General features: G+C 41.8%; 1 protein-coding gene across 3 annotated transcripts; it reads left to right on the top strand.

The window, feature by feature from the left end:
- The first annotated feature begins 42,462 nt into the window (after positions 1 to 42,462).
- sdad1 (SDA1 domain containing 1) lies at positions 42,463 to 140,156 on the top strand. 3 transcript variants are annotated; one of them, XM_059988671.1, is made up of 23 exons: positions 42,465 to 42,596; positions 47,535 to 47,759; positions 61,065 to 61,169; positions 61,445 to 61,543; positions 62,453 to 62,563; positions 62,654 to 62,725; positions 66,440 to 66,540; positions 73,221 to 73,278; positions 83,586 to 83,660; positions 84,817 to 84,918; positions 85,864 to 85,933; positions 88,774 to 88,877; positions 90,466 to 90,523; positions 90,608 to 90,666; positions 100,164 to 100,240; positions 101,042 to 101,139; positions 106,487 to 106,563; positions 112,185 to 112,299; positions 123,095 to 123,189; positions 127,236 to 127,423; positions 129,078 to 129,162; positions 132,828 to 132,989; positions 139,811 to 140,156. In XM_059988671.1, exons 2-23 carry the CDS (start codon positions 47,670 to 47,672, stop codon positions 139,856 to 139,858), a joined length of 2,049 nt encoding a protein of 682 aa, XP_059844654.1. In that variant the 5' UTR covers positions 42,465 to 42,596; positions 47,535 to 47,669; the 3' UTR covers positions 139,859 to 140,156. The 3 variants fall into 3 exon arrangements, with proteins under 3 accessions (XP_059844655.1, XP_059844654.1, XP_059844653.1); XM_059988672.1 differs by lacking the exon at positions 47,535 to 47,759 and having other exon boundaries at positions 42,463 to 42,596; XM_059988670.1 differs by lacking the exon at positions 42,465 to 42,596 and having other exon boundaries at positions 45,348 to 47,759.
- Positions 140,157 to 144,179: the final 4,023 nt, after the last annotated feature.

The raw sequence follows: 144,179 nt of genomic DNA, 5'->3' as shown, positions 1-144,179 counted from the left end.
TCGAATACATTGTAAAATTTGGGAGTGAATAAACAGAATTCATATATGATGCTGCCAGTTTGTCATGTTAAAATCCACTCTAGTGTTCTTTTTTTCTTTGAACCAGTCAGAAATTTCATGAATTGTTATCACAAAACCAGTGTCATTCCAGTTAGGCTCCAGTGATGAATTGTCTCAAAATTTTAAATTAGTTCATCTGAATTATAAAGCCAATTGAATTGATTTAAAAAGCTCTTGCAGAAGGACTGAACCAGACAGTTATAAGAAAATCAGTCCACACTCTAGGGTGTTGACAGCAGTGATTCTTTGATAAAATCCAGTTTCAAAAATGCTAGATCATATCAGATAAGAGATTCAACTAACTACAAGAACACCTCTTTCTTGGAATACCACTATCACCCATTTGGATCATCTAGCATCTTGGGTTTTTATTGATAGTAATGGCTACCAACCATGTCCATTCCTGCTTCATCCAGAGGCGTGGTCTTACAGTGAAGGTGTGCCTGATTATGCACGTTTTATCCAGCTCACCCGGTGTACTTGTATCACCTGTGTTTCACTACAATTTTCTGTGTGTGCTGTAAACTGTGCGTTGTATCACCATTCCAGCTGTTATTGCTCTAAATGGACAAACTTGAGAAATAACCAAACTGAAGAAAACTTCTTCCAGCCAATTATTATTCAGTGTCACTAGTTACAGTCGCAAGTGGAATATTTTAAAGAACAATCTCAGTCTCTGAGCAATGCCATTCTGCACTATTCATGAAGGTGAAAAGACGGCACAGAATGTGCTGACGCTTACTGATGTAACCAAAAAGGAGAGGGAAACAGGCAGAGGGGAGTTTGCAAGTGTTCTAGAAAATACCTCAAGCAGGTCAGGTTAAATGAGTACATGAGATAAGTGAGAGACAGTGGGAAATGTCAGGTTATTCACTTTGATGGTGAGAACAACAAAACCAAATATATTTTAAACTATAAAATTGTTGTAATTGTGAGTCAGTGAAAGGGTCTTGGGGTACTGCTACATTAAGGTGCAGAAGCCTGCAGGTACAGCAAGCAATCAGCAATAGAAATGAAAAGAGCTGGAGTACACAAGCAAGAATGCCTTGTTGCATGAAGTACCGAGTATTTGCCTTAGAGGCACTGTACTATATATCCCACTAGGGTGACTGTTGTACTACAAGAAAACAAGTAAGGTTGACTTCTACTCATAGAAGTATGACGGGTGATCATATTCAGATTTACAAGATTCACAGGGGGTCTGACTGAAGAAATGCATGGAGATTATTTCCTTGCCCCGAAGGATCCAAAGTCATAGGTCACAGCTGAGATCGGGGGTCTTCCACAGAGGAGCAGAATCTTTTCCTCTGACAGCAGCAGATTCAGATTTTCAAATTCTAGAACATGAAACAGTAGAGCACAGGAACAGGCCATTCACCCACAATGTTGTGCCAGACCAGCTAAAAAGCAAATCAAAACCCCCAAACACTAATCCCTCCTACCTACACCATGTCCATATCCCTCCATCTTGCTTACATCCATGTATCATCCACAACTCTGTGTAAAAAACTTACACCTCACATCCCATTGAACATATCCCCTCTCACCTTCAATGTATGCCCTCTGGTATTAGACATTTCAACCCTGGGAAACAGATACTCTCTGTTCACGCTACCTATGCCTCACATAATTTGTAAACCTCTATCAGATGTCCCCTTAGCTTTCGACAATCCAGAGAAAATCAACCCAAGTTTATCTAGCTTCTTGTGATACCACATGCCCTCTAAACCAGGCAACATCCTGATAAGCCTCTTCTGCACCCTCCCCAAAGCTTCAACATCCTTCCTGTAGTGGGGCGACCAAAACTGTATGCAACACCCCAGATGTGGCCTAGCCAGAATTTTACAGAGTTGTAACATAACCCTTTTACTTTTGAACTCAGTGCCTTGACTAATAAAAGCAAACATTCCATAAGCCTTGTTAACCATCTTATTGGCTTGTGTAGCCACTTTCAAGGAGCCACAAACTTGGATGCTAAGATCTCTCTGCTCAGCAACACAGTCAATGACCTTGCCCTTAACAGCATACTGTCTCCTTGTATTTGCCCTACTGAGGTGCAACAGCTCACATTTATCTGGGTTAAACTCCATCTGCCACTTCTCTGCCCATATCTGCAACTGACGTACATTGCGCTATATTCTTTGCCAGTCTTTATACTATCCACAACTCCACAAATTTTGGTATTTATCACAAATTTACTAACTCAGACGTCTACATTTTCATCCAGGTCATTTATTTACATTACAAACAGCAGAGTTCCCAGCACAGATCCTTGCAGAACTCCACTAATTATAGACCTCCAGCTTGAACAAGTCCCTTTAACCACTACCCTGTCTTCTATGCACAATTCAGTTCTGAATTGAAACAGCCAATTCACCACGGACTGCATGCACCTTAATCTTCTGGCCCCACCCTCTCCCTTGTTATCCTCTTACTCTTAATGTATGCATAGAATACCTTGGGATTCACCTTAATTCTACTTGCCAAAGACTTCTAAAGGCTCCTCCTGGCTTTGCTAATTCCCTTCATCAGTTCTTTTCTGGCTTCTTTCTGTTCCTCATTTGCTTTGTTTGATCCTAACTTCCGAAGCTTCACACACTTTTCCTTTTTCTTCTTGACTAAATTCACCACTTCTCTGTACATCCACAGTTCTCTTATCTTTCTATCCCCATCCTTCCTTCTAATAGGAACGTACCTTCCCTTTGTGCAGCTGACCTTTAAACACCCTCCACATGTCTGATGTGGACTTGCCAGAGAAGAGGTGTTCCCAATTAACACTTCTTAATTCCTGCCAAATTCTGCTATTGCAGTGAAAAGTATACACAGGAGGTTATCACTGATAGGAATTATATTTTATTTTATTTCTCTCTCAAATCTGGGAAAAGGCTTGGTAACTGTATATCAAGAATCACAAATTCATTGTTTTACTCTTAAATATATGTAACACTTACCCAAAAGGCTGGTATATGTCTAGGGGAAACAGAGATCCAGCCACTCACCAACCCACCTCCCGTTACGCGCAGGTGCTGTGAGAATCGAGTTTATGCCTCGCGCCCGCCAACAGCATCAAACCCACAACAAATACCGTTATGAAATACACTTTAAAGAGTTTACTAAAATTGAAAGAGTATTAGGCAATACTATATATATACAGAAAAAAACAAAAGGCGCCAACTTATCAAAGTTCAGTCTGTTTAGTGCACTCGTTGGAGCTCAACCATCGAACCATTCGACCCCTCGTCGCTTTCCTCCGACTTCCACGTCTTCCTCCCCGGACTCCCTGGTGGTCTTCCAAGCGCACGTCCACCTCCCTCGGCATCTTTCTCCCGACTCCCCCACACCAAAAACCCACGAAAACCCCTCCCCCAAGTTCCCAGCCTCACAAGACACGATAACATTCCCCATTGATTAACAAATGAAGACAATTACCATATCACTCATTCTAAAGTGAAACAACGGTGAGAGAAACACTTATCCGACAAAGAAGCATTCCTACTTGTAACAAACCAAAGAAGCCATTTTGAGTAACATACACAGGACATTGTACATCCTCTCCCCAACAGCAAATGTCATGCCCTCATGGCATTACTAGAGTTCCCCAAAGCTTCTTGCAACACACAAAACCCAACCCAGGTGCAGAAAGCAGTGACATAACTACCCAGAGCGTAGAAATCACACTCAGTTCTCCCGGTACCACATATGTCAACCGCTCCGGGGGGCGCCTAATCCTCTGAGATCTCCATACCCCTTCTGCCCCACTGGGCTCCCTCGTCACCTGCGAACCCACTGTCTCGGACACCCCAGGTCTACCTGACAGACCCGCACCCCCTTCCTCACAGGGGTCCTCCCTCACCCGAGATCTCTCCGGCTCACGCTCGGGTTCCACCCTCTCTCCCACCAATGTAGGCTGCCTCTCCATCTGACCCTCAAGACCTTCCCTCCTCTCACCCAATTCAGTATGGGAAGGGCCAGGAGCCTCCTCTCCTGGTACTGGAGCACCAGCGAATGGGAACAGGACCCACTCATCTGAGTCGTCCTCTTCCGAATCGGTAGCCATTCCCGGGTGAGGGACCCGTCCCCGCGCTTCAGCAGCGGGCTCTTCCCTTTCTCCGCGCCCTCGCAGAGTCCTTGTACTGGACGTGACCTCCCACTCGGGCTCCTTATCCACCTGCACCGCTTGACCCGGGGCAGCAGGTGATTCCGATGGAGCACCTTGACAGGCCCTTTCCCATCCTCAGGTTTCACCCGGTAAACTGGCAGGTTCGGCATCTGGCCCTCTATTACATACGGGCTGGCCGCCCATCGATCTGCCAACTTGTGCTTACCAGAGAGACCCAAATTCCGTAAAAGGACCCCGTCGCCTGGCAATAATTGGTCAAACTGCACCTTTCGATCATACCGCATCTTATTCCTCTGATTTTGTTTGGTAGCCACCGCCTTGGTCAACTCATACGCCCACTGTAACTCCCTCTTCATGTCGGACACATACTTTAGACAATAGACAATAGGTGCAGAAGTAGACCATTCGGCCCCTCGAGTCTGCACCACCAATCTGAGATCATGGCTGATAATTCACTATCAATACCCAGTCCCTGCCTTGTCCACATATCCCTTGATTCCCCTATCCATCAGATATCTATCCAGCTCCTTCTTGAAAGCATCCAGAGAATTGGCCTCCACCGTCTTCTGAAGCAGTGCATTCCACACCTCCACAACTCTCTGGGAGAAGAAGTTTTTCCTCAACTCTGTTTTAAATAACTGACCTCTTATTCTCAATCCATGCCCTCTGGTACTGGACTCTCCCAACATCTGGAACATATTTCCTGCCTCAATCCTATCAAATCCTTTAATTATCTTAAACGTTTCAATCAGATCCCCTCTCAATCTCCTTAATTCCAGCGTGTACAAGCCCAATCTCTCCAATCTCTCTGCGTAAGACAGCCCTGCCATCCCAGGAATCAACCTAGTGAATCTACGCTGCACTTCCTCAATTGCCAGAATGTCCTTCCTTAAACCTGGAGACCAAAACTGTACACAATATTCCAGGTGTGGTCTCACCAGGGCCCTGTACAAATGCAAAAGGACATCCTTGCTCTTGTACTCAATTCCCCTTGTAACAAAGGCCAACATTCCACTTGCCCTCTTCACTGCCTGTTGCACTTGCTCATTCACCTTCATTGACTGGTGAACTAGGACTCCTAGGTCTCTTTGCATTTCTCCCTTACCTAACTCTACATTGTTCAGACAATACTCTGCCCTCTTGTTCCTGCTTCCAAAGTGGATAACTTCACATTTATTCACATTGAATGACATCTGCCAAGTATCTGCCCACTCACCCAGCCTATCCAAGTCTCCCTGTATTCTCCTAACGTCCTCTTCGCATGTCACACTGCCACCCAGTTTAGTATCGTCAGCAAACTTGCTGATATAGTTTTCAATGCCCTCATCTAAATCATTGACATAAATCATAAAGAGCTGTGGTCCCAATACAGAGCCCTGTGGTACCCCACTAGTCACCTCCAGCCAGTCCGAGAAACACCCATTCACTGCTACCCTTTGCTTCTATCTGCCAACCAGTTTTCTATCCATGTTGAAACCCTGTCCCTAATGCCATGAGCTCTGATTTTACTCACCAATCTCCTATGTGGCACCTTATCGAATGCCTTCTGAAAATCTAGGTACACAACATCCACTGGCTTACCCTCATCTAACATCCTTGTTACACCCTCAAAAAACTCCAACAGATTAGTCAAGCATGATTTGCCCTTAGTAAATCCATGCTGGCTCGGCCTAATCCTATTTCTGCCATCTAGATGTGCCACTATTTCGTCCTTAATAATGGACTCAAGCATCTTCCCCACGACTGACGTTAGGCTAACAGGGCAATAGTTCTCCGTTTTCTCCTTCCCTCCCTTCTTGAAAAGTGGGATAACATTAGCCACTCTCCAATCTTCAGGAACTGATCCTGAATCTAAGGAACATTGGAAAATGATTACCAATGCATCCGCAATTTCCTGAGCCACCTCTTTTAGAACCCTCGGATGCAGACCATCTGGACCCGGGGATTTATTAGCCTTCAGTCCTATCAGTCTACTCATCACAGTTTCTTTCCTAATGTCAATCTGTTTCAATTCCTCTGATATCTTATGACCCTGGCCCATCCATACATCTGGGAGATTGCTTGTGTCCTCCCTGGTGAAGATAGATCTAAAGTACGCGTTAAATTCTGTTGCCATTTCCCTGTTTCCCATAACAATTTCTCCCAATTCATTCTTCAAGGGGCCAACATTGTTCTTAACTATCTTCTTTCTCTTCACATAGCTAAAAAAGCTTTTGCTATCCCCTTTTATATTCCTGGCTAGACTGAGCTCATACCTGATTTTTTCTCTCCGTATTGCTTTTTTAGTTAAGATCTGCTGTTCCTTAAAACTTTCCCAATCATCTGTATTCCCACTCATCTTAGCCCTGTCATACTTCTTTTTCTTTAATGCTATACAATCTCTGACTTCCTTTGTCAACCACTGTGGCCCCTTCCCCCTCTTTGAATCCTTCCTTCTCATTGGAATGAACTGCTTTTGCATCTTTTGTATTATCCCCAAGAATATCTGCCACTGCTGATCCACTGTCTTTCCTGCCAGGGCATCCGCCCATTTAACTTTGGCCAGCTCTTCCCTCATGGCTCCGTAGTCTCCTTTATTTAATTGCAACACTGACACCTCTGATCTGCCCCTATCCCTCTCAAATTGTAGATAAAAACTTATCATGTTATGATCACTACTTCCTAATGGCTCCTAATGGCTTTAGATGGGACTTCCTGGGTAATTCACCCACTCCACCCCCAAAACACAAGTCAATGGGCAACCTCGCTTCCCGCCCGAACATCAGATAATAGGGCGAATACCCTGTAGCATCATTGCGAGTACAATTGTAACAGTGAACCAATTGTCCAATATGATGACTCCACCTGCTTTTCTGCCCAATCTCCAGCATCCCGAGCATATCCAACAGGGTCCTGTTGAATCTCTCTGGCTGAGGATCTCCCTGTGGGTGGTAAGGGGTAGTCCTGGATTTCTCAACCCCAAGCATAGTCAGTAATTCCTGGATAAGGCGGCTCTCAAAGTCACGCCCCTGATCACTATGAATTCGCCTGGGAAGGCCGTAATGCACAAAGTACTTCTCCCATAACACCTTCGCCACTGTCGTCGCCTTCTGATCCTTAGTGGGAAATGCCTGAGCATAGCGAGTGTAATGATCGGTGATGACTAAGACATTCGCGGTGTTGCTGGTGTCAGGCTCAATCGACAGGAAATCCATACGTACCAGGTCCAGAGGTCCCGCACTCTGCAAGTGCGACAGTGGAGCCGCCAACGCTGGCAGGGTCTTCCTCCGGATGCAACGACGGCATCCCCTACAGTATTCTTCAACTTCCCCCCTCATCCGGGGCCAGTAGAACCGGTCTTTGAGTAATCCATAGGACTTTTCCACCCCCAAGTGTCCAGAATCATCATGTAAGGCCTGGAGTACAGCCTGTCGATACTCCTCCGGCAGGACCAGTTGCCAACAGTGGGATTGGTCCGGAGGCGTCGTTACCCGGTACAAGATTTTGTTCTTTAACTTCAACCGAGACCACTCCTTCAACAACAGAGGCACGAATGGGTGTTTCGCCTTCTCAGCCAATGCCGCATCCCCCTTCTCGACCGCTCTCCACACTGTGCCAATGCCCGGGTCATTTTGCTGAGCAGTTGCCACTTCCCCCGGACTCAGTTCCGGCAACTGTTTAGTCCGCAGTGCGGTCAGGTCACAGTGAGCTAGGGGTATGACATCGTCAAAAACCCCCAAATGGTCCACGGCTCGTTCCAGCCTCCCTCTTCCCTCGGCCTTCACGGTGATAGCAAACTGACACATCGCCTTCACTCCAGGGGCAGGGACACTCTCCCACTCCTCGTCCCTCTCCTCCTCCCCCGGCTCCCGACGAGACAATGCATCCGCATCGATATTCTTGCTTTCGGGGCGGTACCTCAAGCTGAAATCATATACCAACAAGGCCGCCAGCCACCAATGTCCTGTGGCATCCAGCTTCGCCGAAGTCAAAATATAAGTGAGAGGATTGTTATCCGTTCTCACCTCAAACTTGGCTCCGTACAGGTAATCGCCCAGCTTGTCCACCACCGCCCACTTCAGCACCAGGAACTCCAACTTGTGAGTGGGATAGTTTCTCTCCGATGGCGACAAGCTTCGGCTGACAAAGGCTACCGGCCTCAATGCTTTGCCATGCTCCTGGTACAGAACAGCCCCGAGACCCTCTCGGCTGGCATCCGTGTGCAGCACATATGGCTTCTGGGGATTGGCAAAAGCCAACACCGGGGCCTGGGTCAGTGCCCTTTTCAAAGATGGGAACGCCTCTTCACATCGATCATCCCATCTCGAATCAAAAGGTTCCGCCGGGTTCCAGTATCCTCCAGCGTCCTGACTCTGGTTCCCCGTCCTCTTCTTCCCCACCGGGGGATAGCCACACAACAGCAGAGTCAACGGGTGACACACTTTGGCGTATCCTTTCACAAATCGCCGGTAATACCCACAGAACCCCAAAAATGAGCGCAGAGCACCCACTTTCTGGGGTCTCGGCCAGGTGGTCACGGCCTCTATCTTGGTTGGATCAGTAGCCACTCCCTCTCGCGAAATGATATGGCCAATGTAGTTAACCGACGACTTGCAGAACTGGCATTTGTCCAGGGAAAGCTTCAACCCTTCTTCATTAAGCCGGCCCAACACCTTCAACAGCCTCTCCTCATGTTCCTCCAAAGTCGATCCAAACACTATCAAATCGTCCAGGTACACCAGCACCTCCAACAGATTCATATCCCCCACAGTTCTCTCCATGAGCCTCTGGAAGGTGGCTGGGGCTCCCAATATGCCTTGGGGCATTCGTTCGAACTGAAAGAATCTGACAAAGAAGCATTCCTACTTGTAACAAACCAAAGAAGCCATTTTGAGTAACATACACAGGACATTGTACATATATGAACAAATCACAAATTTTTGATAAGATGCCCATCCCTGAATTCAATTGGATATTCATTACAGGATAACCTTATAAAAATATAAGTTGAAAAACAAGATTTGAACCTGTTTCTGGAGCAGTCTGAAGACCGGGTGGTCGTACTGTCGTCCAATCAAGATCTTCACACTCCTTGTTCAAATAATTTTCCATCTCATACATGTTGTTCAGTAAGGTACGAATCATGGGGATTAGCATCCATCGCACCATTAACGAGGCCTTTTCTGAACTCTCAGCTGTAAAATAACACTGCTTACATTGAATAAGGACCACAATACATTCTTTTCATGAAAACTTAAGAATGGAAACAGAATTTGATCTCTCACACATATTCCACCATTGAATATGATCTTTCCTGATCATTTACTATATTACCACATTCTTGAACTATCCCAGGTCCCTGGATTCTCTTAGTATCTAAACGTTTATTGACCTCTATCTTAGAAATGCTCAGTGACAATGTCTCCATTGCTGTCTAGAGTATAGGATTCTAAAAAGCCACTAACATTTTGGTGAAAAAGAAATCCTCATTCTGCCCTTAATTTGAGACTCTAGCTCTGCTCTGGAAACCCCAACTAGTGGAAACATTAACTCAGCATCTAAGGACTGTACTTTTTTCCCCACAGACGCTGCCTGGCTTGCTGAGTTCCTCCAGCATTTTGTGTATGTTGCTCAGAATTCCAGCACCTGCAGATATTCTCTTGTTTGTGAAGTCCAAACATTGGTGGAAGGGGGAGATCCTTTATTTGGAATACTGGGAGTTTGAAAACGCAAGAAGTCAAACTACATTCGGATAATGAAACACCAATTAAGATTATGACTGAAATGAAATGGATGTAATAAAAATATTATCAGCCACAGGGGAAATTAACACATGGCATGGATTATCATCAAATATTACAGAATCTCACTCTCTATAGAAGGGTATAATGTACATACTTGGAGAAAATGTATGAGGGGATATTGAATAAAAAGCTGGGAAATTAGTGTTGTTGATTAAGAGAATCATAGAGTTAAACAGCACAGGAACAGGTTCTTTGGCTCAAAATTTATGCCAACCAAGATTCCTAAACTTGCTTTATTTGGCCCATATCCTTCTAAACTCTTCCAGTACAAGTGCAAACATGTACCTGTACAAACATTTATTTTTTTTAAATGAAAAGAGAGTAATTACACCTGCCCCTACCACCTCATTCCATACACCTACCACACAGTGTGAAAACCTGCCCCTCAGATCCCCTTTAAATCTTTCCTATCTCACATTAAACCCAAACCCTCTGGTTTTGGACGGTCTCTTTCCCTGTGTCCAGCTACATCATCTATGTCATTGGTGAATTTATAAACTTCTGCAAGGTCATTCCTGGACTTCTTTGCTCCAGGGAGAACAGCTCCAACCTATCCAATCTCTCTTTATAATTCAAGCCCAACAGTACAGGTGACATTTTTGTGAATTTTTTTGGCTTAGTCACGTCCTTCTTAACAGTATGGAAACCAGAATAGAAGACAATGCTCCAAGTATAGTCTAACCAACATTTTGCACGACTGTAACATGATGCCCCAACTCCTATATTCAATGCCTTGGCCAATTAATGACATACCTTACAGTTTCTACCAGTGTTGCCACTTACAGGAAACTATGTACTTATACCCCCATAGTCTTGCTGTTCAATAATTCTTTGCAATGTTCCGACATTCACTGCATAATCGTAGCCTGGTTTAACTTCCCAAAATGCATAAACTCATGCTTGTACAGAATAAATTCCATCAGCCATTCCCTTGCCTATTCCCCAGTTAATCTCTATCCTGTTGTAACCTCAGACAACTTTCTACTGTTCATCAATTGTGGTGGTGCCTGCAAACTTATTAATCACGCCACCAGCATACTCCTCCAATTCTTTCAACATATATAATGAAAAATGAAGGACATAGCAGCAATCTGTGTGCCACACCATGGATTACAGGTCTCCAAACTGAAAGCAAACCTCTTCTACCACCTTATGCCTCCTACCATCAAGCCAATTTTGCTTTCTCACCCCAGAAGGTTCCCATGTATTCTTATATTCAGGACCAATGCTCATGAAGCATTTCAAATGGAATATTAACCCAGCTTTCTTTAAAGTTCTGAGCAAACTGTCATACTATTTTTGAGTTTTAAGCTTTTATTTCTATTAATGATTTTGTATTTTCAGTAATTTTTCACATTGCTATAGCTTTACCCTTTTCAGAGAATGCTGAACGTGGTGTATAACAGCTTCACATGATATCCAAGGATACTGCCAGATTAGTAACCCATTTCTTTCTACTCTTTAAATTTAATCAATAAGAATTGTTAATTTAATGAATTTTTAAATGAAGATATCAAATAGCTACAGTGTGTCCTCACCCCTTTCAATTTTAGTTCTCTCCATTAAAGACAATACTACTTTTGCTCACAGCCACTGATAAACTAGCTTTTCCTCACTTACCCGAATGCCCTTTGATTTTAATTGCTTATATCCATTATGTATTCTTACTTTCCTTTGTTCTTCTAGGCCATTTAGACCCCTATTACTCAAGAAACGTGTTGCCTCCCTTTATTCTTTTTTCCTTCATTTATATTCAGTCATCAATTACACAACAATTAGCTAGCTTATAAATGCCTATCTCAACTTTTCCCCAGTTTTCCTCTACATTAAAAATAACTCCCACCCCTCTCCTACTAATTGTGTACCATCCATAAATTTTGAAAATGTAGCTCCAAGTCTCGTTCAAGTTATTGGTTGTTCTCCGTCTAATGAGTTTATATGTAAAATACCTTGTCATTTGAAGGTTTTTTTTGAGAACCATTATATTTATGTTCTGCAACTTTAACAAAAAAACTGATGAGAAATAAAACAAACATTAATTTGACGGCTGTGGGAATTTTTTTCTTTAAAAATTTAACAACCTTAATTTCCTTTATCTACCTTACTAGGATTTGTTGTACAATTTTCAACTGTTGAGCTTTGTTCAGCTCTAACATTTGCATCAATTCCCTTAGCATTATATCCAACAATGAATTAGTAAATCAAATAATATCCAGTGAACACACAAAAAATGCTGAAACTCCAGCTTCATTGATGTTGAGATATGTCCTAGGATGTGCCAGGGTTATCGGGTCTTTCAACATCAGACACCCTCGCCTAGGCAACCCATTCAGGGTTGATCAGGCCCGGGCTGACAGTACGTCCCTGCAGCGCCGGACCACGGGTCACACCTCTTGATCCATAGTCATCTGGAGGCTTGCTCAGCAGTCTCTGTGTCAGTCCTGATGGCTCTTCTTTGCAGCCCTTGTAATGCCAAGGAGAGAGTAGGTTCTGCAGAGTAAGTAGCCAGCAAAACCTCTACAGGCTCATCGTGTCCTCCACCCCTGTCTCTGGCACTGCTCTACCAGCTCCTGGTATTTGGCTTTCTTACATTCAAACACCTCCTCAATCCGACCTTCTCAAGGAACCGTCAGTTCTACGGTGACCACCTGCTTCAAGGTTTCTGACAGAATGACCACGTCAGGCCTCAGGGATGATAATGCAAAGAGCACCATTTAAAACCTTCAATCATATCTATGAGCAAAGTCTCCGCACAATTTAAAAAAAAACAACTCTACTGTACATGCTCCAAGTCATGTTTCTGACCAGGAGGCATTCTGTCAGTTAACTTCCCATTGATCCTCAACTTTCCAACTAAGGTACAAGGAATTAAGATCAACTGGTATCCTCCCGTGAAGCAGAATTAAAGGATACGGATAAACGGACGAGGACAGGCAGGTATCCAGTTCTTCCCGTAAAATCCAATTTCAATTATAACTCCTATATTCATACTTACAATAAAACATTCACACTCTATTCTGAATCTTCTAAAAGCAATAGTGTTATAATTCTGTTCTGAGATGTTTACATAGGCAGTTTTCATTATGCATATAAGGACTCACTTTGTGTGTACCAGGATGTCATTACTATAATTCGATTCACTTTTGCCAGGCGCATTGCAGCAACAATTGCTTTCATTGATTCCGTATATCCAGTAATTTGAGAAAACACACTTATTGGGAAACCAAGACAGGAGAGAACAGCATCCTGCTCATTGAAGTGTTTTGCAAGGCTGTCCAGTGAGAAGATATTTGCTTCGACAACCTGCAAAAGAATTCATAAAATGTAGAAGAAAAAGTTTGCATCAGGCTACAGGTTGTCATACGGGAACTGGAAGTATAATAAACTAGATATAGATTCTTAAACAAGATTATATGTAAATGTTGATTTTACTGAGTAGTAACACAAAACAATTCTACACACGAGCAACTACCTGGAGGTTATCATGCTGAATAGTGAGCTTGCTAGGAGTTCTTACAACAGCTGTCACCACATGGCCCTGATGCAGAGCCTGTCTCACTAGAAACTGGCCTGTTCGTCCTGTGGCACCAAACACCAAGAGTTTCATTCTTCACCCTAGAAGAGACAAACAGTTAAGTCACACAATCATCAGGTGTGGATATTCATAATTCCAAATGCAGTTTTACAGACCAATAACTTTGTTGTTAATTCCAAACATATTCTCTCAATATAGAATCTAACTGTAAGAACTCACACGTTCTCATCACAGTACTTGTCAGCTCCCAGAAGTAGCCTGGGAGCTGCAGGATGCTGGTGTCCAAGATACTGGCAGGATGGAAGGGGATACCAACCAAGATGACAGCAATGCAGCAATGGCTGGAGTTTCTGGGAGTAATTAAGTCTTCCCAAAGAAGCAGTGTTCTGAAGGGAATATGAGACAACTGTGGCTGGCAAGGCAGTAAGAAAGCAGATAAGGCATAACGTATAATAAAAATGAGTGGGGGTAGCTGGAGGATTGGGAAGCTTTTAAAAAATCAATTGAAGGGAACCAAAACCAATAAGAAAGGAAGAAATATAAAGGTAAGCTAGGAATAATATAAAAGAAGATTCCACTGAATTTTTCAGGTATACAAAGAGTAAAAGAGAGAAAAGAGTGGTCTTCAGACCACTGGAAAATGTCATCAGGGAGGTAGCAATGGGGAATTTTAAAAAAAATGGAGGATGAACTGAACAAGAGTTTTGTGCCAGTCTTCACTATGGAAGTCATCGGAAGCATGCCAGAAATTGGAATATGTCAGTCACAATTAGTAGGGGCAAGGTGCTTGGGAAACTGAACTATCTAAAAGGTAGACAAGTCACCTGGACCAGATGGACCAGACCCCAGGGTTTTAAAAGATCTAGCTGAAGAGATTGAGGAGACATTAGCAATGATCTTTCAAGACTCACCAGATCCTGGAACGGTTCTGGAGGACTGGAAAATGACAAATGCCACTCCAATCTTTAAGAAGGGAGGGAGGAAGAAGAAGGGCCAGTTAGCATGACTTCAGTACTGGCAAGATGTTAGTTTCCAACATTAAGGATGAGGTTTTGGGTTGCAAGGGGGGCACACAATAAAACAGGCTGAAGTCAGCATAGTTTCCTCAAGGACAAATCTTGCCTGACAAATCTGTTGGAAACCTTTGAGAAAATAACAGGCAGGATAGACAAAGGAGAGTCAGTGGATGTTATTTACTTGTATTTTCAGAAATCTTTTGACAAAGTGCCACACATGAGGCTGCAAACAAGTTAAGAGCCCTTGGAACTATAGGAAAGATACTAGTATTGGCAGAAGATTGACTAACTGGCAAAAGGCAATGAGTGAGAATAAAGGGTGCCTTTTCTGGTTAACTGCCTGTAACTAATGGTGTTCTGCAGAGGTCAGTGATGGGATTGCTTCTTTTCGGATTATATGATAATAATCTTGATGATGGAATTGATGGATTTGTGGACAAAAGATGGGTGAAGAGGCAGGTAGTGTTGAGGAAGCAGGGAGACTGCAGAAGGACTTGGACAAATGAGGAGAATGGGCAAAGTGGCAGATGGAATACAGTGTATTGCCATGCACTTCGGTAGAAGGAATAAAAGCATAGACTATTTTCCTAGGAAGCAAATAGAAAAAAAATTGGTTATGCAATAGAACTCAGGAGTCCTAATACAAGATTTCCTGAAGGCTAACTTGTAGATTTAGTCAATAGTAAGGAAGGTGAATGCAATGTTGGTATTCATTTCAAGAGGACTAGAGTATACAGTAAAGGCAAGGCTGTAATTTTGAGGCTTTATAAGGCATTGGTCAAACCACACTTGGTGTGTTGTGAGCAGTTTTGGGCTACAAATCTAAGAAAGGATGTTCAGGCATTGGAGAGAGTTCAGAGGAGGTTTACGTGAATTAATTATCCTGGGAATGAATGGGTTAATATATGAAGAGAACTTAATGGCTCTGGGCCTGTACTCGCTGATGTTTATAAGAATAAGGAGGAGATCTCTCATTTGAAACCTACCAAATATTGAAAGGCCTACACAGAGGAGTCAAGGAGTCTAGGACCAGAGCACACGGCCTCAGACTAGGACGTCCCTTTAGAACAGGGACAAGGAGGATCTTCTTTAGCCAGAAGGTGTTCAATCAGTAGAATTCATTACTACAGATGGCTGTAGAGGCCAAGTCATTAGGTATATTTAAAGTGCAGGTTAATAGGTTCTCGATTAATAAGGGCATCAAAGGACAAGGCAGGAGAATGGGGTTGAGAGGGAAAATAAATCAGAGATGATCCAATGGCCAATTCTGTTTGTATGTCTAATGGTCTTGTACTGCCCTTTCACTTTTGGATTTTATTTTTAAGAAAAGATCAGATTGATAGAAGCAAACTTGAACTTAAATGGCTTCAAATACTCTAGGTGTAATGAGTTTGCAAAGTATCAATTCAAATCCTGTTGGTGTGTATCCACAGCACAGATATGCTTTTGGTACAGTTTTGTCTTCCATCCTTTAACCAACGATATTTGGGATTGATAGAATAAACTACTGAATATTAAACTAATGTAATATTTGCTACTACACTGAAGTATAAATGATGAAATAAAACATGCAATATTACAGTTTCCCATCTTGATGATAGTATTTCTATGCTACAAGTTAGATTGGAGGTGCACTTGAATTGGCAATTATATCTGTTATTAATTACTCCATTCTTAATTACTCCTGAATGGATTAATGTATTGCAGAATAATACAAACTAGCAGGCACTAGTTTAATACCTAGTCCTTGCATAGTCAATTCTGCAGTTTGTTTCTCTCCTAGACATCAAATCAGAAGAGGTATTAATCTCTTTGACTTGTTGACATACATGTTACACAATTCAGCCCTCACCAACATTTCCATCCATCACTTTCCCACAGACAACCTGCCCTTGGGTCAGGCATTTTTCCCATTGGTGAGGATGCCAATATGTCAGAATGGGTTTGGAGATTTTGGACCAAAGGTAATTATTGATAAATAGGAAACTATCAATGGTAGCCAAATAAAGGGATGTACTCTGTATGGATGGAAGTCTGAAAACAATCTTTCAAACAGATTGGTCATTAAAATGGAATTAATTTTCTCTCTTTGATTTAAAAAACATTTTATCTAATTTTCCATCTTGTGGAAAAGATTTAATGAACATTCAAATAATTTAATTAACATTCAAATAATCCCTATAGTAGTGAGATCATTATTTTTCTTCTACATTAGCTTCTATGATTGAATTCATCCACTTATCACATGCTCTTCTCTCTGCATTGCTTTTAATAACACACTATAACTGCCTCATTGTGCCCCTTTCAAATTTAAATAATACCAGGCTGTGTTTTGAAAAATAGTTGTGATATTCATCTGTCACACTAAAATCAGTCTGTTTGAAAGTAGTTTTTCCCAGATTCCAAATATGCAAAAAAAAACTTCCAGCCAGAACAAAGGAAAGCCTATATCTTACAGCAAAGTGTTAATGTTCTAAGCCACTAGGTTTTGTGGGGTTGTGGTATTGCTCTTTTCAGTTTACAAAGGGGACAAGATGGTAATAATGGTTGTCAAAGGATTTAGTAGGAGACATGGCCAGTTGGAGAAGAAGGCAGAGAAATAGCAGATGGAGTTTAATATGAGGCATTGCATTCATATAGGGAAATATATGGTAAAATGGCAGACCCTTAGAAACATTTGTATTCAGCAAGAGTGCAATTCTATAACTTCCTGAAAGTAGCAGTACAGGTAGATACGGTGAAAAACAAGCAGTACAGCATACCTGGGATGTTGAGTAGAAACGTCAAGAAGTTTTGCAGCTGTATAAAAAGTTGGCTAGGCTACATTTGGAGTTCTGCTCATTGCATTACAGGATGAACATGGAGGTTTTGGAGAGGATGCAGAAGATATTTCAGTGATGTTGCATGATTAGAGAGTTTAGCTGGAAGGACAGTTTTGAAAACATCGAATCTAAAGGGCAAAAGTATATAAGACTATGAGAGGCGTGGATTGGATAGATAGTCGTAGTCTTTTCCCTATGGTGGAAATGTCAAATATCGGTGCATATGTTGAAGGCACGAAAGTGGCAGTTTAAAAGAGATCTATGAGATGATTTTTTATATACTCAGAGAACAGAATATGCTGCCAAGAGTTGTGGAAGCACATACAACAGCAACATTTAAGAGGAATTTCGATAGGCATGTGAATAGGTAGGGGATGGATGGACATAAACCATGAACTGGCAGAAGGGATTAGTCCAGATTGCTCTTGTGTTGGCATAGACATCGAGCGTGAGGGGTTGATTGCTGTGCTCTCCTCTACAATGTTCTGTGTAATGGTCTTTCTCCCCCTTGTTCAATAATAATATGCATCCATGTGAGTATTTAATCCAAATAGTCTTCACTGGGTCTCTAGTTAACTCATATTGAACATCAAAAATATTAGTTGCCAGCAAGCTGTGATAGAAACATAGAAAACCTACAGCACAATACAGGCTCTTCAGTTCACAAAGTTGTGCCAAACATACCCTTACGTTAGAAATTACCCAGGGTTACCCATTCCCCTCTATTTTACTGAGCTTCATGTACCCTGTCCAGGAGTCTCTTAAAAGACCCTATTGTATCTGCCTCCATCACCATTACCAGCAGCCCATTCCACGCACTCACTGCTCTGCATGAAAAAAAACTTAACTCTGACATCTCCTCTGTACCTATTCCAAGCACCTTAAAACTGTGCTCTCTCATCTTAGCCATTTCAGCCCTGGTAAAAAGCCCCTGACTCTCCACATGATCAATGCCTCTCATCATCTTATACACCTCTATCAGGTCACCTCTCATCCTCTGTTGCTCCAAGGAGAAAAGGCCAAGTTCACTCAACCTATTCTCCTAAGGCATGCTCCCCAATCCAGGCAACATCCTTGTAAATCTCCTCTGTGCCCTTTCTATGGTTTCCACATCCTTCCTGTAGTGAGGTAACTAGAACTGAGTACAGTACCCCAAGTGGGGTCTGACCAGGGTCCTATATAGCTGCAACATTACCTCTCAGCTCTTAAACTCAATCCCACGATTGATGAAGGCCAACAAACCGTATGCCCTCTTAATCAGAGAGTCATCCTGCGTAGCAGCTTTGAGTGTCCTATGGACTCGGACCCCAAGATCCCTCTGATCTTCCACACTGCCAAGAGTGTTGCCATTAATGCTATATTCTACCATCATATTTGACCTACCAAAATAAACCACCTCACACTTATCTGGGTTGAACTCCATCTGCTACTTCTCAGCCCAGATTTGCATCCTATCAATGTCACACTAACCTCTGACAGCCCTCCACACTATCCACAACATGCTCAACCTTTGTGTCATCAGCAAATTTACTAACTCATCCCTCCACTTCTTCATCCAGGTCATTTATAAAAATCACGAAAAGTAGGGGTCCCAGACCAGATCGCTGAGGCACACCACTGGTGACCGACCTCCATGCGGAATATGATCCATCTACAACCATTCTTTGCCTTCTGTGGGCAAGCTAGTTCTGGATCTACAAAGCAATGTCCCCTTGGATCCCATACCTCCTTACTTTCTCAATAAGCTTTGCATGGAGTACCTTATCAAATTCCTTGCTGAAATCCATATAAACTACGACTACTGCTCTACCTTCAATCCTCAAAAAATTCAATCAGGTAAGTAAGGCACGACCTGCCTTTCACAAAGCCATGCTGACTATTCCTAATCATATTATGTCTCTCCAAATGTTCATAAATCCTGCCTCTCAGAATCTTACTTTCTTTTCCAATCTTTTTATTATTATTATTAATATCAACATAGTAAGATTAATACATAGATAATGGGATCACAAACATACAAATTTAAACTGAACATGAAAGGATACATAAGCAATAGCTACGATATAAATGAGTCTTCCCAAATCATGGACGATACAAATAACATAAAAAAAAGCAAAACTAGGTATATCATAATATATTAAAAAAACAAAAAAGAGAAAAAGAAAAAAAAATTATGCTGGAAACCCTAACCCTAAAGGAGAAAAAATATAGATGAGAAAAAGGGCTGTTTATAATATGTAACAAAAATACAAAATCATCAGTGTCGTCAACTCCGATCCTCTCAACAGATGTAAAATCAAAACTGGAAAAATAAATAGGCTTGGAACAGGGTCACATTACATCATATGAAAATATTGAATAAATGGTCTCCATATCTTTTCAAATTTAATAGGGTCAAATACAACACTTCTGATTTTTTCAGAATTTAGACATAACATAGTTTGAGAAAACCAATGAAATACGGTAAGAGGATTAATTTCTTTCCAATTCAACAAAATAGATCTTCCAGCCATTAATGTAAGAAATGTAATCATTTGACAAGCAGAAGAGGATAAATGGAGTGAGTCCATCATTGGTAAACCAAAAATTGCAGTAATAGGTTGAGGTTGTAAATCAATGTTCAATACCATGGAAATAATATCAAAAATGTCTTTCCAATATTTTTTCAAAAGCGGACATGACCAAAACATAAGAGTTAAAGACGCTATCTCAGAATGACATCTGTCACAAATAAGATTTATATAGGAATAAAAATGAGCCAATTTATCCTTAGACATATGAGCCCTATGCACAACCTTAAAATGAATTAATGAATGTTTAGCACATATAGATGATAAATTGACCAATTGAAGAATTTTATCCCAATTCTCAATAGGGATAGTAAGGTTAAGTTCTCTTTCCCAATCATTTTTAATCTTACAGAAAGGCTCTGAATGTATTTTCATAATTATATTGTAGAGTTTTGATATTACACCTTTCTGAGAAGGATTTAGTTCTAACAAATTCTCCAAAATACCCGAAGACTCAAGATTTGGAAAGGTAGGAAGAACAGTATTTAAGAAATTCCTAATCTGTAAATATCTAAAAAAATGAAATCTCAGCTAATTATATTTATTAGATAATTGTTCAAAAGACATAAAACAATTATCCAAAAATAAATCGGAAAATCGCAGTAATCCTTTAGTCTTCCAAGCTGAATAAGCTTGGTCTATAATAGAAGGATACAAAAAGCAATTGGATACAATAGGAATATTTAAAACAAACTGAGTCAACCCAAAAAATTTCCAAAATTGAAACCATATATGTAAAGTATGTTTAACTATCGGATTGTCAATTCGTTTCTGCAATTTAGAAAGAGCAAAGGGAAGAGAAGTCCATAAAATAGAACCCAATGCAAATCCTTGAACAGATTTAATTTCCAAGTTCACACAATGAGGGCTAAAAGATAAATCCCAATCCTTTAACCAACATATCAAATATCAGATATTGATTGCCCAATAATAAAATCTAAAATTAGGCAATGCCAATCCACCTACCTTCTTTGCCTTCTATAAATATTTTTTACCTAATCTAGGATTTTTATTCTGCCATATATGAGGAAATTTTGAATCAACATTAGCAAAAAAAGATTTCGGAATAAAAATTGGTACCGCTTGAAATATATATAAAATCTTGGGTAAAATAACCATCTTAATAGCATTAAAATGACCTATCAGAGATAAAGATAATGGTGACCATTTAGTGAACAAACATTTAATCTGATCGATTAGGGGGAAAAAATTAACCTTAAATAAGTCCTTATAATTTTTTGTGATTTTAATCCCTAAGTATATTAAAGAGTCATTAACTAACTTAAAAGGTAAATTTCCATAAATTGGAACCTGTCTTTTTAAAGGAAACAATTCACTCTTATTAAGATTTAATTTATACCCGGAAAAATCACTAAATGGAGCCAACAATGATATAACTGCAGGAATGGATTTCTCAGGATCAGAAATAAATAATAAAAAATCATCTGCATATAATGATAACTTATGTATATCAATCCCACGAGCAATGCCAAAAATGTTCTGTGATTCTCTGATAGCAATTGCCAAGGGTTCTAAAGCAATATCAAATAATAATGGACTAAGAGGACAGCCTTGTCTAGTACCCCGAAATAAACGAAAAAAGGGAGATCTTTGATTGTTAGTATGCACCAAGGCTACTGGAGTATGATATGTCAGTTTAATCCAAGAAATGAATGTCGGACTAAAATTAAACTTCTCAAGCACAGTAAATAAGTATGACCATTCAACTCTATCAAATGCTTTCTCAGCATCTAATGAAATGACACATTCTGAAGTGCTATGTGAAGGAGTATAAACAATATTCAATAATCTCCTAACATTGAAAAAAGAATAGCGATTTTTAATAAAACCGGTTTGATCTTCCGAGATAATTTGAGGTAATACCTTCTCCAGCCTGGATGCCAGTAACTTGGAAAAGATCTTGGAGTCTACATTCAATAAAGATACTGGTCTTTGGGATGCACAGTCAGTAGGGTCTTTATCTTTCTTCAATATTAAAGAAATGGAAGCTCTATAAAAAGATTGTGGCAGAATGCCCAATCTAATTGCTTCTTCAAAAACCCTGCATAACCAAGGAGAAAGAGTAGCGGAAAAACATTTTAAAAATTCTACTGTATACCCATCTGGACCTGGTGCTTTCCCAGAATTCATAGAGGAAATAACCCCTTTAATTTCTGCATCCGTAAAAGGAGTTTCTAACATTGAAATATCATCTAATGATAATTTTGGAAAATTCAATTTCCCAAGAAAATCATAGATGATATTATAATCATGAGGGAATTCAGAATGATACAGGGAGGTATAAAAACCTTGAAAAGATTTGTTTCTCTCATCATGGTTAACTGTCAGATCCCCATTCTGCTGATGAATCTTAATAATTTGGCGTTTAACCAAAGCATTCTTCAATTGATTAGCTAACAGCTTACCTGACTTATCACTATGTATATAAAAATCAGATCTGGTTTTCATTAATTGATTTTTAATCGAAGATGTAAGTAATAAACTATGTTCCGTTTGAAGTTCAACCCTTTGTGTGTAAAGCTCCTTACTAGGAGCAATCGAATTTTTCTTGTCAATTTCTTTAATTTTATCAACCAATAAAAGAGTTTCCTTCTTAATGCGTTTTCTCAAACCAACGGAATAGGAGATAATCTGTCCATGTATATATGCTTTAAGAGTGTCCCCAGGTGTTCCACAAGAAATATCATCCGTGGAATTAGTTGAAAAGAAGAAATCGATCTGTTCCTTCATAAATTTAATGAAATCCAGATCTTGCAGTAAGGTAGAATCAAATCGCCATTGTCTAGCACTAGAAGCTGTATCCATAGATTTAATAGAAAGTTTTAATGGAGCATGGTCAGAGATGGCTATAATATCATAATTACAACCAATTACCGATGGAATAAAACAAGAGTCAATAAAAAAATAATCAATTCTTGAGTAAGAATGATAAACATATGAGAAAAATGAAAACTTTGTCCTTACAATGCCGAAATCTCCAAATATCAAAAATTCCATTATCAGTCAAAAAAGAATTAATTTAAGACTTATTAGGTAAAGTCTCAGTAGATATAGATCTGTCCAACAAAGGAATTAAACAACAGTTAATGTCACCACTCATTATTAACCTATATTCATTTAGATTAGGTAGGGAAGTAAATAAGGACTTAGAAAATCGGGACAATCCACATTTGGAGCATAAACATTCACCATCGCAACCTTTTTGTTAAAAAGTAACCCAGTAATTAACAAAAATCTACCATTCGGATCCGAAATAATATCGTGTTGGACAAATGCAATAGAGGAGTCAATAAAAATTGAAACTCCCTTTACTTTAGCATTCAAATGGTACTGTTGGCCCCTCCAAAACCTAAAAAAATGATGATTGCCCTCTTTCCTCACATGAGTTTCTTGTACAAAAATAATATGTGCATTCAGCCTTTGGAATACTTAGAAAATCTTTTTCCGTTTAATCGGATGGTTTAAGCCAAGAGACAAAATTAATGGTCTGAGCCATATTTCTGAAATCAACCCTTTGGTATATAAAGGGTTAACCAAATTATGAACTCATGCACCCAGAAGAGGAACAAAAATAAGGGGCAGACCCGGAAGTGATGACATCGCAGACATTTTAGTAGTTTAAAATCAGCCCAAATGAAGAAACTAAAAAAACTTATGCAAGGAACATAAGATTTAGAAAAAAAACCCCCACCCCCCACCAAGAGGGAAAAAGACCACCCCAGCCAGGAAAAGGCTGGGAAAAAGGAGAGATGAAACTAAATCTACCCCCATATCAGCAGAAGACAACGCTGTATATAAAGGATAAAAAAAAAGATCCACCCAAACTCTAAAGAAATAATAATCACTATACTAAAACAAAACTTCTTAATATAATTGATAGTAAAAAAAAGAATATAATCACTAGTAATTTATTAATCAGGTTAAAACCCAAAACAAACCAAAAACAAATTTAAACTGTGATAAGAAGTGCATTATAGGAAGAAGGCGAGAGAAAAAAAATGGCGAAATCAAAAAAAAAACAAAAATATTTTAAAGAAACCACCATCTTAGCAAAAAAAAATCACCTTCGAAGGATTAATAATAATGATCAAAGATAAAGTACAGTGGTTAAAGTAAGTAAAATAAAAAGATTAGTATGTCCAAAATAAAACTTTATAGAGAATAAAATATAGAGTAAACCTACACCAATAGCCAGAAACAAAATCTGGTTTTGGAAACAAAAACCATCTTGCACGATCATAATCACTGATTTATTAGGGATGAGAATCCGTAGCATTAGGGAAGTTCTCACTCAGGAAGCTTCTCGCTTCAGATGTAGAAAGGAAAACACACCCTGGTGCATTCGGAGGCGAGATTCTGAGCTTCGCAGGGTATAAGAGTGCAGGTTTTAGATTTTTCTCATAACATTCGGACATCAGAGGTTTAAAAAGAAGCCTTGCCTTCATTACTTCTGGACTAAAATCTTCCACTAATCGAAAATTGTGATCTTGGAATTTGACCATCCCTACACACCGAGCCACACGAATAAGTTGCTCTTTAACATGCACATAGTGAAATCGGACAATTACAACCGGTGGTTTAACTGAAGCACTTGGTGATCGACGCATAATTCTGTGAGCACGATCAAGTAACGGAGGACTGTCTGGGAATACAGAAGGGAACGCATCCTTTAAAAGTTGAGCAAAGTACTTCGAGGGGTCCCCTTGTTCAATACCTTCCGGGAGACCAAGTATGCGTAAGTTCTGTCTTCTGGACCGATTCTCAAAGTCGACACTCTTGGCTTTAAGTGTTTCCACCTGTTTAATCGTCGAAGATCATTTCTGCTCCAGTTTTTCAATGATCAAGTCTCGCTTCTGAGCGTCCTCTTGCAAAGTTGCGATTAGAACTTGCTGCTGGTTAACTACTGAATCTGTCTTATCCATATAATCTTGAAAAGCCTTTATATCTTGTTTAAAAATTTGTCGTTGTTCTTCAAATTTTTCATTTAAAACCTCCAATAATATTTCATAAGTCAATTCAGTGTGCTTAGGATCAGTCTTTTTCTTCTTCCCGTTCCCGTTAGGATCCTTCCCAGGTTCTCGCCCTTTAGATCTAAGAGCCATTTCTGTATTCATTTCTTCAAAAATTCACAATAAACTCTTAAAGATAAGTCCCAAAAAGTAGCAAGAATCTTTTGGTGTAGGTAAAAGTAAGTTAAATAAGGGTGATCATAGGTTAAGAAAGTAAAGGTTATGGAGTGAATCTGAAACAGTGCTCACTCCATGAGCGTCTCCTGCTGAGCCTCAGCTTTCTTGAGATAAGAATAGCGACTCTTCTCCTATGTCCTGATTTATATGAGGAGAAAAACAAATTAGTGAAGCTCATTCTCTTTAGTTTTCTAAGCTCATTATCACTTAAATGAGTTTCCTGTAAATATACTACATGGGCTTGTTCTTTTTTCATTTCGGATAAAATTCTATTACATTTGATTGGATTTAACAGCCCATTGACATTAAAAGAAATGAATTTTACTTTGTCCTTAGCCATCTGTATTTATCTGTCAATGTATCATTGAAATTAGCAGAATAAAACTTAATCGATCTACTCCCTGAACAAATAAGAACCAAGAAACACAAATAATAACAAAAATGGCAACGAATGTGTGATTCCAAGGCTGAGGTCTCTGGTAGATAACCCCGCGTTGAGCTAGAGGGAATGTCTAGCTATGGGAGATAACCCCTCCTACTTGAGAGTTGAGGGCCCCCATTGCAGTATTCAGAAAAGTCAGTGAACAAATCCATTACACAGAAAGGATTTCCCTGTGTACTCCTCCTATATATACACACATATACACACACACACACACACACACACATATCATATACATATATATTCTCATTTTGGTGGGGAAAGTAAATGAGCGAATAAAGAATAACAACTAAGTAATATAAAATCCAGAATATAAAATACATTATAATAAGTATTTCTCGAGATAGGTACATCACCATCTACTATTGCTTCCGTTTAGCTTCTCAACATTTTTAAAGTTAGCCAAACCTTATGGCTCTTCTGGAGGGGGTGAGGGCTGTCTTTGGAAAACTCACAGTCCCTTCCTGATATACTTTTCTCAGCCTCCTCCTGTCTCCGGCCTTCTCAATTCTCGCACTATCTCCCAAGCGGAGCAGGATAATTCCTCTGCCTTGGTAATTTCCCTTGGTTTGATCATGCTGACAGGCAACCCTCTGGCCTTCATGTCTGTAGTCGCCTCTTCCACTGTCTGATACAGTTGGATCCCATCTTGATAAAACACTTGAAGTTTAGCAGAGTACGGAGTTTGAAATCTAATCCTTTCTTGTTTTAGTATTCACTTTACTTCAGAGCATTCTTTACATTTCTGCAGGACCGGGGGGGGGGGGGTAATCTTGGTCGAAATATATTAATTTATCGTCTTAAAACACCCTCTTCTTACCCCAGGCCCTTCGTAGAATCTCCGCCTTGGTACTGTATCGAAGGAATTTAATTATTATTGAGTGTGGCTTATCTGCTCTATCTTGGGTAGGCTTCAGGACAAGCATACGATGCACTCTCTCAATTTCCAGCTCCATAGTCAAGGGAAGCTCCAGCGCGTCCCACAGCAACTTTCTGACAAACTCCGTCATAGACAAGACCTCCACTCCTTTGGGAACCTTGTATATTCTGATATTTTTCCGCCGTGATCTTCCCTCCAGGTCAAGCAGTTTACCTTCTTGTTGATTTAATATTTTTATTGTCTTACTCAGTATCCGTTCCACGTTTTGAACTCGATCTTCCACCTTCTCAATTCGAGTCTCTGCCACTGCTATTTTTTGATTGACGTTGGCAAGCTCTGACTTAATATCAGGTAGCTGCTGCTTTATATCTTTCTGGAACTCCCGTATCTCTTTCAGAATTTCAATCATACTTGCCGCTTCGCCTGAACGAGGCCCAGCGTCTGCCTCGCTTGCACATAGTCAGGTAGGAGAGCCGCTCGCTGCACTCCTCTCAGCCGCAGGCTCCGCAGTGTCACTTTTTTTATTTCCATTCTTTTTCCCCATTCTTGCCCCTCTTATCAGTTCAAATACTTTAGAAGAATACTATATTTGATGGGTTAACTGGGCTTAATACGCGTTTTTCCGGAGGAGCTAGTGACTTAAGCTCCCATTCTTGACGATGACATCACCGGAACCCCCTGTTGCTCGCTTCTGCTGTTTGCGTGAGTTGTGTTGTTTTTTTCTCTTTTTCTCTGTGTGCATTGGGGATGCTCTTTTATTCTTAATTAGTTTTTTTTTTGAGTTTCTTACTTTGCAACTGCCTGCAAGCACACAAGCCTCAAGGTTACATAATTTACACCTTCTTTGATAATCTTTGAAATGCTGTAGTAACTCAGCAAGTCAGGTAGCAGGGGAATAAATAGTTGACATTTCTGGTCAACTACTTGTCAATGTTTTTACTGTTACGTACTCGTGACACATGACAGTGGTACCCTTGTCATGTGACTGGGGTTGAAGCTATACTGGACTTGAGGTGATGGTCTTGTGATGGTGGAGTGATGTCATTTTCCCGCCAGTAGAGATCATGTGACAGGTGTTTTTTTTTCAGGTTATAAAAAGAAGACCCCACCCTGTGAGGGGGGGGGGCAGTTTGTGGCTGGATTTGCCATGTTGACTTCATGCCACCGCGTGATTTAATGTGATGACACAGTTTAGTTGAAGGATGAAGTTTTTATCTGATGCCTAAAGTTTAAAAGGTCATTGCCAGCAGTTTCTTTACAATACTGCCAGTTGAGGATCAGTGGAGAGTGAAGATTGGAGTTCGGGAGCTAAAGATTGAGGAGAATCGATTTTCGACGGTGAAACGGGTTTGACCTTGTTTAATCCTTATTCAGAAAGAATTTGTTGACTGTTCTCGTGTTAATCTCCGCGGGACAGCAGAAGAAGTGACAACATCGCGGACATTTTAGTAGTTTAAAATTAGTCCAAATGAAAAAACTAAAAAAAACTGATAAAAACAATGGATTTAGAAAACCCCATCCCCCACCCTAGAAGAGAAAGCTCCTTCCAAGCCAGGAAAAGACTGGGAAGAAAGAGGAATGAAACTAAATCCACCCCCATATCAGCAGAAGGCAACTCCGTATATAAAGGAAAAAAAAATCCACCCAAACTCCAAAAAAAAGATCACTATAGTAAAACAAACTTCTTAATATAATTGTTAGTAGAAAAACAAAAAGAATATAATCACTAGTAACTTATAAATCCGGTTAAAACCCAAACAAACCAAAACAAATTTAAACTGTGATAAGAAATGCATTATAGGAAGAAGGCGAGAGAAAAAAAAGGCGAAATTAAAAAAAGCAAAAAATATTTTAGAGAGGAAACCGCCATCTTAGTAAAAAAAATTCACCTTCGAAGGATTAATAATAATGACCAAAGATAAAGTACAGTGGTTGAAGTAAGTAAAATAAAAAGATTAGTATGTCGAAAAAAAACTTTAATTAGAATATAAAATATAGAGTAAACCTACACCAATAGCCAGAAACAAAATCTGGTTTTGGAAACAAAAACTGTTTTGTAATGATCAAAATCACTCATTTATTAAAAGCGAGAGTCAAACAGTGGAATAATGCTCATCCAGAAAGCTTTGAGCTTCAGATGTGGAGAGAGAAACACGCTGTGGTGCATTCGGAGGCGAGATTCTGAGCTTCGCAGGGTATAAGAGCGCAGGTTTTAGATTTTTCTCATAACATTCGGACATCAGAGGTTTAAAAAGAAGCCTTGCCTTCATTACTTCTGGACTAAAATCTTCCACTAATCGAAAATTGTGATCTTGGAATTTGACCATCCCTCAACGCCGAGCCACACGAATAAGTTGCTCTTTAACATGCACATAGTGAAATCGGACAATTACAACCGGTGGTTTAACTGAAGCACTTGGTGATCGACGCATAATTCTGTGAGCGCAATCAAGTAACGGAGGACTGTCTGGGAATACAGAAGGGAACGCATCCTTTAAAAGTTGAGCAAAGTACTTCGAGGGGTCCCCTTGTTCAATACCTTCCGGGAGACCAAGTATGCGTAAGTTCTGTCTTCTGGACCAATCTTCAAAGTCGACACTCTTGGCTTTAAGTGTTTCCACCTGTTTAATCGTCAAAGATAATTTCTGCTCCAGTTTTTCGATTATTAAGTCTCGCTTCCGAGCGTCCTCTTGCAAAGTTGCGATTAGAACTTGCTGCTGGTTAACTACTGAATCTGTCTTATCCATACAATCCTGAAAAGCCTTTATATCTTGTTTAAAAATTTGTCGTTGTTCTTCAAGTTTTTCATTTAAAACCTCCAATAACAGTTCATAAGTTAATTCAGTGCACTTAGGATCGGTCTTCTTTTTCCTTCCATTCCCATTAGAATCTTTCCCGGGTTCTCGCCCTTTAGATCTCAGAGCCATTTCTATATTCATTTCTTCAAAATTCACAATAAACTCTTAAAGATAAGTCCAAAAAAGTAGCAAGAATCTTTTGGTGTAGGTAAAAGTAAATTAAATAAGGGTGATCATAGGTTAAGAAAAGTAAAGGTTATGGAGCGAATCTGAAACAGTGCTCACTCCATGAGCGTCTCCTGCTGACCTCCTGCCTCTCAGAATCTTCTCCATCAACTTACCAACCACTGAAGTAAGACTCACTGGTCTATAATTTCCTGGACTATCCCTTCTCCCTTTCTTGAATAAAGGACCAACATCCGCAACCCTCCAATCCTCCGGAACTTCTCCCGTCCCCACTGATGATGCAAAGATCATGGCCAGAACTCCATCTGCCACTTCTCAGCCCAGTTTTGCATCCTATCAATGCCCCGCTGTAACCTCCACACTATCCTGAAACTATTATGACACTTCATCAGACTTTATGCTGATAAATTATTTTTGTAACATTAAAAAAACTTTTTACTAAATAGAAATTTTCAGAACAGAAGCAGCATTAAGCAGTTTAGAAATTTAGTTTATTTTATGGTACAAGGTCCAATGTTACACTAAAGGAAAAAAAATCTATTGGCAACCTGGAAAATAGCAACAGAAATAGATAATTTTAGAAGTTAGTTCTCTCCACCACCACAAAAATAGTCCTTTATTAACTGACAATGCTGAGCCCCATAGAAAATGATGCAACCATAAAGTAAGAAAGAACCTGATTTAAATGGTTACAGTCTCAAATAAGCAACTTTTAGAGTGGTCACGGATGTCACAGTGATAAAAGAAAAAAATCCTATGCTAAATTTTTAAAACTATTGTAATTTCTACAACAACTTACAACAAAAACAAACTATTCTGAATAGAGTCAAGACTTAGTTCCAAGCTAGAGTTTTACTTTGAGATTAGCCTTAAATTTAGCTTTACAGTTGTACAATGTACTGTGTATGTTAATCAAAATGGCTTCTTTGGTTTGTTAAGAGTAGGAATGCTTCTTTGTATGATAAGTGCTTTCCCTCGCAGTTGTTTAGCTTTAGACTTGCTGATATGGGGATTGTATTCATTTGTTGACCAATGGGGAATGTTATTTTGTCTTGTGAGGCTGGGAGCTTGGGGGTTTCGCAGTTTTTTCAGGTGAATCGGGAAGGAGACGCCGAGGAAGGTGGACGTGCACCGCACTGCTCGGTCGACCACCTGGTTGGTCCCAGGTGCGAGGACGTGGAGGTCGGAGGGAAGTGACGAGGGGTCGGATGGTTGATGGTTGAGCTCCAACGATGTGCACTAAACTGACTGAACTTTGATAAGTTGGCACCTTTTACTTTATTTTCTTTTCCTTCATATATACTGTATTGCATAGTACCCTTTAGTTTTAATAAAATCTTTAAAGTGTATTCCATAACCGTATCTGGTGTGAGTTTGATATTGTGTGTGTACGCGCGGCATAAACTTGATTCTCACAGCACCTGCGTGTACGGGAGGTGGGGTTGGTGAGTGGCTGGATCTCCTTTTCCCCTAGACCGGGGGTCGGCAACCCGCGACTCCGGAGCCACATGCGGCTCTTTTACCTCTGTGCTGCGGCTCCCTGTTGCTTTGGGAAATAATTGGTCTTTTGCAGCATCCGCGCCCATGGGGGCCAGGTTGAGGGAGGCTTAAAAGCAAGGCTGTTTAGTTCGAATAAAGTTATTCGACTGCAGTTTACTGACCGCGTGAGCACACCGCTACAACGTGTTTTTATCGCTATTAATATACGTCACCACTGCCAATACCTGACACCCGTCAGTGCGCGATTTCTTTAATTTTTCGATCCAAGGTAGGCCAACTATGGAGAATTCTAAAAAAAGAAAAGTGACTGAAGAAAACAGAACGTTTAATGATACGTGGACAGATTCATTTGCTTTCACTGTTGACGAGACTGGTTTACCGGTATGCTTAATATGCAATGAGAAATTAGCAAACAACAAAAAGTCAAATGTTGCAAAGCATTTCTAGAATAAACACGCAGCCTTTGCTCAAAAATATCCGGATGGAGATGAGAGAAAAAAAGCCGTTTTGGAACTGATGCGGAAGGTTGATCTGAGCAAAAATCATTTCAAGCAATGGATGAAGTCTGGAAAATCAACGACATACGCTAGTTATATTGCCGCTCAGGAAATTGTCAGGCACAGGAAGCAGTTTACAGATGGTGAATATATAAAAGAATCTTTCATTAAGATTTCAGAACATCTATTCACGGACTTTAAAAACAAGAGTGAAATTGTGCAGAAAATCAGGGTTATGCCCCTCTCTGCAAAGACTGTCACAGACAGAACCATAAAAATGGCAGAAGACATCACAAGACAGCAAATTAAAGACATCAATTCAGCTGAGGCCTACTCGATTGCCTGTGACGAGTCTAAAGACAAAGGTGATATTGAACAAATAGCGCTGTTCTGCCGGTATGTAAACTCTGCTGGGCCACAGGAAGAACTGATTGAGTTGATACCTCTAAAAGGCCAAACACGGGGGGAGGGCATCTGTGAGGCTGTCTTGAATTGTTTAAGAGCCAAAGGAATAAAGACTACCCACCTGGTGTCAGTAGCTACTGATGGGGGCACCGAATATGACGGGAACGCACAAGGGAATTGTGGCTTTACTGCAGAAGTCGCTGGACAGAAAGCTGCTGATTTTTCACTGCATCTTGCACCAAGAGGCACTGTGCGCTCAAACATTTCCTCCGGAATGCACAGAAGTAATGGATGTTGTCATTCAGATTGTCAATAAAATAATGGCAAAAAGTTTAAATCACCGTCAATTCTGTTTGTTACTGGACGAGCTGGAAAGCGCATATTCTGATCTCCTGCTGCACAACAAAGTCCGGTGGCTGTCCAGAGGGGAGGTGCTGAAACGCTTTGTCACGTGTCTGGAAGAAGTGAAAACTTTCCTGGGCAGCAAAGGGCTGGAAAAGCTACACTTCATGGTAGACATGGCAGCGCACCTGAACACGCTAAACACAGCTCTTCAGGGGAAAGGACGTACAGCCCTACACATGTTGGAGGAGTTTTGGCATTCCAGCGCAAGTTGACAGTGCTTGCCAGAGATTTACAGAAAGGCACAATGTCTCACTTCCCCAATTTGAGAGAGTTCAAACCAGGTCACGACATGATAAGTTCGGAGTATTTACATTCTGCAATCGTCGCAATGCAAACATCGTTTGGGAAACGCTTCTGTGAGTTCAGAGAGGAAAAAAAACACATTATCCTTCCCGGTCACTCCCCCAAGCATCGATTCATCTCTACTGAATACGACTGCATTGGCAGGTGTGAGTAAATCTGATCTTGAGATGGAACTGGCCGAAATAGCCGACAAAGACATATGGGTGTCCAAGTTTAGACGCTTGACAGCAGACCTTGAAGATGTTGCCCGTCAGAAGGCCGTTCTTGCTCAGAATCACAAATGGAGTGATATTGAAAACCTCCCTAAACCGGACAAACTTGTGTTCAAAACATGGAATGCTATCCCCGACATTTATGTAAACATTAAAAAGTATGCGCTTGGAGTCCTGTCGATCTTTGGATCCACATATGTATGTGAGCAGGTGTTCTCCAACATGAACTTTATTAAAAACAAACATCATGCACGCCTCACAGATGACAGCTTGCGATCCTGTGTAAAGATGAAGGTGACGTCATACAGCCCTGATGTGCAGATGCTGTGCGCTGAGGTCCAGGAGCAGAAATCCCATTAACCAAGTATGATACATATTTTAATTGCCTATTATTTTAGGAATATTCATATTTTTTCATTGTTCAGTGAAATAGTCCTTTTATTTTTCAGGTTGACAGCTGGCTGACATTATTTTTGGTTTGCTGCTGGCGGAAAATTTAAGTTCAGCGTTTTTCATAAATACAAGAAGAACTCAAATAGACATTGAGTATTTTACTTAAAAGTAACCTTCAACCCAACGTCTTTTTTTCGGAGTTCAAAATGTTTTTGTTGCATGCAGAAATGTAATTTCGTTTTCTCTGCAGGAGTTCATCAATTTCATAAATGCAACACATTATAGTTTGTTTATACATAGCATAAAGGCAAAAAAAACGTTGTATGCAGTGTTATTTCATTTTAAATGTCAAACGGGTTTTGCGGCTCCCAGTGTTTTCTTTTCTGTGGGAAATGGGTCCAAGTGGCTCTTTCAGTGGTAAAGGTTGCTGACCCCTGCCCTAGACATATACCAGCCTGTTGGGTAAGTGTTACACAACTCATAACCTTCGTGTTGGAATAAAGTTTAAATGTTTTAAATTTAAGTCAACATTGTCTTATAACTACACCTAAACTCCATTTTGTTATTGTATACTTGAGCAACATTAATGAAAGGGAAAGTACATTACATAAATCTGTTGAAGATGTTTTGAGGGTGTAAGTAACAGGATGGAGAAGGGGAAGCCAGTAGAAGTGGTGTATTTGATAAAATAACACATAAGAGACTATGCACCCAGCTCTGGTTGCACTCTGCACCATCAGCTAACATTCACTATTACAGAGTGAGCCAGGAGCCAAACTGTCCAGATGGCTGTACAATCAGATGTCAGACTGTTAGAGTTTTACTAACAATACAAAATGCGTGGGAGAAGGATGAAGGAAGATTTTGAGGGGGGCATAGACATGATAAGTGAATGGGCAAGGATATGATAGATGGAATATACTATTGAAGTATCCATTTTGGGAGAAAAAAATAAAAACGTTGCTTTTTAAAAACAATGAAACATTTAAAAATGCCAATGATCAGAGCAATCTGCAAGTCCCTGTACCTGAATCACAATAAATTAACATGCCCCCTACTAATTAGGAAGGGAAATTGTATGTTGGTCCTTGTTGTTAGAAGATTGGAGTTCAACAGCATCTACGTAACATCTATGCTCACTCAGCCATCTTCCTTTCATGCACTTATCCAGTTCCACTTTGAAGTTCCCCTGGATTACTGTGTACAGTTTTGGTCCTCCATTACACTTGGACTATTGTGCACAATTTTGATGCCCTGTTCTCAAACTGGAGATGGTGCTGAAGAGACTGGATGGTGCCAGGACTAGAGGCCCAAGTCATAGGGAGAGTTTGGCCATGCTGGATCCCTTGGAGCGTAGGAGAATGAAGGGCGATTTCACAGAAGTTTAAAAACTCACGAGGGGCTTCGATCAGGTGGAAGGCCACGGTCTATTCCCCATGACTGGGGACTCCAAAACAAAAGGGCACAAATGCAAAATAAGAGGGGAGAGATTTAAAGGTGACTGGGGACAAAATTTCTTTAAACAGATGGTAATGAACACCTGGAATAAGCTGTCAGAGGAAGTGGTCAAGTCAGGTACAACTGTAACAACATTCAGACAGGTTCATAGAGGGTTATGGACTGAATGCTGGCACATAAAACTAGCAGGGAGGATGCAGAGGTCAGCATGAGGGCCTGTTTGCATGCTGCATTACCCTATAACCCAGACCATGATTGAATCTGTCTTTTATCCTCCACCCAACAGTGTGTTCCACACACCAACAGCTCAATGCTTTAAAAAAAAACAAAATTTCTAACTTTTTTTTGATCCTTTTACCCTCTAGTTCTTGACCCTGTATCAATGGGAACATTTTATTCCTGTCCATTCTGTACTGACCAAATGCATTATCAGATCCCCTCATAGCCTTCTCAGTTCCTAGGACAACAAACACAGCTTCTCCCTTGCATCTACTAACTGTAAAGTAGATGCACATACACACCCTCACTTCAAACTTGACCCAATGCAAACTATGTAGAGAATCATCGAATGTCACAGAGAAGTGACAAAATACATACAATTGGTTTATTCTTCTCCAGCTATTTGCTGTGTTTGTCATAAATATCCATCATATAGTTTATTTATAACCGGTATATTTCTTTGCTTTTCCCTTTATGAGAGGGAGGGATTTGCATGCATACATCATTTACACAGTTAATCAATCCACAGATTTTCTGACTTGTTTTTATCTTCTTAAAGGATTAATTTAGTGCTAAGTTGAGTCATTTTTTCCCAGAGATTTAGCTGGATCAGCATCTGGCACATATTAATAATCACTTAATTCTTGATACCCACTTAGTGGAATTAAGCAATTTATGTGAGCACTTCTGAATTTAACCAGTTTTCTGTAAGTCAAGCATGAGCTGCTGTCCCGAGTCAGTGCAATCCTGTATTGTGTTCCCTGTATCAACTGTTACTCCATAATCTTATTTCTGACAATTAAGTTTTCTAGGAGGCATTAACAAGTGAACTTTAATGCATTTTCAAGTAAATCTTTCCCTCTGTGACTTGGGTTATAATTTCATTTCTGTCTCAACTGTCTCACTTCCAGCCTCTCCCCAAATTTTGGCTACACCAAGCCCCATTGTAATTGGAATCTGTTACCCATTATACTCAGCAAGCTATAAAAACTGTAGAATGTGACATACAGCAAAGTATAACTGCTGTAGCAGTTTAGAAAATGTTTAAAAATCACTGAATTATCAGTATGTCACCTAACACTCCAGCAAATTTCTACAGCTGTACCATGGAGAGCATTCTAACTGGCAGCATTGCCATCTGGTATGGAGAGGGAACGGCTACTGCACAGGATCGAAATAAGCTACAGAGAGTTGTAAATTTAGTCAGCTCCATCACAGGCACTAGACTCTGTAGCATCCAGGACATCTTCGAGGAGCAAGGCCTCAGAAAAGTCAGCTTCCATCATGAAGGACACCCATTACCCAGGTCATGCATTGTTCTCATTGCTGCCATCAGGAAGGAGGTTCAAAAGCCTGAAGCCACACAGTCAATGACTCAGGAACGGCTACTTCTCCTCTACCATCCAATATCTGAATGGGCATTGAACCCGTGATCACACACACACTCAAACACATTACATTTTCATGTTTTTTTTTCCTTTTATGTATTGCATTGTACTGCTGCTGCAAAGACAACAAATACACAACATATGCCGGTGATATCAAACCTGATTCTGAAATATTGATAAACTTAAGTACGCTTCTGACACCTCTGTCCTTGGTGTTCCTTTGGAGAATCAATAACCTGAATAATATGGTGAATTAAATAAATGAATATCCTTTTGATTTGTAATGTGCTCATACAGGTACAACAGGAGACCCTTTATACAAGATGAGTTCTGGTGAACCCTGACTTGAAGAAATTAGATCTCACATATTTACTAGTTATCTTTGATGTAAAACTGGATCTAATGTGTTCCTCCTTGATCCATTTTGAATGCGCTTTTAACATTTATTAATTTTTCAGGATGACTGAGCCCAATGTTTATGACCTATTCCTGAAAGCCCTTGCAAAGGTGGTGGTGAAACACCACTTTGAACCTTTGTAATCTTTCTAGTGAAAGTGAACTCCACAATGCTGTTGTATTTATACCCAGCTACATGGAAGGAATGCCAATTTCCAAATCAGGATGGTGCATAACTTGGCGAGGAAGCTGATAATTATGGTATTTCTACCATAGGGGTCTCTCCAACACCCTTCAGGGAGGTTTATCAGAAGCGCAGTATACGCAGGGCCCTTGGTATTATTGAGGATCCTACCCATCCATTCAGCATCCTCTTTGACTTTCTACCATCAGGCAGGAGACTACAATGCATAAAAGCACAAGTTATTGTGTGTTTATGTATCTTCATAAGTAATTGTGTGTTTGTGTACTACTGTGCTTTACACTCTGGTTTCTACATACATTATCATGGTTATATATGCAAGTATATCGTTAAATGACATAAACTTGACTATACACTTGTTGCTGTTATCCTTCTTGGTGATGGGGGTGGCAGATTGGGAAGATGCACTCAGAGCAATTGACTGTAAGGCACTTAAAGGCGGCGCACCTGAGATACAAGGAATGAATATAGTGTGGTGGTTTGGTGCAAGCGAAGTGCTCTGTTTTGCTGTTCTGTTCTGGTGTTCAGTTTCTTGACAGCAACCGAGGCTTCACAAACTATGAGTATTCGATCATGCCACTAGCTACATCTTTTCCCTAACACTTTCTGCAAGGACCACTCCCAACACACCCATTTCTTCCTTACCCTTGGCACTTTTCCCTATCTTATAGTAAATGTAACACTTGCCTTTACACCTCCTCTGTAAGAGACTTAACCAGCCCTTCCAGGTGTGACAGAAGTTCACATACAACCCTCCAACCTTGTCTATTGCATTCAGTACTCCCAATGTGGCCGCCTCTACATCAGATTCAGTGATCATTTCACAGGACACCTGCATTCAGTCTGCAAAAGCCATCCCAAACCCCCAGATGCAGGCCATTTTGACCTCACTTCCCATTCCCACAATGATCTGGCTATCCTTGGCCTTCTCTACAGCCAGGGGATGAACACCACCTTATATTCCATCTCGATAGTCTCAACGGCACAAATATTCATGTCAGCCCAATTGTATATATAACACTCGTTTTGGCTAGCGGCTTAACCTAGGAGGTGATGGCCCCCAGCCCGGCCAAACTTAAGAAATCTCGTTTGGGTGGATGCTGCGCGATGTGTCCCATTAAAGATCAGTACCCCGAAATAACAAACGGTACACAATATGCGATTAAATGATTGAGCTTTATAATTCTTACTTTGACTATATGGTTAATAAAGAAAGAAAAAAAAAGAAAAAGGGCACAATCTTACGAAACAGTCTATTGCGCAATGTTGGAGCTCAGTGATCCACCATCGACCTCCTCCGATCGTCGCTGACCTTCGGACCCTCGCTCCAAGTCCACTCCGTCCAGTGGTCTACCGACTCTCTCCTCATCTCTCCCCGGCAAAAGCCCGCAAAAATCTCTCTTCCAGACTCAGAAGAAAGAACAACAGCTTTCCAAACCCCGTTATCTCTCGTCATAACCTAAACATTGCTGCTACAGAGAAACCATTACATTAGCAGTGAAACCGTACAGCACGTTGTACATATAAATGTTGAGTTTTCCAGTATTAGGTGAACAACCCACCCTTCTCCTGCACTTCCCCAGCTCAGCTCCTCTGGTCCTCCTATTGCTGACTTCTTCCCACCATCCCTCAGCCCCCTTTAGCCATTTTTGTCTGCTTCCTTGTCCATCCACCTACTTTTACAGGCAGATTTTACCCCCACTTCACCTGGTTGTTCATCTCTCACTTCTGCTCACATGGTTCCCATTCTCACCTCCTTTACTAATCCATATCCAACTCTGGTAGCACTTTGTATTCCTGCTCATCTCCCTCAGCAACCGGCTCCCAGTTTCACACTCCCCTCTCTCCACCTTGCACCTCTGTTTTTTTTAAACTGCATTTACCTCTCTCTTCTTGTCTGCCTCCATCCATCATTCACCTGGATAAGTCATCCAACTCCACCGCCTTTCACCCCTTCACCTGGCAAGCAACACCTGCCTGTCATCTCACACCCTCCTCAGTCCAACAATCACTCTGGTATCCTTATTCCCCCCTCCACTCTGTGCTGATCATCTCCACTCTCAGTCCTGATGCAGGGTTTAAACCTGAAATGTCAAGATTGCAACCAGATGCTGTTCAATCCACTGAATTTAAAGATACAGCAGGGTAACAGGCTCTTTCAACCTAACGAGCCTGTGCCACACATTTTACACCCGGGTGACCAACTAACCCCCTACTTCCCCGTATGTCTTTGGACTATGGGAGGAAACTGGAGCACCTAAATGATCACAAAAAGCATGTACAAGCTCCTTACAGACAACAGAGGGAATTCCTGCAGCAGATTGTTTGTCCAGATTCTCTTGTGTCTCTGTTTGATCACAATCCTAACATGCTTTGGGGTACAAGGAGGTGAGTCACTCGCTGCACGAAACTTTCCTCTAACTTGCTTGTGTAACTAGGCTATTGATGTGGCTAGTCTGATTAAATTCCGCTAAATGGGAAATTAGGGATGTTAACAGCATTGAATCCCAACAACAGAAGATCAGAAAGGATAAATGGGGAAATAGCAAAGGGACCCACAGTTATCATGGCTAATTTTAATCTAAGGTGGTGGGCTGGAGATACATCTCTACAAAGGAGGTGTAAGGCACTCCTTCACTCTGTCAGCTTTGTACAGCTTTGCAGCTGCTTAGCCCTCTGATCAGGATCACGTGACCATGGGAGCAGGTCATGTGAGCAGCTGGTGCATATCTCAAGTCCTGGTTATGTGACCACTGATGCTGGGCAGACAATCTCTGAAGAGTATTGATAAGGGCTAGGGTCACCTCTCTTGTAAAAGACAGTGCCCGGAAGGTGGCAATGGCAGACCACTTCTTTAGAAAAAATTACCAAGAATAATAGTGGACACAGAACGGCCATGATCGCCCATGTCATACCACATACTGAATGAACAAATGTTTAATCTGCACATCAACTGGAGCAAATCGGAGTGGACCCAAGTCACTTCTCAGGTAGGAGTTGATACGTTTCATCACCACTCAAAACAATTCATCACTGTGGATGGAAGTGCTTCTGGATGATAGTCAATGAGATAGGTTACCATGTTCTTCTTGGGCACCAGTATAACTGAAGCTGCTTGAAGCAGATAGGTACATCAGTCTGCTGAAGTGAGAGGTTAAAGATCTCAGTGAACACTCCAGCCAGTTGATGAGCACAGGCTTTCTGTACCCGGTCAGGTAACCCATCTGAGCTTACTAAACTTACTGCCACCACTTTAGAGTGTGAGGACACTCAGTCCTCGTTTATTGTCATTCAGTAATGCATGCATTAAGAAATGATACAATGTTCCTCCAGTATATCACAAAGACAGACCAAGACTAACTTACAAAAACCACATAATTATATAGTTACAACAGTGCAAAGCAATAGCATAATCTGATAAGGGCAGACCACGGACACGGTAATACAAAGTCTCAAAGTCCTCAATAGCCCATCATCTCACGCAGACGGTAGAAGGAAGAAAAACTCTTCCTGCCATGAACCTCCAGCGCCGCAAAGCTTCCCGATGCAGCCTCTGGAAGCATCCGACCACAGCCAACTCTGGGTCCGTCTGAAAAACTTCGAGCCTCTGACACCGAGCACCATCTCTGCGAGCGCTTCGACCCCGGCCCCGGCCGCCAAGCAACAGGGAAAGCCGAGGATTCGGGGCCTTCCTCTCCGGAGATTTTTTGATTGCACAGTAGCAGCGGCAGCAAAACAGGCATTTCAAAGGTTTCACCAGGTGTTCCTCCGTGCTTCTCACGTCCGTCTCCATCAAATCAGGATTGTGCACGGCCCCTACTTACAGATAACAGATATTCATTCCTGGAGTGGCCGCGCACGCTGCCATCGCGCTGCTACTTATGAAGCACCAGTAACGTTATCCTGTTCATTTTTTAACTTGTTAAATGTCAGTCTTCGGGAATGCATTTTAATATTTGTGCATTTGTTTGTGGTAAGATGGTGTGTGAGTTAAATGTGCTGTGTTGTGTGTCTTTTGTCCAGAAGAATGTTGTTTTGTTTGGTGGTATGTGTGTTGAATGGTTCCATTTAATATCAGGGAATGCACACCAACTACAACCTGAAATTCCTGCTCTTCACAGACAGCCATGAAACAGAAGAGTACCCCAAAGCCCCCACTCCCCCCCGCACACACACACAAGCAGCAGCAAAGCAGCGACCCTCCCCAGCAAAAAGAAATCAGCACCCACCAAGCAAACATTAGCAAAGGCCCCAAAGAAAGACAAAGACCACCATCTGCAGTCCAACGAGAGCTAATCATTCACCCAACAATTCAACATCCCACAGGCTCTCTCGCTCGCCAAAAAAAGGGACGGAGAGGTGACACCCTCCCCGCAGTGAGTATACAACTGAACGACAACAACTTGAATTTGATCTTCCACCCAAGTTCTACCGCTCATCAAGACGCTAAGGGCAATTAGCCTACCCGTAAATACAGGAAATACAAAACTAAGTGGAAATGGGCTTCAGATTGCCATTGCCAAAACAGCTGGTAGTTCTAAGGTACTCCTAGGACTCCAGACAAAGATGATCCCGGCGCACCCCTCCCCCTGCTGTAAAGTGTAAGTGTTTTTGTTAGCAACTCTTTCTTGGCAGCACCTTCATTCCCAATAGAAGTGCTCGTGAATTACTTTTAGCCACGAAAGTTGACACCATCTATGAAGACCTCAAACAATCTTACTTGTTCAGAGGATCCAAATAAATTCAAACTACGTAATCTGCGGGGAGAGTTAACTCCCGAGATGCCGATAAGGTGTCTTCAAGTACTTCCTGCTTTGGTTTCTAAATCCAACAACTGTGGTACTTTATAGTTTAAACTTAGCATTAATAAATAATTTATCAACGGCGGCAAGAACTACAGCAAAAATGTAAATCAATTACGAAACTACAAATTGCAGTGTTCAGGAAATAAATTCGGCAGTGCGTATAGTAAACATTTCCAACGGCAACAACATAAACGATACAGGACATACTCACTTCGTAAACTAGTTGTAGCTCAGATTTCCCCTCGGTTGTCGTTGCAGGGTAGTGAGTGGTGAAACTTCGGTCAAAAGTTGTGCTTCTCTTTTAAAAAAAGTATTGCACAAACAGCACCGTTTCCGGATGGCAGAGGCCGATCCCAAAATCCTCCCGCCCCGCCTAGTTAAAGGTACCTTTGGTATTTACACAACTGCGGCCAGCTAAAACATCATTAATCATCCGGTTGCAGGTTCGATACCACAACGGTACCCGTGCACTTCCCACACTTCTTCGGCTTGTTTCTGGAATCTGCCCGAAAATTTAAAATGAGGTAGTTTATGGGAAGGACTTCCTTCGGAACAGAAAGTTATTCTTGATTTAATCTGAAATTCAATTGGCGGCATTTTAATCTGACTGCCTCCCTCACATCTAAATGTGCCTGGTTATCAGAAATCTCAGTTAATTTGAACAATTGAGCTTGTATCAACTGCCCCGCGTGAATCAGTTTCAAATTTCTACTGCCCCTTAAATTTCGTTCGGAAAGTTCGGCTTAAATTTTCAAGTCAGGTCTCCTGGTTGCAATTCCCTAATTAATGGAAATAGATTTTCTCTAGTTTACCAACTGACCGTAATATCATGGCAAAGACTATCAAGTCATTATCATGGTCTTTTAAATTCCGGGAAATACAACAACTTTAAAACCTTTGAAGTGAGCCCCTTGGAGCAAAGGTCCCACCAAACCCATACCTCACTCTCTTCAAGATCAATATACCTATGGTGTGATGTCCATATGTTCTCAAGGTAAGCCATGTGTGTTCTAACTATGACTTTATACAGTACAGCTAAAATATAATGCATATTCTCTTAAGTTCTAGACTACTTGGCTTAAAAGTCAAAATTCCATTAAACATTTCAATTTAATGTATGCTGTTTTAATGCATGCTGTTTTGTGTTCCATATTCCCTAAGGTATGTTGGACTGTTATTATTTCTAGCCTTACACCATTTAGAGTACATATCTAATTACCCATACAACTTCAAAGCTGAATCTCTTCACATTTGCCATTAGGAAATCCTTTTGCCTCAGTTTCTCCTAATCACTTGACCTAATCCTTCACGACCTGGATCAATACATTGACATCCAACCCTGGCTCCCAAACAGACAGATTCGTGCCTGCCCCACCTAGGCCATGCCATACGAAACAACTTGATCTGATAACATTTTTATAGAGGCAAAGAGTCATAGAGAAGTACAGCACAGAAACAGGCCTTTTGGTCCATCTAGTCCATGCTGAACCATTTAAACTGCCTACTCCCATCAAAAGCATAAAGTTTCTACTTTAGTAACTCTATTTGCATTAACTATAATGCATCTTGGATATGTGGGTAGCAATCACTTGCCTAAATCATTCACAAACATAATACATAGATCCCTAAAGGAAGCTGCTTTAATATTATGGAACTTAGAGCATTTGTTCCATTACTTTCATTTATACAGCATCTTTTACAACCCCATGAATTCCCAAAGTTATTCAAAATTACTCATCTTGAAGTATTGTCAACACTGAGATACAACAGCAACCAAATTGTAAATTGACAAAAAAGTCCCCATGCCAGCAATAGGATAGTGAGTTCTTATACAGATGCTGGCTGAAAGATAAAATAACTCTGGCACTTGCCCAGCAATCCTTTATCTGCCTTGTTGAGTAAGTACAGTGATTTTTTTTTAAAGTCCTAACAAAATAATTGCATCTCCAATGGTGTAGAACTCTGTCAGCCATGCACTGATCTGTTAGGCTAGAAAACATCCCCCACCCCTTTATAGTACTCTCTTTTCATTTCCCATTATTTCATTTGGTGAATAATTCATCGAATTTTCTAAAATACACAAGCCAGTATTCGTGATAATTCAATCCATTCTCCAATAGTTCTCTGCATAAAGAAATTCTAATCAATCTCATCGCTTGTGAAATTTCAATGAACTGCCAATGTGAACTTCCCTAATCAGGCCTTGAACCTGCTTATGTTCTGTTTACAGTTAGTTTATATTGCAGTTTTGATGGAAGCCATTGTTTTACCTTATTTCTCTTTCTAAACCCCTTATAACTTGTTTTAAAAACACTTCAATTACATTGCTCTGTTGCAATGGGGAAAATAGCATTGATAGATCTTTGGGACTTAGATGTAATCAAATTAGATACATTCCTATAGGGGAAAGGGGGAGTGTGTGGGAGTGGAGTGATCTCATACTTAAATAGAATTATCAAAGCTAAAGTGAGACAAGAGGAAGACGTTAAAATTTATTTATTCAGATACAGTATAGAATTGAGTCTTCTGGCCCTTCAAGGCAATGCTGCTTAGTGATCCCCCTGATTTCATCCCAGGACAACCAGGACGTCTTTGGACTCTGGGAGGAAACCAGAGCACCCCGAAGAAACCTATGCGGTCACAGGCAGCGGTGGGAATTGAACCCTGGTTGCCTGTACTGTAAAGCGTTGTGCTAACCACTATACCACCGTGCTGCCCTGAGCAGGGTAAAGAATCTTGACAGTGAGAGAGAGCAGAAAGATAATGATAGGAAGGGTTGGGAGAGGAAGGAAATGATGGGTGCGAGGGAATGGGCAGCAAAGACAGATACTGAATCAAGGCAAGGGAGTGTAGTCTTTTCCCAGTGCCAGTTGCTGCACTATCCTCTCAATGCTGTCTGAGCCCACCCTCAGTGTATAGGATCCTGGGGCACTCCCCTCCATCCCTCCCTCCCTCCCAAAACACTCTTACTTCCTAAAGTCATGGTATCCAGATTCAATACTCTCCCAAGCCTTTTTTCTTTGAAACCGTATTCTGGAATCACTTCTTACTATTCACCAAATCCCAATAACACCTCAGCACTCACATCGATTGCAAGACTTTCATTCAACACACTTGTGTTGCCATATGCATCTTCCCTAATGCACCTGCTTTTCCATTAGATTTATGTAAAACTTCCTTAGCCTGATTCCTAATGAACTACCAAACATCCCTCCTTGGTAACTTTTCTACCTGAAGGTAGGCCCTTAGAAAAATTGCCAACTTCACCCTTTTCAACACATTGATATTTCACTCTGCTAACCCACTGAACCGTGTCCGGTCTCTCCTTCTGATGCAGGGTTCTGAAATATGTTGACGCCTCACTAATCTGTGACCATCATGTTTGACGGTCTCCAAACCATTACAGTAGTGGAATGGGTCAAACCAGAATCAGAAGCAAAGCCCTGTAATAGTACACTCTCCATTTGATCCATCCTTCGTAACCCTCTCTTCCACATTTTAAATACCATTTTCAGCAGTTGGCATTTTCCAGTTACATACCGATAATGTCTTTTTCTGCTTCCCACTAACTCCACTGTCCATCTCCGATGACTCGGCCAAAACTTAATCCGCCATTTGGCTTATTGGTCCCTACAAGTCAGAATACCCCCCCCCCCCCCCACCACCACCACCATCACCCTTGCTACTGAATTTTGCTGAGGCTACAACAGGGAATCTTTCTGATAATACATCCTGGAAAACAGTAGCCCAGTATGTCAGTGGAAGGATCCATTTGTTTGGCTGATAGATCTGAAAAGAAAAATGATTATACTCTGAGCAAAATCTCAGGAAGAGTAAATCTTAGAAAAGGGCCATTAGTCCATTGTGTCTGTGCTGGGAAAGGAAGCTCTCTGGCTTTCTCTGACCTGTCAACATTGGGATCATCACGGTGGAGGTCTTGGCTCTTCAATGCACATGCAAGTACTTTGTAAAGGTGACGAGCACTTCTCCTTCTATTGCTCTTTCAGCAAGCGAGTTCCAGACCCCATCCACTGTCTGGTAAAATTTCATTCCATCATCTCACTATCAATGCTTCGACTAGATTTATAAAAGATAGATAAACAGTTCAGGTATATAAAATGATGAGAGATATAGACTGCTGGAAAGATTTCAAATATCAAATGTAGATAGAGCGAGAGGATATTGACTTTGTGTAAGGTGCAAGAGATTTAGAGGAGACATGAGGTGGACATTTTACACCCAGAGAACAGATACTGGGAATACACTGCTTAAGAACATATAAAAGTCATTGACAGCATTGAAGAAGTGAAGAGGACAAGTGCTGGTTGGCATGGAAGCAGAGGCCTGACTAACCTATTTCCATGCTTAAGTCCCTCACTTACACTGTCCAACTCCCTCATATTCTTCCGATCAACTCTCCTCTCACCCACCTCTATTCTAGCCAATTCAATCTTTTCTCACGACTAAAATGTTCATAAATCAGGGCTACTCTCTTTACAGTGCAGCCACATGTTTCCTGTGTTGTGCTGGTCAGAGTTGTATCCCCGACACACCAAAGATTTTCCACAAGACTTGAGTCAGCAGTGTGATGACAAACACTATTTGCCTGGAGAAGTGCAGTTTCAGTTCCCACCATCCCCAAGAGCACGGTAGTTATAGTGTGCACTATCTACAAAGTGTACTGCACTTACTCACCAGGATCTTTGACAACACTTCCCAAATCGACAGCCTCTGCCATCGAGAAGGACAAGGGTTTGTGGCACATGGGAACACTACCACATGGACGTTCCCTTTTAAATTGCACCCCATACTGCCTTGGAAACAAATAACCAGTCCTTTTCATCACCAGCTCTGAATCCTAGAATTTCCTACCTGAGTATTGTGAGAGTATGCTCACCAGAGGGGTGACAGGGGTCCAAGGTAGCAGACCGCGGGTCGGGCCGGGAGTCGGGAGCCGGGGGCCGCCATGTCGCTGAGGAACAACAATAAGCTTATTTACTAGAGTAAATAAGGATTGTAACAAATGTTGGTCATGTTAGCAGTCCGCAAATCCTGAAAAATGAACTTATCAAAAATATCTCGAGCTGGTTGAGTGTGATTTTATTAAAAGAATGTGCAGGCTCGAAGGGTCAAGTGAGCTACTCACACTCGCAACTCATGTTCAAAGTTTTATTTAATTACTTGTCATCAGATAGATTGCAACTTTTACCTCAAAATTACAAAAACATTAAGGCCAAAACTAATTCCAGCAAGTAAAAATTTGAATTAAAATTCCAGTTGGGAGCTGTTGATGATGAAAAAAGCTAATTTAGAAAATGTTGTTTTAACATTGTAAAAGTACAAAGAAAGCAATTTAACAATAAAAATCTATAAATTACACACCCCATCACTATGATAGATTGAAGATTCAAGCTTTATTGTTATTCTTTAGTTTAGGAGTGTAAAGGAGAACAAAATGATTGTTACTCCTTTACACTCGTGTACTGTAGAATGACAATATAACACTGCAACTGGGAAAATACTGAGGTGGTGTTTGTATATGGGTTCATTGTCCATTCAGACATCTAATGGTAGATTTCATTCCTCTCTTTTAGCACTACTTATTTACTTTTAATTTTCTTGTAGTTTTCATTATAATGTATTGCAATGTAATGCTGCCGCAAAACAACAAATTTCACGACATGTGCCGGTGATATTAAACCTGATTCTGATAATTACTCAAAATCCAATACTCTAACAAAAAGGGTTTGTCCACGTGATAGAAATATTAAAACAGTATTTATATATTTGACTGTCGCAGTGTCTAGAAAGCACGTCCTCCTTTCTCCCATTGCAGAGTAGTTAGGAACAAGATAAGCCACTTGCTCCGCCAACTTATTCAGCTTGTAGTTTCGAAATGGTTTGTTTTCGCTTCGTACTTTCTGACCGGCAGGGACACGGTCGCGTTGGCACGCTGGGAGTTTTAGCGACGGCGCACGTTGTCCGCGGGTCGGAGCGGAGCGGGAGCCGGGGGCCGGGAGTCGGGAGTCGGGAGCCGGGAGCCGGGAGTCGGGAGCCGGGGGCCGCCATGTCGCTGAGGAACAACAATAAGCTGCCCAGTAACCTGCCTCAGCTGCAGAACCTCATCAAAAGGGATCCGCGCTCCTACACCGAGGAGGTGAGTGCTTCTGCAACCGCTGTTCCTCACCACTTTGTCACTGAAAGGCCATGCCTTCTGGCTACCGTGACTGTCAAATGGTCAAAGTAAATTTGTTATCGAGTAACACATGTCCCCATATACTACCCTGAGATTGGCTTCCTTGCACAGTAAATACAAGAAACACAATAGAACCAATGAAAGACTGCACGCAACTGAACGGACAACTAACAATGTGCAAAAAAAACTGCAAACACAAAAAGAATGAAAGAAAAATAATAAATACTCAATAAGTAGCGAGAACATGAGATGAAGAGTCATTCAAAGTGAGGCCACAGGTTGTGGGGACAGTTCAGCGATGGGGCGAGTGAAGTTATCCCCTCTGGTTCGAGCCGATGGGTGAGGGGTAATAACTTCATGAACTGGTGGTGTGGGTCCTGTATCTCCTTCCTGATGGCAGCAGCGAGAAGAGAGCGTGGCCTGGGTGGTGGGGGTCTTCAGTGATGGATACTGCCTTACTAAGTCAGTGGTCCTGGTAAATGTGCGCAATGATGAGGAGAACTTTACCCGTGATGGACTGGGCTGTATCCACTACTTCTGTCGGATTTTCTGTGCAAGGGCAGTGATGCTTCCATACCAGGCTGTGATGCAACCATTCAGTATACTGTCTTCCTCACATCTATGGTGCCATGTGCCATGCTTTTCCATAATGGCATTTACACGCTGATCCAGGACAGTTCGTCTGAAATCTCAACACAGAGAAATTTGTTGAGCCTCTCCACCTCTGATCTCCCGATGCGGACTGTCTCATGGACTTCCAATTTGCTTCTCCTGAAGTCGGTAATTGGCTCTTTTGTCTTGCTGACATTGAATGACAGTTGTTGTTGTGGTACCACGCAGCCTGATTTTCAGTCTGCCTCGTATATGCTGATTCATCCCATCTTTGATTAAGCCTATGACAGTGGTGTTGTCAGCAAACTTGAATATAGCATTGGAGCTATGCTTTGTCTCCCAGTCATAAGTGTAAAGCGAGTAGAGCAAGAGGCTAAGAACACAGCATTATGGTGCGCCTGTACTGATGGAGTTTGTGGAGGAGATGTTGTTGCTAATCCAAACTGACTGGGGTCTGCAAGTGAGGAAATCGAGGATCCAGTTGCTCAAGGAGGTATTGAGGCCTAGGTCTTGAAGCTTATTGATCAGTTTTGAGGGAATGCTAGTGTTGAATGCCAGGGTACAGTCAATGAAGAGCATCTTGATGTTTGCACATTTGTTGTTCAAATGTTCCAGGATTGAGTGAAGAGCCAAGGAAATGGAATCTGCTGTGGACCTCTTGTGAAGTTGTAAAGTCTTAGGCACATATAAGTAGCTAGAGTGTCTAAGACTTCTGCATGGTACTGTAGTAATGTTATGCATTGCACTATACTGTTGCTGCAAAAAGAAACAAATTTCATGACATATGAGTGATGATAAACCTGATTCTGATAATGGGTCTCATTTGTGGACTGAGAGTGGGAAGGGGACAGGGAGAGGGGAATCATCAGAATGAGAATCAGGTTTAATATCACCGGCGTATGTCATGAAATTTAATTAATTTGTGGCAGCAGTACACTGCAATATGTAATATATGTAATATGTAATAATAGGGAAAAAACTGAATTACTGTGTGTGTGTGTTTAAGTAGTGCAAAAATAGAAATCAAAAAGTAGTGAAGTGATATTCATGGTTTCAGTGTCCATTCAGAAATCAGATGACAGAGGGGAAAGAAGTTGTTCCTGAATCATTGAGTATGTGCTTTTACACTACTGCCTTTCTGATGGTATCAATGAGAAGACGTATGACCAGGGTGATGGGGGTCCTTAATGATGCACGCAGCCTTTTTGAGGCACTGCTCCTTGAAGGTGTCCTGGGTACTGCAGAGGCTGGTGCCCGTGATGGAGCCGTCCAATGTTACATCTCTCTACAGCTTACTTCCATGATGTGCAGTGGCACCCCCACCCCTACCAGATGGTGATGCAGCAAGTTAGAATGCTCTCCACAGTACATCTACAAAAGCTTAACAAATCTCAAACATAATGAAATATAGCCACTGTTGTGCCTTCTTTGTAGCTGCATCAATATATTGGGTCCACGTTAGATCCTCAGAGATATTGACACCCATGAATTTGAAATTTCTCACCTCTCATCCCACTTTGAGGACTTTTTGAAGGGTAATTCTGAAGGATAACCCGTTCATGGTTGGGAAAAGGGAGAAGAGATAGGAGAGGAGCTGGGAAGTGCCAGAGACATTCTGTAATGATCAATAAACCAATTGTTTGGTGTCCCAAGGCTGGGTGAGTCTGCACCTGCATCGATAACCCTCCCTCCCAGCCTTCCGTCTGGCACCTGTCCCACACCCTTCCCATGGTACTTCATTCTGTCACCTGTCCCACACCCTTCCCATGGTACTTCATTCTGTCACCTGTCCCACACCCTTCCCATGGTACTTCAGTCTGTCACCTGTCCCACACCCTTCCCATGGTACTTCATTCTGTCACCTGTCCCACACCCTTCCCATGGTACTTCAGTCTGTCACCTGTCCCACACCCTTCCCATGGTACTTCAGTCTGTCACCTGTCCCGCACCCTTCCCATGGTACTTCAGTCTGTCACCTGTCCCACACCCTTCCCATGGTACTTCATTCTGTCACCTGTCCCACACCCTTCCCATGGTACTTCAGTCTGTCACCTGTCCCACACCCTTCCCATGGTACTTCAGTCTGTCACCTGTCCCGCACCCTTCCCATGGTACTTCAGTCTGTCACCTGTCCCACACCCTTCCCTTCGTACTTCAGTCTATCACCTGTCCCACACCCTTCCCATGGTACTTCAGTCTGTCACCTGTCCCACACCCTTCCCATGGTACTTCAGTCTGTCACCTGTCCCACACCCTTCCCATGGTACTTCAGTCTGACACCTGTCCCACACCCTTCCCATGGTACTTCAGTCTGTCACCTGTCCCACACCCTTCCCATGGTACTTCAGTCTGTCACCTGTCCCACACCCTTCCCATGGTACTTCAGTCTGTCACCTGTCCCACACCCTTCCCATGGTACTTCAGTCTGTCACCTGTCCCACACCCTTCCCATGGTACTTCATTCTGTCACCTGTCCCACACCCTTCCCATGGTACTTCAGTCTGTCACCTGTCCCACACCCTTCCCATGGTACTTCAGTCTGTCACCTGTCCCACACCCTTCCCATGGTACTTCAGTCTGTCACCTGTCCCACACCCTTCCCATGGTACTTCAGTCTGTCACCTGTCCCACACCCTTCCCATGGTACTTCATTCTGTCACCTGTCCCACACCCTTCCCATGGTACTTCAGTCTGTCACCTGTCCCACACCCTTCCCATGGTACTTCACTCTGTCACCTGTCCCACACCCTTCCCATGGTACTTCAGTCTGTCACCTGTCCCACACCCTTCCCATGGTACTTCAGTCTGTCACCTGTCCCACACCCTTCCCATGGTACTTCAGTCTGTCACCTGTCCCACACCCTTCCCATGGTACTTCAGTCTGTCACCTGTCCCGCACCCTTCCCATGGTACTTCAGTCTGTCACCTGTCCCACACCCTTCCCTTCGTACTTCAGTCTATCACCTGTCCCACACCCTTCCCATGGTACTTCAGTCTGTCACCTGTCCCACACCCTTCCCATGGTACTTCAGTCTGTCACCTGTCCCACACCCTTCCCATGGTACTTCAGTCTGTCACCTGTCCCACACCCTTCCCATGGTACTTCAGTCTGTCACCTGTCCCACACCCTTCCCATGGTACTTCATTCTGTCACCTGTCCCACACCCTTCCCATGGTACTTCAGTCTGTCACCTGTCCCACACCCTTCCCATGGTACTTCAGTCTGTCACCTGTCCCACACCCTTCCCATGGTACTTCATTCTGTCACCTGTCCCACACCCTTCCCATGGTACTTCAGTCTGTCACCTGTCCCACACCCTTCCCATGGTACTTCAGTCTGTCACCTGTCCCACACCCTTCCCATGGTACTTCAGTCTGTCACCTGTCCCACACCCTTCCAATGGTACTTCCTTCTGGCACCTGTCCCACACCCTTCCCATGGTACTTCAGTCTGTCACCTGTCCCACACCCTTCCCATGGTACATCAATCTGTCACCTGTCCCACACCCTTCCCATGGTACTTCCTTCTGGCACCTGTCCCACACCCTTCCCATGGTACTTCAGTCTGTCACCTGTCCCACACCCTTCCCATGGTACTTCAGTCTGTCACCTGTCCCACACCCTTCCCATGGTACATCAATCTGTCACCTGTCCCACACCCTTCCCATGGTACTTCCTTCTGGCACCTGTCCCACACCCTTCCCACGGTACTTCAGTCTGTCACCTGTCCCACACCCTTCCCACGGTACTTCAGTCTGTCACCTGTCCCACACCCTTCCCATGGTACTTCAGTCTGTCACCTGTCCCACACCCTTCCCATGGTACTTCAGTCTGTCACCTGTCCCGCACCCTTCCCATGGTACTTCAGTCTGTCACCTGTCCCACACCCTTCCCATGGTACTTCAGTCTATCACCTGTCCCACACCCTTCCCATGGTACTTCAGTCTGTCACCTGTCCCACACCCTTCCCATGGTACTTCAGTCTGTCACCTGTCCCACACCCTTCCCATGGTACTTCAGTCTGTCACCTGTCCCACACCCTTCCCATGGTACTTCAGTCTGTCACCTGTCCCACACCCTTCCCATGGTACTTCAGTCTGTCACCTGTCCCACACCCTTCCCATGGTACTTCATTCTGTCACCTGTCCCACACCCTTCCCATGGTACTTCAGTCTGGCACCTGTCCCACACCCTTCCCATGGTACTTCAGTCTGTCACCTGTCCCACACCCTTCCCATGGTACTTCAGTCTGTCACCTGTCCACACCCTTCCCATGGTACTTCAGTCTGTCACCTGTCCCACACCCTTGTCATGGTACTTCAGTCTGTCACCTGTCCCACACCCTTCCCATTGTACTTCAGTCTGTCACCTGTCCCACACCCTTCCCTTCGTACTTCAGTCTGACACCTGTCCCACACCATTCCCTTCGTACTTCAGTCTGACACCTGTCCCACACCCTTCCCATGGTACTTCAGTCTGTCACCTGTCCCACACCCTTCCCATGGTACTTCCTTATGGCACCTGTCCCACACCCTTCCCATGGTACTTCAGTCTGTCACCTGTCCCACACCCTTCCCATGGTACTTCAGTCTGTCACCTGTCCCACACCCTTCCCATGGTACTTCAGTCTGTCACCTGTCCCACACCCTTCCCATGGTACTTCAGTCTGTCACCTGTCCCACACCCTTCCCATGGTACTTCAGTCTGTCACCTGTCCCACACCCTTCCCATGGTACTTCAGTCTGTCACCTGTCCCACACCCTTCCCATGGTACTTCATTCTGTCACCTGTCCCACACCCTTCCCATGGTACTTCAGTCTGACACCTGTCCCACACCCTTCCCATGGTACTTCAGTCTGTCACCTGTCCCACACCCTTCCCATGGTACTTCAGTCTGACACCTGTCCCACACCCTTCCCATGGTACTTCAGTCTGTCACCTGTCCCACACCCTTCCCATGGTACTTCAGTCTGACACCTGTCCCACACCCTTCCCATGGTACTTCAGTCTGTCACCTGTCCCACACCCTTCCCATGGTACTTCACTCTGTCACCTGTCCCACACCCTTCCCATGGTACTTCAGTCTGTCACCTGTCCCACACCCTTCCCATGGTACTTCACTCTGTCACCTGTCCCACACCCTTCCCATGGTACTTCAGTCTGACACCTGTCCCACACCCTTCCCATGGTACTTCAGTCTGTCACCTGTCCCACACCCTTCCCATGGTACTTCACTCTGTCACCTGTCCCACACCCTTCCCATGGTACTTCAGTCTGACACCTGTCCCACACCCTTCCCATGGTACTTCAGTCTGTCACCTGTCCCACACCCTTCCCATGGTACTTCAGTCTGTCACCTGTCCCACACCCTTCCCATGGTACTTCAGTCTGTCACCTGTCCACACCCTTCCCATGGTACTTCAGTCTGACACCTGTCCCACACCCTTCCCATGGTACTTCAGTCTGTCACCTGTCCCACACCCTTCCCATGGTACTTCAGTTTGTCACCGGTCCCACACCCTTCCCATGGTACTTCAGTCTGTCACCTGTCCCACACCCTTCCCATTGTACTTCAGTCTGTCACCTGTCCACACCCTTCCCATGGTACTTCAGTCTGTCACCTGTCCCACACCCTTCCCATGGTACTTCAGTTTGTCACCGGTCCCACACCCTTCCCATGGTACTTCAGTCTGTCACCTGTCCCACACCCTTCCCATGGTACTTCAGTCTGTCACCTGTCCCACACCCTTCCCATGGTACTTCAGTCTGTCACCTGTCCCACACCCTTCCCATGGTACTTCAGTCTGTCACCTGTCCACACCCTTCCCATGGTACTTCAGTCTGTCACCTGTCCCACACCCTTCCCATAGTACTTCAGTCTGTCACCTGTCCCACACCCTTCCCATGGTACTTCAGTCTGGCACCTGTCCCACACCCTTCCCATGGTACAACAGTCTGTCACCTGTCCCACACCCTTCCCATGGTACTTCAGTCTGTCACCTGTCCCACACCCTTCCCATGGTACTTCAGTCTGTCACCTGTCCCACACCCTTCCCATGGTACTTCAGTCTGTCACCTGTCCCACACCCTTCCCATGGTACTTCAGTCTGTCACCTGTCCCACACCCTTCCCATGGTACTTCAGTCTGTCACCTGTCCCACACCCTTCCCATGGTACTTCAGTCTGTCACCTGTCCCACACCCTTCCCATGGTACTTCACTCTCCACGATGTATAAACAATATCTCTAGATTGGAATACAAATCTGATCACATCAACAATATGAACAAACCAGTTAAACATCATCTTTCCTAACCCATCTGGCACCAACAATCATTCCGCAGTCAAAGTCGCTGATTACGTTTCTTCCCCCCATTCTGATGTTTGGTCTGAACAACAACTGAATCTCTTGACTATGTCTGTATCTGTTTATACATTGAGGGCTGCTCTGCGATTGGCTGATTAGGTATTTGCATTAACAAATAGATGTACCTAATCAAGTGATCGCTGATGGTATATAAAGGGATAGAGCATTGTTATTAATCTGTGAGTGCTTTCTGTACAATTGACATTAGTGGAATGAATTTTAAAGCTAGAATAAATGTGTCAAAAAGGGTGTTGAACTGATCAGGAGTGAAGTTAGAGTCATAGAACTAAAGTGATACAGCAGCAAAGCAGGTCCTTCACTCCACAAAGCCTGTGCTGACCTTCAAGTGTACATTTATGCTAATTCTCTGCATGAATTACTTTTTAGATAACCCTTCATTTTCCAACTATCAACAGAACTTGGTAGCGGGGAGGGGCAAAATAATTATTTCCTTTTAAATTGTGTTTTTTGACTGAAGCATTACTAAATGAAAACAGTTACCTCCTGAGTACCACACACAAAAATGCTGGAGAAACTCAGCAGGCCAGGCAGCTTCTATGGAAAAGAGTAAAAAGTGGACATATTGGGCAGAGACCCTTCATCAAGATGCATCAGGATAGGCTTGCTGAGTTCCTGCTGCATTTTGTCTGTTTTCAGCATCTGCAGATTCTCGTGTTTGTGAGAGTTGTTTCCTGTCCCAGTTCCCATCCTATCCTTCACACAAACAGATTATAAGCTCAAAGACGAAACCTTTTTTAACATAACTTTTACCAGAGTAATGTTTTTGAAATTTGTTCTCTGGTTTCTTGAATAATTTGAAACAATTTTGGAGTCAAGTTTGTTTATGCTAATGAACCATATTCTTCCACTATAGGTGTAATCCAAACAAACAGATCCTACCTTGCATCATTTCTGTCCTTGTAATCCTGATGCCACCGATGTAACATGCCTTCAATTCCTCTTGAATTTACTGCTTCCAAACCCTCCATGATTTCACCCACTTTGTCTTGTAATGTTTTTCAGCCCTACAACCTGTACTGGCCTCTCGCACACCTTTGGCATCCATCACATCACTGTTTGTGCTGTGCCTTCAAGTGCTAGGGTCCGTCGGGCTAACATTTCTCTTCTATTCTCTTTCTGCATTGAGGCACATAAAAACATTGACCATCTGAATAGCAATTACGTGTGTGTGCTTTGTAAACATGGAACATAGAACATTAGAGCACAGGAACAGGCCCTCTAGCCCACAGTGTTGTGCTGAACCAATTAAATTAGTAATAAAATGGCCAATTAAATTAATCCCTTCTGCCTACATAGTGTTCAGATCCTTCCATTTCCCCTTTCATTCATGTGCCTATCTGAATGTCTCTTAAAATTCTCTGATGTTTCTGCCTCTACCTCCACCCTGGGCAGCTCATTCCAGGCACCCACCACTCTCTGTGTTTTTAAAAAAAGAAACAAACAAATATGTCCCTCACAATTCCTTTGAAACCTACTCCTTTCATCTTAAATGCATGCCCTCTGGTATTAGAAATTTCAAACCTGGGAAATAGATAGTCTATCTAATCCAACTATGCCTCCCATAATCTTATAAACCTCTATCACATCTCCCCTCAGCCTTCACTGCTCCACGGAAGCAAGCCAAGTTTATCCATCCTCTCGTGAGAGCATGTCCTCTAATCCAGGCCGCATCTTTCCCTCTCCAAAGCCTCTACATCCTTCCGGTATTGATATTACTGGAACTGTGTGCAATAACTCAGATGCCGTCTAATTAGAGTTTTATAACACTGCAACATAACCTACTGACACTTTATTTTTGTGCTGCATCAGATCTGGAGTAACAATTATTTTGTTCTTTGTACTTGTGTACTGGAAATGACATTAAACAATCTTGAATTTTGAGACACTATGCGTAATAAAGCCAAGCATATCAAATGCCGTCTTAACCATCTATCAACCTGTGTTACCACTTTCAGGGAACTTATACCCCAAGATCTCTCTGTTCACCAACACTTTTAAGGTGTCTACCCTTAACAGTGTATTGTCTCTTTGCATTTGACCAGGTTAAACTCCGTTTGCCATTTCTCCACCAACATCTGCAACTGATCTATATCTCGCTGTATTTTGCCAGTCTTTTATGCTATACATAACACCAGCAATCTTCATATCATCTGCAAACTTAGTAACCCACCCATCTACATTTTCACCCAGGTCATTTATATATGTCACCAGTAGTAGAGGTGCCTGTACGGATCTCTGCACGATACCAATAATCACAAATCTCCAGCTAGAATAAGTCCATCCATCAACAACCCTCTGTTTTCTATGTGCAAGCCTGTTCTGAATCCAAATGGCTAATTTACTATCAATCCAATGCATCTTAATCTTCCGGATGAGCCTCCTGTAACCATCCACAGCTCTGCCTTCATCAGTCATCCTCGTCACCTTGTCAAAAAACTTAATCAAGTTAGTAAACCGCAATTTTCTCTCCTTAACTAGGCTATGGCTTTCCAAAAGCTTATAAGTATGCTCCAGTAACTTCCCTACCACTGACGTGAGACTCAACAGTCTATACTTTACAGACTTATTCCTGGTTCCCTTCTTGTATTATGGAACAACATTAGCTACCCACCAGTCCTCTGGGACCTTGCCTGTGGTAGAGAGGACATGAAAATATTTGTTAGGCCCCAGAAATCTTATCTCTTGCCTCAATAACCTGGCGACTTGCCCACCTTAATGCTCTTTAAGAGACCCAACACTATCTCCTCCTACTTCGAAATGTCCTAGCATATTAATGTTCTTGGCACTGATCTCCCTGTTCTTCATGTCCTTCTCCTTGGTAAAACCTGATGTGAAGTACTCATTAAGGACCTCACCCATGTGCTTTGCATCCAAACAAATGTTCCCCCCTTTATCCTTGAATGATCCTAACCTCTCCCTCTTGCTTTTGATGTATATATAGAACACCTTGGGATTCTCTTTAATCCTATTTATTAAGGACTGTTTGTGGTCCCTCCTGGCTTTCCTAATCCCCTTGACTTCTTTTCTGACTTCTCTATAATTCTCAAAGGCTCTGCTTGATTCTAACTTCCAAGGCTTTACATACTTTTCCTTTGTCTTCTTGACTAATTTCATCACCTCTTCAACATCCAAGGTTCTTTACCTTGCCATCCTTGTCATTCCTTCTGACTGGAACATACCTGTCTTGAACGCTGTGCCATTGGTCTTTAACAACCCTCCGCACGTCAGATGTAGACATGCCAAAAAACAGCTGTTCCCAGATAACTCTCCCTCGTTCCTGCCTAATGCTCCCGTAATTTGCCCTACTCCAATTTACTACCTACCCGCAAGGTCCACATTTATCCTTATCTATGGCTATCTTAAAACTTTGGGAGTTGTGGTTACTGTTCCCTAACTACTCACCTATCGAAGGGTGCGAGGCTCAATATCCATCACCAAGTCCAGTACAGCCTTTCCTGTTGGACTGTCTACATATTGATTTACTAAACCCTCTGGATGCACCTAACAAATCTACCCCATCTAAACCTCTTGCACTAAGAAGGCCCCAGTATATATTAGGGAAGTTGTAGTCTCCATGACAACAACCCTATTGTTTTTACACTTTCTCTTAATCTGCAAGCATATCTGTTCCTCAATGTCCTGGAGGCTTTTGGGGTGTCTGTAGTACAATCGCTTCGGAGTGATTGTGCCCTTCCTCCTACTTTAGGGATCTACCAACATGGACTCAGTGGATGAGTTCTGCATTGTGTCCTCTCTGAGTGCAGCTGTGATATTGTTCCTGATGAGCAGTGCAACTTCCCTTCCCCCCCCCCCCCCAAAACAAAAACTTTTCTAAACTATCACCCATTCCTGTCCCTTTTTCTGGTGTCTGTAATGGCCACATCATAGTTCCATGTACTGAATCATCTCCTTTACCCATAATACTCCTAGCATTAAAATACGTACATTTCAAAGTTTTCACCCCGTTGTATCTATTACTTTGCTCCTACCTGATTTTACTCGTCCTGACATCTACCTTCCTGTCCATCCCTCTGCTTTCTGGCCTGGTGTTCTGGTTCCCACCCCTGCAAAACTAGTTTAAACCTTCCCAAGTAGCTCTAGTGAATCTCCCAGCCAGTATATTGGTTCCCCTTGAGTTTAGGTGCAACCAATCTCTCTTGCACAGGTCTGCCCCAGAAGAGATTCCAATGATCAAAGAACCTGAAACCTGCCCCCTTGTACCCATTCCTCATACTAATCCTGCCCTGACGAGCATTTAGTGCCTGAGATTACTTCCTTGGAGGTCCTGCACTTCAGCTTCTTTCCTAACTCCCTATACTCATTGCACAGGATCTCTTTCCACTTTCTACCTTTATCATTGACCACCACCTCTGGCTGCTCAACCCCCCCCCCCCCCCCCCCCCGGCCCCGAGAACATTCTGCAGCCATTCTGAGACATTCTGGACTATGGTACTTCACACCATTCTGGCGTCTTTCTCAGCTACACATTTTCCCCTCTGTCCCTCTAACTATCGAGTCCTCTATCGTTATCATTCTGCCTGACTTTACCCTTCCCTGCTGAGCCTCAGTGCTGGCCACAGTTCCACTGGCCTGGCTCTGGCTGCTGTGCCTGGATAGGTCATTCCCCCCCCCAGCAATATCCAGAGGGTCTCCTTGTTGCTGAGGGGAAAGGCCACAGAGGAACCCTGCACTGACTGCTTACTCTCCATACATCTCCTGGTGCTCACCCTTCTTTTATCTGATGCCTGCACTCTGCATGTGACCAACTCAGGAAAAGTTTCATCTGTAAGGGATTCTTCATCTTGGACAGTCCTGAGTACATCTAGTTCCAGCTCTAGTTCCTTGATCTGGTTAGTCAGAAGTTGAACTTGTGTTACGAACCCCGTAACTGGGTCACTTACCAGCAAAGATAGAGAGGTCCGTTGAAGTCTGATGGTACTATTTTAACAGTATTGATAAAAATACACAAAAGAATATCATGCAAACATACAGATAATATTCGTTGTCAATACTAAACCTAAAAGCGCGGGTATAATAATAATAAGAAATAGCTCTATCGTTGTCTAGGGGATAATGTATGGTCCGATGGAAATATAAAAGTCACTGTTAGTTTGTTTAAGCTGCAGCGTTTTGGTTTGAGAGAAAGACGGGTTAAAACTTGTCCAGTCCTTTTATGATGTCAATCCTTCGAGAGTCGTTGGGAGTTGGTTTCCCCGTTGTTAGCTAAAAGCCATTCTCCCGTGGTAAAAGCCACCAGTTCCGGGGCAAATGGAACCGAACGCACATGGCCTCCTCCCACCGGCTTCCGCTATTACGGGATCGCTAGCGTTTCTTCTGGTGCGTCTGAGGGGCTGTTCCCACAGACCCTCTTTTATCCTGACTCACAGGGTCTCAGATGTCAATCAGGTTGGAGTGATGTAATCTCTCCCTCAACCAGCCCACTTTGCCTGAGGGCTTCCACGTAGCACAGTATTGTAATACACGTCCGTCTCCAAGAGACAATGGCCGTTTCCCGTAGCTTTTATATCGCCGGGGTGGTCAAGATATTCCACACATTTCCTGGGTCTCCTGACCCAAGTCAATAGCAATCCTGCGATTCTCAAAAAGGAAGGGGCTGCCGGCGTAACACTTGGGTGCACTTGCTGCAGATGTAGTCATCAGGCAAACGGTTAGGTACCCTGAAATCCTACATCTTACAGGAGGAGCATTCCAACTACCTTAACCCTAATGCTGCCTACACTGAATTAAGAACTAAGGATTTATAGAAAAGAACTTATTTGTTTATATTTGTGCCTGATTTCTGAAACCTTTGGGTTTTGTACTCACCTAGATCACTTACTCAGCCTCTTCTTTCTGACCTTGTTATACTGTTGGTCTAACTTCTACAGCTTAAGCCTCTGCCTGTTTTCACTGAAGCCTGTTGAGCCAAAGCCTCCCACTCTAATCCTGGCCTACTTCAACAAAACATGCTCCACTTAAACCTAACTTCTTATTGGCCCTTGCTAAGTTACTGATAACCCAAACAATCTCCCACTCCACAGAAAATCCTGATAGGACCTGTTCACTTTTTAAAGCTGGTGTGTAAAGTCCACAAAGAATTGATTCGAACTCTCCAGGATCTCCCACTCCGTAGATGAGAAATACATGACATTCTCGTCAGAGCTACTTGAGTAATATTTCTAACATGCTCCATGTACAGAGTTTAACACAAACCTTATTTGTGAATGTTCATACAACATTTATAAATTATCTTTTTGTCTCGCCACAGTTTCTGCAGCAATATAACCACTACCAGTCCAATGTGCGTATTTTCCAGCTACAGCCGGACAAACCTAATAAAGAACTTTCTGAACTGGTGATATTTCTTGCACAGGTAAATATGCTTTTGCTGTTAAAGTGGATGCATCTGCAGTTTGATTAAAAACCATTTGAAGAGGTTATTTTTCATAAAGGTTAGCTAGTTGACTTCTTTAATGCAATTTATGTTGGGAGTTATATCTGGGAAGTTAAACTCTAAGGTTTATCAAAGCAATGAGGGCAGTCTTACTGTTAAATTCTGAAATACTTTCACTCTTTGTGGGGGAGGGAAGAATGTTATTTTCCATCATAAATCAAATATTTAAATGTCTTCAAATCCTTCACTCGAAGGTTGCACATTGTTACCCAAATGAACTGACCAACTTTGCCCAAGAATTAAAAGATCTTCTCTTCTCTCATCACACAATTCTGGACCCAGATGTGCGAATGGTAAACTATTTCTAACATAATATATTGTTCAGAAGGCTATTTTAAAATGTATTTTCTTTTTATGTGATAAATGATTCCATTTTGCTATGTAATATCAAAGTAAGTTTGCTAACTAAGATGTAACAATTGTTTCAATTTGTGGTTCTGAAAGGGTTAGAATGCATTAGATAGCATTTGTTCACAGCATAGATTATTAAATTTTCAGGATTATACTTCTAGTTTATCTTTAAATAATAAATGCACATTATTTTTAGATCTGACCAAGGTGTAACTGTCCAATATTCAATTTAAAAAAAAGATGGTTAAGCAGGAATGCACGGACACAAGGGATTCTCCTCCAACCTAACTCCAGTCTGATTTTCTCCAGTATTTGGTGTGTTTTATCTAGGAACACATGGCCTGCTTTTACAATCATTTTATATCACCATCTGAGAAGTGAATAAGTTGGCATCATTACTTAAAGCTTAGTTTATACTGAACCTGAGATGCCTTTTATTGGCTTTCACAGTGGAATAATGATCTAATGTACTGTAGTTGCAAAAGGAATGGGTTGGACACAGCTTGTTCACTTAAGAGAACACATTAAACTTTAAAAGTAGAACAAAACATTATAATAAACAATTCCCTGTTTTATCTGACACCCAATTACAGCTGAAATTGAGTTTCTTTCTCATTGTCTTTCATAACAGCTGGGCTAGAGAGATGCAACAGAACTCTGTTACTCTTTTAGAGAACCACTCTGACACAACTGGTTAGTAGCTGACTGAAGTAGCCTAAAACTTGGGTATCTGTATATTTTATTAACTAGTGACAGTGTATGAAAAAGGGCAATTGACGCGAAAAACTTTATTGTTGTGAAATACCTTTGATCTCTGTGCAGTAATTTTTTATTTTTACTTCAACTTTTAGACGTTTTGTAAAGCTTTGATTTTATTAAGAAATAAGAACCTCTTAAATCCTACAAGTTTGCTGGAATTGTTCTTTGAACTGCTGAGGTGTCAAGACAAACTCTTACGCAAGGTATGCTACTTCTAAGCTATTTTATAGCCGCATAAATGCAAATGTTTTGGTCATCTTGAACATTAAGATGCTCCTTTTTTATCTTAACAGACCCTGTACTTGCACATTGTGACAGACATTAAAAATATAAATGCCAAACACAAAAACAACAAAGTGAACACAGTGAGTACTTTAAATAAATACTTGATAAATTAGCATAGCTGTGGTCTTTGTAGGACATGAGAACCTTTTTTTGTCATAGATTTCCTACTTTGAGGTGTATAATAGTCATGATTTAGAAGTAGATTTGATTCAAAATAATGATAAGAAAGGTTAGCAGGTACTGTTGAAATCCTGTCGAGGCAGTGGTGCTGCACCGTACCAGAAAACCTAATGAATAAGGCATATGAAGTGTATTTCACTTAACCCCACTCTGTTCTATGAACGCAGCAGTATAATTTGCATATTTGTAGAAGATCAATAATTTAATGCAAATGCCCGAGTCTATGATCTGAATCAGTTTGATACTGTTGATTTATTTTCATGTTCCAAATACAAAACTTAAAAAAAACTCTAAACTATTAAACGTTGTATTTTGTATTACAAAACAGAAGCAAAAAATCATGAGGATTGTATTCTGGAGCCTTTGGCATAATTGAAATGTAGCTTTCAGAATTACTAATACCTTTACTATAGTGTGCAACAGGAACTAGCTAAATCTTGTAGATTGTCTAAAAGAAGCAGGCCAACTTTGTTATTTAAAATTTGTTTTTTGAGGCTATTGTGACCATTGATGCATTTTAAATGTTGCTGTGTGTGTTGCATCACAGATTATTCTTGGATTAACTTTGGCCTAGACTGCCTTGGAAAACCAGATCCAGCAGGCTTCACCTGCAGTGTTAACAGATAGCAGCAGGTCCAAATTGCCACTGTAGTTTTACAAAAGACTTGGTAATTCTGACAAGTGAATTAGTAAAGTAGCAATCTTCACGGTTCTTTGACAATTTTACATTGAAGTATGCCTTGAATGCCTTGTTTTATTTTTACTTCTGTATAATGAAGATAAAGACTCAGTTGACTCAAATAATGCATCCCAGAAACGGTATAAATGATTGACAGCTGCAAATATATACATAACATTGTGTTTCATTTGTATGTGGGAGTGGGCTTGAGTGAAATGCAAAGGGATAATTTAAGGTATTCAGACATAATGGAATACAATTGCTTGCAATTTGGAATTGGATGCAATTTCCACATCATTTTGTAACCTGCTTGACATCTGAGATCGGGTAGGAAGAGACGTTTCCAAGCTGGAAGCAGTGGGCTTGTATTCGGTATTGCCCACTGATGGATCCGTAACAGAGCTCAGTTCCCCAAGCCAAGGTCAAATGACTTCTGATTCTCAGCTTAATCCAACTTGCAAAACTCTGCCTCTTGATTTCCCACAGCCACCCAAGAAAAATGATCCATTGTAGCAATTCCAAAAAAAAACTGAGTTGCTTTGTTGGCAACCTCAGTAAAAGTGCACCAGGTTAACATGTGCCTCTTGCTCCTTGGGTTGTACCCTGCCAAATAATGGCTTCCCAGTGAAGGAGAACAGGATTGAGGAATAGGATTTGGCTCATGCTGTGTTGCCAAGGAAACTGGTTCAGGATATATTTTGAAAGGAAAATGATCAGGACAAGAGATGTAGAGAATGAAGCATGGGGTGGTGGGGAACATGTCAAAAATGAATGGGGTACAATTGACATGGATCACAGTTCCAATAAATGCTGGTTAGATTATGAGTGAAGCTACAGTTTGAGCTGGAATGGTTTTTATCAAAATCTGATTTTGCACTAATTTTGTTACTAGGATTGGCTAATTGCATTAAAGTCTTCATTTAGTTAATGCAGCAAATATTCAGTTCAGTATTAAAGGCACACGAGTGAATCTGCAGATGCTGGAAATAAATAAAAACACAAAATGCTGGCAGAACTCAGCAGGCCAGACAGCATCTATGGGAGGAGGTAGTGACGACGTTTCGGGCCAAAACCCTTCATCAGGAGTGAAGTAACATGGGATGGTGGAGAGGGGATAAGAAGTGGGGGGAGGGATGAAGTAGAGAGCTGGGAAGTGACAGGCTGGAGGGAAATGGGCTGCGGGAAGGTGGAGAATTATGGGAAATAAAAGAGAAAGAAAGGTAGGGCTGGGGGAGATTATAGTGAGGGGGGAAAAGAGAAAGAGAACCAGACTAAAATAATAGATAGGGATGGGGGTAAGGGGGGGCAGGGGTATCAACGGAGGTCTGTGAGTTGGATGTTCATGCCGGCAGGAAGGAGGCTACCTAGGCGGGAGATAAGGTATTGCTCCCTCGACCTGCGTGTGGCTGAACACTGGCGCTCAGTCCTCCAGCAGTGGCGGGATCTCCCTGTGGCCACACACTTCAATTCCACAGACCAGTCCCACTCCAACATGTCTGTTCATGGCCTCCTCTACCGTCAAGATGAGGCCACACGCAGGTCGAGGGAGCAATACCTTATCTCCCACCTAGGTAGCCTCCTACCTGCCGGCATGAACATCCAACTCACTGACCTCCATTGATACCCCTGCCCCCCCCTTACCCCCATCCCTATCTATTATTTTAGTCTGGTTCTCTTTCTCTTTTCCCCCCTCACTATAATCTCCCTCCAGCCCTACCTTTCTTTCTCTTTTATTTCCCATAATTCTCCACCTTCCCGCAGCCCATTTCCCTCCAGCCTGTCACTTCCCAGCTCTCTACTTCATCCCTCCCCCCACTTCTTATCCCCTCTCCACCATCCCATGTTACTTCACTCCTGATGAAGGGTTTCGGCCCGAAACGTCGTCACTACCTCCTCCCATAGATGCTGTCTGGCCTGCTGAATTCTGCCAGCATTTTGTGTTTTTATTTAGTTCGGTATTAAACATGTGTTTTTGCCATACAAGGCAGCAAAGGTCTTCAAATTTATTTATATTTTGCTCTTTCCAACCTAAGTTGCTGGCAGAGTTAAACAGAAGCAGCTCACAGTTAACCATGTCAGTAGGTGTGAACATATGAGCCAATGTTTCAACATCATTGGTATTGTAGATATTTTGCCAATCCAGGTACATTGCAGCCAAAGTGAGAAATGTGCAACTTCATATATTTCCTGTGGAGCAAAAGTTGAATTTATAATTGCAATAAAGATAAAATTACTAATGTGACCTTTGTAAAACTTTTTTTAACTTGTAATTCCCAAGGAGTGTCTAATTTGGTTCTGAACATTTGCTGAAAGCTTCCAGCAAGGAAAATAATTTTTCATGGTTTTATAATACATCTGGCACTGGCTAGTAGGATCATGTGCTATTTTCATGGAAGTACAGTGGGTCTTTGGCGCGTGGCCTAGTGGATAAGGCATCGGTCTTGTGATCTGAAGGTCACTAGTTCAAGCCTCAGCTGACGCAGTGTGTTGTGTCCTTGAGCAAGGCACTTAACAACACATTGCTCTGCGACGACACTGGTGCCAAACTGCATGGGTCCTAGTGCCCTTCCCTTGGACAACATCGGTGGAGTTGGAGAGGGGAAGCCCTGCAGCTTGGGCAACTGCCGGTCTCTCATACAACCCTGCCCAGGCCTGCACCCTGGAAAAACCTTCCAAGGCGCAAATCCATGGTCTCTTGAGACTAACGGATACCTTTATACAGTGGGTCACCAAAGCTATCTAGTGGCAACGGCAAAAAATGGTGATGGGGTAGAAAAAGATATCTCCACAATATCAGCTGTTTTGATTTCCCCATCATAAGATGTACAAGTCCTTTGAATAGAAGTGTCCTTTGTGTAGACTGTTCTTTGTAAAACAAAGTACTGAAAATTATTATTTGTGGGATGATGTGACCATTGTGTTTGTATGTTCTCAGGTTTTACAAAACTTTATGTACACAATGTTGAGGGACAGCAACCCCATAGCAGCCAAGATGTCCCTGGATGTAATGATAGAACTATATAAAAGAAACTTCTGGTAAGTTTGGGAATACTGTGGATTCCAGTGTATTTAGACACTCAAGGACCAGTACATTTTGGCCCAATTAAGCAGCTGCTCCAATTAGCCAAAGTTTCATGGAAATAGTTACAAAGGTATGAAAAAGACAAACTACCATTTAACTGAGTAACAGGTTGTATATTTAAATGAAATACAGAACAAATTAGAGCACTATCAGTGCCAAAAAAGTACAATAGTTCGTAATAGTTATCAGCAGACGAACTCGTTCAATGTATACTGCTGCGTTCTTTTGATGGACTGTAAATGAACAAAATCAGTGCAGGCACCTAGTGCAGATAATAGATTTTTAAAGTCAAAATTAAAAAAAAAGATCAAAAATCACTGCCTTTTGTATCAATGTCCGTCAGCCCAAATTAAAAGCATTACATAAGCACACGCAATTGGTTTTTTAGAGCAGCTTGTGCTTGAGCCTTCTAAGGGAAAGGCTATCTTAGACTGGGTGTTGTGTAATAATCCAGATCTTATCAGGGAGCTTAACGTAAAGGAACTGTAGGAGGTAGTGATGATAATATGATTGAATTCATACTGCAATAGGAGTGGGAGAAGCAGAAGTCACATGTATCAGTATCACAATGGAGAAAGGGAGTTCCAGAGGCAGAAGAGAGGAGCTTGCCAGGTGGATTGGAGGAGGATACTGGCAGGGATGACGGCAGAGCAGGGGTGGCTGGTGTCTGTGAATAGCTCACAAGGTGCAGGATAGATATGTCCCACAGAAGTTGTTCTCAAATGGCAGGGCTAGGCATCTGTGGCTAACGAGAAAAATCCAACAAAAGGCAACTAAAAAAGCTCTAAGAAGGTTACAGATGAAATATGAAGGCAAACTAGCTGATAATATAAAGCAGGAAACTAAAAGATTTTTCAGTTATATGAAGAGTAAAAGAGAGGTGAGAGTTGATATTGGACCACTGGAAAATGATGCTGGTAAAGTAGTAATGGGGGACAAAGAAATAGCTGATGAATGTAATGAGACGTTTACATCGGTCTTCACAATGGAAGACACTGGCAGTGTGCCAGAGATCAGTGAGTATCAGGGAGCAGGAGTGATTCAAGGAAGTAACATGCAGGATGGACAAAGGAGAGGCAGCGGATATCATTTACTGGACTTTTAGAAGGCGTTTGATAAGGTGCCACGCATGAGGCTGCTTAACAAAGTAAAATTCTGGCATTACAGGAAAGATACTAGCATGGATAGCAGAATGGCTGATTGGCTGCTGGTGACTAATGGTGTTCCTCAGGGTCAGTATTGGGACGCTACTTTTCACATTGTCAGTGATTTAGATAATGGAATTGATGGTTTTGTGGCAAAGTTTGCAGATGATACGAAGATAGATGGAGGACTAGGTAGTGATGAAAAAGCAATGCGATTGCAGCAGGACAGACAAATTGGAAGAATGGGCAAAAAAGTGGCAGTTGGGAAATGTCTGATAATGCTTTTGATAAAAGGAACAACAGTGGGGTCTATTATCTAAATGGATAGAAGGTTCAAACATCAGAGGCGCAGAGGGACTTGGAAATCCTTGTGCAAGACTCCCCAAAGGTTAATTTACAGGTTGAGTCTGTGGTAAAGAAAGCAAGTGCAATGTTGGCATTTATTTCAATGGGGATAGAATATAAAATGCAAGGAGATAATGCTAAGACTCTGGTCAGGCTGCACTTGTATTGTCAACAGTTTTGGTCCTCATTTCTCAGAAAGGAAGTGTTATCATTGGAGATAGTCCAGAGGAGGTTCACGAGGATGATTCCACTAACATATGAGGAGCGTTTTGCCTGTACTCACTGGAATTTAGAAGAATGCCTGGGGATCTCATTGAAACCTACAGAATGTTGAAAGGTCTAGATAGGGTGGATGTGGAAAGGATGTTTCTTACGGTGGGGCTATCCAGAACTAGAGGGCACAGCCTTAAAATTGAGGGGGCGATCTTTTAGAACAGAGGTAAGGAGTAATTTTTTTAGCCAGAGAGTAGTGAATCTGTGGATTGCACTCCTGCAGACTATGGTAGAGGCCAAGTCCATGGGTATATTTAAGGTAGAAGTTGATTGTTTCCTGATTGGTCAGGGCATCAGATGATATGGTGAGAAGGCAGGTGTATGGGGTTGAGTGGGATCTGGGATCAGCCATGATGGAATGGCAGAGCAAACTCAATGGGCTGAATGGCTAAATCAGCTCCTATGTCTTATGGTCTTGTCTTATGGACACTATTTAAAAACTGTTCACTCTAAGCATGATGCATTGTCTAACTAAGTACATGCGATTGATATTAGTTAGAGACTGTTCAGCAACACTCTCCTGTCCCAATTATGCAGCATAGTATCCCAAGTAAATAAAGGGAATCCTGGCTATTTTCTTGATTAGTTTTTGTTCTTTAAGAGTTGTCCCAAATAAGTGGCTGTCACGATGAACCGATACTCCAGTTAACTGGAATCAATTGTAATGGTTTGAGTAATTAGCAATTAAGTTATTTATAACAATGCAACATCAAGTGCATTAAAATGAAATTATTAATTGCGCTCCTCAAATTACTCATGTTTGAGCAGGCTGAGGATCAATTACATTATTTATGGTTCTGCGATTATGACATGCAATTTTAATAAGTAAGCTAGAAGTTTGTAATGTCATTTGCTGCTTAAGCTTGAGTTTTGATCATGAGGTGTTTTGGAGGAAGTGTCAAAGCTCTGAACTTTGGCCTTCACAAAGAGGGGAATTGATCTGGTCTTGTTGTTAAATATTTAATTGACCAAAGGATAGGAAATGGGCTGTGGGTTTTGAATGGACCCAGCAGGTCAGGCAGCATCTGTAGAAGCAGAGATATCGTTGACATTTCTGGTTCAGACCCTGCATTTTGCTATCTAGCTGATTGAGTTCTTCCAGCAGTTTGTTTCATTGCTCCAGATTACAGCATCTGTCTATGATGCTGGCAGACAAGTGTTTTCTAACTGGAGCAAAAGAAAAGAGGGTCTCAAAGGGTCAGTATTGTAACTAATAGTATGGATGTATGGCATGTTGGTGAAGACCATGTGATACATTTGGGAGAAACCACAGAACTGGCTATATTGTCTAAGTGGCAGTTATTTTGGAGAAGAGGATTATTGAGAAGTATTGGTCCACTAGACAGAATTTGCAAAGTCCACTCTGGCCAATCTTTAAAGCTAACAGGATATGTTTAGAAGATTATCCCAATGTTTGGGGTTTTCAGGATATTGATCAAGATCCAAGTTTATTTATCACTTGTACATTGAAACACGCCGAGGGTGTGCTGGGGGCAGGTCACAGGCGTTGCCACACATTCCATCAACATAGCATACTCGGCATGTTTGGCAGAACACAGAACACTATGAGACAAAACACAACAAGCCACAAAACAATAGCAAGAAAGCTCTGAGCACCTTACCCACCCACACACATGCACAGTCCTCTAACTCCAAGAACGTCCATCTTTGGCGTGCAGCTTCGGATTCGAACACTGATGTGGCTATGGACACACAGACACTCGCCTTTTGACTCCCCTGCTGACTTGCAGAGATTTGTAGATTTGGGGCTTTGGCCAATGGGCCTTGGCTTCCAGACTTCTGATTCAACCCTTGACCTGCTGATCACGGTACCATACATCAAACCAATTTGTGAACCTAGGGGTTCATTGGACCTCGTTCCTCCTACCCGCATGGAAATATGACCCCACAAACTGCTGACAACTTGCTGACTCTGGGGGAGCTACCAGCCTTCATCCACGCTATTCTGTTGGCCCAGCATCCGGCTGAACATCCTGCCCAGTTCGCGGATATTCCATGTCCAAGTCATTGTCCGCAAACGTGGAGCCGAGGCTTAAGGCTCATCCTGCCCTCTAATTTCTCCTCCCCATCCCTTTCTTTCTCAACTTTTTTTATTAAGTTTCGAATAGATAAACGTAACAATGATAATGATACAAAGAGATTAGGATTATGGGATTACATTAAAAACGGTTAACATATACAGAAACGGACCTTGAGTAACATATGTAATTTAAGCCTCCCAATCTCTTAATAACTGAACATGAAAGATACAAATAATTTTATACAGGAAAAAGAAGTCCCCCTAAACTAAAAAAAAACTTAATTAAAAATGAAGCAAAACAAAAGCTGTGCTGCCATATTTCATCAGTTAAGATCATTATTTGTCATTAACTCCACTCCTCTATACATGAACAAAAAGCTATTGAGAAGGATTCAGTAAAGGTCAGCTTACATCATATGAAAATTTTGAATAAATGGCCTCCCAAGTTTCTTCAAATTTAACCGAAGGGTCAATAGTGCCACTCCTAATATTTTCCAAGTTTAAACATGTTATAGTTTGGGAAAACCATTGAAAGGGCGAATTAGGACAATTAGAATCTTTCCATTTAAATTCTCCCCATCCCTGAACCTAAAACAGTAACCTGACCCCCTAACTCCCCCCTCTGTCCTCAAAACCATCCCACAAACCCCAAAATACTGAGCCACAACCTCAGTGGAGTTTGCAACTTGGTGCTATATTGAGCAAGCAAGAGAGAACCACCATGGAATAATGTGTACAGAACAGGAAATGACACCACAAGAGAGAGAACAAACATTTGGAGAGGACTCAGCAGTTTTTTTTTAACCAGGGTGGCACCGATGATGAAAGTATATAGTTATGTAGAGAGATTGCAGATTGCAGAGCAAGTTAGGTACAGACCTAATAGAATTCATGAACTTCATAGCCTGCCTAGTGAACCAGTCATGGGAGTTCAGCGATTTAATTGAAAAGTCGAGTAGTTTTTTCTCTTGGGAGTTTAAATAAGGAATGCACCACCTGAATATGAAGTAAATTCTAGTTCCATGGCATTTTCAATAAAGCAGCTGGAAATGTTTTAAAAGAAAACTAGGTTATAGGATTTTGGGCAGAAGTATGGAACTAAACTGGATAGCTCCTTAGAACAGGCATAATGGGTTTCATATTACTTTGTTTTATTTGTACAGATTATATCTTTTTGTTTCACAGTCCACTCATTAACTTCAGCCATGGAGATATTAAGATTCAGATTGATTTGTTTATCACCTGCAGATTGAAACATACAGTGAGTTGTGTTGTTTGCTTTAACAACCAGCACAGCCTAAATATGTGCTGAGGGCAGCCAATGAGTATTGCTACTCATTCCTGTGCTAACAAAGTATGCCCACGATATTGATATTCATCGATAATTGAAAAGTATAAACCTTCGGAGCCTGGAACATTAAAGAGAAACAGAAAATGGCAGAGATTTCAGTAAGATGAAGTAATTATAATGTTGACTATTAGTGGAATTGGAAACGCGGAGTGTTAGGGATTCATCCCTTTGTGGATACAATCCCTGGCATTTGACGTGCTATCACAATTTTCTTCAGTGTCTTTACAAAAGTAGTATCTTGTCATATTGATCATGTTTTTAGTTTATAATAATCAGGCACAATTGTCACTCCAAACAGCAGAATTATTGTCCAAGATCTATGAGTTTGTTATCTTTGGGATGGAATAAGTTAGCCAGGAATAAATTCTTACACCTAATAAGGTCTTAAAATGATTTTTTGATAAGTAATGAATATTTTCAGGTGGAATCTCATCCCATTTTGCTTTGTTACTTTCTGTCCCATTCATGACCATATTAGTACAGCCAGTCAATGAAGAAGGTGAGGCCGCACCTGGAGTACCGTGTGCAGTTCTGGTCTCTGTACTTGAGGAAGGATATACTGGCTTTGGAGGCAGTGCAGAGGAGATTCCCCAGGTTGATTCTAGGGATGAAGGGGTTAACCTCTGAGGAGAGAATTGAGTCACCTGGGACTATACTCTCTGGCATTCAGAAGAATGAGAGGGGGTCTATTGAAACATACAAAATTTTGAAAGGGACAGGTGAGATAGAAGTAGGAAAGTTGTTTCCATCGGTAGGTGAGACTAGAACTAGGGGACATGGCCTTAAGATTCATGGGAGAAGATTTAGGACGGAGATGAGGAGAAACTGTTTTTCCCAGAGAGTGGTGAATCTGTGTAATTCTCTGCCCAGGGAAGCAGTTTGAGGCCTCCTCACTAAATATACTTAAGATACAGTTAGGTTTTTACATAGTAAGTGAATTAAGGGTTACAGGGAAAAGGCAGGTAGATGGAGCTGAGTTTACGGACAGATCAGCCACAATCTTATTGAATGGTGGGGCATGCTCGATGGGCCAAATGGCCTACTCCTGCTCCTGTTTCTTAGTTCTTGTGTAAGATGCAACCAGTTCAACATTAGTATTCAGGAGTTAAGTGTGAGTGTCTGTTGTGTGTAGTAGTCTGGAGCGACAGTTAGTAATTTCCCATCAAATGTAAATTTAAAAATACCTGCAAATACTGGAGATCTGAAATAAAGTCAGGAATTGTTGGAAATCCTTAGGTCTAGAGGCTTCTGTGGAAAAAGCAAGAATTAATATCTGTACCTGATATGTCCAGAGCTTCTAGTATTTTCTGTGTTTTATTCTAATTCACCGTGTTCAAGTAGTCATACATCTAATTGTCACATGTAGAATGGACTGATTGATGGTTGAAGATTCCTTTGCTCATAAATCTGGAGTATTTCAAAGAAATCTTCAGAATAAGAGGAATCATTACTGAAGCAAATATTTTAATTTATCTACAGGAATGATGCAAAGACTGTGAATGTCATTACCACAGCTTGCTTCTCAAAAGTGACCAAGGTAAGAAGTAAGAGGCAATTGTACTGTACTATGGGGAAGGACATTCTGTTAGGTGTTGTGAAAAAAGAGCCTTTTCAATTATGTGAAAAGAATTAATGGGCTAATAGTAACTGTACAATTATAGATTTGGCGTGGGAGATTTTATAGGATCCTGAGGGGCAGCTTTTCCACTCAGAGGGTGGGTCAGTATATGAAATGAACTACCAGAAGAAGTAGTTGAGGCAGGTACATAAGAAGTAACATTTAAAAGGCAGTTGGACAGGTACATGGATAGGAAATGTTGAGAAGATATAGGCCAAATGGGACTAGCTTAGATGAAAATCTTGGTTGGTATAAAACAGGTTGAAGGCCCTATTTTCCCGCTCTGTGATTCTAACAAGACTACACGTACATCTAAATTAATATGACTATGTCTCTGTAGAGTTTATTAATAAACACAGAATTAACTAATTTTAGATTAATTAAGCTAAGGACCAAGGCATTGGGAGGAAATTCAGTATTACTTTAAGCATTAAATTTACGGTAAAATGGGTAATTCTGTGTTTATTAATTTCCTGTACATTATAACTGAATTGGATTTGGGAAATATCTTCAATATTTTTCTTTTATTTGGGAGCAGTGTGGTCTGGAAAGTGCAGCCTGAGGAAAATTCCAAGATTGGCAACCATTGCAGCTAGCAAAGGGAATAAGTTGCAGAACCTAGTAAACAATGTTGCTATTATTATTATTATTATTATTATTATTGTAATTATTAGCATAATGGAGCTAAGATAAGCTTTCTGTATAAGAAATAAAAACACAAAATGCTGGCAGAACTCAGCAGACCAGACAGCATCTATGGGAGGAGGTAGTGACGACGTTTTGGGCCGAAACCCTTCATCAGGAGTGAAGTAACATGGGACGGTGGAGAGGGGATAAGTGGGGGGAGGGATGAAGTAGGGAGCTGGGAAGTGATAGGCTGGAGGAAAATGGGCTAGGGGGGAAGGTGGAGAATTATAGGAAATAGAGATTATAGTGAGGGGGAAAAAGAGAGAGAAAGAGAACCAGACTAAAATAGTAGATAGGGATGGGGGTAAGGGGGGGCAGGGGTATCAACTGAGGTCTGTGAGTTGGATGTTCATGCCAACAGGTAGGAGGCTACCTAGGTGGGAGATAAGGTATTGCTCCATCGACTTGCGTGTGGCCTCATCTTGACGGTAGAGGAGGCCATGGACAGACATATCAGAGTGGGAGTGTTCTGTGGAATTGAAGTGTGTGGCCACAGGGAGATCCCGCCACTGCTGGAGGACCGAGCGCCGGTGTTCAGCGAAACGGTCTCCTAGTCTGCGGCGGGTCTCCCCAATGTATAAATGGCCACATCGGGAGCACCAGAAACAGTATATCACCCCAGTTGACTCACAGTGAAGTGGTGCCTCACCTGAAAGGACTGTCTGGGGCCTGGGATGGTGGTGAGGGAAGAAGTGTGGGGGCAGGTGTAGCACTTCTTCCGTTTGCAGGGATGAGTGCCCGGAGGGAGGTCAGTTGGGAGGGATGGGGGGGATGAATGCACAAGGGAGTCGCATAGGGAGCGATCCCTGCGGAAAACCGAGAGTGGGGGAAGATGTAGTTGGTGGTGGGATCACGTAGGAAGTGGCGGAAGTTACGGAGGATTATACGTTGGATCTGTAGGCTGGTAGGGTGATAGGTGAGGACCAGGGGTAACTCTATCCCTGGTGGGCTGGCAGGGGGGATGGGGTGAGGGCAGAGGTGCGTGAAATACGGGAAATGCGATGGAGGGCAGAGTTGATAGTGGACAAAGGGAAACCCCTGTCTTTAAAAAAGGAAGACATCTCCTTTGTCCTGGAATGAAAGGCCTCATCCTGAGAGCAGATGCGGCGGAGGAATTGAGAGAAAGGGATAGCATTTTTGCAGGAGACAGGGTGGGAGGAGGAATAGTCTAGGTAGCTGTGGGAGTTAGTAGGTTTGTAGTAGACGTCGGTGGATAGGCTGTTTCCAGAGATAGAAACAGAGAGATCTAGAAAGGGGAGGGAGGTGTCAGAAATAGACCAGGTGAATTTGAGGACGGGGTGAAAGTTGAAGGCGAAGTTAAAGAAATCAACGAGCTCAGCATGTGTGCAGGAAGCAGCGCCGATGCAGTCGTTGAAATAATGCAAGAAAAGAGGAGGACAGATACCGGTGTAGGCTTGGAACATAGATTGCTCCACATGGCCGACAAAAAGGCAGGCATAGCTAGGACCCATGCGGGCACCCATTGCTACACCTTTATGTAAAGGGGGTTTCTTCTTTTTTCTTTGTTACTGTTGGGAAAGGGTTTTCTTTTGTTAACTAGCAGGAATGCTAATTTACTGATAACGAGAATGGTATTCCTTTGTAAACCAAATGGGGATTAATGTTCTTTCTTCTGAGTCTGTAAGCTTTTGTTGACAGGCTTTTGGGCAGATCGGCGCGAGGGGGTTGAGAGAGAGGACGCAATGCTCTAAGCTGGGCGAGGATCGGACCCCAAAGGGGGGTCCGAGGCCGGGAGATTCTCCGAGGGGGGGTGGGGGATGAAGCAAGATGTGCTTGGTTGACCACTTGGAGGGTCCTGAGCGGTTTGGAGAGTCGAGGAGTTCGGAGGGTCCTGAGCTGCGAGTCGAGGAGTTCGGAGGGGATCGAATGGTGGCCAGAAGACTTCAGAAATTGAGCTCCAACGGCTGTGCACGAAGTGGTTTGGACGTTGATAAGTTTGGCGCCTTTTCTTTAATTTTCTCTTCATATATACTGTATCGTTATTATTCACTTAGTTATAGTAACCTTTATAAATTGTACTCATTTAATCGCATATGGTGTACTGTCTGTTTTTGGGCGAGGCGGGGACATCACACAGCATCCACACCAGCTGATTGCCCAGTTTGGCGGGGCCGAAGGCAGCTCCCCCTAGACGAGAACGAGCTGAACGAGCCTGAGGCGACCCAGGGAGTTACATTGTGGGGGCTCGTCCGGGATTGATTTCTGTGGAAGCTGTGTGATCACCCTCTTTAAATTGTGTCTGCGGCGAAGAGCTGGTGTGCCTTTGTGGGTGTGCGATTGCTGGTTATCACTGCGTGTGTGTTGGGTGGGGTGGCTGCTGTTGCTAGCCTGGAGGTCGTTGTTCGATTTCCGACTAGTGCTGACAAAATGGTGGTGGGACCATGGGCTGTCCGTACTGTTTGGAGAGTGAGGAGTGACAGGTTGGGATCTTTCAGCAGTGGTGAGCTCCGCCCAGTTGTTGGAATAACATCCAGCCCTAAAGTGGTGGAGGCGTGGGTGGAGCGGACCCCTCAGTTGTTGGGTGGGTGGCGGTGCTTGGCTGAGGGAAAGCGACAGGGACGGGTTGAAAGCTTGAGTAGGCGGGCTGGTGACTTTGTTAGAACTGTCGGGCGCAATTACCTCGAAGTGACCGCTGCCAGTTCTGGGAAAGTGTGGGAAAATGCGTGTGGTTTGACTGGAAGTCAAATGCTGCAGCTGGGGGGCTTATCATATCCGTGGCAGGAGATTGGTGGGAAGTTTTTAGGGTATCCCTTTTTGCCTAGGGGTGGCAGATAAATTGCTTGTGGTGCCAAGGGGATCAGTTGTTCCGTTGATTCGAGAGGTGTCGGGAAACTTAGAGGAGGCCCAGTGGGGGAACGGCTTGGGGTCTCTGGGGGAGCACGTTCCCAGCAATGTACCAAGGAACTCCTGAAAGGAGCAGACCCTATTCCTGAAGGCTCAGAGGGGCCATGCGCACAGGTGTTGTTACGGATGGATGGAAGTCAAATTAAAGCCATCCTCGGCACCGGGGCGCCGGTTAAGTTGCTGTACAGTTTGTGTCATAACCGTTATTGGAAGCATTTACCCTTGACGACATTGAGGACACTGGAGATTCGGGGTACCAGTGCCGATGATTATCCAGACGACAGTTGTTGGTCAGTGAAAATGGAGTTCTTGGAGGCAAATGTGGAGGAGACTGAAGTTCATGAATCGTTAATGCTGATGTGTCCGGACCCTGTTGAGACGGGCAGTGTTTCTGTTCTAGAGAGAACCAATATCCTGCTGGTGTGCTTGGGGGCCTGCCCGGAGGAGGCGGGTGAGCGTTGTATGGAGGCATTGTCGATGCACCCAGAGTTTCGAGCTGCTTGTGTGGACGTGTGTAGCAGCATTGGGCTGATACCGAATTCAAACAAGAGCCGGTGGTGGTACGGCCTGGGGGAAGTATCTGAGGGTGAGACCCTCTTAGTGGACGCTGCGAAATACCACGAGGGAGGGGAGTTGACCGCTGAAGACACCTCGGAGAGAGAGAGGTTGCGGCGACTGGCCCCTACAGCCGTGGAAGACCTAGGCAGCGTGTGTGTGGATTATATTGCGTTGAAGAGGCGCACTGTCAGTGACCAGAATATGGCCCTGAGGGCCGGAGAGGCGATGGCCTGTCTGAGTGGTGTGAAGTGGTTTAAGGTGCTGGATCTGAGGAGTGGATGTTGCCAGATCCCGATGAGTGAGGCCGACAAGGAGAAGACGGCCGTTATAAATTCCCTAGGAGTCTTCGGGTCCGAAAGGATGCCACAGGGCATATCTGGAGCCCTTGCAACCTTCCTGCGGGGCAGGTGGAAGACTATAGGGGATGTGGAGGCGTTTGGAGTTTTGGTGTATGTGGATGATCTCTTGGTATTTGGATTTGCCTCAGGAGAATATGAAGTGAGGTCGTTGCAGGAGCAGCTGAGAACTACCGAGTTAAAGTGTTTTCTGGATACGTGCCAGGGCTGGCGAAGGTCGCAGCTCGTGAGTGACTGTCTCTACGGAATCAAGTTTGAAATGAAGACGGAGAGACTGGAGAAAGTGATCTGGAACCATTCGGAAGACTTACAAGTTGGAGAGAACGAAGAAAGTTGTCTGACTGAGGGTAATAGCAAACTGAGAACCCGGAGAGGGGAGTTTGCGGAGGTGAAGAAATTACAGACGAATCTCAGAAGAGAGAAGCGGAAGCTTGAAGGGAACCTGAAGATGACCATCGACAGTTCAAATGAAGTGCAAAACCTGAAAGTTGATCTGGAAGATGTCATGAGGAAGAAAAAGCTGGAGAGAAGTGCAGTGAATACTGAACAGGAGGCTGAAGAGACTGCGGGAGCAGTGCAGGCCACGTGTTTCCGTTCGGAGAAGATCAAACAGCAGCTACCGATCACAGGAATGAGGAAGAATACAGATTCGATGGATGATGTGCTGGATGTGTGGTACATGCTGCCTTTTGCTGACTTTCCCTCGATTGAGGAAGAGACCTTTGGCCCTTCTCCCATTGAGTCAGGTGTAGTGGGGAGGGTTAGCTTAGTGCAGTGTGGAGCATGAGTGAGAGGTTGAGAGAGGAGTTGGTAGTGGGCCCAAGGTATCCCCAGTTGTGTCCGAGCCTGAAGGGTTTAGGTGAGGGGGTACGGAGGCCTCAGAAGGGTTAGGGAACTCCCAGATAGTTGGCCTAAGTAGCGCCTGAGGAACAGGGCGTGAGGGTTACTGTGTGGGGAGGAGATGTCACTGTTTGTGCTTGGGTTACGGTGTGTTGGCAGGAAAGGTGGCGAGTTATTTAGTAGTCATGAGGACATGACTTTTATTTGGTGGAGAAAGTGTGTAAAGGGGGTTTCTTCTTTTTTCTTTGTTACTGTTGGGAAAGGGTTTTCTTTTGTTAACTAGCAGGAATGCTAATTTACTGATAAGAAGAATGGTATTCCTTTGTAAACCAAATGGGGATTAATGTTCTTTCTTCTGAGTCTGTAAGCTTTTGTTGACGGGCTTTTGGGCAGATCGGCGCGAGGGGGTCGAGAGAGAGGACGCAATGCTCTAAGCTGGGCGAGGATCGGACCCCAAAGGGGGGTCCGAGGCCGGGAGATTCTCCGAGGGGGGGGGGGGGATGAAGCTAGATGTGCTTGGTTGACCACTCGGAGGGTCCTGAGCTGTTTGGAGAGTCGAGGTGTTCGGAGGGTCCTGAGCTGCGAGTCGAGGAGTTCGGAGGGGATCGAATGGTGGCCAGAAGACTTCAGAAATTGAGCTCCAATGGCTGTGCACGAAGTGGTTTGGACTTTGATAAGTTTGGCGCCTTTTCTTTAATTTTCTCTTCATATATACTGTATCGTTATTAATCACTTAGTTATAGTAACCTTTATAAATTGTACTCATTTAATCGCATATGGTGTACTGTCTGTTTTTGGGCGAGGCGGGGACATCACACAGCATCCACACCAGCTGATTACCCAGTTTGGCGGGGCCGAAGGCAGCTCCCCCTAGACGAGAACGAGCTGAACGAGCCTGAGGCGACCCAGGGAGTTACATTTAGTTTGGAGGAAGTGGGAGGAGCCAAAGGAGAAATTGTTATGGGTGAGGACTAATTCCTCGAGGCGGAGAAGAGTGGTGGTAGAGGGTGAGAATAGGTGCAGAAGTAGACCATTCGGCCCTTTGAGCCTGCACCGCCATTCTGAGATCATGGCTGATCATCTACTATCAATACCCGGTTCCTGCCTTGTCCCCATATCCCTTGATTCCCCTATCCATAGGATACCTATCTAGCTCCTCCTTGAAAGCATCCAGAGAATTGGCCTCCACTGCCTTCTGAGGCAGTGCATTCCAGACCCCCCCCAACTCTCTGGGAGAAGAAGTTTTTCCTTAACTCTATCCTAAATGACCTACCCCTTATTCTCGAACCATGCCCTCTAGTACTGGACTCTCCCAGCATCTGGAACATATTTCCTGCCTCTATCTTGTCCAATCCCTTAATAATCTTATATGTTTCAATCAGATCCCCTCTCAATCTCCTTAATTCCAGCGTGTACAAGCCCAGTCTCTCTAACCTCTCTGCGTAAGACAGTTCGGACATCCCAGGAATTAACCTAGTGAATCTATGCTGCACTTCCTCTACAGCCAGGATGTCCTTCCTTAACCCTGGAGACCAAAACTGTACACAATACTCCAGGTGTGGTCTCACCAGGGCTCTGTACAAATGCAAGAGGATTTCCTTGCTCTTGTATTCAATTCCCTTTGTAATAAAGGCCACCATTCCATTAGCCTTCTTCACTGCCTGCAGCACTTGCTCATTCACCTTCAGTGACTGATGAACAAGGACTCCTAGATCTCTTTGTATTTCTCCCTTACCTAACTCTACACTGTTCAGATAATAATCTGCCTTCCTGTTCTTACTCCCAAAGTGGATAACCTCACACTTATTCACATTAAACGTCATCTGCCAAGTATCTGCCCACTCACCCAGCCTATCCAAGTCACCCTGAATTCTCCTAACATCCTCATCACATGTCACACTGCCACCCAGCTTAGTATCATCAGCAAACTTGCTGACTGACTGGGTCTGGAATCCAGGAAGAAACAGAGTGATATACTCTGGGGTGATATACTGTATCCGGTGCTCCCGATGTGGCCATTTATACATTGGGGAGACCCGCTGCAGACTGGGAAACCGTTTCGCTGAACACCGGCGCTCAGTCCTCCAACAGTGGCAGTATCCCTGTGGCCACACACTTCAATTCCACAGACCACTCCCACCCTGACATGTCTGTCCATGGCCTCCTCTACCGTCAAGATGAGGCCACATGCAGGTCGATGGAGCAATACCTTATCTCCCGCCTAGGTAGCCTCCTGCCTGCCGGCATGAACATCCAACTCACAGACTTCTATTGATACACCTGCACCCCCTTACCCCCATCCCTATCTACTATTTTAGTCTGGTTCTCTTTCTCTCTTTTTCCCCCCTCACTATAATCTCCCCCAGCCCTACCTTTCTTTCTCTTTTATTTCCCATAGTTCTCCACCTTCCCCCTAGCCTATTTCCCTCCAGCCTATCACTTCCCAGCTCCCTACTTCATCCCTCCCCCCACTTCTTATCCCCTCTCCACCATCCCATGTTACTTCACTCCTGATGAAGGGTTTCGGCCAGAAACGTCGTCACTACCTCCTCCCATAGATGCTGTCTGGCCTGCTGAGTTCTGCCAGCATTTTGTGTTTTTATTTATTTCCAGCATCTGCAGATTCACTCGTGTTTGTTTCTGTGTAAGAAATTGCGTCCAAGCTGGATGCCTGTTACAGATTTTAGTTTTAGTATTTGTGAGTGAAAAGCTTCCTGGTATTTTTCTTGGTACTTTGGGAGTGTGTAGACCCCAGCCTAATGAAGGGTTGTGCTACGATGCTTGTATCTATCTTTTTACAAAAAATGCCACCGTTGAGATTGGCAAGTTAAAAGCCGATTATTATTATTACCATTTTACATGGTAATTTCCAGTGTGGATAGATTAGATTCTGGACCCTGCGGTAGTGTGCAACAGTACCACCTAGGTGTTGTTAGTTCAGTGGCTTTTCAGTTACTTGTGATTGACAGGCAATTGATAAGCAGATATTACATGGTAGGGAATAAATACATCCTGAACAGACCCGGATTTATTTATTTACTTTTATTTAGAGATACAGCATGGTAACAGGCTCTTCTGGTCCAACAAGCCTGCACCATCCAATGACAGCCACGTAATCAGTTAACCTACTAATCCGTACATATTTGGAACGTAGGAAGAAAATGGAGTACCCCGAGGAAACCCATGTGGATAACTTAGAATTCTTTACAGACAGTAGTGAAATGTAACCCAGGTTGCTGGTGCTGTGACAGTGTTATGCAAACTGCTGTGGTATCGTGCTGCCCGTGTACAATCTTCAGGGTTTTAATTCCATGTTTTTACTTTCAGCAGAATCCCTGATTAGAAGCCATCCTGGTTGGCAGGTTTGGCTCCCTCTCAGGAGGGGAGCATTCTAGTGTAAATCCCAGCTGCCAGTGGAGGTTGGGACATGTCCCCAGATAGAAGGACAGTGCTAGGGAAATTCAGAAGCTTGTCATTGCCAGGAGAAGAACCTCTGCACCTTGAGGTGCTGAATATCACAACTGGCCTCTCCTTGTGTGAGCTGCAGTTTTCACCTAGTTCAAGGAAAGCCAATGTGATATTACTTATTACTCAAATAGACTGCTATTTATTGAGCCTCCCATTAAACAGCATTGTGTACATTGTAACTCAGGAAGGCGGATCACCACCGCTTCTCAAAAACTGCCAGATCTTTTTAATAACTGAATCCTAACTGCATATCTCAAAGGCAGTTTCTCAATTGCTTTTAGTGCATGTTATCAGTAAGTCTTGAATATTCAACATTGGCAGTTACATGCCCAGTTCATTAAAATCGTGTGTCACCTCTTTCCAATCATAATGCATTCCCCTTCTTAGTGGTGCTGGTTAACACACTTTGTTTTTTCACACTATAACTGCATGCATCAGCTTTGAATCATTACTGCACTTCATATTTCATAGAGCCGTAGAAAATTTATAACATTTTTTTCTGTTCTAGTAGATAATCCAACATAATCTCACTTTAATCACTTAATCCATAATCTGTCAGATCGCGACTCCTTAAATGAATGTTCAGACAAATTTTAAATGTGTCGAGTTTCTGCCTCTACCATCTTTTGAAGCAACAATTTCCTTCTGGTTGGTTTTGTTTCCTCATCTTTTCTGTAGCTTCTGCTGACTGCTTCAAACCCTTGCCCTTAGGTTCTTCCTCCTCTGCTTGTGGAAATGCATCTGTCACATTTAATCTGATCTTTATATCTTGACATGCCTCAGTTAAGTCTCCCTTTAGCCGTTTGTTCCAAAAAAGCAACCCAGCCATTCTAATCTTTCACCTTGCCTAAATGTTTTCCACTGCTGACAACACCCTCATAAATTTCCTCTTCATCTGTTCCACAACAGTTGCATCTTTTGTGTAAGTGTGCTGATTAGGGTTGTGTGCATTTCTCTTTCACTTGGATCCATTTATCACTTGAAAGGAGTAGAAATGAAAGACGTGAGAGGAAGAGGTCAAAAGTTAAAATCCATAATAAATTGATCATCAGCATATTCTTATATATGTAGTTAATCTTAATGCATCACTTTTGTTAATTTTCATGTGCTTGCTCTGTCTGATTAATGTCTATCTTTTTGGGTTTTCTAAGTTTTTGGTATAGTTTCTTACCTCAGTTTGTTTCTATTACATCTTTTTCCAACTTCATCTCTTTGGCTGCATTGACTTTAATTAACCAAATCTGTTTAACTGCATCGGTACTTCAAGTTCTAGTGACTGATCATATCTGATATGAGTGTTCCAATCTTGGATATCAGTGTTCTGGCCTTTTGAGCAGTGACTATTTCCTCTAAAGAAACTGGTTTCCAAACAACCTACTGTTTTATATGTATAAATTTTGTGTTTTGAGTGTCAAGTTGCCTCCATAACTTCCTGTTCTTGCTTATTTTCAGATTTTGGTTGGCGCTTTGAAGTTCTTTCTGGGTAAAGACATAGATGAGAAAAATGACAGTGATTCAGATTCTGAGGTAAATGTGAAATTTAATTCACATTTTATATATATTGGAGAGAGGGAGAGGGAGAGGGGGAGGGAGGGAGAGAGAGAGAGAGGGAGGGAGAGGGAGAGGGAGAAAAAAAAAATGAACTGTGGTTGGAAAAAGGGGAAGGGAGAGGGGGAGCCAATGGGAAGCACCAGAGAAGACATTCTGTAATGATCAATAAAGATTTTTTGGAATTAAATGACCTTGCCTAGTGTCTTGGCCGGGTGCAATTATATCTACGCCACCAACCCCCCCCCCCCCCCACCACCACCACTCCTTCTCTGTCACCTATCCCACTGCACTCCACCCTGACCATTCCCAACATCCTTTGCTCTTGCCACATTTATAAACTCAGTCACTGCTGCACATTGACAATTACAGTGTAAAAGTCGTAGGCACCCTAGTTATATATGTACTTAAGATTTTTGCACAGTACTGTGTATTATAATATCAAAGGTGCATTCAACCTCTTGCCTTCCAACTAAGATTGGAGTATTGCTGCAATTTGATGCTTTGGATGTTTTGGGGTGGCAGCCTAGAAGTTGTCACAGTAAACTGTAAAATCCCTTTTATTATTTCTTTGTATTTCTTAGACAAAAGTTCAAAGTAAATTTGTTATTACAGTACATATATGTCACCATATACAATCCTGAAATTCATTTTCTTGTAGGAATTCGCAGTAAATGTAACAAACACAAAAAAAATCAATGAAAGACCACACCCAACAGGGTGGACAACTACCAATGTGCAAAAGACAAACTGTACTAATACAAAAAAAGAAAAAAAGACACAGTAATAATGATGAATAAATAAGTAATAAATATCGAGAAAATGAGTTGCACAGTCCTTGAAAGAGAGTTCATATTGTTTGGTAACAGTTCAGTGATGGAGCAAGTGATTTTGAGTGAACTTATCCCCTTTGGTTCAAAAGCCTGATAGTTGAGAGTAATAACTGTTTCTGGATGGAGTGAGTTCTGAAGTTCCTGTAACACAACCTTTATGGCAGCAGCGAGAAGAGAACATGGCGTGGATGCTGCTTTCCTGTGATGGCAATTTGTATAGAGTGCTCAATGGTGGGGTGGACTTTGATGGACTGGGCTGTATCCACTATTTTTAAGTGATCTTGTGGTTATTTTCCCTTTAGGATGAAGGACTCACAATGCGAGATGTAACCACAAAATTTGCAACTGGAAAGAAATCATCAAAAAATAAAAAGAAGCTGGAAAAGGCTTTGAAAGTCTTAAAAGTAAGCAGTTCATTTTCAGCAGTGAAGTATTTGTGTGGAATGCTGATTAGTAATGGAAGCATTAAAGTTGGACACATTATAAAGGAAATAAAAACTGTGTGCTGCATCCCATAATGCTGCAGGTGATCTGGGTAAAACAAGGCTTCTTGCCTAATAACTTGCAGGTCCTTTGCAGTTTGCCACAGGGTTCTGCTCCTGCAAACTACTTGTGACTGAGCTATGGCATGGCAAGATGTATGCAGCCCATGGCTGCGGGCAAGTCCATCCTATTCATCTCCCAAATACCATGTCCAATGTTCAGGCTGTACATAGATCAGATGTTTGTAAGCTTGGGAAGACCTTTATTGCCCTCACCTTGCAATTTCTATACAAAGTAAAACATGTGTAGTTTGTCTCTGCTCCTGGATTCACTTCTAGCCTAGTCTAGAGAGAAATGTTAATGATTTTCTGCTGGTATAATGAGACTTGTGTTTTATTTTTGTTTTATTTTTATTTTTTATTTTGTTTTATTTGTTTAATTTTTGATAGCTCATGGCTTTTCAGCATGGAGCTTCCTACAATTCAGTTCCACTTGGTTTTGCCAATTCGGTAACACTCAGAAATGCCAATAATGTAGATTACGTTATAGTTTCAAAATATTCCAAGTTTGGGGATAAGAATCTTGTTAAGAAAGCAATAAATGCTTCATATTGACATAGGGTTAGCAATGGAAAAACTTGAGATTTTCTTGTGTCCCTGACTAAAGGTTGAAATGCCAGTAAATAACAAAAAAAACTTCAAACTTCTTGATTCTTCGATTATGCTTACTAAAGATGAATAAGCATCCCAAAGGCCCTTTAAATTTTAACTGGATTCCTCTTAATGGCTGATCATTTCATTGTAAATTTGGCAATAAATTAAGTTTCCATGATTTTTGTTGTAATGACATATGCACGTTGGTTACAGAAACATAAAAAGAAGAAAAAGGCAGAAGTATTTAACTTTTCAGCGATTCACCTCATTCATGATCCGCAAGGTAAGAAATTGGCGAGTGTTCAGTTTTCTGTGAGCATTTGAGATGAAGAACATAGAATAGTACAGCACATTTTTGGGCCCAATGTTGTTTGTAATATACATAAATGATCTGGATGATGGGCTGGTAAATTGGATTAGTAAGTATGCCGATGATACTAAGGTAGGAGGTGTTGTGGATAATGAGGTGGGTTTTCAAAGCTTGCAGGGAGATTTATGCCGGTTAGAAGAATGGGCTGAACGTTGGCAGATGGAGTTTAATGCTGAGAAGTGTGAGGTTCTACATTTTGGCAGGAATAATCCAAATAGAACATACAGGGTAAATGGTAGGGCATTGAGGAATGCAGTGGAACAGAGAGATCTAGGAATAACAGTGCATAGTTCTCTGAAGGTGGAGTCTCATGTAGGGTAGGGTGATGAAGAAGGCTTTTGGAACACTGGCCTTTATAAATCAGAGCATTGAGTACAGAAGTTGGGATGTAATGTTAAAATTGTACAAGGCATTGGTAAGACCAAATTTGGAATATTGTGTACAGTTCTGGTCACTGAATTATAGGAGAGATATCAATAAATTAGGGAGAGTGCAGAGACGATTTACTAGGATGTTACCTGGGTTTCAGCGCTTAAGTTACAGAGAAAGGTTGAACAAGTTAGGTCTCTATTCTTTGGAGCGTAGAAGGTTAAGGGGGGATTTGATCGAGGTATTTAAAATTTTGAGAGGGATAGATAGGGTTGACGTGAATAGGCTGTTTCCATTGAGAGTAGGGGAGATTCAAACGAGAGGACATGATTTGAGAGTTAGGGGGCAGAAGTTTAAGGGAAACATGAGGGGGTATTTCTTTACTCAGAGTGATAGCTGTGTGGAATGAGCTTCCTGTAGAAGTAGTAGAGGCCAGTTCAGTTGTGTCATTTAAGGTAAAATTGGATAGGTATATGGACAGGAAAGGAGTGGAGGGTTATGGGCTGAGTGTGGGTAGGTGGGACTAGGTGAGATTAAGAGTTTGGCACGGACTAGGAGGGCCGAGATGGCCTGTTTCCGTGCTGTGATTGTTATATGGTTATATGGTTATTACAGGCCCTTCGGCCCACAATGTTGTGCTGACCCTCAAATCCTGCCTCCCATATAACCCCCCACCTTAAATTCCTCCACATACCTGTCTAACAGTCTCTTAAACTTCACTAGTGTATCTGCCTCCACCACTGACTCAGGCAGTACATTCCACGCACCAACCACTCTCTGAGTGAAAAACCTTCCTCTAATATCCCTCTTGAACTTCCCTCCCCTTACCTTAAAGCCATGTCCTCTTGTACTGAGCAGTGGTGCCCTGGGGAAGAGGCGCTGGCTGAACACTGTCTATTCCTCTTAATATCTTGTATACCTCTATCAGAGGTCAAGTAATTCTCATTTGAGGTGCCTGTTTGCAATCTGGTCTTCCTTACAAATAGTCATTAACAAAAGAGTAGGTCATTACTAGAAATAAGGTCTTTGGTGCCATCATATTTGTGGTTGATAGATTAAAGTCATTAGGTGGCGTGCTTTAATTCTGACTGACTCAGAAGTCACTGTTCTCGGATGACAGAATGATATTGATGTTTGATTTGCACCTTCTGTGTGATTTGAGATTTGCTAATCTCACAGATTACTTGTTTAATGAATTCAAATTGTTAAGTCATGCTGTTCCTTATAGCAAAATCTGTAGTGCTGCTGAATGATGGATACTGGTGAGGCCTCCTCCCAGTCAAAGGAGGAGGTATTTGCTGGGACATACATCATTATCATGATTTTCCATAACATAAATCTTATTTGCAACCAAATCTTATATTGTAACTGGAAATTAGACCATAAAATGTCGGAGTAGAGTTAGGCCATTTGGCCATCAAGCCTACTCTGCCATTTAACTATGGCTGTTTAATTTTCCCTCTCAACTCCATTCTCCTTTTTCTCCCCCATAACCTTACTAATCAGGAACCTATCAACCTCCACTTTAAATATACCCAGTGACTTGGCCTCCACAGCCATCTGTGACAGTGAATTCCACAGATTCACCGCCCACTGGTTAAAGAAATTCCTCCTAATCTCTGTTCTGAAGGGATGTATTCTGAGACCATGCCCTCTGGTCCTAAACTGCAGCACTATAGGAAACTTCCCCTCCATGTCTTCTTCTCAGTCTTGGCCTTTCAGTTTTCAGCAAGCAATGAGGAATCCTTTTCTGTGGAATGCCTTTCCATCAGCAGTAATGATAATACTCCAGCTGCTGCTTCGTGGCGGGTGGGGGAGCTGAGTCTATTTAAGAGATTGATTGCTTGTCTGTTTCCAAAACAAATGCCTTAAGCTACATTTAGAGACACAAGTGATTACAGGTGCGGTATTTTCAGATGTGGAGGGGGTGTGGGGGGGGGGCAGGAAGAAATAAACTGAAGTGGAAAGGTAATGGAGAAATGAATAGGGAGGAAAAAAACAGGCAGATGGAGCTGGCAGGAGTGGGGCTGGGATGGGGAGGAGATTGGAGGTAGCTGGCAGCCTGTTGTCTCTCCACTTATCTTCCAGTCCTCAGTTTAAATGAAGACATACACTTCATACATTATAGGTAGTTACTTTAATTATGAAATTCTCAACAAATAACAGTTAATAATATAGAAAATTCTTTGGTGGGGGAGGGGAGGTTGGGGATGGTGGAAGGACGAATTGCCACACTGCAAAATGAACCTACCTGTACCGTAGATTGCCTCAGGTGTTGTAACATGTAAAAATAAATATTACGTCTGTTCTCCATCAGTAGAAATTTACTCCAACTTGTTTCTTGGGAAGAAATTTCCAATGGAATGCAATTCACTTCATTACAGGCTTTGCAGAGAAACTTTTCAAACAGTTGGAAAATTCTAAGGAAAGGTTTGAAGTTAAGATGATGATGATGGATCTAATATCAAGGTTAATTGGAATTCATGAGGTGAGTTTTTGCATAGTTTCTTTGACAATGCAGTTCAAGTCATTTTTAAACACAGGTGTACCTAACAAAATGTCCTCCGAGTCTGTGCTTGTGGTGTTCTGCTGTAAGCTCATCCACTTCAAGTTCTTCTGCACACCACTGTTGTAACACATGATTATTTGAGTTACAATCAACTTCCTGTCAGTTTGAACCAGTCTGGCTACTCTCCTCTGACCTCACTCATTAACAAGACATTTTCACCACAGTTTTGCCACTCACTGGATGTTCTTTGTTTCTTGCCTCATTCTCTGTAAACTCTAGAGACTGTAGTGTGTAAAAATCCCAGGAGATGAACAGTTTCTGAGATAGTCAAACCATCCTGTCTGGCACCAATAGTCAGACTCACTTAGATCACATCTCTTTCTGATGCTTGGTCTGAACAACTGAACCACCTGACTGTGTCTGCATGCTTTTATGCATTGAGTTGCTGCTGCAAGACTGATTCGATATCTGCATTAATGAGTCAGTGTACTGAATAAAGTGGCCACTGAGTGTATGTTTACACATTAATATTAAATGCAGCAGCAGCCGGGATCTCATTGCCAGTCTAATTAACTGCAGGTATCTGCTAGGCTGCTTGATTGTGTTTGTGTCTGTATGTCAGGAATTGTGGATTTAAGCCACATTTTAGGACTAACTATATGACCCTGACCATGTATACTGCTGCTCAACGTGCCTTCCTTTAAAACTGTAGTTTAAAACTACTGTTCAGAGTAGGGTGATTCTTCCATCATGGTGAGTATTTATTAAGGTGTTTTGACTGAAAGGCCAATTTTATTTCTTTGGTGTGGTTGCATAGAGTCCCGTGTTTCTTTATATAAAAAAAAGCTGACAAGTTTCCATAGACAAATACAATAATTAATTGCCTGAGATACATATCGAACCACTCTTGGATATCGAGGACAATGCACTTTACTTGTATTACAATATTAAATACATAAAAACATTTAGCCTCGTCCTGCTCCTTTTTAAATCTGCTGTGCCATTTGATATGGTCACAGCTGATTCTCAATCACAAACAATATTCCCATTCTTCCACCCCATACTACTTAGCAATTTTTGTTTGGTTCTGCATCAATTTATGACAGAGAATTCTGCTAGTTTCTAGTATTCTATAGTAAAACAATAGGAATGTGACCAATACTTGGTGTTTCATAGCATTTTCTGTCTTTGTCGTACAAAATTTGTGGCTGAGCAGTACTGATGCAGGCTGCTGACTGAACATCAATTGTCCCTTGGTGTCCACTGAGTTCCTCCAGCAATTTCTTTTAGCTTCTGATTCCAGTGTCTTCAACTTCTTCTTACTCATTGGCTACAATTTTTCCCCAAAAGGAGATTACCTACATCATATTGACCATTTAGTAACCTCTATAATTTGAAAACCAAGTGGTAAAGATATTGCCATTGATTAAAGTGTTTGCAGACACTGTACAAGATCAAACATTTGGCAAATGTTTTTGCTAAATACTGAAGCAGTTCTTTTAGCTTGTGAAATAATTAAGAATAGCCTTGTACAACATTGTTACTTGTTTTTCTTTTCCCTAAACAGCTATTCCTTTTTAACTTCTACCCGTTCATACAACGTTTCCTCCAGCCACATCAAAGAGGTAAGCCTGTCTCTAGCATTATCTGTATGAAGGGTTACCTTTTAATGCATTTTTCATGTGGATCTTCGCTATTCCCCCTTTTAGATGTGACCAAGATTCTTCTTTATGCTGCTCAGGCTGCTCATCAATTGGTTCCTCCAGAGGTAAAGATTAATTACATGAAGTGTTCTCTGCTTAACTATTTTTATGAATATTTAACGTGCAATAAGTATGTTCAACTGCTTTATTCCATGGTTTATTTTGGTGTGTACATGCATGGTGAATGTACTTGAGCAATACACTTTTGTCTGTGTGGTGTTTGCTCCAGAATAGCAATAACTGACTCTTATGAAATAAAAGATGCTTTCTTAAACTTCCTTAATACAAGGGACTTAGATGAGATGGGATTTCTTCAGTGCATCCAAGAGGGCTCTTTGAAACAGTAGTGAGTCCAGCTAGAGAGAACATACTGGACCTGGTTCTGGGAAATGAGCCTGGCCAGATAGGCAACATTTACGACAGCTCATTATGCTTTAAGGTAGTTTTGAGTAAGAATAAGATTGGAGCTTCTGGAATGGAAATAAATTATGGGAAGGCAAATTAAGTGCTAATTGGGAGCAGCTGCTGTCAGATTAAATCCATATCTGACACTTGGGAGTTTCTTAAAGACAACTGATCAGATTTCAGGATTGGAATGTTCCAGTAAGGAGTAAGGACAGCATAGTAAGTTCAGGGATCCTTGGATGACCAGAGAGGCCCTAAACTTAGTCAGGAAGGGAAAGGAAATCTAAATTAGACTTAGAAATGTAAAATCAGACTGGGCCCTTGTAGAATATAAAGAAGCAGGAAAGTAAGTGATTGAGAAGGCCAAAAGGAGCCATGAAATGTTTGGTAAAGTGGATCGAGGAGAATCCAAAGGCATTTTATACTTGTATTAAGAAAAGAGGATAATAAGGAAAAGGTAGGTCCACTGACGGATGAAGGAGGGAATTTGTGTTTGTAGTCAAAGCAAGTGGCTGAGATATTTAAATGAGTACTTTCTGGCAGTATTTACCAAGGAGAAGGATTTGGAGAATAGTGAAAGCAGAGTGGGACATACTAATATGCTGGAACAATCTGAGACTGAGGAGGTATTGCTGGTCTTCTCAAAAACATTAAAGTGGTTAAGACTCCAGGGCCCTGATGCCATATATCCCAGAATATTGAAGGAAGTGAATGATGAGATTCTGGGGGGCTTTGACAAGGTTCTTTGTGTCAAAAGGTGAGGTCCCAGAGGATTGTAGAGTAAGAAATGTGCCTTTGTTCAAGAAAGGAAATGGGGATAATCCAGGTAGTTATAAGCCAGTGAGCCTCACGTTGATGGTAAGGAAGATATTGGAGAGGATACTGGGGCTTAGGACTTGTGTACACTTGGATAGCAAGGCCTGCTTAGGGTCAGATAGCATAGCTTTGTGCAGAGCAAGTCATGCCTAACAAACTTGATTGCATTTTTTGAGAAGATGATGAGGTTGATGAAGTGAGGGCAATGGGTGTTAACTATATGGACCAGTAAGGGTATTTGAGGTGTACAGTGTCCTGTGTATGCTACTCAAAATGGTTTTTTTTTTGGTTTGTTAAGAGTAGGAATGCTTCTTTGTCTGATAAGTGTTTCTCTCACAGTTGTTTTGCTTTATACTTGTTGATATGGTAATTGTATTCATTTGTTAACCAATGGGGAATGTTATTTTGTCTTGTGAGGCTGGGAACTTGGGGGAGGGGTTTTTCACGGGCTTTTGGTGGAGAGTCGGGAGGAAGACGCCGAGGAAGGTGGACTTGCGCTGCACTGCTCGGAAGACCACCGGGCGTGGTCCTAGGTGCGAAGACGTGGAGGTCAGAGGCAAGCGACGAGGGATCGGATGATTGATGGTTGAGCTCCAACGATGTGCACTAAACTGACTGAACTTTGATAAGTTGGCGCCGTTTTGTTTTTTTTCCCTTGCATATATATTGTATTGCCTAATACTCTGTTAATTTTAGTAAACTCTTTAAAGTGTATTTCATAACGGTATTTGTTGTGGGTTTGATACTGTGGGCGGGCGCGAGGCATAAACTCGATTCTCACAGCACCTGCGTGTACGGGAGGTGGGGTTGGTGTGTGGTTGGATCTCCTTTTCCCCTAGACATATACCAGCCTGTTGGGCAAGTGTTACAGAGGTTTCTCATGGTAGGTTGATTTCAAAGATAAAGATGTATGGGATCCAGGGTGAATTGCAGGTTTGGATTCAGAACTGGTTTGCCTATAGAAGACAATGTAGGGGTTATTCTGGCTGGAGGTCTGTGACTAGCGGTGTTCTGCAAAGATTAGCATTGGAAACTTTAATTGTGATATATATTCAATTACAAGGATGTTGCTGAGGCTTGAGGACTTGAGTTATAGGGAAGGGTAGAATAGGTTAGGACATTATTCCCTGGAGCACAGGAGAATGAGCGACAATTTGATAAAGGCAAGGCAAAGCAAGTTTATTTGTTTAGCACTTTTCAAACATAAGGCAATTCAAAGTGCTTTACATGAAACAAGATATAAAAATCAAGCATCAAATTTAGGCAATATTAAGAGAATAAAATCACACATAAAAATAAAGAAATAGAAGTTACAGTACAAGAGATTCTAATTAAAAGCTGCCGTGAAAAAGTTTTAAGCCTCAATTTAAAAGCACTTAAAGTTGGGACAGACTTCAAATCCTCTGGAAGATTATTTGAGATATGTGGAGCATACTAACTAAAAGCTGCTTCAGCATGTTTAGACCCTGGGGACCATATGCAGATCCACCCTAGACAACCTGAGAGCTCGGGAAGGTTCATAATGCAGCAAGAGATTGGAGATGTATTTTGGCCCTAGACTATTCAGTACTTTATAGACCAGTAATAATATTTTAAAGTCAGTCCTCTGATGGACAGGAAGCCAGTGTTACAATCTGAGAACTGGAGTGATCGGTTCTACTTTCTTGGTCTTAGTGAGGTATATAAAATTACGAGGTGTATAGATAGGATAAATGCAATCAGGCTTTTTCCACTGAGCTGGAGTGAGAGTAAACTAGAAGTTGTAGTTTAAGTGTGAAAGGTGAAATTCTTAAGGGAACCAGGGAGAGCTTCACTCAGGGTAGTGAGAGGGTAGAGTAAGCTGCCAGCGTAGGTGGTGGACACAGTTTTGATTGCAGTGTTTAAGAAGAGTTTGGATAAGTACAGCACTGGATGGGAGGGGAATGGAGGACAGTGGTCCAAGAGCAGAATAACAGTTCAACACAGCCTAAATGGGCCAAAGGGCCTGTTTCTGTACTGTACTATGACTTAAATCAAATGTAGAGGGGTAAATTAGCAAGTGTGCGGATGACCCCAATATTGGCAGAGTTGTGGACAGTGTAAAGGACTATGAAAGAATACAGTGGAACAAGATCAGTTTTAGATTTGGGCAAAGAAGTAGCAGTTGGAGTTTAATCTGGGCAGGTGTGAGATGAGGTACTTCAGGAGGTCAAATGAATGGAGAAAGTATACCAGTAATGGTAGACCCCTTTGGAATTGTGGTATTGAGAGACTGTGGGGATCCAGTTCCATAGTTCACTGAAAGTGGATAAGGTAGTAAAGAAGGCACATGGCATGTTTGCCTTCATTGGTAGGGATGGTGAGTATTAGAGTAAGGAATTCATGCTGCAGCTATATAAACCTTTAGTCAGTACTTCGAGTGTTGTATGCATGCTGGTTGACCCATTTTTTGGAATGCTATGGAGAAGTGCAGAAGAGGTTTACGAACATACTGTCTGGATTAGAGGATATAAGCTATAGGGAAAGGTTAGGCAAACTTGGGTTGTTCTCCCTAGAGCACTGGAGGCAAAGGGAAGACCCAATAGAGGTTTTTTTATAAATGGGGTAGATAATCAGAAACATTTTCTCAGGATAGCAATGCCTTTTATGTTGGTGGGGGGGGGGGGGTGGAAACATGTTTATATGTAATAAGAGGGACCATTTTTTTAATGGCAGGGAGTGTTAGCTGCCTGGAATAGTTACTTTGGGTAGTAACGGAACCAGGTAGTTTGGTGGAGTAAAAGGCAAATGAAGATGAATGGAAAGGGTGGTGATATGGATAATACATAGGAGGGACGTTTAACATAAAATAGCATCAAGATTGGCAGAATTTCATGGGCCAAGTGGCTTGTCCTGTGTTGAAATGTTTTGTGTAGTCTGAGATCTATCACTTCCGGAATTATCCAGATAAACATCCTGTGTACTAAGTCTTTGGCAATCTTCCTTGATTGTGATGCTGTAAAATGTACTCCAGCAGTACCCTGAAGGGGCTGATACAGCTTTGGCATGACTTCATCAATTATATATTCAGAACTGTCATTTACAAAGGCAGGTTTCCTTTATGCCATTTAGATTCAGCCGTCTTTTGAAGTTGGATGTCTCAAAATGCATCACAATAGAATAGACAATTGTAATTAAATCATATTGACATTGCATTTGCCCATTGTTTGCAGCTGTGTCTAACAAACTCATTTTCTGCAGCCATCATATTCATGACTTCTTGTGCTCAGAAGGAAACTTTGTACTTTGCACCCAAGCCCAAAAGATGGAATGATTTGCATTTGTACATCATTGCTCATGATTCAGATTGATTACACAGTGAGTGTGGCTGTGGTTTGTTTTTTGGTGATGTCTGATCTGAAGCGATTTCTCAAGTGTATTTTGAAAGGCATACTATAAGCACATAACTGCTGCATTTTCTCAATCAAATTTCTTAGTCCAAGAATTTTACTTGGAATCATAGAGCACAGAAACATAGAAAATAGGTGCAGGAGTAGACCGTTCGGCCCTTCGAGCCTCCACTGCCATTCAGAACCCTGTACCTGCTTTCTCTCCATGCCTCCGATCCCTTTAGCCACAAGGGCCATATCTAACTTCCTCTTAAATATAGCCAATGAACTGGCCTTAACTGTTTCCTGTGGCAGAGAATTCCACAGATTCACCACTCTCTGTGTGAAGGAGTTTTTCCTCATCTCGGTCCTAAAAGGCTTCCCCTTTATCCTTAAACTGTGACCCCTCGTTCTGGACTTCCCCAACATCGGAAACAATCTTCCTACATCTAGCCTGTCCAATCCCTTTAGAATTTTATATGTTTCAATAAGATCCCCCCCTCAATCTTCTAAGTTCCAGTGAGTATAAGCCTAGTTGATCCAGTCTTTCTTCATATGAAAGCCCTGCTATCCCAGGAATCAATCTGGTGAACCTTCTCTGTACTCCCTCTATGACAAGAATGTCTTTCCTCAGACTAGGGGACCAAAACTGCACACAATACTCTAGGTGTGGTCTCACCAAGGCCTTGTACAACTGCAGTAGAACCTCCCTGCTCCTGTACTCAAATCCTTTTGCTATGAATGCCAACATACCATTTGCCTTTTTCACTGCCTGCTGTACCTGCATGCCCACCTTCAATGACTGGTGTACAATAACACCCAGGTCTCATTGCATCTCCCCTTTTCCTAATCAGCCACCGTTCAGATAATAATCTGTTTTCCTGTTCTTGCAATCAAAGTGGATAACCTCACATTTATCCACATTAAATTGCATCAGCCATGAATTTGCCCACTCACCTAACCTATCCAAGTCACCCTGCATCCTCTTAGCATCCTCCTCACAGATAACACCGCCGTCCAGCTTCATGTCATCTGCAAACTTGGAGATGCTGCATTTAATTCCCTCGTCTAAATCATTAATATATGTTGTAAACAACTGGGGTCCCAGCACTGAGCCTTGCAGTACCCCACTAGTCACTGCCTGCCATTCTGAAAAGGTCCCGTTTACTCCCACTCTTTGCTTCCTGTCTGCCAACCAATTCTCTATCCACAACAATACCATACCCCCAATACCGTGTGCTTTAAGTTTGCACACTAATCTCCTGTGTGGGACCTTGTCAAAAGCCTCTTGAAAATCTAAATATACCACATCCACTGGCTCTCCCCTATCCGCTCTACTAGTTACATCTTCAAAAAATTCTATAAGATTCGTCAGACTTGATTTTCCTTTCACAAATCCATGCTGACGTTGTCCGATGATTTCACTTCTTTCCAAATGTGTTGTTATCACATCTTTGATAACTGACTCTAGCATTTTCCCCACCATCGATGTCAGAATCACCAGTCTATAATTCCCCGGTTTTTTCCTCCCTCCTTTTTTAAAAAGTGGGGTTACATTAGCCACCCTCCAATCCTCAGGAACTAATCCAGAATCTAAGGAGTTTTAAAAAATTATCACTAATGCATCCACTATTTCTTGGGCTTCTTCCTTAAGCACTCTGGGATGCAGACCATCTGGCCCTGTGGATTTATCTGCCTTTAATCCCTTCAATTTACCTAATACCACTTCCCTACTAATATGTATTTCCCTCAGTTCCTCCATCACACTAGACCCTCGGTCCCTTACTATTTCCGGAAGATTATTTATGTCCTCCTTAGTGAAGACAGAACCAAAGTAGTTATTCAATTGGTCTGCTATGTCTTTGTTCCCTATGATCAATTTACCTGTTCCTGACTGTAAAGGGACCTACATTTGTCTTGACCAAACTTTTTCTTTTCACATATCTATAAAAGCTTTTACAGTCAGTTTTTATGTTCTCTGCCAGCTTTCTCTCATAATCTTTTTTCCCTTTCCTAATTAAGCCCTTTGTCCTCCTCTGCTGGACTCTGAGTTACTCCCAGTCCTCAGGTGTGCCGCTTTTTTTTTGCTAATTTATATGCTTCTTCTTTGGACTGGATACTATCCCTAATTTCCCTTGTCAGCCACGGGTGCACTACCTTCCCTGGTTTATTCTTTTGCCAAACTGGGATGAAGAATTGTTGTAGTTCATCCATGTGATCTTTAAATGCTTGCCATTGCATATCCACCGTCAACCCTTTAAGTATCATTTGACAGTCTATCTGAGCTACTTCACGTCTCGTACCTTCAAAGTTACCCTTCTTTAAGTTCAGATCCTTTGTTTCTGAATTAACTATGTCACTCTCCATCTTAATGAAGAATTCCACCATATTATGGTCACTCTTGCCTAAGGGGCCTTGCACGACAAGATTGCTAACTAACCCTTCCTCATTGCTCAATACCCAATCTAGAATGGCCTGCTCTCTGGTTGGTTCCTCGACATGTTGGTTCAGAAAACTATCCCGCATACATTCCAAGAAATCCTCTTCCTCAGCACCCTTACCAATTTGGTTCACCCAATCTACATGTAGATTGAAGTCGCCCATTATAACTACTGTTCCTTTATTGCACGCATTTTTAATTTCTTGTTTAATGCCATCCCCAACCTCACAACTACTGTTAGGTGGCCTGTACACAACTCCCACCAGCGTTTTCTGCCCCTTAGTGTTATGCAGCTCTACCCATATCGATTCCACATTCTCCAGGCTAATGTCCTTCCTTTCTATTGCGTTAATCTGCTCTCTAACCAGCAATGCTACCCCACCTCCTTTTCTTTCCTGTCTATCTCTCCTGAATATTGAATATCCCTGGATGTTGAGCTCCCATCCTTGGTCACCCTGGAGCCATGTCTCTATGATCCCAACTATATCATATTCATTAATAACTATCTGTACATTCAATTCATCCACCTTGTTACGAATGCTCCTCGCATTGACACACAAAGCCTTCAGGCTTGTTTTTACAACACTCTTAGCCCATATACAATTATGTTGAAAAGTGGCCCTTTTTGCTTTTTGCCCTGGATTTGCCTGCCTGCCACTTTTACTTTTCACCTTACTACTTTTTGCTTGGCCCTTTCTCATTCAGTTTGTGTTGACCTGATTTTCTGCCTAGTCTCCTCTACCAAAACCCCATTCATTGCCCTCCATACCCCTCTCATCCATGTACCTTTCCAAACTTCTCTTAAATGTTGCAATTGAACCTGCATCTGCCACTTCCACTGGCAGCTTGTTCCAGATTAACACCACATTAAGGAAAGAAATTCCCTTCTCAGGTTTCCCTTAAATATTTCATGCTTCACCCTAAATCTACAATCTCTAGTTTAGTTCTCACCCAGCCTCTGGGAGAAAAGGCTTGGATATATTTCACCTATCTATAGCCTATATGATTTTGTATACTTTTATAAAATCTCCCCTCATTCTTCGATGCCAAACTCCTAACTTATTCAACCTTTCTGTATAACTCAGGTCCTTAAGTCCCAGCAGCATCCTTGTAAAATTTTCCCTGCACTCTTGTAAGACTATTGATATCTTTCCTGTAGGTAGATAACTGGAACTGCACGTAATTCTCCAAATTCAGCATCACCAACATCTTATATGCTTCAACATAACATCCCATCTCCTGTACCCAGTAGTCTGAATTATAAAGGCCAATGTGCCAAAAGCTCTCTTTACAATTGTACCTACCTGTGATGCAACTTTTTTCAGGGAATTATGGATCTGTATTCCCAGATCTCAGTGCCCTGCCATTCACTATGTAAGTTGTACCCTGGTTTGTCTTCACAAAGTGTAGTACTTCTTTTTCTTAATTGTGTTTTTTTTGTGTGCTGCGCTCCAGTTGGTCAGAGTTTCATGGAAATAGTTAAAAGGTATAAAAAAGATAAAACTACTCAGATAAACTGAGTAACAATTTATGTATTTAAATGAAATACAGAACAAATTTGAACACCACCAAAATCTCTACAGGACTATAAAGCTGTTTTTATTTCTTATTGAGAGAGGAATTCATTTGTTGTGTTCTTTTGATTGAGTATAAATGAACAAAATCAGCGCAGACACCTAGTGCAGATAATAGATTGCCTTCATGATTTCGTACTCCAAACCTTCAATTTCATTGTAACATTCAAGATGATTGTCAATACCTTTGTAATTTCTAACTTGTTGAAGCAATGAAATTGTTTCATTTTTCACTCCTGGCTGTTTCTGACATCTCCAACCCTGAATGTTTGAAACCACAGTGAACAAAACTGCTCCGAATTATTTTGCTGCTTATTCCTTGACAGCTATCAGTGACAAAAATCACTACTTTTTAACACAATCACATGCAACTGACTCTGTTTTAAAAACCGATCACTTTAAGCACAGTGTAGGGTCTAATGGCCAAGCAAGTACATGTGTCTAACGCTAGTAACAGTCTCCTGCCCCAGTTAAGTGGTATAGTGTCCCAAACAAACAAAGGGAATCCCAGATATTGTCTCATTTTAGTTTTTGTTTCAAATAAATGGCTGCCCCAATTAAGCAATAGCCCAATTAGCCTGAATACATAGTATTTCATTCTCCTTCACACTTGCGTACTGGAAATGACATTAAACAATCTTGGAAAAAGAGAGAATGAGAATTCTTGCAGAATACCTAGCTTCTGGCCTGCACTTGTAAACATGACGTTCATGTTGCTGATCCAGTTGAGCTTCTGGTCAGTGATCTCCCTAAAGCTGCTGCTTCCTGATGTGGCAGATGTAACATTATTGAATATCAAAAGCTGTTGCTTAGACCCTCAGTTGTTGAAGATGGTCATTGCCTGAGGGATGTTATTTGCTCTTAGCAGGTTTTGCCTGTTTTTATATGTCCTGATTGGTGGAGAACATGCATCATTAAATCAATACTTGTGAGTATAACTAATCAAAAACATTAATGAAATCTTGTGTTCTATTTTCTAGATTATTCAAACATTAGTGATGACGATAGCAAACAACTTTGTCACTGACAGAAATTCTGGTGAAGTTATGACGGTTGGGTATGTACAGCTAATGTTAAGTTTTCAATTCTTCAGGTCAATATGCAATGCAGTTAGCTTCACTTTGGTGTAAACTTTATACTAAAATAACAATAGATTTTACTTATTGACAGTGAGGTAAAACTGATTCATGCCTGTCAGTAGGTCCTAGATTTGATCTCAGGTTGTCATCTGGACTATCCTGAAAGCACACTAGGAGCATCATAGTTTGCTTCTGGTTTACCTGCGAGATAGAGGAAAAGAATCAGTCAGGAATTTCTGCTGGCAGTCCCACGGACATCTGGATGTTAGCTGAGCTCCTTAGTCCACCCAGGCTTAAGGATTCTGCCTGCCCATTAATGGGCCACTTTAGGCCAACAGAAACCCTAACAAGACAATGTTGCTTACAAGATAAAAGCAGCAGCATCTTTTCAAAAAAATCTTATTATAAATCTATGCAGTAAAATAATTCAGGGGCAACCAAATTGATAAAGTGTTGATGGTTAGACTGTCTCATGGTGAAGATGGTAATTTCCTGTCTTGAATCTCACTTGCTATATCAAACCATGCCAATTTATTATATCTTTATGTTAAGCCTTGCTTGTTCAGGTGAGAATTAATTTTTTCTTTGACAGTCAGAGCAGACCAGGGCCTGATTGTGGAGAATATACGTAATTGTATCTATCAGTATTTGTAAGCAAAATTCTGAAGATCACAAAGATCTGATGATATTGTAGACCAACAGGCACTCCATATGACCTCGATTTAAAACAAAAGCTGCAAGTCAGTGGGACATCGTAAAGCAGATCTTTTCTCAAACAGGATTAATACCATCAAAGAAGTGAGTGCACGCTGTCCACTTGCCATAACTGAAGATCTTCTCCAGGACCTTGCTCAATACAAAACCCACAAAGATAAAAGTAAGTGACTAGAGTTAAGCATTTAAAATAATTCTTTTAAAATGCATTTGTTGTCATCAACTCTCGTAAATGGTGCAATTGCGATTTTCTTGCGAAGTTGTACTTGCGTTGAACACTGTTTACTGCTTTTTTGAGTTTGTTTATTATAATCAGTGAAATATTCAGTACAAATCTCCAGTCTCAGAAAATTGATGTTTCATAATAATGCCTGAGTTTATCTAGAATCAAATTCATAGCTATGGAAATTAATTTCTGTTCATCTGGTAATTTTTTTTTTGTTCTTTTCTAATGAAGACTGAAAATAAAACTTTCAGTAGTAAAAGAAAGGAAAGTAATCCATTACCAGAGATTATTCTTACTACTTTAGCAATGAAGGACCTTTTCGTTATCAGAATAGGAATGGTATTGTTTGTTTATGTAGTATTGATCCACTTTTATATTAGTCGGTAAGGAGCCTCTAAACATCTTTCTGCTCTTTCTAATATTGTCCCACATTTGAGGGATGAGTCTTCACGCTTGCAAAATAAATTTTTCAAAATTAGGTAAGCTGTTCAACTGTAATAATCACTTATTAGACAGCTTTAAACACTTGCATAAACCTTGAACCTATCTGTTTTTTGTAAGCTCATTAGTGTGGAACTTGTTTACAGTATCAGCCATTTTTTGCTGAGTCTGTTGCAAAACTAATCCATGCTGTTGATGATTTCAGTGTTAAGTTCATCAGCAATGATTTCATCAGCACAGTCGGTGTAGGAGCAGGGCATCTCTGATGGAAATATCTAGATTGCCATATTTTTACTAACACCAGAATTTGCAGACATATTTACCTGGTATGAGTTGTCCCCAGCTTAAGTATACCTAACTTGCGTGCAACCCATACATATGAGTGATATATTTGGAAAACTGGTGCAATAGCTTGGTTTGTGGCCACATTTTTGATACTATAAATTCTCCAGTGAACTTGGTGTGTTTAAAGGGACAGCAAGGGAGAAAACCAAGTGAATGAAACGATCAGACTTTTACTATATATAGAAAGAGTCCATATTTAAATAGTTATGTTGGAACAAATGCCATTTGCAGAGAACATGAATTTGTCAGCACAGAAACAGGCCCTTCGTTCCATCTAGTTTGTGCTGAGCCATTTAAACTGTCTACTCCCATTGACTTGCACCAGGATCATAACCCTCCATACTCCTTCCATCCATATACGTATCCACATTTCTCTTAAAACATTGAAATTGAGCTCGTGTGTTCCACTTGTGTTGGCAGCTCATTCCACACTCTCACAACTCTGAGTGAAGAAGCTTTGCCTCATGTTCTCCTTAAACTTCTCACCTTTTATTCTTAAACTATGACCTGTAGATGTAGCCCCACCCAGCCTCAGTGGAAAAAGCCTTCTTGCATTTACCCTATCTATACTCTTTATAATTTTTATACCTCTACAAAATCTCCTCTTAGTCTTCTACGTTCTAAGGAATAAAGTCCTAACCTATTTAATCTTTCCTTATAACTCAGGTCCTCCAGTCTTGTAATTTCCTTGTAAATTTCCTCTGTACTTTTTTCAATCTTATTTACTTATTTCCTGTAGGTAGATGACCAAAGTTGCACACAGTACTCCAAATTAAGCCTTACCAATGTCTTATACAACTTAAATGACCTTTAATTTATAAACGAGCATTTGTGGAGCAGAATGTTCCATTCTGCTCTGCCAGACGACCAGTTTTGTCCATTGTAATCCTGTTGCTCTTGACATACCTGTAGAATCCTTTGGGACTGTCCTTCATCTTGTCTGCTAAGGCAACCTCATGGCTTCTTTTAGCCCTCCCCTCATTTCTTTCTTAAGTATTCTCTTGAACTTCTTGTGCTCTATGAGCACCTCATTTTTTTCCAACCTGCCCATACCTGCAATGAACCTTTTTTTTCCCTTAACCAGGTCCTCAATATCTTGAAAACCAAGTTCCCTACACCGTTACCTTATCTTTTATACTGACAGGCACAAACAAGCTTCACCCAGAAGTTCATTGAGGACAGTGTCCCCCAAAAGTTGGTCAGGGTCTATCTAAACCAGAAACCTTACACGCTGCACTCACCGCAAGAGACAGAGTTTTCACTGCCGGTAGCCACCAGGAGCTCAAGAAATGCAGCTTCAATCTACGCAAAATCATCAAGGCAGCGGAACGTCCATACAGAGACAAGATCCAGACACAACTCTTCACCAACAGCACACACAGTTTACGACATGGCCTTCACACTTCAAAGCTAAATGCAGTGGTGCTCCCAATATCGCTGTCACTCCCAGATGAGCTAAATCTTTTTTACACTCAGTTCGATGTCCCAAGGAGAGCTGCTGATGCGATCTGTACCTTGGTCATCTCTGGGGCTGAAGTACACAGGTGTTTCCAACGAGTGGACAGCCACAAGGCTCTGCAGTACCGGTCAGCATCCCAGGACGGGTACTCAGGATGTGCGCAGCACAACTGGCTGGTGCATTTGCAAACATTTTTAAACTCTTCCTCTCTCAGTGTAGAGTGCCCTCCTGCTTCAAAACATCCACCATTGTCCCTGTACCTAAAAAGACCAAGGTAACATGTCTGAATGACTGGCGTCCTATTGAGAGGCTTGTCAAAGACTACATCTGCAGCATGCTACCACCCACACTAGATCCCCAACAATTTGCCTACTGACACAACCGATTGACAGATGACGCAATAGCCACAGCTCCACACACCATCCTTACACACATGGAAAAAAGGGATGCTTATGTGAGAATGCTGTTTTTGGACTCCAGTTCAGCATTCAACACCACAATTCCCCCAGACTTGACAAGAAGCTCAGAGACCCCAGCCTTCATCCTGCCTTGTGCAGCTGGATCCCCGACTTCCTGTCAGATCGCCGGCAGGTGGTAAGAGTGGGCTCCCTCACCTCTGACCCTCAACACAGTTGCCCCTCAGGACTGTGTCCTAAGCCCCCTCCTTTATTCTTTGTATACCCATGACTGTGTCATCACCCACAGCTCCAATCTACTAATTAAATTTGCAGATGATACGACATTGATTGACCTAATCTCAAATAATAACGAGGCAGCCTATAGAGAAGTCATCACCCTGACATGTTGGTGTCAAGAAAACAACCTCTCCCTCAGTGTTGCAAAAACAAAGGAGCTGGTTGTGAACTATAGGAGGAATGGAGACAGGCTAACCCCTATTGACGTCAATGGATCTGGGGTTGAGAGGGTGAACAGTTTTAAGTGTCCTCGGTATACACATCACTGAGGACCTCACTTGGCTGTGTGGTGAAAAGAGCACAACAGCGCCTCTTTGACCTCAAGACGGTTGAAGAAGTTTGGCATGAGTCCCCAAATCTTAACGACTTTCTACAGGGGCACAATTGAGAGCATCCTGACTGGCTGCATCACTGCCTGGTATGGGAACTGTACTTCACTCAATCACAGGACTCTGCAGAGAGTGATGCGGACAGCCCAGCGCATCTGAGGATGTGAACTTCCCACTATTCAGGACATTTACAGCGACAGGTGCGTAAAAAGGGCCCAAAGGATTATTGGGGACTTAAGTCACCCCAACCTCAAACTGTTCCAGCTGCTACCATCTGGGAAGCAGTACCGTAGCATAAATGCCAGGACCTACAGGCTCCAGTACAGTTTCTTCCACCAGGCCATCAGACTGATTAACTCATGCTGATACAATTGTATTTCTGTTATATGGACCTGTTGTACATACTATTTATTACAAATTACTATAATTTGCATATTGCACATTCAGTCAGAGACGTAACGTAAAGATTTTTACTCTTCATGTATGTGAAAGATGTAAGAAATAAATTCTTTCTTTCTTTTTCAATCTTTTTATTGAGTTTCATATAAATAAAAAAAACATAACATAATAATGAATAGGTTATGAATACAATAGACTTGAAATTACATTAATAATAAGATAATAATATCCTATTGAACATCAACAAAAAAAAGTACATTAATCAATCAAGTCTATATAATTATATATGAAAAAAACAAAAATAATCGTCAAAAGAAAAAGAAAAAAAAATTTGAAAATATATAAAAGAGAATATATATGAAAAAAAACACTAAACTAAACTAACATGGGCAATAATAACAGTTTATAAGTATATGATAGTGTCAAAGAACTCCGGAACTCCATACCTGAACAAGAATAAGCAGAGAGAAGGTCTGAAAAAGCCAAATTAATTCATATGAAAATGTCGAATGAACGGTCCCCAAGTTTCTTCAAATTTAATTGATGAGTCAAAAATAGTGCTTCTAATTTTTTCCAAACTCAGATAAGAAATAGTTTGAAAAAGCCACTGAGACGTGGTAGGAGGATTTACTTCTTTCCAATTTTGTAATATAGACCTTCTGGCCATTAATGTTACAAAAGCAATCATTCGTCTAATTGAAGGGGAAAACTGATTACCATCCTCATTTGGTATACCAAAAATTGCAGTAATAAAATGAGGTTGTAAATCGATATTCCAAATTGAGGAAATGGTAACAAATATGACCTCCAATAGTTATGTAAAGTGGGACATGACCAAAACATGTGGGTCAATGAAGCCACTTCTAAATGACATCTGTCACATTGAGGGTTAATATGAGAATAGAATCGAGCAAGCTTATCTTTAGACATATAAGCTCTATGTACAATTTTAAATTGTATTAAAGCATGTTTAGCACATATAGAAGAAGAATTAACCATTTGTAACATTTTTTCCCATTTATCTGTTGATATATTGTATCGAAGTTCTTTTTCCCATTGTTGTTTAATTCTATCAGATATCTCTGGTTGTATCTTCATAATCATATTATAAATAAAAGCTACTAATCCCTTCTGACAAGGATTTAAGGTAAAAAATCATATCTGAGAAATCCGTTGAAGTTGAATTGGGAAAAGATGGTAGAACTTTATGTAAAAAAATTTCTGATTTGTAAATATCTGAAAAAAATTAGATTTAGGTAATTTAAATTTATTGGAAAGTTGGTCAAAATACATCGAAGTACCTTCAAAGAAAAGATCACGAAAACATTTTATACCTTTCCTTTTCCATATGCTAAAAGCTTGATCTGTCAAGGAAGGTTTGAAAAAAAATTAAATAAAATAGGGCTATCAAGAACAAAGTTTAGAAATAAATTCAATCAGTTGTACTCTAAAAATTTCAAACTTTTGCCAGAAGACAGCCTGTCCCAATCCACTTGCCAGATCCTTTCTGATGCCATCAAAATTGGACTTTCTCCAATTTAGAACCTTAACCCATAGACCGGACATATATTTTTGCATATTTACTTTGAAATTAATGGCACTGTGATCTCTTCTAGATGTGATGATGTCTGCCAGATGCTTGATTCAGCTTTTTAGAACCATGAACCCTCAGCTGCTGCACAAGAAAGACAGAGTAAGCATTATTACAACCACTCTATGAATATGCTGAGATGTTCTTCATATTATGCTGTAAATTACATTATGGTTCTATATCTGATGTGCTGCAGAGTGACTGTAAGCTGGTAAACTTGCAGCTGTTTTTTCTCAATTCTTAGGCAGATCATCTGATTTAGTTTTCTGACAACCCAAAACATTGGTTTGGTAATGAATGTGAGTTCCTAACCAAAAGTACATTTTAGTTTATGTGATCTGAGGAAACATTTGTTTCTTAAAATAAAAATTGAACCATAAGATCCAATGTGCAATTTAAAGTGCTTTAGATACTTATAAGGTGTGACAGATTCTTTTGTTTAAAAACAAATCTTGTTCTTGTGCATATTGTTTCTTTCATATCGGTTGCAGAGTATTCTGAAGGGAGAGGGTGAACAGCCAGAAGTCTTGGCACACGTTGGTACCAATGCCATGGGTAGAAAAAGGGAGGAAGTCCTGAAGAGAGAATTCAGGGAGTTAAGTAGGAAGCTGAAAGGCAGAACCTCTAGGGTAGTAACCTCAGGGTTGCTGTCTGTGGCACGTGCTAGTGAGTGCAAGAATAGCATGATCAGGTGCATTAATGTGTGGCTCAGAGACTGGTGTGGGGGCAGGGATTCAGATTCCTGGATCGTTGGGGCCCCTTCTAAGGGAGGTATGACCTGTACAAAAAGGACGGGTTACACCTGAACCCAAAGGTGGGGGGGGGGGGGGGTCCAATATCCTAGTGGGCAAATTTAGTACAGCTGTTAGGGAGAGTTTAAGCTGATTTGGCAGGGGTTTGGGAATCGGAGTGATAGGGCTGAGGAAGGGGAAAACAGAACTAAATCAAAGATAGCATGCAACAGAAATTATAGAAAGAACACGGAGATGAGGCTTAATCAAAGCCAGTGGCATGAGGTACAGGGCAATAGAGGTGTGGTGCAATTAAAACAGAAAGCCACAAATACTGGACTAAGAGTGTTGTATTTGAATGCATGCAGGATAAGGAATAAAATGGAAGATCTTGAAATTCAGCTACATATTGGCAAATATGAGATTGTGGCCATCTCTGAAACTTGGCTAAAGGATGACTGCCATTAGGAACTGAACGTCTAAGGATATACGGTGTATCAGAAGGGTGGGTTAGGCAGAGGGGGTGATGTGGTTCTGTGTATAAGAAATAATATTAAATCAATGGAAAGAGATGACAGAGTTGGAAGGTGTAGAGTCTCTATGGGTTGAGTTAAGAAATGGTAAGGGTAAAAGGACCCTAACGGCCTTTGTATACAGGCCTCCAAACAGCAGCCGGGATGTGGATTACAAATTACAGCAGGAGATAGAAAAGACGTGACAGAAAGGCAATGTCATGATAATCGTTGGGGATTTTATCATGAAAGTGGACTGGGAAAACCAGGCCAGTACTGGACCTAAAGAGAGAGAATTTGTAGAAAGTCTAAGGGATGGCTTTTTAAAACAGCTTGTTGTTAAGCCCACTAAGGGATCTGCTGTGCTGGATTTGGTGTTGTGCAATGATCTGGAAGTGATAAGAGAGCTTAAGGTTAAAGAACCTGATAATCAAGTTCACATTGAAATTTGAGAGGAAAAATATAAAATCCAATGTGTCAGTATTTCAGTGGAATAAAGGAAACTACAATGGCATGAGAGAGGAACTAACTGGCTGAAGTTGACTGGAAAGGGACATCTGCAGGAAGGTTGGCAAAGCAGCAATGGCTGGAGTTCCTGCGAAAAATGAGGGAAGTGCAAGACAGATATATTCCAAATAAGAAGAAATTTTCAAAGGGAAGAAGGACACTACCATGGCCAACAAGTGAAGTCAGAGCCAAAGTAAAAGCAAAAGAGGGGGCATGCAAGGAAGCCAGAGCTAGTGGGAAGGTAGAGGATTGGCGAGCTTTTAAAAACTTGCAATAGAAAACCTTTCTTCTTTTCTTTTTCAATCTTTTTATTAATTTTAAAAAAACATAATATTATATTACATATGTTATGAATACAATAGATTTAAAATTGAATTGATAACAAGATAGCAATATCTTATTAACTATCAGCGAAAAAGGATCATACAATATCAATCTAATCTATATTGATTATACATGAAAAGAGTAAAAATAATCATCAAAAGAAAAAGAAAAAAATGTAAAATATAAGAAAAAATGTATATTTAAGGAAATAATAAAAAAAAACTAAACCTAAACTAACATGGGCAACAATAATAGTTTATAAGTATGTGATAGTATCAAAAAACTCCGGAACTCCATACCAGAACAAGAATAATAAGAGTAAAGGTCTGGAAGAAGTCAAATTAATTCATGTGAAAGTGTCGAATGAACGGTCCCCAAGTTTCTTCAAATTTAATTGATGAATCAAAAATAGTACTTCTAATTTTTTCTAAACTTAAGCAAGAAATAGTTTGAGAAAACCATTGAAATGTGGTAGGAGGATTTACTTCTTTCCAATTTTGTAATATAGATCTCCTGGCCATTAATGTTACAAAGGCAATCATTCGTCTAATTGGGGGAGAGAATCGACTATCATCTTCATTTGGAATACCAAAAATTGCAGTGATAAAATGAGGTTGTAAATCAATATTCCAAATTGAAGAAATGATAGCAAATATGTCCTTCCAATAATTATGTAAAGTAGGACATGACCAAAACATGTGGGTCAATGAAGCCACATCTAAATGACATCTGTCACATTGAGGATTAACATGAGAATAAAGCCGAGCAAGCTTATCTTTAGACATATGAGCTCTATGTACAACCTTAAATTGTATTAAAGCATGTTTAGCACATATAGAAGATGAATTAACCATTTGTAAAATTTTTTCCCATTTTTCCATTGAAATACTGTATTGAAGTTCTTTTTCCCATTCCTGTTTAAATCTACCTGATATCTCTGGTTGTATCTTCATAATCATATTATAAATAAGAGCCACTAATCTCGTCTGACAGGGATTTAAAGTAAAAATCATATCTGAAAAATCTATCAAAGTTGAATTAGGGAAGGATGGTAAAACTTTATATAAAAAGTTTCTAATTTGTAAGTATCTAAAAAAAATTAGATTTAGGTAATTTAAATTTGTTAGAAAGTTGATCAAAAGACATCAAACTACCTTCAGAAAAAAGATTGCGAAAACATATTATACCTTTCCTTTTCCATATACTAAAAGCTTGATCTGTTAAAGAGGGTTTAAAGAAAAAATTAAGTAAGATAGGGCTATCAAGAACAAAGTTTTTTAGAGTAAAAAATTTACGAAATTGAAACCAAATTCGTAATGTATGTTTGACAATAGGGTTAGATATCTGTTTATTAAGTTTAGCTAAGTCAACAGGGAGAGAAGAGCCAAGAACAGAAAATAAAGAATATCCTTGTGTAGCATTACATTCTAAATTTACCCACTGTGGGCACAATGGTAAATCTAAATCTAATTTCCAGTATAATAAATTCCGAATATTATTCGCCCAATAATAAAATCTAAAATTGGGTAAAGCTAAACCACCATCTTTTTTAGATTTCTGTAACTGTCTTTTACTTAATCTGGGGTTTTTATTTTGCAATAGAAAATCAAGAAGGTCATTTGGAAGGAAAAGATAAATTATGATAGGAAGCTGGCAACTAATATCAAAGAAGATACTAAAAGCTTTATTAAGTATATAAAGGGTAAAATAGAGTTAAGGGTAGATATAGGACCAATATGAAATAATACTGGAAATATTGTAATGAGAGATGGCAGAGAAACTGAAAATTTTGCATCAGTCTTCACAGTGGAAGATGTCTGCAGTATACCGGACATTCAGGGAGCGTCAGAGAAGTAAAGTTTGTGCAATGAAAATTACGATTGAGAAGGTGCTCAGGAAGCTTAATGGTCTGAGGGTGGATGAATCTCCTGATGGAATGCACCCTTGGGTTCTGAAGGAAGCAGCTGTAGAGATTGTGGAGGCATTAACAATGATCTTTCAAGAATCGATAGATACTGGCATTATACCAGATGACTGGAAAATTGCAACTGTTACTCCGCTATTTAAGAAGGGTAGGAGCAGCAAAAAGGAAACTATAGACCTGTTAATCTGACATCAGTGGTTGGGAAGTTGTTGGAATTGATTCTTAGGGATGAGATTACAGAGTACATGACAAGATAGGCCAAAGCCACCATGGTTTCCTGAAAGGAAAATCCTGCCTGACCTACTGCAATTCTTTTACAAGCAGGGTAGACAAAGGAGATGCTGTAGACGTGGTGTACTTGGATTTTCAGAAGGCCTTTGACAAGGTGCTGCACATGAAGCTGCTTAGCCCATGGAATTACAGGGAAGTTACTAGCATGGGTGGAGCATTGGCTGGTTGGCAGAAAACAGAGTGGGAATAAAGGGATCCTATTCTGGCTGGCTGCCAGTTACCAGTGGAGTTCTACAGGGGTTGGTGTTGGGACTGCTGCTTTTTACGATGTATGTCAGTGATTTGGACTTCAGTATTAATGGATTTGTTGCTAAATTTGCTGATGATACAAAGATAGGTGGAGGAGCGGGTAGTGTTGAGGAAACATAGAGCCTGCAGAGAGACCTAGATAGTTTATGGGAATGGACAAAGAAGTGGCAAATGAAATACAATGTTGGAAAGTGAATGGTCATGCACTTTGGTGCAAGAAATAAATGGGCAGCATTTTATTTAGATGGGAAGAGAATTCAAAATGCAGAGATGTAAAAGGACTTGGGAGCCCTTGTGCAGGATACCCTAAAGGTTAACCTCCAGGTTGAGTCGGAGATGAAGTAGGCAAATGCAATGTTGGCATTCATTTTTAGAGGTATAAAATATAAGAGCTGGGATGTGATGTCGAGGTTCTATACAGCACTCGTGAGACCACATGGAGTATTGTGTGCAGTTTTGGGCTGCTTATTTTAGAAAGGTTATACTGACATTGGAGAGGGTTCAAAGAAGATTCAGGAGAATGAGTATAGAAATGAAAGGGTTAATGTATTAGGAACATCTGGCAGCTCTTGGGCTGTATTTCCTGTAGTTCAGGAGAATGAAGGGGGTTTCATAGAAACATTTCAAATGTTAAGGGCCTGAACAGATTAGATAAGGCAAAGATATTTCCCGTGATAGGGGATTCTAGGACAAGAGGGCACAAAGTGAGGATTGAAGGACATCCTTTTAAAACTGAGATGTGGAGAAATTACTTCAGTCAGAGGGTGGTAAATCTGTGGAATTTGTTGCCATGGGCGGCTGTGGAGGCCAAGTCATTGGGTGTATTCAAGGAAGAGATAGGTTCTTGATTAGCCAGGGCATCAAAGGGTATGGGGTGAAAGCAGGAGAGTAGGGATGACTGGAAGAATTGGATCAGCCCATGATTGAATGGTGGAGCAGACTCAATGAACCAAATGGCCTACTTCTCCTATATCTTATGGTCTTTCCCCTGTTCAAAGAAATCTTTTTCCTGAGGAAAGAATGCAGATGTTTTTAGCACCAATTTCAGTAAGTGGAGGAGTAAATAAAAACTAAGTCAGACTTTGAACCGCTCAATCTTAACGTTCAAGTCTCTCCAGTATTGAGTAGTTTGAGGAAAGTTTGTTTGAAGTGGTTTCCAAACTGAAGATACTTTTTTTGCAATAGGGTAAACCAACGGAAGCCTCAAAAGAAGTCAGATGCCATGAATATGGGGAACTGGATTCTAAAGACTACATCCCAGGAGCAGAAGTGCTGGAAGAGGAAGGAGAAGAGGATAATGGTGAGTCTCCATAATTGCTTGATTGTCAATTAAGAAGCCGCATGCAATAGAAGCCACTGTCATCAAGTTCCATTTACATAGGAATTTTGAATGAAGAAGGTCCTATTTTTGAAAAAAATATGATTGTAGACCATGGAGGAGATGAAGGTAACCAAACATTTAGAAGAGGTCAGATAATGAGAGGATCTTAACTAAGAAAGTTAGTAAAGTGCAATGGGCAGAATATAGCTGAGGACATGAATTGACCCAAGAAGATCAATAACTTGGTTAAACTGTAGGTTTTCACAAAGAGAATGACATGAGGCATTTTATGTTTAAGAAAAGCCATAACAACTCATCTACTGTACTGCAAAAACTGAACATGAAGCATGGTAACAGAACTTCACATAACTACATCATCACGTCAGACCAGCCTCCTTAAGCAAAACCCCAACTTGATGTTGGTGGTTGTAAGTTATGTCCCTTTACACTAGTGGTCACCAACCAGTCGATCACGATTGACCGGTTGATCTTTGAGACTTTCCCAGTAGATCCCAAAAAAAAGAAAGAAAGAAAAACGCACACCGGGCAGAAAAGACCAAAAGCAAAACCGGGAAACAACCTCTCCCCACAAACAGCTCTCCGCAGAGGGAGCACCACTACTTCACCAGTATCCTCATTGGCATCAACCTATCTTTATAATGCTCACATTACAACACTTCTCCCCCTTTAAATTCCAACATTCCCCAAATGTAAAAGAACTGGGAAACAAAAAACATTAGCTTGTGTACCCCTGAAACTTGTACTAGTGTCTCAGTAACAGTTTACCAATACGAAACACCTGAAAAACAGGGCAGGTTCACCATTCACTCTAACAAAGGAAACTGTCCATTCGAATATTCAGTCTGTCAGGAGGTTTGCGAGGGTGCTGTGCTGCAACAGATGAAAATTATTAAATCTAAGTACAGGAGCTGTCTTACTGACAGACACCTCACAGACTGGCTGTCTGTAGTTATGAGCCAAATTTCAGGGAACTAGCAGAAAGTATTCAGTCCCAGAAATCACACTGAGTACAACAGTCAATTTTTATTCATTTATTAATGAAACATAGAATTAAAGGTGTTGTAATGTGAGCATTATTAAAATAAGTAATACCAATTAAGATAATGGTAACATAGCAACACTCTCGCTACGGAAATCCGCCTGCAAAGAGAGCCTGCTTCCGGGGCTGCAGGGCTCCTCTTCTGGTCCCTTCTGCCCGGTCTGCATGCATATACCCAAACAGGTGCCTCTGCCTTGTCCATGGTCACGGTCATGTCATGGTGGCAGGGGCATGATAGCAGAATCCTCCAATTCTCTGTGGGCTGGTTTAAGGCGACCTACTGAAACACATTCAGGTTTAACTCTATTAGCTATGATAAAAGTTTTTTCTCTGTGTTGCAAAATGCAGAATGGGCAAGCCTAAAAGGGCCTAAGGAATTACTGATGTACATCATGGTGGGCAATAAAGCAGCGAGGTGGAATGTTGATCACAGTAACCCAAGAGTGCTGTACACCATTATGGAAGGCAGGAATGGGTGCAAAGGATTTGAAGTTACTGAAGAGGGTGGAACGCTGTTGAGAGGCTGACCAGGCGGTCATGGCATCAGGAATAAAATCACCTGGCACTCATAATGACTGCCTCTATACCAACTCTGCTGCAGGGGACTGCAGGTCCTCTTTTGGAGCTGCTGTAAGCCCCAGCAGGACCCATGGGAGGCACTCATCTGTCAGGGGAGCCCTCAGAACAGCCTTTTAAGAAGTGGTGAAACCGCTCACATAGACCATTGGACTGTGGGTGATACACCATGGTGTGATGATGCAGTCTAACGCTGAAGTTCTGGGCCACCTAGCTCAGAGGTCCAGTTTGAATTGGGGACTGCAGTTCGAGGAAGTATCAGATGGGATGCCAAACCGAGCAACACAAGTGCTGATGAATGCCCAAGCCATGCCAGTGATGCTAGAGGGATGGCCCTGGCCATTGGTGGTACTGTCCATCATTGTAAGGAGGGTGGAAGAGGACCAACAAGGTGGCGTCTGGTCATGACAGTTAATTTTTGCTTGCTGACACTCCATACAGGCTGCAGTTTATAAGGCCATGCCACACAAACTTCAGTGCAGTCAGTTTCTATGAGGCCTTCCGCCCGGATGTGATAGTTAAAAACAGTCCAACCCAATTTGTGGGCACGATGTGCTGAGGACGACCATTTGAGACTTCACGCAGGAGAGAAACGCCAGCTTCCCCAAACTTAATGTCAGCCAACAGTGACTATGCTTCGACAAGTCTGGACCTCTAGGTTAGTAGCTTGTCGGCTGCACCCCCTATATGTAAGCCCTCAGTGGCTGGCCGTGAGAGGCAATCAGCCACAGCATTGAGTCATGTCATCAGCAGAAATTCTGTGCTGGCTCAGCAATACTTGGGTGTATGAAGGGAGGACGGGAGGATGAACACAGGGCCCTGGTGGAGGACTTTGTCAAATGATGCAAGCTGAATCATCTGCAGCTCAACATCAGTAAGACAAAGGAGATGGTGATGGACTTTAGGAAGACACAGTCTGCACTGCTCCCTGTTACTATTGACGGTGAGGATGTGGCTGTGGTGAGGCCCTACAAGTACCTGGGGTGTACCTGGATGAGAGACGTCAGTGGAGCAGCAATACAGAGGCTGTATACAATAAGTAGAGTTGCCTCTACATCCTGAGATGTAGATGTAGATGTAGATCTTCTTCACATGATCTACCAGTCTGTTGTCACCAGTACAGTCTTCTAGGTGGTGGTGAGCTGGGGCAATGGCATCAACAATGGTGATGCCAACAGGCTCAATAAACTGATTCGAAAGGCTGGCTCTGTTACAGGAGTCAAACTGGACACATTGGAGGCTGTTGCAGAACAAAGGACCCTATGTTAAATCCTGGGAATTCTGGACAATGTTTCTCACCCTCTGCATGGCACCTTAGCTGCACTTTAAGGAATAGACTAAGACAACTCCAAAGAGTGCTATATGAGGTCATTCTTACCCTCAGCCATTAGGCTCTATAATGAGTCCATCTATAGCAGGGGAAGTGATGACCAATCTAGTTAGACTGTGGTAACTTATGTTCTTATTCTTTCTACTAATATTTGTATATCTGTGCACTTATAATGCTACTGTGACACTATAATTTCCTTTAGGATCGATGAAGTGTCTATCTGTTACTTTTCCCTGTTGATATGTTGCATATCAGTTGTGAACTCTGATATGTAGCCCAGGTGGCATCGCTGTCATGCAGACCAAGGGTATGATTTTTCAGTGTACGAGGGGTTTCTGGTCAATGACTGCTGTGAAATAGCGACCCTCTAGAAGAAAACAAAAATGACAGACAGCCAGAGAGAGGTTGAGAGGCTCATGGTTGACATGCTGTATGTTCTTTCAGGGGGACAGAGCTACCAAGTGAAGAAGGCTGCCACACACCTCCAACCTACTGTTTGTGCTCAGCATAGTCTGAAGCTTCAGTAATAATGGCTATGGATGTGTTGGGGAGGGGGTGCACCAGAAGGTTTGAGTCGGAAAGAGCTCATTTGGTATCATCAAATGCCCTGGTCATGTCTGCTGACCAGTCAAGTATTTGATTAGAGTATTGCCTATACGGGGGAGCATAAGTTCAGCAGCTCAGAGAATGAAGCAGTGATTAGAAATTCACCAATCCTAAAATCTTCTATAGCTTTAGTAGTGCGGGGCGGCGGGATATCCATAAGAGCGACTACTTTTGATGAGAGGGCATTCACACCTTCTGCGGAGGTGCCAAGTCCAAGAAAGTCAATTGTTGACAGCCCACACTGGCATATAGCAGAGTTGATATTCAACCTGTGTTGGCTTAAATGTTCAAAACGTGTGCAGAGATAAGATGTGTGTTGTGATTTGGATGCACCAGCGACAAGTATGTCATCCAGGTACACAGTAAGTCTTTTAGTAGAGTCCATCAGCCGTTGGGAAGTCTGTGCTACATTTTTCAGCACAAATGGCACGTGCAGAAACTCAGAGGCCAAATGGGAATCACAGCCTTTTTGGGAATCTCCTCCAAGTACACAGGCACCTTATGGTAGCTCATATACAGTCAACTTTGGAAAAAATTAACTTCCCAGCTAAGTGTGCTGAAAAGTCTTGGATGTGTGGGATCAGGTAATGATCAGGGTGGTGACTTTGTTAAGGTGTCAGTAATCGCCATGTGGGCGGCAACCACCGTCAGACTTGGGGACCATATGGAAGGGCGAAGCCCAGGGCTACTCAACCGGTGTACAATGCCAAGACTTTCTGTATGGGCAAACTCAGCCTTTGCGGTTGTCAACTTTTCTGGGACCAATCTCTGTGCACGGGCATTGACTGGCTGGCCAATTGTGGGAATGTGGTTTATGGCCCCATGTTTTGTAAGTGTTGTGGAGAATCTGGGCTTGGTGAAGTTTGGGAATTTGCCCAGTGGTTGAGTAAATTCACATGTGGTGGTGAATGTGCTTGACAAGAGTTGTCTTGGGGAACATATGGGTGAGCAGGATATCAACCCAGGGTCCTTGACATCCACAAGCCAACAGTTCTTAAAGATCGGCTAACTGTCCTTGGGCACACAGGCAATCTGCACTGAGCAGATGTCTAGCCATATTAGCCAGGACAAAGCCCTATGTGTAACGTCGCCTCTGCGGCAGAATTTGTCACCCATTGTGTTCTGTAAGTCTGGATCCTGCTGCTGTTGGTGGCATCCAGTGAAGTTTTGTGGCTCTTTACCTTCTCGTCAATTGGCGATGCTGGCAGCATACTCATTTGAACACCTGTGTCACATAGCAAGCATTGCCCTGAAAGGGTGTCCATAATGAACTGTAAACAGTAGACATCCCTGGCAGTTTGAGAGAATGCATCCTGCTCAAGGGTCTCGGCCTGAAATGTCAACAGTACTCTTTTCCATAGATGCTGTCTGCCCTGCTGAGTTCCTCCAGCATTTGTGTGTATTACTTCGTTTTCCAGCGACTACAGATTTTCTCTTGTTTGAGAGAGATTGTACTAGTCAAGTGTGATGTTATTTCTGGTTCTTTTGGCAGGGAGAAAGCCTGATGGGAGAATGTAGGTCATGCAGTTGCAGCAATGATTTGGAAATTTCTGAGACCATATGCTCAAGAATTTTGTATGTGTGTTAGGATTTTTTTGGAATGGCAGCAGTAGTTTTGACAGTGCATGCAATCATTAGGTTAGGAAGGAAGAACAAATGTCGGCAGTAGGAACAATTGGGCACAGACAAGAGCTTTGAGGAGTGAATAATGGGTGTATTTTCAGGAAAGAAGGCATCCTGCATCAAAATGACAGGAAGAAGGAGAACTGGGGTTGATCACCGTGAGCCTCTTAATTGTCATTGGAGCTGCAGGCACTGGAGAGAAGTTATAGAGTTAGTTCAGAGAAGTATCTGAAGATTATTTTTGTTCTCCAGAATAATCCCAGAGCAGTGGATAGTTTTGAAAGAAATTACATAGAATTGCCAGATTGGTTAACAGCTTCTTCCCTCAAGCTGTGAAATCCTGCCACTACCAAGGTTTCATTACAAGGACAGTAAACAGCTCGCAAAAAATCTCAGGCACATATATATATCTAGAATGCTTAAGACTGTAGTAATTCTATGTATTGCACTGTACTGTTGCAAAAAAAAATTCATGACATATATGAGTGATGATAAACCTGGTTTTAGACAATAGGTGCAGAAGTAGACCATTCAGCCCTTCGAGCCTGCACCGCCATTTTGAGATCATGGCTGATCAATTACTATCAATAACCAGTTTCTGCCTTGTCCCCATATCCCTTGATTCCCCTATCCATAACATACCTATCTAGCTCCTTCTTGAAAGCATCCAGAGAATTGGCCTCCACTACCTTCCGAGGCAGTGCATTCCAGGCCCCCACAACTCTCTGGGAGAAGAAATTTTTCCTTAACTCTGTCTTAAATGACCTACCCCTTATTCTCAAACCATGCCCTCTGGTACTGGACTCTCCCAGCATCTGGAACATATTTCCTGCCTCTATCTTGTCCAATCCCTTAATAATCTTATATATTTCAATCAGATCCCCTCTCAATCTCCTTAATTCCAGCGTGTACAAGCCCAGTCTCTCTAACCTCTCTGCGTAAGACAGTCCAGACATCCCAGGAATTAACCTCGTGAATCTACGCTGCACTTCCTCTACAGCCAGGATGTCCTTCCTTAACCCTGGAGACCAAAACTGTACACAATACTTCAGGTGTGGTCTCACCAGGGCTCTGTACAAATGCAAAAGGATTTCCTTGCTCTTGTACTCAATTCCCTTTGTAATAAAGGCCAACATTCCATTAGCCTTCTTCACTACCTGCTGCACTTGCTCTTTCACCTTCAGTGACTGATGAACAAGGACTCCGAGATCTCTTTGTATTTCTCCCTTACCCAACTCTACACCGTTCAGATAATAATCTGCCTTCCTGTTCTTACTCCCAAAGTGGATAACCTCACACTTATTCACATTAAACGCCATCTGCCCACTCACCCAGCCTATCCAAGTCACCCTGAATTCTCCTAACATCCTTATCACATGTCACACTGCCACCCAGCTTAGTATCATCAGCAAATTTGCTGATGTTATTTTTTATGCCTTCATCCAAATCGTTAACATAAATGGTAAACAGCTGTGGTCCCAATACCGAGCCCTGTGGCACCCCACTAGTCACCACCTGCCATTCCGAGAAACACCCATTCACCGCTACCCTTTGCTTTCTATCTGCCAACCAGTTTTCTATCCATGTCAATGCCTTCCCCCCCCCGATGCCCTGAGCTTTGATTTTACCCACAATCTTCTATGTGGGACCTTATCAAATGCCTTCTGAAAATCGAGGTACACTACATCCACTGGATCTCCCCCGTCTAACTTCCTGGTTACATCCTCGAAAAACTCCCAACAGATTAGTCAAGCATGATTTACCCTTGGTAAATCCATGCTGGCTTGGCCCAATCCTAGATATGCCACTATTTCATCCTTAATAATGGACTTTAGCATCTTTTCCACCACTGATGTCAGGCTGACAGGTCAATAGTTCTCTGTTTTCTCCCTCCCTCCTTTTTTAAAAAGTGGGATAACATTAGCCATTCTCCAATCCTCAGGAACTGATTCTGAAACTAAGGAACATTGGAAAATGATTACCAATGCATCCGCAATTTCCAGGGCCACCTCCTTTAGTACCCTAGGGTGCAGACCATCTGGACCTGGGGATTTGTCAGCCTTCAGTCCCATCAGTTTTCTCATCACCGTTTCCTTCCGAATGTCAATCTGTTTCATTTCCTCGGTTACCCTTGGCCCATCCATACATCTGGGAGATTGCTTGTGTTTTCCTTAGTGAAAACAGATCTAAAGTACTCATTAAATTCTTCTGCCATTTCTCTGTTTCCCATAATAATTTCACCCAATTCATTCTTCAAGGGCCCAACATTGTTCTTAACTATCTTCTTTCTCTTCACATACCTAAAAAAGCTTTTGCTATCTTCCTTTATATTCCTGGTTAGCTTGTGTTCTTACCTCATTTTTTCTCCCCGTATTGTCTTTTTAGTTAAGTTCTGCTGTTCCTTAAAAACTTCCCAATTATCTGTCCTCCCATTCACCTTAGCTGTATCATATTTCCTTTTTTTTAATGCTATGCAATCTCTGACTTCCTTTGTCAACCACTGTTGCCCCTTTCCCCCCTTTGAATCCTTCCTTCTCTGGGGGATGAACTGATTTTACACCTTGTGCATTATTCCCAAGAATACCTGCCATTGCTGTTCCACTGTCTTTTCTGCTATGCTATCCGTCCAGTCAACTTTGGCCAGCTCCTCCCTCATGAATCCATAGTTTCCCCTGTTCATCTGCAACACTGACACCTCCGAACTGCCCTTATCCTTCTCAAATTGCAGATAAAAGCTTATCATATTGTGATCACTACCTCCTAATGGCTCCTTTACTGTGAGATCGCTTATCAAATCCTGTTCATTACATAACACTGAATCCAGAATAGTCTTGTCCCTGGTCGGCTCTCGTACAAGCTGTTCCAAGAATGCATCCCGTAGGCACTCTACAAACTCCCTATCCTGTGGTCCAGCACCAACCTGATTCTCCCAGTTCACCTGCATGTTGAAATCCCCCATAACTACTGCGACATTACCTTTGCCACATGCCAATGTTAACTCCCTATTCAACTTGCACCCAATATCCATGCGACTGTTTGGTGGCCTGCAGACAACACCCATTTTGGTCCTTTTGCCCTTACTGTTCCTCAGTTCTATCCACACAGATTCTACTTCTCCTGACCCTATATCCCCCCTTGCAAAGGACTGAATCTCATTCCTCACCAACAGGGCCACCCCACCCCCTCTGCCCACACTTCTGTCCCTAAGATAGCACGTATACCCTTGTACATTCATTTCCCAAGTCTGATCTCCCTGCAGCCATGTCTCCGTTATCTCAACAACATCATAGTTACCCATTTGCACCTGGGCTTCAAGCTCATCCGCCTTATTTCTGACACTTCGTGCATTCAGATATAGAATTTTTAACCCATTTCTCCTCTCTCTGTTTGAATCGCTGCCTATTGTGCTTAACCCAGCTCCCCAAACTCCCATCAGGCTATATGCCCCTAGAATTTTGTTGTCCTTCCTAAATTTACTTATTCTTTCAACATATTTAACTCCATGTTCCGTCAGACCATCCCTCTGTACATGTCCTCCTTATCACTTGTTCCGCCCCACCTTCCTCAACTACACACTTAATATTCCAGAACCGTGTAGTCCCCACCTGTCCTTTATTCTTCCTCTCGCTATCCTCCCTCACATTCTGGATCCCTGCCCCCTGCAAATTTAGTTTAACCCCCCCAAGAAGCACTGGCAAACTTCCCTGCAAGAATGTTAGTACCGCTCCAGTTCAGGTGTAAACCGTCCCATCGGAACAGATCCCACCTTCCCTGGAACAAAGGCCAATTATCTACAAACTTGAAGCCCTCCCTCCTGCACCATCCTCTTAGCCACGTATTAATCTTTATAATCCTTCTGTTCCTTGCCTCACTCACACGTGGCACAGGTAACAATCCTGAGATTGTTACCCTGGGGGTCCTGCTCTTCAGCTTCACACCTAACTCCCTGAGCTCCCTACACAGGACCCCCTCACTCATCCTACCCACATCATTGGTCCCTACATGGACCACAACATCTGGATTCTTGCCCTCCCTCTCGAGAATAACCTGCACCCGATCTGAGATGTCTCGGACCCCGGCACCAGGGAAGCAACATACCATCCGAGATTCCCGATCTTCCCCACAAAATCTCCTATCCGCCCCCCTGACTATAGAATACCCTATCAATACCACTCTCTTCTCTTCCCTCCTCCCCTTCCTAGTCGAGGGTCCAACCTCAGTGCCAGAGACAGGACCACTGCAGCTTTTTCCTGGTAGGTCATCCCCACCAACAGTATCCAAAACAGTATACTTATTTTTGATGGGAACAGCCACAGGGGTGCTCTTCTCTCTCTGTCTATTCCCCCTGCCTCTCTTGACTGTCACCCATTTGCCTACCTCCTGTCTTTTCAGTGTGACTGTCTCCCGATAACTCTTATCTATCTCTGCCTCTGCCTCCCGAATGATCTGTCGTTCATCCAGCTCCTGCTCCAATTCCCTAACTCAGTGTGATAGGAGCTGCAACTGGATGCACCTATTGCAGGTGTGGTCATCTAAGATATGGATATGGATCTCTATTGTGGGCTGAGATTGGGAAGGAGGCAGGGAGAGGGGAATTGTGGTTGGCAAAAGGGAGAGGGAGCAGGAAGCCCCAGGCAAACAATCTCATTAAACCAATTGTTTGTAATCAAATGTCTCAGCACCGGGTATGCCTGCACCTGCACCAACCCATCACTGGCACTCCTTCTCTGCCACCTGTCCCACGCGCCTCCTGTGGCACTCCACCCTCACCATTCCCAACATCCTTTGCTCCCACCAGATTTACAATCCTGCTCTCTGCTCCACGTTGACAAACACAGTACTGTGTAAAAATCTTAGACACCCTAACTGTATTTATGTGCTGGAGACCTTTGCACAGTACTGTACAGATAGATGACAATAAACTTGAATGAGGTGAAGGTGACAGTTTAAATATATGTGATTTCAGAATACATTTTTTATACAGCCATTATCTGGGGAGAAGTGACCTCTTATGGAGATGTAAAACAGTACAACTACAATTTCAGTGTAGCAGTGGGTGTGTGAAGCAAACTATGGTTTGTGAAGAATGAAAGAGCAGCAAATTATGTTGAAAGATGAAGGTCATACTCTGAGGGATAAAGCTTGTATGCTCCTTATGAGAACCAACCAATCTTGTGTGATGGGGAAGGGATTGATGGGAATAGATGGTTATGATTAAATATCGGTGAGTTGGAGAGGAGTGGAGATAATGAAGACTGTATCTGTTTCCTCGTGGTCAACCTTCCTGATTTTTCATGTAATAAATATCATTTTTACTCGGACCAGGTATTGTATTATGATTTCTGGTCAATGTTTTCTTTCAATGTCACAAATGTTCATCTCCATTCTTAACACCCAACAAGAAAAATCAAACCCTTCTAATTGATGAGCTGTGCTGTGCATTGATAAATAAAGAGGATGCTTTATCTTAGCCATTTTATCCATTTATCCAGCCATTTATGGCTGGAACTTTCTTTGCAATTGATGTGTTACTAGTGATAGCTCTGTCAATTAAGATGTGAAACATCTGCTAATTCCAGATGGATGGGAGAGTACAAGTATGGATGAGGATGAAGATGGTGAAGGTTGGATTGATGTTCATCATTCTTCAGATGAAGAACAGCAGAAAGAGTTGGTAAGTCTGAAGCTTTCCTCTAACATATTTAGTATTTGGAATCAATGATGTGGCAGTGGAGCATTTTTAAATTTAGTGTTTGTTAACAGGAGAGACTACTATTACCCTTCCCTATGTACCTTTGGGGATATGGTGCTGTTCCCTGGTCTTGACAGAACCCTTGGAGTCTGAAAGGTAGAGATGCTGCCACAACACCCAGATTTTTTTTCGAACCAGTATCTTACTGGGTCATGCCTGCAGGAGGCTAACAATGGGACACACTGGTGTGGATGTGGAGTCACTGAAGATCTAGACTAGAGGAAGACAAAATATTTCCCTCTGGAGCCAGTAATTAGTGAGCCATCAATGACTTTGGTATTTTTCTTTGAAGAGATATTGTGATTCATGTGAAGGCTTGGCATTGTAACCAAGCAAATGCCCACATTCTGGTGAATTCCCAAGTTTATATTTGGGTTGGGGCTTCCACATTGAATCTCTGGAGTAACAAGGTAGTCTGTCAGCATCTGGCCACCACCACACACTCCCTTGCCTCATAATGTTCTCTAAACACACTCTGCTGTGCAATTTTTTTACACTTCCATTTCTCTCTTTCCCCCAACTTGTGAATTATTCTTATGTTTTCAGCGTTTTCTGGTGATGTGTATCAGTCAGGTTTAAAATGTGCCTGTGATATCATCTTCAATATATAATGGGACATCCAGTCTGTTCAACTGAGATTTTGGTCACTGACAAAATAATAAAGGAAAAGTAGTAAGGAAAAGATCCCCTATGCCAAAAAACACAAAAAAATGTATGAAAACAAATTCAGAGAATTAATATGAGCAAAGGAACAGACTGTAAATCCCCAGAAATGTCAAGGGTGAAGACAAGTCCGTTGCCTCAGGAGCTTGTGGCTGCCAAGGGAAAATCTGCCATGTTGTCTAACTTACAGCTTCTCCCACAGCAATGTGTCCGATTGTTAACAGTCTGCTTATGTGGCTCAAGCCTTGAACAAAATTTAAAAGAATGTGCAGAGACCGTAGGAATTGTGAATTATGATGGAGTGACTCATTAGTTAAAACTATCATTGGCAGGTTGCTCACTTCATTAGGAAGTAAAGCAAAATAATTTTGTTTTAAATTATGAGGAATTGGTTAATGTTAGTACAAAGATGTTTATGACAGACCAGAATTGTAAACACAGGTATAACTACTTCTTACAAGAGATAGGGTATATTGATATTTAGTACAAAGGGGTTGAGCATAATATTAGTTCTACTGGCATGACTTCTGAATATACTTGTCATGGATTCAGTGTAGTATAGTGTAGTGTAGGCCTCCGTTAGTCCTGATAGACCATGGATTTGTGCCTTGGAAAGTTTCCAGGGTGCAAGTCTGGGCAGGGTTTTTTTTAAAATGGAAGACCAGCAGTTGCCCAAGCTGCAAGTCTCCCCTCTCCACACCACCAATGTTATCCAGGGGAAGGGCATTAGTGTGGTATAGATACATTAGTGGAATTCTTGTATGAGAGGATTACACTGTGAAAAGAGCAAGTAACATTGGTGGATACTTACTGGAGACAGGGAAAGTGAAAATGATCTCTTTGAGGAATGGATCATTCTGGGAGAGATTGATGGTGAGAAGATGGTTCCTCTGGCTGGTGTGTGGAAAGTTAATTGTACATTGAGGATAACATGGGATGTTATGTTGCAACCAAACAATTGGTGAGACTCCATATGGAGTATTGTATTCAGTTTCGTCACCCTGTTGCAGGAAAGATGCCATTAAGCTGGAAAAAGTGCAGATGATATGTACAAGGATTTTGCTGGACTTGGGAGACTGAGGCATGGAGAGAGGTTGAGAAGTCTGAGAGACTGAGTCATGGAGAGAGGTTGAGAAGACAGAGACTGAGGCATGGAGAGAGGTTGAGAAGGATGGAACTCTGTTCACTGGATCACAGCAGGCTGAGAAGTGATTTGTAACATATCTACCATACTTATAAAAGTATTCTCTCCCTTCCCCACCCCAGGAAGTTTTCAAGTTTTATTTTACAATGAAACACAGTGGCCTTAATTTGGCTTTTTTTGACACTAATCAACAGGAAAAGACTCATGTCAAAACGAAAGTCGATTTCTAAAAAGTGATCTAAATTAATTACAAATATAAAACACAAAATCATTGATTGCGCAGGTGCTCACCTTCTTTAATATGACACACCAGATCATCACTGGTGTAGTTAATTGGTTTGAGAAATCACATGATTAGTTAAATGGAGATCACTGTGTGCAGTCAGGGTGTTTCAATTGATTGTAGTAAAAATACACCTGAATCTGGAAGGTCCAACTACTGGTGAGTAAGAATCCTGGCAAAAACTACACCATGAAGACAAAGGAACACTCCAGGCAACTCCGGGAAAAGCTTATTGAAAAGTACCAGTCAGGAGATGGATTCAAGAAAATTTCCAAGTCACTGAATATCCCTTGGAGCATAATTAAGTCAATCATACAGAAATAGAAAGAATATGGCAGTTGTAAATCTGTCTTGAAAAACTGAGTGACCGTGTAAGAATGGGACCAGTGAGGGAGATCACCAAGAGACCCGTGGCAACTCTGGAGGAGTTACAAACTTCAGTGGTTATGATGGGAGAGACTGCACATACAACAACTGTTGACCAGATGCTTCACCAGTCGCAACTTTATGGGAGAATGGCAAAGAGAAAGGTACTGTTGAAAAAAACGCATAAGAAAACTCAGCTAGAGTTTGCCAGAAGCATGTGAGAGACTCTGAAGTCAGCTGGAAGAAGTTGTTATGGTCTGATGAAACCAAAATTGAGCATTTTGGCCATCAGACTAAACTTTGTGCACATCATCAACAACACATCATCCCTACTGTGAAACTTGGTGGTAGCTGCGTCATGCTGTGGGGATGCTTCACTGCAGCAAGCCCTGGAAGGCTTGTGAAGGTAAATGAAATCCTGGAGGAAAACCTGATGAGAACTGCAGCTTGGGAGAAGATTTATTTTCCAGTAAGACAACGATCCCAAGTGGTAAAGCCAAAGCTACACAGGAATGGCTTAAAACCAACAAAGTTAATGTCCTGGAGTGGCCAAGTCAGAGTCCAGACCTCAGTCTAATTGAGAATTTGTGGCTGGATTTGAAAAGGGCTGTTTGCTCGCAATCCCCATGCAATTTCACAGAGCTTAAGCTGTTTTATCAAGAAGAATGGGGAAAAATTGCAGTGTCCAGATGTGCAAAGCTGACAGAGACCTATCCACACAGACTCAAGGCTGTAATTGCTGCTAAAGGTGCACCAACTAAATACTGACTTGAAGGAGTGAATACTTATGCACTCAATTATTTTGTATTTAATAACTGTGATAAATTTAAACCAAGTTGTAGAGATTTGTTTTCATTTCAACATGTTCTTTTTTTTTTGTTGTTGATCTGTGTCAAAATAGCCAAATTAAGTGCACAGTGATTCAATGTTGTGGGACAATAAAACATAAAAACTTGCGGGGTTTGGGGGTGAATACTTTTTATAGGCACTGTATATGTATAAAATGTGTACATAGCTATAAAATTATGATAGAGTGAATTCACACAGTTTTTTCCCCAGGTTTGAGGAATCTAGAACTAGAGGGCATGGGTTTAAGGTGAGAGGGAAGAGATTTAATTGGAATTGGAGGGGTAGCTTCTTCACTCAGAGAGTAGTCAGTATATGGAATAAGATGCCCGAGGAAGCTGTTGAGGCAGGTACATGAATATTTAGAGGATATTCGGACAGGTACGGAGATGGAAAGGTTTTGGGTGAATATATGGGCCAAATGGGACTAACTTCACTGGGAATCTTGGTCAGCATGGACCAGTTGGGCTGTTTCCATGTTTTATGACTCAGTGACTTTAACTTGCTCTATGTTCAGAGTGAGAGGAGAAAGGCTGGGTGTAACCTAGACTCTGAAAGGAAAGAAAGTAGGTTTCATTTGGGTTGTTTTCTCATTGGTTAAATAAATTTCTGGTTAGACGGTATGTTGCTAGGAGATGAATTCCTTGATGGTCTGTGTTTCAAAAGGTGGAGAAGGTGAAGACCATGCCCACAGAAGCACGCAAAGCAAAAGCAGCACTTGTCAGTGCTAGTCGCCTCCTCACACAGGAAGACTTCAAGAAAATCCGACTGGCCCAGATAGCTAAAGAGGTTGACCCTGCCCCTGGCAAAAGTCAGAAGAGGAAAATTGAGGACAGCAGTGATGATGAAAGCAAGTATGTGCATTTTTAATTCCTAATGATTAGTATGAAAAATCTCTACACTCTGCTGAAGTTTCTTGGTATAAACAAAATTAGTAAAGGCTCCCTGTATAGATAAGACTAAAGCTTGTTTCTTATAATTTCAGTTGCGTTTTAAACTCTGCTACAAAATCACAATGTAAAAACATAAACGAAGCAGGGTAGAACGTGGCCTCTTGACTACTCTACCGTTTGATTAGGTCAGGTCTGTTCCTTGGCTACAAGACAGTTTTCCTCCGTGATCTTCATTACCCCTGTACCCATGTTGTCCAAAAATGTGCTGATCTTAGCCTTTGAATATAAGAGTTCTGAAGACTTATAATCTACACCTGAAGAACTTTGTCCTCATTCCAGCCCTGTCGTGAGGTAATTTCTCCACCTAGTGGAGGTACTCTGTTATCCATCTTCCTTTACAGAATTATCCATGTCACAGCCAGATCACTTCTTAACTAACATTTACACATTCCTCATCATTTTTTTTTAAAGTGCATTATTTTCCTTTAATTCCTCATAACCTGCCATTTCCCCACTATGAAAATTCCCTTCCCTTCTGGGAAAATAAACAAAGCAGCATATGCTGGAATCTGAAATAAAACAGATGCTGAAAAATCTTCCAGCATGTCTGTTTTTGTTTTTAATCTCTTTATCTGCTCACAACCCCCTTTCCCTATCACCAGCAGACCTGCATTTTTATATCCTGTTTTTTCATTTGAATTTGTAGATGCTAGTTGAGTAGCTCAGTGTGTAAAACCGATGCCTGTGGCATCTCAGTAACAAAATCCAGATAGACCTGCCTCTTTTTCCACCTTTCATCCTTCCCCAGTCCTGTGGTGACTAAACCCTGGTGCCAGGAGGCACAGGCCTTTGTGACCTTGGACTGTGGAGACCATATAATCAGCTTTCCATGTGTCCCCTGCAGCTAATAGGCAATTTTTCTCTTTCCCCATGCCTCATTGATCTTCTGAACCTGGTAAATGATCAGATTGCTCATCTTGCATCCTAGTACATAATGTGTGTTGGGCAAGGTCAAAGGGTAAGGCTTCTGCATTACCACATCTTGGGGCTTTTGAACTATAGACAGAATCTTTTATTTGTGATCTACCCAAATCCACATTGCTACTTCAATGGAAGGCCATGACTGCCTGGACCAAGCTGGACCATTAACTCCTCATCTTCTTCCAACGGAGATGCCAATGCAACAACTTTACTGAAAGGGTCTCTACCTTAAGAACCTTGAGCGCCAAGGTCTGACTTGTTCATCTCTACCAATTTATACCGTTCACAGCCACAATGTATCACAGGCCCTACCATGTCTTTTTAAATTTCAGTTGATCAGGAAGATAACACTGCTGTAATGGTGAGCATGTGTATCCTAATGGTTTATTGTTTAGTATTTACTTTGCCTGTAAGTGTGTGCTCTGTAAGATATTTAATATAGGCATCTGTTTTTTGTTGCAAGATTAAATCAAAGTAAATGAGAAGTGCATTCATCAAACTTGTTTCTAACTTTGACCAACTGGTGGTGAGTCAGTTATGTGTGGTCTGTTCTGCTACCAACATCAAGCACAAGAGCATCCATCTCCAAGCCTTTGGTTTTTAATATGCAATTGTAAAATTGTTTAATTTTCAGAGGAGAGCTGCTTTCACTGCGAGATATAGAACGGCTGCATAAAAAGCCCAAATCAGATAAAGAAACTCGACTAGCAACAGCTATGGTAAGTATTGCTGAATATTCTTAATCATAGCTTCACTCTATTTGGTATTTTGAGGTCTTACAAAGAATTTCTTGCTACACGAATCAAATTTACTTCCGGGGATTTTTCATAAGTCTACATAAAACTGATCTTTAATTATCCGTATTCTTTTAAGACACAAGTTTTTGACAGTTTTGTTTCCTTAAGTAGTTGTATCAAAAAACAATTGTGCAGAATAGCTTTGCAGTCAGGAAAATGGAGGATTAAGAAAAGTGTAATTGCATCAAACAAAAATTATACTCTAATCAATCCTTTTTCATGAACTTTTCTGGCTTGATGTGGAGAATGTGAAAGGCTGTTTTGTCAGAATCTCAAGTTGGCAGAAGTTGAAGGCCGCAGATTTCATAGTCTGTGGCTATGAAATGGCAGGTGATGTTGACCTAGAAAAACAACTACCCACTAAGGTTCAGGAGGCTGTAGGATTCAAGCTTTCTCAATTCTGATTTCAGTTTGAATTTGCCATTTTCTACAAGGGATCTGTAACATCCAGCTAAAAGCCAGGCAACAGGCAGACTGCTCAGTCAATCAAATCCAAAAATATCTCTCTGGTAGAAATACAAAAAGTAAAAAAAAAAGCAAATTTTAATTGCATTTATTTACAAAAATAATTCAGCTATACACATGAGATTTTAAAAATGTTACTTTTACTTCTGGAATATAAATGTCTTTTTGAAGATTGATGCTATGCACTTGGAAATTAGTTTTCGGTGTCCGGGAGGCTATTAACCAATAGTTATCCCTTATTACAGCACTACAGCATATTTAATCTTCATGGATGAGTCTTTTTCTAAGGATCCTACAAAAAAAATTGACCCGGAACATTAGTTCATGACAATCAGTAATTAGTGTTTTGAATGCTTTTGAACTTTGGAGTAGTGGTCACCAACCCGTCGATCGCAATCGACTGGTCGATCTTTGAGACTTTCCCAGTAGATCCTGAAAAAAAGAAGAAAAATAAATACACAAATACTATTGAGAGATTGTTTCCGGGTTGTGGGGTTTTAGTTCCGTTCTTTCTGCCCAGTGCATATGCGTGTAGCTCCACCGCCACGTGCTGGTCCCCAACCACCGGGCCGCAAAGAAGCAATATGAGTCAGCTGCACCTTTCCTCATTCCGTCACGCCCACTGTTGAACATGAATACACGCGAGGTCATCAGTCACCTACATGCAGTGACACCCTCGCGCCAGGGATCACTGGTTGGCCTGGGGTAACCGGCCGCCTCACACAGCTGGTGGGAAGTGCCGTTGCTACTGGCCTGGAGCGCAGACAGATGGGCACCACCCCTGAACCTGTTTAGCACACCGAATGTCCGTGGGGAACCCGGTGCTAAAGTATTTGCAGACGACCTAATTCGTAAGTATCAGAGCAGCTACCCCGCTGCAATCTACTGAAAGTCATCCCTCGGCCGATAATCCTTGCAAGAGGGCAGGCGCGCACCCTGTCGCACTCCTCGCTCGGTTGGTTGGTTATTCTCTCCGAACTGCGACCGCTGTGGCCCCAGCTCGGGAACAGCCACACCTGGCCAAGGTGTCTGGCGGTGGGCAGGCGGGAGGGAGGCTGGAGTTCGGGCCCGAAGACTGTCTAATGAGGCAATGAAGCACTCAATACTGCTTCAGTACCTTGACTCCAAGCACCCTGCACTCAAAGACAAACCTGTTGAGTTTTCTCAGCAGAAAAAACGTGAGCAAGCGGGACAGAAGCTACGTGTTGAGAACCACGTAAACTAAATTGCGGAATAGACTGGAATAAGGAACCTGCTTCGAGTATCGCTGTATTCTGGTCGTCTTTAACACCCTCTCTCTCCATCCCCCCGTCAGCCGGTCTGCAAGAATATTGTCAATATTAAACTGGTCCGTGGCACAAAAAGAGGGTGGTGACCACTGGTGTTTCTACATTATTTCTACTTCCGGGTTGTGGGGTTTTACTTCCAGTCTTTACTGCCCTGGTGCACATGTGTGTAATTGATCTGGGGTCGATCTTGCCTTTCACTAAGGTCGAGGTAGGGGATCTTGGGCTTAAAAAGGTTGGTGACCACTACTATGGAGTATAGTAAAGTATCACGTAAACACGAGGAAATCTACAGATGCAGATCCTGATGAAGGGTCTCGGCCCGAAACGTCGAATGTGCTTCTTCCTACAGATGCTGCCTGGCCTGCTGCGTTCCACCAGCATTTTGTGTGTGTTGCTTGTATAGTGAAGTATACGGTTTTTAAATGGAGCTGGTTCAATCTGATCTTTGTTAGCCCAAGTAAACCATGCATCTAATGAGATGACCACATGTTGAATTATTGAGATTCTGTTGTTCAGCATTTGTCACTTTTGTGTTTCCTGATTATATTTTATTGTGTCCACATCTCAGTTTTATACTCTGTCTAATTTATTCTGTTCTCTTCTGGTCAATATCAATTACAGTTTAATTGGTGATGAAAGCTCACAGGTACTTTGTAAAGTTGGGCATCCTCGTGTTAAAGTATACTTGCAGATTTTGCTTCAACATTGGTTTGCAATCTTTTTTGAGGGCAATATTTTGAGCAATCCTTGTATTTTGAAAAAGAAAACCCATTAAAAAAAAAGACTGCTAATTTATGCTTGTTATGCTTTGGTCAGCAATTATTACAATCTGTCACTGCCTATTTTCATCATCATTCTTTCTAATCTGTATCAAGTTGCCCTTTTCCAGGAACGTAGAAGTTTCAGCACAGTTGGAGGCTTTTCACTGCTGTTTTGGCTCCAGTTTAAAAGGCCTAAAACATTAACACCATCAAACCCACATCATCTCTGACACATTCCATCTTGCCATTAGAAAATGGCAGATGGCCAGTTTGTTTCTCTGCTTCCTCAGCTGCTGTATCTAAGCACAGCAAATGCAAATGTCCATCTTGGTGAATAATTGATTTAAATAGTTATGAAAGTATTCATTGTTTTGGACAGTGTGGCTCCAGTAATGTTCTAATTTGTTTTTAATGAGAAGACGTTGGGGTTGTGCTTTATAAATATATATTCAGTTTTACAGCTTACTGACCACAGACAGAACACTCTAGCAGCAACAGTTAATTACAATGGTCTCTATTGTCCTGATTATATATTGGCCAATAAATGCTAGTAACCTATTAAAATGTGCTGCAGCAACTCCACAGCAGCAAACTTGTGGTGCCCATTCTGCAAATATGTACAAACAATGTTCAGGAGGAGTTCAAAGTAAATTTTATTATCAAAGTACATGTACAACCATATACAACCCTGAGATTCATTTTCTTGTGGCCATACTCAGCAAATCTATAGAATTGTAACTTTAACAGGATCAATGAAAGATCAACAGAGTGCAGAAGACAACAAACTGTGCAAATACAAATATAAGTAATAAGAATATGAGATAATGAAATAGAGTGCTTAAAGTGAGATAATTGGTTGTAGGAACGTTTCAATGATGGGACATGCCTTTTTTATTCGACAGCTTGATGTTTGAGGGTAGCCAGTGATTACACTATCAGATCTTGATCCATAATCTTGGCAAAAATGGTATCACTACAGCTTCTGTGATGTGAGGTGAATGACCTTTATGTCCTTGGTGGTTGTTTTGTTCTTTGTCTAATTCACTTTCTTTGGTTTAAAACTATCTTCCAGGCTGGAAAATCTGAAAGAAATCAGTTTGTGAGAAAGAGAACCAAATTGAATCCATTTGCGAGCACAACTAACCAAGACAAGAAAAAGAAAAAGAATTTTATGATGATGAGATACAGCCGCAATGTGAGATCAAAAGGCAAACGTTCCTTCAGGGAAAAACAGGTAATTTGCTATTCTTTAGTTATGTAAAGAATTGCTGTGGAAACACATAGCAAGGGAAGAAACATTCTAAGAGAAAAGGTGGAGAAAATACAGTGCTTCTATACAAAGGGATTGCTCAGAAAATGGTTAAATAGTGCATGCATAACTCTTTCATGTAAATGGAATGTAGAAAAACCCAGTACTATTACCTGTTTGCTAAATATGAAATGAGGCTTATTTGTCAGGATAATATCAGGATTGATTGCTTTAAGGAGAGTTACAGAGTAATGATATAGTTTTATCATATTATTTAGGATACTGATTGAGGATAATGACACTTGAGAGAAAATGAATTGGCAGCAATATTGATAAAAAATATTTAAAATAGTGTATAAAAGAGCCCAGGAAATAACAAATTAAACACTAATGAGGCAGCATAAATAACTCAGAAGTTGAGAGTAAGTAACAAAAGCAAAGTACATTGACACAGAACACAGGAAGGCAAGTGAGAATTAAAAGACTGAAATGCAAAATATTAAAGGATAGAAAGATTATGTTGAAATGGAGCTGAATCTTGCTTGGATACAGTAGCAGTTTGGTTTGCAATTCTGATAATGTGAAAATTTGTATGGAAAAGAGCAAAATGAATTTGCAAGAATGTACGAGAATTCTGCTATCACATTCAAATATTGGGAGGTAGAAATGAATATGTTTACTCTTTCTCTTGCAAAGTGCGGGCTGATTCATGACCAAACAACAGGTCTTTGTCCTGTTGTGGTTCCCAGTGATTCACTTCATACCCTCTCTGTGGCACTCTGTCTTCTTTATTTCACCAGACATTGGGGAGCTGTTATCTTCAGCTCACAGTATCCTGACCTTGTTAACTACATGCTTCTCATAATCTTTTAAGTGATAATCCTAAATTAAGTTTATGGATATCAGTGAATGGTGAATATGAAGGTGAGAAAAGCTGCTGTTTGGTCAGACTAAGAAGATGATTTTATATTCACAGTTACAGATTACAAGCTGTTGTGCTTTTCAGCACCTTAGCTACACTGATAATTGCCCACTAGAAAGCAGACAACTTGAAATTTAACCAAATATGAATCACGTCAAGTATTCATCTGAATATTCTCTTGGATCAGCTCATTCACTCCAGTGCACAATACTGAAAAACAGAGTATTTGTTACACAGCAAAAGAATGGGTCATGCTGATATACAAAGGGACCGAGATGTCCTTGCATACAGATATGCCAAACCTAAGATGCAGTGTTAAGAGTGCAAAAGTAATGTTAGCCTTTATTACAAGAGCTTTGGATTACCAGGGTAAAGAATTACCTTGGCAAGAATGCGTCTGAGAATTGTTAGTTTGTCTAATAAAAAGTCCTCTTGCTATTATTCAGAGTAAAGCAAAAATTCAATAGATTGGTTCTGGGGTGGCTGGTCTATCATATGAGGATTGATTTAGTAGATTGGAAAACTGTAGCTGCTAAAAATTTGAATTAAAAACTGGAAAATGGTAAAGCATTCAGCACATCTGTGGAAACAAGGAGAAGACATAACATTTCAAGTTGATGACAATTTACCAATTGGTTATTGAGCAATATTTTCTGTTTCTTCAGATGAAACAATGAAAGAAGAAAGTTAAAATATAGTAGAATTTACCCTGCAATTTGTGAAGGAAAAGCTAAAGTCAGATGTATCATCATTACAGTGGAGTGAAGGGAATTACAGAGGCATGATTTGGACAATGAGATTAATGGATTTGCCAATGATACAAAGATAGGTGGAGGAGTGGGTAGTATTGAGGAAACAGAGCCTGCAGAGAGACTTAGATAGTTTAGGGGAATAGGCAAAGAAGTGGCAAATGAAATACAACGTTGGAAAGTGTATGGTCATGCATATTGGTTGATGAAATAAACAGGCTAGACTATTATTTAGATGGAGAGAGGATTCAAAACAGATGTAAAGGGACTTGGGAGTCCTTCTGCAGGATACCCTAAAGGTTAACCTCCAGGTTGAGTCGGTGATGAAGTAGGCAAATGCAATGTTGGCATTCATTTTTAGAGTTATAGAATATAAGAGCCAGGATATGATGTTGAGGTTCTATAACGCACTCGTGAGACCACATGGAGTATTGTGTGCAGTTTTGGGCTCTTTATTTTAGAAAGGATATACTGACATTGCCGACTGATGGTGTAGTAGCATCAGCACCGGACTTCGGAGTGAAGGCTTCCGAGTTTGAATCTGGCCAGCTCCAAAATCCTGGAGAGAGATGGGCACCGCCAGGTTTCAGATGCCCAAGGCACGCTGTATGATGACCAAAAAGATCGGTGCAAAAAGCTTGTCATGACGGCATCCCGACGACTGCACCAGGAGTTAGGGGCACATGCAAATACTGACATTGGAGAGGGTTCAGAGAAGATTCACATGAATGTTTCTAGGAATGAGAGGGTTATCGTATGAGGATTGTCTGGCAGCTTTTGGGCTGTATTCCCTGGAGTTCAGGAGAATTAGGAGAGATCTCATAGAAACATTCCAAATGTTAAAAGGCTTGAACATATTAGATATGGCAAAGTTATTTCCCATGGTAGGGGAGTCTAGGACAAGAGAGCACAATTTCCGGATTGAAGGACATCCTTTTAGAACAGAGATGCAGAGAAATTACTTTACTCATAGGGTGGCAAATCTGTGGAATTTGTTGCGGCAAGTGGCTGTGGAGGCCAAGTCATTGGGTGCATTTAAGGCAGAGGTAGATAGGTTCTTGATTAGCCAGGGCATCAAAGTGTATGGGGAAGAGGCAAGGGAATTGGGATGACTGGAGGAATTGGATCAGCCATGATTGAATGGTGGAGCAGACTCAATGGGCCAAATGGCCTACTTCTGCTCCTGTATCTTATGGTCTTATGAGAGAGGAGCTGGTCAAAATTGATTGTAAAGATCATTAGCAGGGATGACTGCAGAGCAGAATGGCTGGAATTTCTAGAAGCAATTCGGAAGGCACAGAATAGATACGTCTCAAAGAGGAAGAAGTATTCTAAAAGCAAGATGACACAACCGTGGCTAACAACAGAAGTCAATGCCAACATAAAAGCCAAAGAAAAAGCTTGTAATAGTGGGAAGTTAGAGCATTGGGAAACTTTTAAAAGCCAACAGAAGGTAATTAAGAATGTCATTAAGGGAAAAAAAATGGAATATGAAAGTAAGCTAGCCAATAATATTAAAGAAGATACCAAAAGTTTCTTCAGATACATAAAGTGTAAAAGAGAGGTAAGAGTGTACATCGGATCACTGGTAAATGATGCAGGGGAGGTAGCTAAGGAGTCAAGGAAATGGTGGACAGACTGAGTAAGTATTTTGCATTAGTGTTCACTGTGGAAAATACTAGCAGCAGTATGCCAGAAGTTCGAGAGTGTCGGGGTTAGAGAGTATGTGCAGTTGCCATTACTAGGGAGAAGGCTGTTGTGAAACTGAAAGGTCTGAAGGTAGATAAGGCACCTCGACCAGATGGTATACACACCAATGTTCTGAAAGAGGTGGCTGAAGCGATTGTGGAGGCATTAGTAATGATCTTTCAAGAATCAATTGATTCTGGCATGGTTCCAGAGGAATGGAAAATTATAAATGTTCTTCCACTCTTCAAGAAGGGAGAGAGGCAGAAGAAAAGAAAATATAAGCCAGTTAGTCTGACTTCAGTGGTTGGGAAGATGTTGAAATCAATTGTTAAGGATGTAGTTTCGGGGCACTTAAAGGCACATGCTAAAATAGGCCATAGTTAGCAAGGTTTTCATAAGGGATATCTTACTTGACAAATCTTTTGGAATTCTTTGAAGAAATAACAAGCAGAATAGACAAAGGAGAATTGGCAAATGTTGTGTACTTGGATTTTCAAAAGGACTTTGACAAGGTGCCACACAAAAGGTTGCTTAACAAGATAGGAGCCCATGGTATTACAGGAAAGATACTAGCATGGATAGAGCAGTGCCGGTTTGGCAGGAGGCAAAGAGTGGAAATAAAGGGAGCCTTTTCTGGTTGGCTGCCAGTGAACAGTGGAGTTCCTTTTTACATTATATGTCAATGACTTGGATGATAGAATTGATGGCTTTGTGGCTGTTTTGCAGATGATATGAAGATGAGTGGAGGGGCAGCTAGTTTTCTGGAAGTAGAGAATCTACAGAAGGATTTACACAGATTAGGAGAATGGGCAAAGAAGTGCCAGATGGAATATAGTGTCGAGAAGTGTATGGTCATGCATTTTGGTAGAAGAAATAAAAGGGTAGGCTGTTTTCTAAATGGAGAGAAAATACAAAAAACCTGAGATGCAAAGGGACTTGGTAGTCTTCTGTAGATTATGCCTGGCCTGCTGAGTTCCTCCAACATTTTGTTTGTGTTGCTGGGAGTCCTTGTGTAACATTGCCTAAAGGTTAATTTGCAGGTTGAGTCAGTGGTGAGGAAGGCAAATGTGATGTCAGCATTCATTTCAAGAGGATGAGAATACAAAAGCAAGGATGTAATGTTGCAGCTTTACCAAGCGCTAGTGAGACTTTACACAGTTTTGGGCCCCTTATCTAAGAAAGGGTGTACTGACATTGGAGAGGGTTCAAAGGAGATTCCCCAAAATGATTCTGGGATCAAAAGGCTTGTCATATGAGGAGCATTTGATGGCTCTGGGCATGTACTCACTGGAATTCAGAAGAATTTGTGACTTCATTGAAATCTTGAAAGATCTCAAAAGAGTGTATACAAGGAGGATGTTTCATATGGTGGGGGAGTCTAAGACCAGAAGACACAACCTCAGAACAGAATGGAGATGAGGAGGTTTTTTATTTTTTAGCCAGAGAGTGGTGAATCTGTGGAATTCGTTGCCACAGGCAGCTGCGGAGGCCAAGTGATTGATTATATTGAAGGCAGAGGTTGATAGGTTCCTGATTAGTCAGGGCATGAAGGGATGCAGGGAAAAGGCAGGAGATTGGGGTTGATGGGTAAATGGATCAGCCGTGATGAAATGGCAGAGCAGACTTGATGGGCCAAATGGCCTAATTCTGCTCCTACATCTTATGGTCTTATGTTGAATTTATTAGTACTAAAAAGTGGTAAACTGCAGAGATAATGTAAAGAATACACTTAATAAAAAAGACCAAGAAATGCTTCCTATTGTAACTGGATCACTTGCAACACAGTGGGGTTGGAGGGTAGTGAAAATGTGGGCCATATCCCAAGTGAACAAATTGCAAGCACGTACTTGCTGTGTGAATAGATTATATGACTTGTCGTGGAAAAATTTATCACCAGCTCAATTTTAGTCAGCAGATGGAACTTGAAAACGAATCCAGTAGCATCATGTGCGATTGTATTGCAAGGTGATTATCAGCCATTAATGACTGATAGTTTTGTGGAATTGTTGGGCTCTATAATTACATTTCTTATCAAAATATGATTTTATCAATATTGTAGGCACCTGAAAATCCAAGGGAAGGATATACAGTCTACATCCAACACTTGCGAAATCAAGTGTGTCATGAGGAGATGTGGAAATCTCTTTGCAATCTATGAAGTGATTTGATAGAAAGGGCATACTATTTAGTTGGAAAATCTTAGCTTTGTATGTTTGTGCATTAATAATTGTGAATAATGCATTTTCAATTTTATATGAATGTAAGGAAAATGCTTTTCCCAAGACAACAACCTCCAATTGGTGTTGTTTTTACCATCAAATTACTTGATTGATTTATTTATTGAGATGCATTATTGAGAACAGGCCCTTTGAGCCACGCTACCCAGCAGCCTCCGATTTAATCCTAGCCTAATCAAGGGACAATATGCAATGACCAATTAACCTATCAACCAGTTTGTCTTTGGACTGTAGGAGAAACCTGAAAACACAGAAAACACAGAGGAAATTAGTGACATGATTAAACTTTTCAGAATCATTACTAAGGACTAGGTATACAAAAAAGTGCATTCATAAATGTAATTTTAGATTTTTAAAATGTAACATCTGTTACGAAATCCCATAACTGGATCACTTACCAGCAAAGATAGAGAGGTCCGTTGAAGTCTGATGGTACTATTTTTTAAAGTATTTATTGATAAAGGGCACAAAAATAAGATTAATGCAAACATACAGATAATATACGTCGTCAATACTAAATCTAAAGCGCGGGTATAATAATAACCAATAAGAAATAGCTCTATCGTTGTCTAGGGGATAATGTATTGTCCAATGGAAAGATAACAGTCACTATCAGTTCGTTCAAGCTGCAGTGTTGTTGGGTTTAAGAACGATGCCGTTTAAACTTGCCCAGGTCATTTATGATGCCAATCCGTTGGGTCAGGGGAGCGGATTCCCCCGTTGTTAGCTAAAAGCTGTTGTCTGTGGTTCCAGCCGCCAATTCCAGCCATGGAATTGAACGCACATGGCCTCCTTCAGATGACTTCCTGCTGTTACGTGGTCGCTTAAGGTTTCTTCTGGTGCGTCTGAGGGGCTGTTCCTACAGACCCTCTTTTATCCTGACTCGCAGGGTCGTAGATGTCAATCAGGTTGGGGGTGTGCACTCTCTCCCTCAACCAGCCCACCTTGCCTGAGGGTGTTCACGTAGTATAGTAGCTCAATCCACAAATTGGTCTCCAAGAGACAATGGCCATGTCCCGTAGCTTTACATCGCCGGGGAAACGAGCCAGCCTGCACGTCTCTTTTCCCATTTCCTGGGCCCCTTGACCCAACCCAACAGTGATCTTGTGATTCTCACAAAGGAGGGCGCTACGGACGTAACACATCTTATGTTCAAAAACTAGGAAGATTCATTGCTACTGCAAACTCAGCTTCTGTTTCTTTCGACAGATTGCTTTGCGGGATGCTCTCTTGAAGAGAAAGAAACAGATGAAATAAGGAATTAATAACGACAAAATACAATAGAAACCAAATATTGTAAACATGAAGATATGTGACTCCTGCATTACAGAGGGTTTGCATTCCCAGGAAGTGGCCCGAAATTTGAAACTATATTATGTACGTGTGCAAATAGAAACAGTTGGGAAAAATTGTTTATTTGTATATTTTTCACAAATTTTGTAAGAGTTCTGTAAGTGAATTTTTGTTATTCAAGTGGCTGTTATGTGGGGATTGTTTGTATTATTGTTAATAGTTTACAGTAATTGATCTACAAATAAAAAAGGCCAAATCACTACTCAGTGTACTCATTTTCTGTACCTCCATTTCCAAATGAAATGAAACATAAATATAGCTTGCTTACAAACAGAAGTGCTGATGGAAGCAGTGGACTTTAAGGTTTGGAGCTTAGCCTTTTGGATGAAGTCTGCCTTCGCCTCAGTGTTCCAGTGAAACACGTACATGAAACAATCCATCTAGTTTCCATCCAGTATTTGGATAGAGCTTTTTGTCATTAAATAAGCAGACCCATTTGGGAGACCATGTTCTCATAAAAAGAATTATTGTTTTATTTAGAGATACAGCAGAGAATAGGCTCTTGCAGTCCTATGAGCTTTGCTGCCCAGCAGCCCACCTACTTCAACCCTAACCTAATCATGGGATAATTTACAATGACTAGTTAACCCACTTGTATGTCTTTGCGTTGTGAGAGGAAATCAGAGCGTCTGGAGGAAAACCTATGTGTCACACGGGAAGGAACATACGAACTTGCTTAAAGAGGACACCGGAACTGATCTCTGATCTCTGCTGCTCGAGCTGCACTAGCATCACGCTAGTGCCCCACTGATGCAGCTTGCTGCTGCTGTGGGTTTACAAACTAGTCATGGAACAGTTCAGCACATAAACAGGCTTTCCTGCCTACCACATTCATGCTGAGCAGTGGGCATCTGTCTGTATTCTAAATTTCAGCACTTATCCCGTAGCTTAAGTGATTCAAGTGGTCATGACACTACTCTGCAGCTCTGCTTCGACTACTGTCAGGCAGTGTATTCCAGCTACTCTGGGTACGAAAGATTTACTCAAATCCCCACTAAAATCTATGCCCTCTACTTTTATCTACACGTAAGGAACAAGTGCTTCCTTTAATCTACCCTGTCCACAATGCTCATAACTTTATATACCTCAATCATATCCTCATTTAACCTCCTCCATTCTTGGGGAAACACATCTAGCGCCTCAGTCTCTCATCATTGCTAAAACGTATTATTGTACTGAATATCTCTGCTACCCTCTGAGCTGAGGTCCAACCTATGTTTTGTAAAGTTTGAGTACAAATTCCATGCATTTGAAAGGGTAAAATGAGGGAACAAACCAATCTCATAGAGGGATCAAAAGTGGAGAGAGTGAGCAATTTCAAGTTCCTGGGTGGCAATATCTGAGGACCTAACCTGGAGACAACATATTGATGCAGCTATAATGAAGGCAAGACAATGTCTATATTTCATCAGGAGTTTGAGGAGATTTGGTTTGACAACTAAAGCACTTAAAAACTTCTACAAATGTACTATGGAGAGCATTCTGACTGCACCACTGTCTGGTGTGGGGGGGGGGGGGGGCTACTGTACAAGATCGAAGTAAGTTGTAGAAACTTGTAAAATTAGTCAGCTCCATTATGGGTACCAGCCTCTGTAGTATCCATGACATCTTCAAGTAAGGTGGTGTCCATCATTTAGGACCCCACCTCCCAGGGCATGCCCTCTTCTCATTGTTACTGTCAGGAAAGAGAAACAGAAGCCTGAAGGCACACATTCCATGATTCAGGGGCAGCTTCTCTGTCATTGATTTCTAAATGAACACTGAACCCATAAACACTACCTCACTACTTTTTTAATTTGTTTTTTTTCCACTATGTATTTCAACTATTTGATACATATATACTTACTATAATTTGTTTTTCTCTCTATATTTATCATGTATTTTAATGTACTGTTGCCATAAAATTAACAAATTTCAAGACCTATGCCAGTGATATTAAATCTGATTCTGAAGGCCAGTGTCCTCTGCCGAACTACTTTTAAGGAATAGTGAACTTTCAGACCAAGGTCCCTCTTCTTGAAAACTCACTGGAACCCTACCATTCATGGTGTGTGTCCTAACCTCATTAGTAGTCCTAAAATGCATCACCTCACAATATTCAGTACTAAAATTCATCATTTCTTGGCCTGTTTCACCAACATATGGACATCTCTTTGCAGCCTAAGACTGCACTCCATTCTGTCAACAAAATCCAGCAATCCTTGTCAACTGCAAAATCTGATCACGTCTTGCACATCCAAGTTATTCACATGTATTACAAACAACAAGGGTCCTGGTATCAGTTCAGGCAAAATGCTACCAGTCACAGACATTCGAATCGATAAAAAAAACTTTCTATCATCTCTCTGCTCCTATTGCCAAGTTAACTTTGGATCTAATTTTCCGATTCGCCCCGTATGCCATGCGTCCTATCCTTTTTGGCCAGACAGTCTGTCATTTGGTACCTTGTCAGAAGCCTTTCTAAAATCCATGAGCCGAAAGAACTGCCCCCTCGCACTAGCATACCTCTAAGAAAGTTAATGGAGATGACTTGGGGACAGTCTGCATGACAGCAGAGGAAGTACTGAATAACCTAAAAAAAGTTGATGAGGGCAGGACAATAGATGTAGTCTGTATGAACTTCAATAAGGACTTTGATAAGGTTTTGCTATGGAAAGTTAGATTGCAAGGGATCCAGAGAGCTAGATAATTGGATACACAATTGGCTTGTTGGTAGGAAGCAGAGGGTGATAATGGAGGGTTTTTTCCAGATTGGAGAGCTATGATTAATGGTGGTCCTCAGGGGTTATTGCTAGCCTCATGTTATTTGTCATCTATATAATGATTTAGATTATAATGTACAACATAATTAGTAAGTCTGTCAATGACGCAAAAATAGACGATGTTGTTGACAGTGAAAATGGTTATCAGGATTTACAGAAGGATCTTAATCAATAGGGCTAGTGGGCAGAGGAATGACAAATGGAGTTTAAATTGGGTAAGTGTTACATTTTGGGAAGATAAATTAAGGTAGGATATTCACAGTCAATGTTAGGTCTTTGAGGAGTGCTGCAGAACAGAGGAATCTCAGAGTACATGTATAGGATTCCCTGAAAGTGTATCACATTTAGGCAGTGCAGTGAAGACGGATTTTTTCATGCTTCATCAGTCAGGGCACTTAGTAAAGAAGATGGATGTTAATGTTGTAGTTGAACAAGATATTTGCTGCATTTGGAATATGGTGTTCAGTTTTTACAAGTAGGTTACCAGAACTCAGGGCTGCGATATGGGTTGAGCGGGTTGGAATTGTTTTCAATGGAGTGAAGGAGAATGAGGAGTGATTTTATAGAGGTGGATAAAGTCATGAGGGGCATGGTTAGGATGAATGTCCCTGGTCTGGTGAATCAAGGGCATTGTTTACTGTGTGAGGAGAGATTTATTAGGAACCTGAGGGGCAACTTTTCATCCAGAAGTTGGTTAGTTTAGGGAATGAGCTGCCAAAAGATGTGGTTGAAGCAGGTAAATGAACAACATTTAAAAGGCAGTTGGACAGGAACTGTTCACGGTTAGGCAAGGTTTAGAGGAACATGGGCCAAAAGTGGGAGTAGCTCCGATGGAAATCTTGGTTAGCATGGAAAGAACTTCTTTCCATAATCTATGACTACCTGCCACCCATTGCTTGAAATGACATACACTATGTTCTGTTTCTTATGGCCTTCAACAACAATCTGATTAGCAAAAAAGCTGTCTTTGGTTTGTTCTTGTAAAATTTGGCAAGGTACTAAGGGACATAGAAAACCTACAGCACAATACAGGCCCTTCGGCCCACAAAGTTATGCCGAACATGTCCTTATTTTAGAAATTACCTAGGGTTACCCATAGCCCTCTACTTATCTGAGTTCCGTAAACCGGTCCAGAGGTCTCTTAAAAGACCCTTCCATATCCGCCTCCACCACCGTTGCCGGCAGCCCATTCCATGCACTCACCTCTCTCTGAGTAAAAAACTTACCCCTGACATCACCTCTGTACCTATTCCCCAGCACCTTAAAACTGTGCCCACCTGTGCTAGCCATTTCAGCCCTGGGAAAAAGCTTCTGACTATCCACATGATCAACGCCCCTCATCATCTTATACACCTCTATCAGGTCACCTCTCATCCTCCGTCGCTCCAAGGAGAAAAGGCTGAGTTCACTCAACCTATTCTCATAATGCATGCTCCCCAATCCAGGCAACATCCTTGTAAATC

Source organism: Hypanus sabinus, chromosome 14 (genome assembly GCF_030144855.1).
Source record: "Hypanus sabinus isolate sHypSab1 chromosome 14, sHypSab1.hap1, whole genome shotgun sequence".
Taxonomy (NCBI): Eukaryota; Metazoa; Chordata; class Chondrichthyes; order Myliobatiformes; family Dasyatidae; genus Hypanus; species Hypanus sabinus.
This window is presented reverse-complemented; position numbering and strand designations above follow the sequence as displayed.

Excerpts from the sequence above, each read along its gene's own strand:
- sdad1 (XM_059988670.1), top strand. The coding sequence starts at position 47,499 with ATGGTTTGTTTTCGCTTCGTACTTTCTGACCGGCAGGGACACGGTCGC. Across the intron at positions 73,279-83,585 it reads GCTTCTCAAAAGTGACCAAG|ATTTTGGTTGGCGCTTTGAA; the intron begins GTAAGAAGTAAG and ends GCTTATTTTCAG. Across the intron at positions 101,140-106,486 it reads CAAAACCCACAAAGATAAAA|ATGTGATGATGTCTGCCAGA; the intron begins GTAAGTGACTAG and ends GATCTCTTCTAG.